Genomic DNA, 144,179 nt, shown 5'->3' on the forward strand with positions numbered 1-144,179 from the left:
TTGTTCTTGGTGCACATCTAAAGTGCACTTGGTGAACAGAAACGTGGCAGGAGCAGCGTTCACAGCGAGTCTGTCCCACACATCCCTCCTGCTTCCAAGCCACGCAGCAGCCTAAGGCTCTGTCTGACACAGAAACCTTCTGTATGCTCAGGATTTGTGCTGATCACTCAATGACAACAAGCTCAAAACAAAAGATTTTTAGTCCTTGAAAACCAGCACCATATATTTACCAGTGGCAATGATGACAATGTCAGTAATTCATTTTCTGGGATTTTTTAATTTTTTTTTTTACCTTGGCTTGAGTTTTGTTAGTATGTTGGGGGATGGTTTTCAGCTTTTTAAGCTCATAAGAACATATTTATGTTTGTATTTCGTTGCTAAAATGTTCATTTTGAAATTTAGAAGTGCTCCTGTGACAGAAATTGAAATGCGCTTTTGACACAATCCAAGCACTTAATCCCTTGAGCTTTTTTAACAAAAAGAAATGTCATCAAAATTGATTTTCCAAATATTGGGGAAAATGGTTTTGTAATTGAAAAATTCTTTTTGACAAAATTATTCTGAGCAGTTCCAAACCTCTTTTTCTTTTTTTCCAGCGTGCTCTTTCATATGGACTAGGAAAGTTTATAAACAATAACAAAGCAAAACCAAATATTCTTTCACAATTATAGTTTTTGAAAGTACTTTTATGGCTCTCATTCTGGACTATTAACACATGTCAATCCATGGTCCTTCCCAGCTGAGAACACACTCTGGCTCAGCAGAAAAACAGGCTACAGAGACTTTTCTGCCCAGTGAATTCAGCTCCTGGAGGAAAAGGATAAACAACCTATCACGTTAATCAGAAGAGCTTTCCTTGGGCACATGGGAGTCTCGTATGATATGTCAGAATAATTATGACATAAAAGACCCAAATGTGTTCCTAGAATAGAAATATTTCAACATTTCTTCAAACTCAAGTCTAATTTGGCCACAATGCAGAAGCCATCGCTTTCTCACCTGTTAGAGCCCCAATTTCAGGCTCCTCACAAATCACTGTGACTTAGAGTGGTGAGGAAAGAAAACAGTTTTCTCCCTTTCTTCACCACATAGTTTCTTTTTTGCCTATTTTTAAAATCAACAGGTCAATTCTCAGCTCTTGTTGCCTGTGTTGCAGAGCCATTGAGCCCCACTGGCAGCTGACGCCAAAAGCCACAAAGATGAGGAATCACTGGACATGGGATCCCTCATTTCTTGTCCTTGTAAATGAGGTTTGAAGAGTCAGGCATGAAACACTGCTGAAGGTGAATGCCAGCTGCCTGATTACTGCTCCCTTTCTTTTTTTAGCATTACTAGCAGTAAAAGTAAAAACACAACGAGGTAAGATGCTTCCAGTTACAAAGCATTTGAGATAATAACTTAGCCCTAAGGCTCTTTGTTAAATAAACATTGTTAACCTGCCTTTACGTATGGGAAAAGTGAGCTGCAGAGCAGATGATTCACCTCCTTTTACTGAGAAATCCCAAATCCTGATCTGGTTTTCTATAACCTTGCCTAGAAACAGAGAAGTGAAAGGGAATATTTTAAGGACACTTTATGTAGATACTAAACTACATGATAAGTGCATAGGGAGGCAGACAGGCTTATCTTTTCAAGAAGCCACTTCTTAACAAATTGACTTTTTTTGCTCATTTTGACCTTTCATCTTGCAATCACAGAAACTCTCAGGAGCTGAAGTTACCTGGATCTGGGTGAAAATGCTCTCCATTTACCCTATTGAGAGCTTTGCTCCTTTAAAATTCAAGCAAAGTGAAAATTTAATCTAAAGCATTTTTTATTTTATTTTCAAGGCTGGTACAGAAACATGCAGTTACACTATGCTCCAAGTTCTGCTTCACCCCTTACAAGTTGCTGCAGCAAGAAGCTGACTCATCAGGTCCCAAATCTAGGGATGGTGGGGGGAAATGTTAAAATCCAGAAAATCGGGTCAGGAGGGATTCCAGAGCTTTTTCTTTCTCTTCCAACAGGGAATCTGAGAAACCTGCACTGAAAAACACCTTCTCTAGGATTGTATCAACTCAGCAAAACTGCCTGAGACCACAGAACTTTTTTGCTGATTACTCTGTAAAAGCGTCACTTCTCCTGAGTTCCCAAAGGTAATCAGTAAACAGAATAGTGATTTTTAAATATATTTTTCTGCTTGGCTGCTGAACCACAGGCACTCTCTCGCTGCTTAAAGTCTTCCTGGAGACTTGCAGGAGTACATTTTTAGAGCTCTTCCCCAAGTGGCTGCTGTTCACGCTCACAGCGCTGGGCAGCCTGGTGAAAAATATCCACCTGCTCCTCAGCAATTCCTTGAGAGCTCCTTCTCTTCCTCTTCACCAGGCAATATTCAGATCTCTAGCTAACCTAAGTGAGCACTGGAATCAGTTACAGAGATGTACAAATTTTTGAGAGCTGAAGATCTTGCTCCCACTTTTTCACACATTCATTGAGATTCTGGGATAGCTCCTCTTCTTGTTTTAAACTCTAGTCTGAATTAGAGCTGATCATCAAGGGAAGATACAACCTGTCACACAACACTCTCTATTCTCTAAAGTGCTGGGTTCCTCTTTAAAAAACATAAATTCCTTTACATATAACTTAAAGCAGACAGTTTTTTTCACAGTGATGAACACAGACACAGCTCAAAAAAGTGCTGTGCAGCGAGATAATAGGCAAACTGCAATTCTGGGCACCTAAATCTCTCAAACACAAACTAGACAACGCATTTACACAGAAATTAATAATGTAACAGATATTAGTCCATGAATGAGAATCATGAAATATTTATTTTATGCTGCTGCAAGTATTAGTGACCAATTAAAATTTTATCTCTGAAATGCAGGTGACATCAGAATGGTATTGGTCAAATAGAAGTCACATTTTAGCACTTGCTTGCTTGGCTTCGGGGCCACAGAACACAAAGTACACTTTTAATTATCAATTAAATATACAAAACTACTGCTTCTCATTTAATGGCTGTGTTTCTGTTTCCTGAACTGAGGCTGCTACCAGCTTGTAACATCTTGTTTGGGAATAGCCTCGAGATGCTACAATGCTTTGGAGACAAGTCATAAGCTACTAAAAAGTGGTAGTTGGAACTTTGCATTATTTCAGAATAGTCTCTCCTGGTGAGAGACTGATCTGTGATAAAAAACCAAAATGCTGCCATGGTGTGTATTTCCATCTGAGTCAGTGTGCTTTGGACACAAGACATGGAGTTCAGTTTAACACTTCCACAGCAAGAATACAAATCCCTAAAGGAAGACTTTGAAAGAGCTGACTGCTTTCTGCTCATCAGTGCATCAACAAAAAGCAGTCACCATAAAACTCCCATGATCTGCCTAGAGCATCCCATAGGCTGCTTTCAACACCCAAAAGATCTGTCAACAGCTTGTGTCAGGTATCTGCCATGCACAATATGATGCAAATCATGTAAATCTTGTAAAAGTTAGGTACAGCTATGCCCTACATTTGAGAGGAATCATAAACCTGTAGTCATATGTGAATTCTGGGAGATTAAAGTCCACTTGGCATGTGCATCTTGATGCAAGTCACCTCTGGGAAGCATTTCTAGGGGAAATTCTTGTATCCATCTTCACCTTGGATATATTCCCATAAATCTGAGTGACAGTAAATGGACTACACCATTGTAACACAGTCCCTGGGCCAGGAATGACTCATGAAGCACTTTCTCATTCTCACTGACTTTCTTCAGCAATAGAGGAACATGCCTTGCCTATCTTGAAAGTGAAACATGGAAGAACCACTATTTTGAAATTCCACAAGTATTTCCACAATTTAAGAGTTGTTAAAAGGGGTTTAAGTGACCAGAAAAAGACCTTCTCACCTATACATAAAACCTAGTAACTCACAGTACCCTATTAAACCAGAAACTGGAGATAACTAAAGGAAAATATGAAGAAAAAAAAATTGCAGAAACCCATAAAAAGGGGAAATCAAGACTAGAAAAATAAGGAAGCAGAAATATTGGGGACTTGATGCGAATACTTTACAAGGACCATGGCAGCCCCACTGTGCCTGCAGCTCCAGGCTCTTTAGATCTTTCCAGCCTGACCCAGCCCCTGATGGCAGCTTGGCTCTGGGCTGAGGGGCTCATCACCATGAAATAAATATTTTACTTAAGTACTCAGACAAAGGGACAGAAAATTCTCTACATTACACTGCTTTAATTTTTTGCAGAAAGAATCCAGAAAAAAACCTAAGTAAAAGTGCAAGTTTCATTTGCACAAATGAATTGATGTGTGATGTTAATTACTTACTACCCTTTATTTCTCTTACTGCCTCTCCATTTAGACTGACATCTGTCATCCTGCATTTGAACCCCAGCCAATGGACTGGGATGTTGTAGTCACTTGGGTGTCCCAGTGCTGTCATGAGATTCACTCACACAGCATTAAAAACAAAAGCTGGGATTTGTTTCATAAAGGTAAGCATGACCTTCAGGGAGGCAGGGTAGGTGGGAAGAGAAGAAAGGTAAAAGGATTTATGTTTGTCTTTTAAAAATGACAATTCAGCTGGGATAAGTTTCCTGTTGATTGAAAAAAAAAATTAGAAAAAAAAAAAAAATGTGAAAACATTCCAAGGCATTAGAAAAGAGTGAATGGAAATGACGCTGTCAACAACTGTGGTACTACTGGGAGCTCTCAGAACACTATTCAAAACCCAAAAACATTCAGGCTGCAACACAGTATTAAAATAATGCTGATGCCTGATTTATTTATGAGGCAATGGGAGACAGGTTGAGATAAAATGCAAGTTAGCATCCTGACCTGCTATTAGCACTGTGGAGTTGTGTCAATCCTGACACAAGCAAAGATCACTAGACTTGACCTCGGTGGGATTCCAGTCAATGGTCCTTAAGGTAGAAAGTTCACCCAGGCTTATTTTGCACACAGAACAGGTCACACCAGGCTCACTTCACCCTTCTGTGTCTGTGATGAGCACCAGGCTATGGAATATGTGAATTCTTTACACAGATGACATGGACAAGTTCAGTCAGATATGCAAAAATCTTGCAGCTCACTGAGGAGGGCCATCATTCTGCTCAAAGGAAGCCAAGAGGAGGCATCTGAGGTGTTGGCTTGGCATAACAAAGGTCCACCAATGCACAGCATCTGGTGAAGAATTTAACACTACCCTAGGAACCTGGTTATTGATGACTTTTCATCTTGAGGCACTCAGCTTTGAACATCTTTGACTGAACACTGCAATAACAAGTGAATGATGTGTGAATCAGACCTAAGCCATCCTAAACTGGCTGTACCTAACCAGAGTCCTTCAGACTATTGCCTCCCACTGTCACCCATTTGTAGATACAGACCCCCTAGCTGGTGTAGGTGCACTAAACCCCTGCATCACAAAAGATCCTAGTCCATTTTTAAATTACCACACACACTGGGTCACACACAAATTAATATTTATGCTCTTCCGATTTCCCAGAGATCTGAAGTTCTATGCATGAGAAATAAGTCCTCCTAATTCCTGGGATCCAAGCCAAATTCTCTTCTTGAAAACACAGACTATCTACTAAACCCCAGATCCTTCAGTGTGACTGGCCTATTTTCCTAACACTTGGCTTACAAAGGCCCCAACAGACAGCAGAGAGTGAAATTGCCTGGTGACCTCTCCTGCTGACAGCCCCTGTTGCTCATCTCAACTGTTTTTGATAGAACACAGCACATTCTTTTAAATATTTCATCCATTCCGTGATCATGGGTGAAGGAGAGGACTAACAAGAAATGACAAGTGAAATAACTACATTTCTGGACCTGACAACACTCTTTATTTTTAATTCTACCAGGGTTGGGGACAGACATTAAAGTACAACTTTGACAAGAGATTAAATAAGTGAGTTCAGGAGTTAAATTACATTATACCCAACCTGATCTGCAAGTTCATTTGGAAACAGAAGGAAGTAAAAGAAAACAGGCCAAGAAACCTGGTGTTTCCTTGCATTGCCCCAAATGCTCTTTTTTCTCCTGTGTGAATTTTCTTTTGTAAAAATGCACTCATTTCTTCACAGTGAAACCTGATCCAAACATAAAGAAGCAGACTATAATGATGATAGGACAAGGTGTTGAACTAGTTTAAATAAGATAAAGTGAAGTTTTCCAGTATTTCTAAGAACAGTTTTGTACTCAGTGTCTGAAATACCTAAATGTGGTAGTTTGGGAACAGTCTGATGGACGTTTCTATAGAAAATAATTGTAAAATATTAGCACCATATTGCACTTACATTAATACTGTATTTTACCTGTAATATTTTCCCCTTCTATCACTTTTTTAATCCCTTATCCTAGACAGACTTAAAAACCTGAAAAACAAACAAAAGGGAGGAGGCCCTGGGGAGGAAGAAGAAAGATTAATGGGGGTGGAGGGGAAGAAATATTTTCCTCCCAGGAAAAAATTGTGAGAGATCTTTCAAGTTCCCATGGCCAAAAAGCAAGTTTTTAATCAAAATGGGTAGTGTTAATTAAGTGATTTTAATTTCTGCTCGTGCAAATCCAGCATCACAAGACAAATATCCAGGGGACATTGAGCACCCTCTCACAGATCCCTCACAGGGAGCCTGGCCAAAGCTGGGGCTGGTGCTCAGTGAAAAATTATTATTATATTTTGAGCTATATTTGGGTAGTTTCAAAACCTGATTTCACTGTGCTTTAGCAGAAATATATAAAAAAAAAAAAAAAAGAAAAGAAAGAATGAAGATTTCTTACATTGACAGTGGGTTCAGGCTGTTTGTGGAGCTACAGAGGTACAGGAGAAATGTCACTTCCAAGTACCCAGATTCTTTCTCCTTTTAACCAACTCTTTCATAAAGGCACAGAGATCCTTGTGCTTTGCAGATTTTCCAGATCTGAAATTATGATACTAAACTGTGTTCCTTGAAATCAGTTGCCTGTCAGAGGCCTCAGCAGTGCTCAGTAAGAATGTCAGTCTGACACAGAATTACACCCTGGGGGAAGTGACTCTGCTATTAACAGCCCCCTGGCACACAAGCAGCCAGAGCCTGCTGAGCTACAACAGTTCAACGACAACAAAAAATCTGAAAGAGAAAAACGAACAGACAAACAAAATATTTCTGGACTATGAAGTCAGCCCATTAATGTAACTAGGAGAAAGCTTGCTCCAGGTGCATTTGCAGAGTGACATGGCCAGTGCCTGGCTCCAATCCCAGCAATCCAGCCCCTGCTCCCCATCACTGTCCCCCACAAAGAGATGAGATTATGATTATGAATTGGTACAATAAAAAGCAGGTGTGATCTGGTCAGAAATTAAGGCAAAGCTTCCTCAGTGGTCATACTGAGAACAAACTTCTCATACCTCCAGTGAAGCCTGAAAGCTACCTAACGACCTGACAAAGCAAGTCATTAGCAGCATTTCACCTAGGTCTTAAAATATTTTCATTGCAAATGACTCTCCCATTAGATGAATGCCCCTTGCAGAAAGTAATTACCCTTTCTTTGAACTTGCATTTCAGAAATTTGAAACAACGAAAAAAAAAATGACAGAGAAGAATAAGCGCATACTTTTTATGACTTCTCCCCATTCCTTTTGCTGGTACCACATCAATAATGGAGTGAGGGGCAGGTGAACAGCCTGAATTTTCAGCATGAGAGTTCAAGGAGACTGCAAAAGATGTCATGATCATGAAGTAGCTCTCACCAGCCATTCTTTACATCTGTGACATATGTGAGCTGACAGGACAGTCCAAGTGAGCTGCTAGGGCACTTGGGTCCTTGTTGAAGCTCTGAGCTCCGCAGGCAGTGCCAGCAGACACAGCACAGCACTGCTGGCTCTGTGTCAGTGCATCTCCATGCAAAACAGAGCACAGCAGCTCTTACAGCTCATCTCAAATATGCAGCCTAACTGAAGGCTGGATTTTCAGAAAGGTGGCTTGCTGCGTGTCCCAGCTAAGCTGAGTGTGAAAGCTGACAGGAGATGAAGCCACAGGATCTGGGTTGACATTTACAAGTTCTTCAGCTCTCAGAAACAAACATCGACTTGTAACTCTGCATCAGCAAATTATTCTGTTTTTTTTTCCTGTGCGTGCATCTGCTGTGACATACTGGCTAAAATTACACACTCCTTCTGTGTGTGCATACATGTGTGTATATATATGAATTAGCACACAGAGAAATATTTAAAATGAAGAAAATGGAACTGTAAATTAATAACTACCTTAATTCTTTGTTTTAAATTAATTTTTTGATCATTCACATTGGGTTTTGGCTCAAAATAACAAGCCCATCTGTCTGAAGAAGATATATCCAGATGCTAATATCAGGGCAACAATACAAGACCGTGATATTACGAAGAAAAAATACTATTCTCTACACTAAGAAGTCAATATATCTCTTCTGTGAAAGAAATAAAATATCTCTCTATGTATAGGATTTTTCTGGGCTTGGGAGAAAGCTATTACAGCGGATGAATCAAAAACAAAGCAACATTTATTGCTGCTTTCTTTAAGGGAAGAGAGAATAAAATTTGCTCCATCATAAAATATTTACATGGGTTTTTCTGTAAATCACAGTAGAGAGAAAATAATAGGACAGAAAAGGAGGATGATGTTCAAACAAAGATTCTGAAAGTGATTTTCTTCAGGGAAGTTAGAAAGAGAGAGAAAAAGAAAATAAGAGTGAGTCTCCAGGCACCATCTAGTTTGTCCCATGCATGTTAATGAGCCCTACAGCCTTGCATCAAGAATTGGAGCTGACACCAGGCATCTCCAGATTTACAGCACAGCACCTTCCAGCCCAGCTTCCCAGAGTCCTCAACACCCCCTGCACCCCGTGGGGACACAGCCCTGGGCTGGAGCTCACCCTGCAGTGCAGAGGAGCTCAGGGGAAGCACAGCCCTGGGCACACTCAGGCACAGTCCAGTCCTGGGGCTCCCTGACCACCTCCCGGGAGAAACCCCTCACCCACAGCCCAGACAGCACTAAACTGAGAGCTAAACCACTACTGCATCATTGGCAGCCTCTTCCTCCTGCTGCCACATAACCCAACGTGTCCTGGATCATCCTTGCGTGGTGACAGAATGCCACAGCAGAGCAAACTCCCTTCGCACTCAGGAGCTGTGTGACCTCTCCTGTGCTGGGGACAAGGGCTCCAGCTGAGCCCCAGGGAAGCCAAGGCAGGTTGGGGCACTGCTGGGCAGGTAGAAACACCAGCTCAGGGCCCCCAGGGTGTCCCCAAACTGCACCTCAGGGCACAGCTGGAGGAAAACTTGTTGGCAGCACCTGTATTCTACAAATCTATGACATATACTGCTGCAATCATAAACAGTTTGGGGTTTTTCAGTTGAGTTGATTGATTTTGATGCATTTAAAGCTAAGCATAGGTAGAAGTATGTGCAGGATCATGGCATTAATTCAGAGCTAAACCCCTTTGGATTTTAAACAGCTTCAGCTTTCATTCACTATGAGCATTTCTACCATCCCTACTAATTGCACCCAGTGGAATTTTCTGAAAGTTCAGCTTTAATTTCAAGGGGAGAAAAATTATGTAGGCTTTTTAGACATTTAAATTTAACAAAAAACACCCAGAACAAATTAAAAAAAAACCCATATGGTTTTACTTGGAAAACTCCACAACATTTTCTACTTAGCCACTTCCAACAGATTTTTGTCCACTCCAATTCTAAATTCTGCTCAGAGCTGCTAATTTCAGGGGAAAAAAAAAAGCCAAATAACTGATGTAATTCAGATATTGCACTGCAAAAAGTGTCTCTGAAGTGCAGATTTGGGCAAAGAGCATCCTGCAGAGATTTGATGAGAAGCTTTTATACTTAAGCGATAGCTTTTGTGTTGTATACAAGGAGGAGGAAATAGCTATTCAGACAGAAAAACAGTGATCTATTATCCCAGAGAATGAAAAGTCTGAATATAACAAAGATGATCAGGCACACAAAAAGCACAGTGGATCACTGACATCTCCCCTCTGCCAGGTAACATGCACTGAATGCTTCCAGCTCACCACCAATTACAGTTTGCAGTCTGTGATGGATATTTACTCTTTCCCTTAAGCCTATTTTCCAGCACTGTCCTAAGATGACAGGACTTTGTAGGGGACAGTCGAAAATGGAAATAATGACCAACATAAGGACTAGAGCACTTTTTGTGGAGACTGAGTATTTTCCAAGAATTGCACTTAATTAGAGCTGGAGTGTGTCTCTGGAAAGGTGCATGTGTTCTCTCTATTTTCTGTCACATCACATTTTTGCTCAGCATAATGCAGCAAACCTTGGGAGTGATTTGTGGAATATATTAACATAGTTTAACACAGTGTGCATAAGATTTACATGCTAGTGCTGTAAGAGGAGGTGATAGGTCAGGATAAAATGGATGATTAAAAAAAAAAAAAGCTGATTAATTTGTGGCACTCTTTCAGAAAGATCTATTGGAACAGAAGACTTGACTCACTCCTTCCAAATATCTTAATTACGCAAAATGAAAGAACAGTGCTGGGGCTGTAATCCTCCCTGCTCCACCATGCATCACTCCTACAAAGTTAGAGGAACAATCAGTGATTTTTGTAATGTGGGGCTACATTTCAGCTCTCATCCTACACACCCTTGCTGGGTCCTCCAACTCTGCTGTCTCATCTTGTAGCTCTCATCTTCCTTTGTTCCAACCACCCAAAATCAAAGCTCAGCATGTTCTGAGGTGTTTTCCTCTTGGGGGATGGAATAACTAGTTAGAATAAATCTTTTTTCTTAGGCTGCCCGCAAGGAGAGGCACCGTGGCTTTCACTTGAGCATGTCAAGGCTGAACAATATCCAGATATCTGTGTAGGGTGAGGCACTCTCTCAGACTCAGTCTCTGTGAGGCTGATGGGATTTTTTTCAGTCATTGCTTCCAGTAGGGCCAAAATTACCATCTGGTATTGTCAGCTGCCTGGGGAGGGGACAGCATTGCCAGAGCCCCCTGGCCTGGCTGGGATCTCCTGGTTTAGCTACAGTGAGAACAGTAATTCATAAAGGTAAACATCGGTTTGGTCTGAATCTCAGTCTCTCTCAGTTGCCTGCTCATAATTCTGAATAAAACACCAGCCAGTCACCCTCCAAGCATCCATCAGGGCGTTGCTGCCACTCTCACAGTGGGTTGCTTCTTTCTGGTGGAACTAATTGACCTCTGACCCATTTATTGCTTTAGTGCTACCAATTCATCACCAGTTTATTCATCAACATCTGGCGGTCGGAAAATTGTATTTTACGTTATTATCTCTCAAATGGATAGCTAATGCTGCTTAATGGGGCAGTTATATGTTATTATAGATTCATTTTTTCTCATTTTGCTAATGAATGGAGGATCTTCATCAAATAAATATTTGCCAGTTGGCTTAGTATCAAAGTTGCTAATTAAAAACAGAAAAATGCTCAATATATGGAGAGCTGAATGGTGGTAGCATGTGATTTTTAAAGAAGTATCATTTCAGCCACACTGTACTTGCAGAGAGGCCAAATTGGCAATCAAGTGATCAGTGTGAGGAAGGTTGAGCTGTATTTACATATTGTCTCAGTAAAATGCTACTGATTTATTTCTCTGGTGCCAGACACAATACAAGCATAGCTTAAATTGGCTTCTTTCCTGGCTTTTACAAAAGAAATGGAAAAACAATGGAAATAAACAAATCTTGGACTCATTCCTAAAAAAATCCGATTCTCTTCACCAACTCACACAACTGCATTTTACAATGGGGATGGGCAGAGATGGTGAGACCTGGCATGCAGAATTCATGAAACATCTCTGCATAAACATGTGAACTGGGAGTAAACCCATTTCAAGCTGACAAAGGGCAGCACTGAAGAGAAAGCAGGCTGCACTTCAGCATGCACGCCCCAGGGCTCAGCTCCTGCCCACATCTGGGACTACTCAAACCAAGGCTTTTACATGAGATCCCCAATCCCAAGGGCCAGAGGGTTTACAGTGAAAAAGTTATTGTTTGACTAGATAAAAAGACATGCATGCATCTGTTACTGTGTGATTCTTTTCTACACTATAATACCTCATGGTGGCAGCTGGTAGCAGTCAATGCACAGAAACACTTCAGTTTTTCTTAGAGTAAAAGTCTTTTCTTCTCAGGTCAAGATCCTACACAGGGCTTAGGGAGGTATTTTTACAAACAGAACTGCTGCTTTCCACCGTGCAGACGTACAAATGCATTTTGTTTGCAGGGCTGGAATGTGCCAGCAATCCCGTATTCCAGGAGCTTACAAACAACTGAGTGTTGTTACCCTTGAATCAAACACGACTATTCACAAGCCTGATGCACACAGGAATTCAAGTGGGGTTTGCCAAAGTGCTGATGTGAATGTGAAATTTAACCTGCATTTCTTGCCTATTCCTTCTATGAAAAGGTGCAGGGAGAATGCTGAGAGCATTTTTTACCCCCTCACGTGATGTCTAACAAGAAGCTGTGGCTCCAATTTGGGAAGACTTCAGCATTTAGCACAGTTCACCCCTGCCATGTTTGCAGCACAACCCACATCATCTTGAGGCAAAGCAGTAAAGGCACAACAAACACAAATTATTGTAATAGTGCTATCAAAATGGGAAAATCTCTATTTTTCCAAAACCAAATAGAACATACTCTAATCTAAAGCTACTGAAGCACACAGAAGCTGTGCCAGCTCTAACATATCCATTGGCTTCATGGACCATTAAATAGCACAAATGGCACTATGAATTATTTCTGAAAACGTCGATACATTTTCTAATACCATGGGCACAATTCTCCTAATCTTTGGGTGCACATTTCCTGAGCCTAGGTCCCAGCTCAGCTCCCCAACACCTCTTTTTCCATTTCACTTAGTGCAAGTCACTGGAGCAGACACAGCCCACGCAGCCCCAAAATTGCAATTTTACTGCTACACTTTGAAAAAACTAGCAAGGGTGCTGAAAGCATTGGGTGAGCACTCCTTAGAAAAGTATATAGTGAAAAGTAAACCTAAAGCGCAGGAAGTCATTATAAAAGTGTTTGGGTTTATTTATTTTGAGAGCTCTAATGCATTCTTGAGTGAAGAAAATCAACCAAAGAAAATAGAGAAAGGAGAGGGGGGGAAAAAAGCTGTGTCAGGCAGATTTACATGGGTTTCCTCTGCCACTCATTTCTAGATCCATTGGCCCACAGATGATAGAAGTGCAGAAGAATTAGTGCTTCACTAATACAGTTTATATGAACCTAATGTAGAAGAGTCAGGAACTCATCATTTCTAGGAAGTGAAAAAAACCTAAGATGTATACCAGGTTTAACACTACACATAAAGGGCAGTCCCTCTTGAATTTTGTGATGGTTCAGAAGCACCTGACTGCAATTTTTTACTGAGTGGGGAATTTGTAATGTATTCTCACATGAGGTTTTTGTTGCAAACTTTCTGACAAACAGCTGTCCAACTGTAAAGTGAATCTCTATGCTGCCTCTTTTCCAGTGTAAAACAACTTGGGTTTTGCAAGAAAAGTGCCTAGCTTGGCCCAAAAAAGCCCCACCAAAACAAAAAGCCAGATGAGCAGTATGTACTGAAACACACAACCCTTAGCCAGGAAAGATATTTTCTTTATGGATATATAAAATACATGCTCTTGCAACAAGCTTGAAGCTTATTTATTGTTCCCAAGTGGCTACTGAAAACTCCTTAAATGTTGTTTGATGGAGTAGTGATTCTTTTCTGCCTTACTGGTGTAAGCGGAATATATCTAAGAGCAGAATATATTGGCAATAAAAAAAGGTTCTTTTCCTTTTTTTTTGAGATCAAAACAAAATATACTTGGGAGGCTTTGAAGTTAAATTTTAAAAAAAATCTTTGGGATATTGCCTTTCATTTCTAAGAGCACAATTTAAATTCAATCTGAGGGTTTGCATGAGCCACCTCAGGTGCTCTCTGTTCCAAAGTCTCTTGATTAATGTTGCCTTAAAAGATTTGCTGAAGAATCAGGCAGATATAATTAGAGGAGAGGTAGCTCATACTATACATAGATCAAAGGATAAGTATGCACAGAGGAGATAAAGAATCTCAATACAATTGTAATAATCTCTGCAGATTAAAAAAGAATTACAATCATAATTAGGAGAAAGCAATGAAAGCTTGCATGAGTACATGGTCCAGGTTCCCTGGTACTTTATCAGCAGAGCCATCCCACACATGGCATGAGGGAAACATTGCTGGGCCTGAAGGGAAGCAGTCCAGGTACAGAAAACTTGACAGAAATATTATCTCTTGTTTATAGGCTAGTTGGTCTCAGAGCAGGGATCCTGTTTGGACCTCTGCAGGTGACATGGAACCAGGACATGCCCAGGCTGGTGGGGAAGGAGGAATTGCCCATTGCCCATCTGGAGTAGACTACCACAGCTACCATAAAATATTTCAGAGTACACAGAATACTCCCTAAAGCTTGAATTCCTGCGTGGGTGAAACCCTGCATGAAGTCTCTACATTGGACACAAGTCTGAGTTTTGACCATTGAAATTCTAATGGCTGGAGGTGACTCAGCCAAATCATAGCTCTTCTGAGCAAGTGCTAACTACCTCAGTCACGACTGGAACCACTGCTCTTGGAGCTGCAAATGCATATATAAACACCAGAATGACTCAGGGCCAATAAGAGTACTTTTGTATTGAAATGCAAATTTTTTAAGGTCCTTTTTTTTTTTAAACCTGCCAAAATTCACATTTTTTTCCATTAAACATGAAACACTGTTTAATGCAGTTGGAAACAGGCCATCATATCCCCTCTGAGGTTGGTAATTTATGTTAAACATGTGGTTAGAAAAACAGAAGCCTATAAGACCACAACCAGTAATAGAATAAACATCTTTTCAGCACAAAGATGAAAACAGCACTTTGATGGGACACAAATGGCCTCATTACTGCATGGGCATACCTCCATATTTTATGATTTCTTTCCCTTCCCACTATAGATTCAAGATGTAAAGAAAATAAATAAAATTCACTAAAGCCGTGTCACAATATTGAAATAATTCAGGTGGGTTAAAATCCAAAGTGAACTGTGGGCAAAGTGGGGTGCAGTCTGCTCAGCATTACAGTGCTTCCTACCCAGAACACCACAATTCCTTGTTCTCCCGTGTGCTTCATTTGTGGCATTGTGAATTTAACACAGGACCAGGTTTCTAAAGATACTTTCATCTTTAGAAATACTGTACTTTTCAAGAGGGCCTGAAACAGTAGGTGTGAAGCATTTGTCTAATCCTACTGCACAAACTCCTCCTACAGTCCATACTGACAGGTATTTCCAAAAGGTGGTTGTCCTTTCTGCCTTCACACAGAAGGGTTTGTTTGGGTTTTTTTCTGGAAGAGCATTTCTTACAGCAAACACTTCTGCCAAACAACTCAACATGTCAGACAGCTGCAGCCAAATCCCAGCACAACTGGAAAAAAGCATCATGTGCCTGAGGACACCACTGTACTGACAAATACCTCAAATATCACAAGGCTACAGAAAGAACAGATAGGGCAGAGATTTGTTATAGAAGGGGGCGTTTGCAGCAGTGAATGCCAAACATCACATCTGCCATTTGTCGTAAAGGAGCTTGCTCAGCCTTGGTGCTGTTAGAAAGATCTGCAGGCAGGTCAACACACCGGCCAGCAAGTCAGAAAAGGATTTGCATGTCTCACTAGCACAGCCACAGCAAGCCCCTCCATCTGGGTGTGTGCCACAACCAGTGCCAGACCTCCTGTGCCCAAATACAGATGTCCCTTGGCCTCTTGCACTGGCAGGTTTGAACTCCTACGAGGAAATTCAACTCTGACCTTTCTGTCAGACAAGGTCTGCTCTTGCTAAGAGAGCCCAGGCAGATTCATATCCTGATGTTACCATCAGATGCAGAGCAGTTAGCAATTGTTCCATACGTGTTTTGCACAGATCCAAGATCTCCAAGAGAAATGTTTTGTTCATTTGTTTTCACATCACTGACCTTTGCAGGGACAACTCAGCGACCCACAGAGCTACCCATCCATGCAGTTCTGGCTGGAAAAAGGCTGGCTGATTTGTCACAATAAGAGAGCATCACAAGGGAGTGGAAATGTGCTTCCCTGTCTTGAACTCAGGTTTGGGGAGGGTGTCTCTAATTGAGATGTGGCAGAACAGAAGCCAGCGAGACTGAAAGTCACCCCATTCCCACTGTAGCGTAGCTTTCTCCCTCTGCAGCTATCCAAACTTCTTCAGGATTTAGTTCCATGCCTAATTAGAGATGTAAAAGGGTGAAAGGGAAAGAAAAAGATCCAAAAGCACTCAGCACTGTATTCATTCCAAGGACTCCACGCAGGCTGGCAACCAGGGTCACCCCATTCCTTCCTTCCCACTCTTGAATCTTTAATTTCTCCATATAAAACAGGGACTTAGGGAGCTCCTGCCCACCTACTGCAGCTCAGTGGATTGGCTGCTCTGCAGGGAAAGAGGGACATCCTCAAATGGAAGGAACTGAGCTCAAACATCAGCTCCCAGTGCCACTGAAGGTTTAGCTCTAAGGACAGTAGGACCAGGCTAACATGGAGAGGCAATAACTTTCAGTAGCTTGATAAACAAAAGCAAGCAAGTTTGCAAACACATGAGTCTCCAGCTAAGGCACTTTGGTCTAATAAAAGATGTTACCAACACCGACAAAAGTTAATTTTTCTCCATCTCTTAGACCATCACTGTCCCCAAAAACCTATTATTGTTGTAGCACCACAACGAAAGCAGTGATCTGGGTTGGATCATTCACCAGAGAAAACAACTTTCTTTTCTTTTCTTTTCAGCAGCTCTGACCAGCACAGGGCAGGAAACAGGGAGCCCTCAGGAGGAGGGGGAGAGGAAGAAAGGAGGGAACCCCAAAGCAGGAAACAGCTCAGCCCTGGGCTAAGCAGGACACACAATTGCAGCTTCACTTCAGAACATGGCCTGGGTTTGGATTACAAAGGTACTTAGGTATCCAAAAGTACACTTGGCTGCCTAATTTGATTTTCAAAAGAAAATTAAGTGGATTAGGGGTTAGATTTTTTTAAAGGGATTTAATTTCCTACAGGGACAGAGGACTACCCAGTGGGAGAGTATTACAACTCAATTAGGATTATAACAAAGAGCTTATGTTTGTTTTCTATATTCACACGATTTTTAAGGGGTTGAAGGAATTTTGTACAAATAATCAAATTATAGCAAACCTAAAAACACTTGGTTTCTTCTGATAGAGATCAACTGCATGAAGCTTCAGGCCAAATAAAGAGTTCACAATGTTATGAATATGGGGAGGGGAAAAAAAAAAAAGAAAAAAGTCAGGAAGAAATTCTGCTACAATAATTACCCTAACCATTGGGATTTTCTTACTGAAATTCTGGTATTTCACTCAAGGCATTTACCCCCAAAATCTAAAAATACCAACAATTTTCTTTTTCTTTTTTCTTGTTATAAATACCTCAAAGGAACCTCAGCTTTTGGTCCTTTTTTTTACTCTCCCTAGTGAGGAATATCTTCATGTGTTCTTCCACAGTGAAGACAACCTGTCTTGGTTCTCCAGTCCTTGTTACACTCAGAAACAAAAAAAAAATTGTCCTCAAGTCCACTGCCCCAACTATTACCTCACCCGATTTTGGAAGGAAGGATAACAAGCATAATCCTGCCATTTTTCCTGAACTCCTAAATTCTGCATATTTATGAGCAATTGCCAGAACTAAATTCTGCATACAACATGAATTTCTTCTTTGGCTCTTCATACATCTCCTGCAGAAAACCTCCACCTACAGGAAAAGGCAACATTGACCAAAGTTGGTTCTCATGCCAAAAGCTTTAATAACAGAAACTGAGACAATCTTGCAGGAAAGTAAAACTCAGAATCAGGTTTTAAGATCTCTCACAGCTTCCTGGTATTTCTGTCTAAAGCAAAACTATTACAGTCTAACCCTTTATTTCCTGATGAAATACATTTGGAAGTTAGGGAGCTGACAGAGGCCTGAGCCAGGACTTTGCCCCATAGTTATTCAGAAACTTCAGTCTGGTTAAAAACTTGGATTACACTGGTTTTGTATATATGCTTCTTAAAAGCTGAGAAGTAATAGCATAACCTTTTTAAGAATGCCATTTTCACTATGGAATGGTGAAAAATTCCTCCCCCAAGGTAGGTATGTTAGCTCATTGAATTTAGAAATAAGAAGTTAAAAGTAAAAAATAAAAGAAGGAAAGGTATAAGAAACAGGTGGAAAGGCACTGAAGCTGTAGCAGTTCTGACAAATCATCTTGGCATATAATCCCAGTGGGGATGAGAAATTGTTCTCTGTGTTTTATTTATTTATTTTTTTTTACATGGCAGAACAAAAAATGTACTTGAGGCAAAGTTGTAGAATGTGGTTAAATTAGTGGGCTTATTTTATTAATACCCATGAGAATGCAATGATGAGAAAGAATTACTCCACTACACGAGCAGTGTAGGAACACACAGCAGCACATATCCCAGCCCTGCAGTCTGGTACTTGTACTCTGTGCATGTGAGCAAACACACCATGCTTTAACACAATATCCTAAGGTACTATTCCTACACTGGGAATTGCATACATTGCTTATTCTAATGGATAAATCCAGTGACCTATATTTACAGTACATCCCATCCAACAGACTATTCTCCATGTTTTAGCCTTGGAATGAAGCATTTAGCTATGTGTGTCTTTTACCTTGGACCCTCGTGGATTAGGTAAATGACTTGGAGCCAATTAAACATGCAAAACACACTTTACCAAGGAATATTCTTCAACAGAAACTGAACTTCAATGTCATTCATCCCCCAGGCAGTATTTGTAGTTAGCAGAAGAAACCTAATGTGCAAAATTCTCCTGATAAGAAGACAAAAATTAGAAACATGGAAGTTTACTTAAGCAGATTCAAGTATCCCTGGAAACAGGTAACTGAAGTCACACAAACCTTGCATGCTTCAGCTCACAGTGTGTTCATAAACCAAATTCTGGTTTTCTGTTTGCAGGGTTTGGACTCCTGCCTGAAGAGTCAAGTTAGATTAATTTAAATCTCTGAATTAAAATTTCACAGGAAAGACAAGATAAGGCTGTTACACCATGATCCAGCACAGAACAGATGCAAACAGCCCAGGTTTCACTGGAAGATGCAGGTCTGCATGTCAAGTCACCTCAGTACAGATTTTCTACCTGCCTTTAAAGGTTCTGCAAAGAGACCTGTGCACAGGGAGAACAGGATCTTAGCATGTCATCTCAAGTCAAAGCTGATTTGTGTTTGTGGATGAGATGTTGTTCATAGTTTGACTTTCATCACTAAACCCAAGCTTAGCTGCGATTCTATATGCTAGTTCAATACTGGCGGGTTTGTATTTTCTGGAATTTTGATTTAGGCACATAAGGCATTGAGAAACAGCAAATATATACTGTGGTCTTTAATTTATTCACATTTTGTTACCAGAGGGAGAAGAAATCTCACAGTTAGACTGTATCAATCTGTCTTCCTACCACGCCATTAGTAAAATGTCATTTTGATTTGAACCTACCGTGACCTACTTGAGGAAAAAACTCCCATGCTGTGTACACTATATATCAGTGTGTATACATATATAGATATATCAGAGAACTTTTTATTAGCTGTTAAACTGCATAATGGTGTTTATATATGAACATGGCTTAATTAGCCACATAATGAAAAGTGCAATGAAAATGCAAAAGGGTTTGGAAGGGCTGAGCTGCAAGAGGAAACTGGATCTCGACGTGTCTTGGGAATACTAAAGTTTGTACAATAAGGTCAAAGTCTCACCTCCCATGGATAAATACAGCATTACATAAATAAATATTATGTGTGGGGTCCTTATTAGACAGACTCATGAGTTCACTGAAGAAGGCAAGGTTGATGGATTGCTCCTCAGACAGCAGCAGTGCTCTGCAGAGATGTGGTTCACATCTGCACTTCAGCTTGCATTGCAAAAAAGAACTACCATCCTTTTAAGTCACTGTGGTGGAAGACCATTTTCACAGAAACAGGTTTATGTGGTGGAGAAGCTAACCGGTAACTCGGCGAGCTCTTCTGAGTCACTTTAAAAAACAAACAAATAAAATAAAGCCCCAGAAAAGACCAGATACGTACAATAAAGGCATAGCAACCCCATTTAATTCTGCTCCCCATGTATGCCAGATGCTAATTAGGAGCTGGCCCTCATTACATAATTGGGATCTAGCTTTGCACTTTACCAAAGCACAAAAGGCCAAATTCCAACCCAGGATTTCATTCTGGCCTACCCTAATGGCAACAAAAAGCTGCACAGTTGAGATCTGGATCAGATTCAAAACTTTCCCAAAATGTATCTCTGTTGACATCCTGATTTTTGATTCCAGCTCATCTCTAATTATAATTATCACAGAGAATGTCAGATCTCAGGTTATGCTCTTTAAATTTCTCCCTATAAACAATTAATTAGCTCACTGCAGCCCTTCTATAAATAGTTTGTACATATAAATTATTCTCATCTGCTCAGACAAACAAAATCCCAACTCTGTTTTTTGTCTTCTGATTTTCCCTAGTGGTCTGCAGCTGTCAGGCGGCCAAACACACATGTGTGTGCTCTTCATATTTGGAGATAAAAATAAGATTATGGGACTAATTGACAAAGTTTTTTAGATTTAATTAATGCTTGAGAAATCAGGTTTTCCCCAGAAAATGTCTGAAAGCAGCACTTCTACCAACTTAACTCCGGCAGAGAGCTTCCTCCCACGCCAGCTGAAATGTTGTTCACCCAACAGCATGGATTCCAGGGCTTGAGGATCATGCTATTATGGGACAGGATACATATGGCTGCCCAAATTAATTTTGCTGACAGTTCTTCCAGACTCATCCTACACGTGCTGACAGGCAAGATCAGGCCACAGCTTCAGCTGTGCTCCCAGTGAGCTGGGAACCACCTCCTCTCTCTAGCCATGTTCTTTGCTTCCCTAGGCAAGGTTTTCACCTCCACAGGGGAGATGCCCAGGTCAAGTGTGCAGCCAGCCCTCTGCCACCTCAGGGCACATTCCTGTGACTTGGCTTCACTTACAGATGGACTGGATTTACACAGAGACATCCTTGGCCACATGCTAAGGTGAGGTAGGCTGTGTGTGTGCATATATATATATAAATATATCTCAATCAGACCAATAATTGCAGCAGTCATGAATATACAACAAAGCAAACCTCGATGTGAATATACCAGAACCATCCCTTTCTGTCTGTGTGCACCCCACTGTGAAATGTGCACACTGAGCATCTTTGTCTCACGCCTGTGTTGAGAATGAGTAAGAAATATTGGTAAAGCATTTTGGAAGATTGTCAACCAGTGCAGCCAAGCGTTATGCTCATTTTGAAGCACTAATCTATATGTTTTTCCCCACAATCTAGCATAGAATCATCATTGCACCCAGCCAGAGAGAAGAAACTGGGATTATTGGATATTTTCATGTTTCACTGCATAATGCTGCTATCAGAGTGGGAACAGCAAGACAGTGATTGTCCTTGGTTTGTGGTCTGGAAGTTCAGAGAGGAATCAGTCTGGTTACCTTGCTCAGACCCAGCCCAGGATGAGCAGAGCTTTGCTAAGCTTCATTGTGCCACCCCATTAGCCAAATGAAATTACTTTTAGCATCCAGATTTGAAAATGGAAACAAGGGTGGGGTAGTTACTGATATTGGTTTCTTACTTTTATGTATCTGCATCACATTTCAAGCAGCTTTCATTGTTTCACACATTATTGTTCATTTCCCTCACATAAGATGTCCCTGACACAAGATTTCCTTCTGTATTGTCAAATTAGTTATCTTTTGACATTTTACATTTTTGTATTTCCTGAAGGCCACCAAAGCAGTAATCTCTGTGAACTAAAAATTCTCATTATTCTAGAGATGAAAACCTACCTTCTGGCTTTCTATTTCATATCACTCAATAATACAAAATGCCAACTTTTCTTGTTGACTCTTAGCCCCTTTTACTTCATTTATTCAAGTGGTTTAAAGACTCATGCGATAAAGTCTCGATTATTCTTCATTTATCTATGCTAAACTGTTTTAGTGAACAACTGACCTCGATTCATTTTCAGTATCATTGTATCTGGTTACATTTGCTCTTGGAATTTATTGCTCTTCTCTCATCCATGCTTTGACCAATACTAATCTACTCTGTTTTTCATTTTCTAGGCATCCTAGAGAGTTCAGAATATTATTGATATTCTGGATTCATCTGTTCTAATTTATTTGAGTTTCTCCTAACTATGACTGTAGAAAAAGGCAGCTTTATTTTAGAAAAACACTAATTGGAAATGGAATAATATGACTTTGTTAGATTGTATTAAGAATTCCCCTCCCTCTCTCCACAAAGCTAAATTTTGCTATTCTGCATGTTGGATTAAATACCCCAGATTAAGACTTGTGCAGGTTTGGTCCTCACCAACAAAAGCACAAATCCCAAGCAGAGACAGAAAAGCCATAATTAGCCACTGTTGAGTTTGTATCAGTTGGGAACTGAGATAAATCACATCACCCCCCAGAAGGGTTTGGCTGTCAGAGCAGCCGCCACCATCTGAACTAAACAAGAACACCTTTTTTTTCCAAACAGCAACAAGGAGGATGCAGTGGGCAATCATTCTAGAAGCTTTTCTGATAGGGTATCATGTGGAAGCAAATATGTGAATACATAAAGCAGGCCAGCTTGCCACAGGCAATTGACTCATTGGTTACCATATATTGGGGGGGTGGGGAAGAAAAATAAGTTTGTTTGGTTTTTTAATTCCATTAGACCTCTGTGTGGGAGAAAAGAGAAGGTGGGGTCACTTAAGTTACTAACACAAAGTGTGAAAATTAACAATAATGGTACAACTACTATTGGATTTCCAGGTGCACTATCTATATTGAGGTTTTTTTGCAACTGAATAGTCATCCATTTTTATTAAAAAAGGTAAACTTAGAAATCAGTATGCTCACTCATATTAAAACCTTTGTTTTGGGAGCAGGTTTATTTTCTCCATAACAGTTTTTTCCTCTACTATTTTCCTAAATCTTCTTCCGATTTAAAATATTTTCCTAGAGAAATGGTTTGACATTTTCTTTGGTATGTACCTATACCCCAAAGAATTCTTTAATGGCTGTTTATGTCTCAGAGAAACTAGAGTTAAAGTGCAATTTTTCAAGTAAGCAACATTCTGACGCTCAGTAAGTGATACAGATTATTTTAGATAGGAGTACCTGAGCTGAGTAATTCATCTAACCTACCTGACCTGACAACTCCTTTCATTATTTTAGATCAGTAATTGAGATGCCAGGACGTGTGATGATGATTATGACATAAGATGACAATATTGCACCACTTCAGCCACCCTCCAACATCCTCATCCATGAGTGATGCTGCAGGCTCACACCTCAGCCACAGACAAGGACCACTTCTGCCTTTTCCAGAGGATGAGACAGCTCTAGAAATTCTTACATGACTTAACCAGAGCTCCCTTCCTTGCTGTCAGAAGCAATGAGGTACCCCAGGAGCTGCCCTGAAAGCAGCCAAGGGCCAAATGCCACCATTCACCCCTCCCTGCCCCTGTGTTTATTGTGGTGACAGGAGCTCTGCTGGCTCATTGCACCTCTTCTGTCCACCCTTCTCCCTCTGCAGCCTGGGACACCCATCCTGTTCATAGACAGGGCAGGGGAGGCAAGGCTCTGCCCATTGCCTTCAATTCACTCTGAAACCAAGGGGAGAAAAGGAAAGCATTTAGGGCATTTTCCTCCCTCTTCCCTGCCTGCACAGCCTCATGGCTCTGCAACCCCTGAAAACAGCTGAGGAAACCTCTGCTTTACAGACTTGAAGTCCACCTTTAGCAGCCTCCATTCACCTGAAAAGCAGCTGAGATGAGGAATGCTTTGTGCTCCCTTGTCTAACCAAATATTTACTTCCATTTAAATGAGTGTTTAATCCTTGCATTAACAGTTTTCTCTCCTAGGGTCACTTCCTGTTGCAAAATCTCCTCCTGGGTTTTTAGGCAGAGAACCACAGTGAGTGCCACGATCAAAATGATGCTCAGAACATGTAACAGCAGCTCTAGTTTAACACAGGGATGTACAAATATTGCATGACATGAAACAAAATTAAAATAGTAAGTACAAACATCAGCTAAGCAGTCACTGTGCTGCATGGAAAAGCACAGGCTGTAGATAACATGCTGCATGTGCTAAAGGGCTGACAGAGATTTCAAAGATCATTAAAATATATTAAAAACCTGATAATTCAGTATCTGTAGATCTAAGATACTTGCAAAGATATTTTCACTATGAAGAGCCTAAAAATAAGCACTTCAGTGTGAAAATGAAAATATCAATTTAGCTTTGCTGCTCTGGAGAACTCAAGTTTCTCTGGAATTCTCCTCCAGAGCACCACAGAGCAATAGAAATGAGAAAAAAAAATAGAGTAAGACTTGCAACTGATGCAAAATATTATGGAGGTAATGGGGGCCAACCATTGATATGGGCTGTGGAGAATCCAGATGATCTGCCCTAGATTACTGCAAATTCTAAGCAGCACAGAGGAAAAACATAGCCATAGATAGTCAGAATAAACCACACTTAACAATGAAAAGTTTCTTTCAAAGAGAAGAACTGATATCCAACGTTTCTGCAGCTACAGACACCTTTAATTAGAGAGCTTATTTCACTTACTGCATATTCAGAGAACTACACACTAGCTTCAAGCTGGTTTCATTTTCCAATCTCATATTACAGCAGGAGCTACACATAAAATGACAAAAAGTTTTATCAGTGTGTTTTGCTAGAGCAAGAATTGCCTTCTTCACAGTGAGGTGCAACTCTGGAAATATTTCCCTACAGAGGGGATTGAGTGCTAGAGAGAAGTAAAAATCTACTGGCAGTGATCTCAGGCTGTTCTCTGTCACCAGAGGTCCAGGAGCCCAGACTGATGGGAAGTGGCAGAGCTCCAGCAAAGCCAAAGTCAATTCCCTGGCAATAACAGCAGATGCTTCAACAACTCTGGGTGAGTGCACCCATGGCCTGGCTGGGAGGCAGATAATCACAGGGGTATCATTTACCTCTAGACTTAGTTAGCAATTCCCTTCAGTACCATGGAAGTGCATCAAGAGTCATTAAACCAGTAAGATGATGATTTGATTAATTTTTCTGATCACATATCAAACTGCCCAAGTCCTCCCTGCTTTTTTCCCCTCTGGCATGTGAGTTAATTTATATCAGGAACCTTCTACTCCATTTCCCTAAGGATATAAGAAGAAAAGTACATACCAGATACATTGACTGCCTGCAGTTTATTATTATTCTGCTACAAGAGAAATCATTCCACTGGCCACAGAACTGCTCCTTGTTCCAAAATAATTAGCTACCACCACCTCCACTTCAGAGCAGTTTCTTTGCTCCATTTTCTATTAAATCATTTTAAAACTTAGAAACACAGAGAACACTTATTTTCACCCCCTTGAGGTCCCAGTTCCAAAATTACATCACGAACATCACTATTTAGATCTGAATGAGGTAAATGCAAATAGAGATATAGGCCAGTGGAATGCACATCCAAATGGATTGGGTCAATAGAGGAGATTGCTTTTCTAAAGTCCCATCATAAAGTCCTGATGGTTTGGGGGGAAAAAAAAAAAGAAAAAGTCCAGCAAAAAAACAAGCCCCAAAACATGTACAGACATCAGTCTATTTTTACAGGCCTCTAACATATTAGGCTAAATAGGGGGAGAGGATATCTTGGTTGTTATTATTTGGAGAGAGAATAAAAAGAATCCTACATTGTCACTTGATTTCCACCACATGGGTTAAATATTTGAAGCAGCCATTGCTGGAATGGTTCCCTGAAAAGAACATTAAGTTCTTCAGCTTTGACAGGCAAAGTCAGTGATTGGCATTTCAAAATAAAAAAGGCTGGAAAGAATATAAAGCCCAAACAATAAACTTTTAACTTCACGCACAGCTTCACATTGGCTATTCTGTCACAAAGCTCTTCTTCATCAGGGCAAAGCTGGGTATATTCACTGTCTCCCCAGAATCTTTAGATATTCACGTGAAGGAAAAGACAAGAACCTAATCTATTCCTCACTAGGACAATTTTAGCACCAATTTCTCTCTACCCAGTGGATAACCAGACATTTGGAATTTTGAACAAAAAAATCCCTGTTTCCATTCAATCCATTCTTGTCTTGTTTACAGAATAAAACACATGTTGCTAGAATATGAAACAAGATGTGCATAAAACAGAAACAGGGGTGTGCAATTGTCTGGTATAATTTCTGAATTCCAGCAAATTACAGTTAACCAGACAACAACAATTCCATTTTGTAAGAACTTTCAATGTAACCACAACAAAATGGGGAGAATATTTTCCAAATGTTTCCTGCTTAGCGTTGGAGCAAATATAAATCCATTTAAAAATACTGCCAAAAAAAAAAAAATCAGGCAAAAATTTCCACTTTCTGAATAAAGATGCCTTTCCATTTGGAAAGAGGATGCAAGAGTGTTTTAGCTGTTATTAAGCAATGTAGAAAATTGAAGGCTGTTTCTTATCCCAGATCAGCATGGCAGTAAAACAACTTCCCCAAACCTTCTTCTATTCCTTAGATCCTCACCTCAGTGCATTAGTGAGGTACTTGTCCACACAAAACACTATAGCTCACCAGAAACACATTTGGCAAAGGGAAATTCTCTGGTTTTGCCAGAACTAGCAAAAACCTATTGTTCCACTCTTTCAGAAAGTTAAGGAAATTGTTCTTATAAAAATGAATAACCAGGGTAAGCAGAGTTACCTGTGTGTAGAAGCAACATCAGGCTAAATTCTTCCCTGTAACTCTTTGCTGCTGCCATAATTCTGTCTTAAGTACAAATGAGTGCACTGCTTTCAAAGAACTTGCTATAAATGCTATTTGCTGGAGGAGCAGATAAGTGCTAGCAGCTATAATTCAAAAGCAACAAAAGCTGCACACATTCCCTAGCAACACAACAAACGTGAGGCTTCCACTTGCAACAACAACAAAGAGCTGGGATGGTTCAAATTGTTTTTTCCTCCAAGAGCAGAAAGAAGGAAAAATGATCTGATCCTCTTTCATTGAAAAAGGTTGAGCAATCAAGTTAGGGAATGCTTTTGGTTTTTAATATGCTGGTTAGGCTGCGGACAAGGGATGAGATGGAATAAAATTTCGTCAGCTCAGTGAGCATCATAAGAAGACATTTAAGCAGAGATGTGTGAGACATGAAGTCATTCAGCCCACACAGCTCCAGGGACGCTCCTGTGTCCAGCTTGCAGCATCACACCTCAGCACAGATGCAGACCAGCTTGGAAGGATGCCAGGACAGAACAGTCAGGATGGACGCGAGTGTGGAAATTTTGCCCCTTGAGGCAAGACAGAAAGAATGGAAAGCTTGATAGGTCAAAAAAAATACAGTAGGAAGATCCTGGAAAAGAAGGCCTGAGTAAATGTTTTATCTTGATTCTGTCTGTCAGTGATTCTGAGTATGCTAAGACTGAAAACAAAATTATTGAAAATGCATGAGAGGGTTTTATCCCTGTAGATCTGAAGTTTGCTGGTGAAGTCGGTCTTGACAGTAAAAATTCCCTCTTGACATCTATCTCAGTGGATCATAGAATTCACATTTTAAAGCTCCTTGCCCAGATCTGAGGAATATCCTATGCAAAGCAGGTGATAGACAATCTTGTTAAATTTATGAACCTGAGACTTCCAAAGTTCCACTAAAAATATGATCCACTTCCTCAAACTTCTGATCTTAGACACATCGCTGCAGAAATAGCCTTAATGCTCCAATTCAGCTTGCATTTAACTCTCATTAAACTAGTCACAAGTTCTATCAGACTGAATGGTTTAGACATACTGAAATGAATTTTAAAAGTAAAACTCCCATAATTTTGGAAAAGTTCCTCTGAACAAAACATGTATGGAGCCCACAGAAGTTGTAGTATAAACACTTATTCTAAAAGCCTAACAGAATTAAATGTGGCACCTTTTAAATAGATTTCTCCAATCATATTTCAGTACAGCAACAAGAAATGGCAGAGTTCTGCTTGCTAAATTTTACAGCTGCATTCAACAATTTACAACATACAGCAAATCAAAGATACTTCATTCACTCAAGTTAGTAAAAAGAGGACTGCAAAAATTCACAAATGCAAGAAGAAGAACACAGGACCAAGTCAAGGGAGTCTGAAATGCTGTGGTTTTCTAATCTTGGAGTTTCTTCAAGTCCCAGAATAAGTGCACTGGTCCAACACATGCAGGAAGCATTGCTAGGGAATTCCAGGTTTTACTAAAACCCTTTTTATGTTGAATTCTAATGCACAGTGTTAAATCTACCTGGGTCAGACTGAAATACAGATGAGGTGCTGCAGGTATCAGTTCACCATAATGATGCTCCTGACTCTTGAAATTCTCACCAGGGCTGGGAGGACAGGAGAAGCCTGGGACAGAGGTGTCACACAGCACACCCAGATCTGACTGGAGCACAGGAGCTCTGCCAGAGCTGGACTGGAGGGAATATCAGCACCTCCTTGGCACACAGGCTTGCTTAGAAGAGCTTGGCAGTCCTCAGCTACAATCCCTCCATAATCTGTAGTTACTGAGGTATCACCAGGGGATAGTTTGCTTTCCTTTCACTGCTGTCCTTTGTAGCACAGCTCAGAAAGTATAAATTGTAAAATAGCATGAAAATCACATTTCCTCTCTGCCTCTGGAATAATTTCATCATATCTTTTTCTGTTCAGCCTGTGAAATAGCTAATGCCCTTCTCTTATTTCCAGTCTCTTTGTGGATTTTAGGTTACCTGTACTACTGACCTGTTTACAAAAAAGCACCAAACTGAATGTTAAGGTGGTGACAGGTTTTTGTCAGTCTAAAGAGTTTTAAAGCAAAACAAGCTCTGACCCAAAATATAAAAACAATCTGGGCTTTTTGCATTCCCCAAGCTCAATATTTCATGTTTGAATTTCAAAGATGAACAAAGAAGATGGTATTCATGGTTTAGTTTCTTTGGTTTTTTCTTTAATTTTAAAGAAGTTACCTAATATTTGACTAAGGAGACAGCACAGATCAAATTGTGAGTAACCCAAGCAAAGTTTAAGATGGAGTTTTCCAGCCTGAAAATAAGGGGCATCGTTGCAGAACTGTTTGAGCACCATTAAACTGGGGACCTCCTTAGAGGGGAAGAGGTTTGAGAAGACCCTGTTCATGGTACAAATGCTGCCCTAGGAAATAGGAGACATGCAAAAACTGAAATTAGTGGGATTCTCTGAGATTCCACCTTTCTTTCTAATGATGTCTTTCATAACACTTATGATGCAGAAATATTATCTTTGGAAATAAGGTGCCATATTAAATGGAAGCATATGGAATTCAAAGTTAAACAGGTAATTAGCAGTAGATATTTTGAATCTATTGCATCTTGTTACTCCCAAATTTAATGTCTTACCTTTTGCTGTAGTCATTTCCAGTAAGACCATCAAAGTCATCTTGATGATGGAAGTGCATACCTGTCCTAGATAGGATGACTCTGGTCTTTAAATTCACCATGATTTCCTCTACAGGGATTTAATTAGGAGATGTGCTCCAAGGAACTCACTCCCCACTTCTGCACCTTCTAAGACTGACCTTTGCTTTGTTGATTTTTGCTTGCTTAAACACATCCTGAAACACATTTTGCAAACTGAATTAATTTTCATTTGCACTTTACCATTTATGCTAAAATGGGCCAACACTAACTCTCTTTTTAAGGACTGGCTTCTAAAAAAGAAACTTCTTAAACTCTAAATCATTCAGTGTAATGTCTGTGAAATGTGCATAATGATTGTTATTAGGAGCCATCATCTAGGGAAATACACTAAATACATAAACCCACAAGAATTCACAGTTAATTCAAAATATAATTTTCTTCCTGGAGAATCTAATTTTAGCTACTAAAAGATCATCATAGCATCATCACAGCATTAATACTCATGTTTGTATTTTACATGACATAAACTGTAGCTTAGAAAAACCCCAGGCAGTGACTAAAAAGCTCAATTGCTGTCCTTAGAGCAACATGGGAAAAAAGTGATATCTAGTAGGAGAGAAAGCAGGGATGAAGGTACAGATTTTTGCATGTTCTGTCTGCAAATTGAGCTCATGAGGGATCATTCACTCTAAAGATGGACTTCAGAGCATCCACCTACACCAGCTGTGGAGATTTTCCCAACTTTTTCCCACCCCCTGCAGTGCTCACATGTTCCACACATCCTATAGTCAACTGGGAAAACACAAATCATCCATCTATGCTCCTCCACCATGGTTAACTTCCCTCAGCAGTTAAGGGAACTGAAATATTGCTCATGACACAGCAAATTTCACACACCCCAACTAACACTTCTGAGAACTCAAAACTTCAGAAACATTGCCCTGGATCTGCATTAACACAATGTCAATAGAAGCTTTTATCTTCCATTCACATGCTCATCAGATATTATGACTTAAGGGAGATTTTAGGAGTTACATCTTTGTAAGCAAAACACCCACATTGCTTAGCAAGCAAAATACTATTTTTCTTAATACAAAGTGACTCCTAAAAGCCAAAGCTGGAGAGGCAGAGACAGGGATGTCTAGTATTTTCAAGTAATAACTGGATATAGAACAAAAGGCTAAGCCAACAGGTGATGGTCATCTGCAATTAATATTTGTGTCCCCACCACACAACACCTGCAAAGGAATTCTAGATAGCTGGACCCTTCAGTGAATGAAGAAGAGCTTTCTCAGGTAAGTAACATGCAGATGGAGAGCTCAATTCAAGCTGTAAATATGCTGAAAACTCTCCACTCTACTCAACCTGTAAAAATTTCGTCATAAAACTATAGTTTCAATCTAAGTTTATAGTAGTGGAGGAGTATCACTCTTGCAGTTACCTTAGGCTAGCATCATTTCCATTATAAATGTGTAATGCTTATAAGAAGTTCTCTTTACCTTGTATCCATTTGAAAAATAAACCTGGCATTTTTGTTATTTTATGGATTTTTAAGAGCTAGAATAAGCAGTGTTTACATGAACGGAATATAAAATCAATTCCAACTTGATTACATTTGACTTCAATGAGTACTAAGTGATGCTTTTTCCATTTAATCAGGGAACAGTGCTGTAGCTACACTATTTGCATTTTAATAAAAATTCTCTCAAGATCCAAAAAAGCAGCAGCACAGCTGAGTGCCTAAACATTAGGAATTCATCTTCCTTGATGAATAGTAAGATTTAACTTGTTCAGATATTATTTTGCTCTTAATTGTGAGACATTTAATAAATACAACCAGGTTGAAAACCACCAAGGTTTCTACCTGCCTTCAAAGCAATTTAAAAACCCTCCATATGCAAAGGTTTCCTGGCGTTTTGTGTGTTCACACACAGCTACATATATGTGTTCACACATATGCAAACACACACTTAGGTATGCACATCTCATCCTATTTTGCTGCAGGCAGCAGCAAATGTCCCTGAAGGATTGAATAAAATCACTTAAAACAGCATAATATTTTAGCTGCTAGAAAAGTAATACAGAACATCATTACCCTCTAACATTAATAAAGGATGAAGCATGAATTCAGAGAACGTAGTGTCAGACTTGCCTTACCTCATGACAAGCATAATATGTTTTTTCCCCTTGTCTAAAAATTTTAAAGTGGGCCAAAACTAATCCTGATATAATTCCATTAGTTTTAATGGAATTGTGCTATAGATCAATTTATAGCAACAACTAAATTATATCATTCTCTTTCTCATACAGTAGTTGTATTCTGAACAGTCAAAAAGAAACAGCAATGGGACCACAAACAGAAATGAGTTTCCCAAAGTGTCTCTCCTGAATTACCTTTTAAATTACAAAGTCCTGTTAAAACTGAAAAAATTTATATTACACTGCCCTTTCATAGCAATCTACAGGTTTGCCAGCAAAGCGTCCAAAATTTGTATCATGAGGATTACAATTCAGACTATCTAAAAGAAGGAGGAAAAAGGTGCTGATTTCTGGTTGAAAGCCAAGCCCACAGACACATAAAAAGCAGTGAAGAGCTGGGCAATGGCTCTGTACAAGGGGTGACTGCATACTGAGCTCTGGGAGGCCATTTAAGGGCTTTGAGTGCCCATTTCCATTACAATTAGCATTTAGTTCCCCTGGGCAGCTTTGAAAATTCCAGCGTAGGTGTGTACATAAGCTACGTTATTACTGAATCCTAAAACAGTTCAAGGAACATTAAATTTTATGTGCCATGTTCTCAGCTGATGTTACTCAACAAAGCCCCACTGAGGTCATTAAGGTGCTGGGGATGGCTATTGGAGGATCTGACATGGAGCCTTCACATCTTACTCTTTTTTTGTCTAGTTTGTACACTTTGGATCAATAGCTTCATTACCAATAACGATCATTTGTAGATTCTTCACAGCGACTGCAAATTAATTAGATGTTGCAAGGGTTCAATTGATTCACTTGCATGTCACAGAATTACTGATCTGCCACCCCTCAGTAGTGCTGCCAGGTGAAGTTGTGAGCTCTCAGCACAGGGGACCTTCTCCTGAAGTGAGCTGCAAATAGTGAAATTACTTGAACTTTAACAGAATGGCTGTGAAAAGCTTGCAAGGCTCCTTGCTGGTTTGTGTTTCCACAGCTGCCTACCAGGTAAAGGGGAACAACCCCAGCAGTCTCACAGTTCTGGTCCTTCACAACTGGGTGTAAACAAGATGAGGAGCTCTCCCTCGAGTTTGCAGCACTGCCATGGTTCTGTCTGCATGCTTTTGCTCCAAAACTGGGCTACAAACACCACGCTTTGCTGGGAGAAGAGTTGCAGTGTCCTTCTAATCTTGGCCTTGTCCCCAAGAGATTTGGAGGAAAGTAGTCAAAACCAGAGGTCAGAACTAGGAGTTTCTTCTCAGTCTGACACCTGTGATTCAGTGTCACTGCTACCAACAAAACATGAGCAACTCTTACAGCAAACAAGCATTTTGCCTCTGTGGAAATCTGAAAAAGGTGTAATGTTCTGTAGTACTAATGCTTCCTCATCGGTAATGTCTTCGGAAAGCATGATTGCTTTAAAAAGATGTTTCTGGCGTTAAAATTAGACAGGACCCTAGTCACCACTGTTCATTCCAAGTATTTTTACATAAGCTTTGTTTCAGCAGTTAATGATTTTTTTGGTTTTTTTCTGATTATGACACCTGTTTAAAACAGCGACATTTAAATTTAATCAGCAAGTTCAAGCTCCAAACTTTGTCCTTTTAATTAAACAGCATAGAAAGCAAAAAAAATTACTCAAATGAGTGCTAAAAGGGATTTTGGAGCAAGTAAAAGTGTACAAAACAATTAAAGCATTTAGGCATAAGCTAATTAAGTTTTTTGAAAAATAACTAAATAATTTGCATAGCTGCTAAATTTGACCAATACAAAATATTTACTGCTGCCACAACCCAGTATAAGGAAACAGAATCTTTCTGATCTGAGGGCAGCAGTTCCACCCCAGAGCAGCTCAGGATTTGGCCCTGTCAGTACTGACCCTAATTTGCACCCAGCTCCTCAGCCCACACTGATCTCAGATAGACCACTTAGAGCTGACAGACATCTGGAGATCATTTTAAAACAGGGATAATATGGGAGTAATCACTGTATTTCCCCCTGCTACAGTTGTTCCCTGGAAATTCAGGAAACAGCATTAGAAGAAACCCAAAAAAGACATGAAATGTGCATTTGTGTTGAGAGCACAAACCACAAGCTAAGTGGCTGTGACACAGATGTGTCACACAACTGCCAGTGGCTCACAGCAAACTGCTCAGTGCCTATAGGCAGTGGTGTTTACACTCTTTCCTTGTAGCTCTGGCATATGGAACAGATTTTATTTTCCTATTTTGTATTACTATTATTCCTTCCTCCCCTTTGTTTCTTAGCATCTCCCACATCACACATATTAGAACCTCACTTAACTCCATTCATTTGATACATCAAAGCCCATAAAGAATCCCACATACTCTTGCTGGGAAGAATGAAACAGGGATTGACTGTCAGATTCTTAGAAACTCTGGGGAACAAGAGCATTTATGATCATATCTTTCACCTCAGAAGTGACACATCCTTGGATTAGCTATGGCAAACATGGACAGGGATATCCCTGAATGCCCTCAGTGCAGGAGCTTCACAGACTCCTCACAGCATCCAAGGTGACCAAAGCAGCTCCCACAGATGGCAGTCAATCCTACCATGGCCTCCCACCACTGCTGTATTTTCCCCATCCTCTCTTTTCCTGCATCAATCCCACAGATATTGTTTGAAGGAGACATGAAGCCATTTTACCCACCTCAGAACTGTGCTGTCCCCAGCTTGTTGATGATGCTACAGACCCCTCTGGCTTCCCACCACTGCACTCCTTCCTGCCCTACAGGCAGCATTGCTATGGCAACACAGATCTGATGCTCTACAGCCTTCATTTGGATATGTCATACCTTGTTTGGTCTTCCACTTCTTTCTGAAGCAGAGCAAGTTCTTTCAGATCATTTTTTATGCCTTTTCTGAAAGAATGTACACCAGGAGCAGAATATGCTGAAAGAAGTACTGCAGAGCTACACTTTCTCTGTTCTTTCCTCAAAATAGGACTTGACTTGTCTCTGGTGATATCACCTTGGGGAACCACCTGCTCCAGGTTGCAATATCTCTCCAATGCACAAGTCCAGTCTTTCACTGAACAACACAAACTTCACCAAGGGCTGTCACACCTTCGAAAATAATGTAAATGGTTTTTCCTTCCCTACATACTCACAAAGTCCATAATTATGCCTGAAATAAATGCCCTCAGCTGAGTTTCAATGTGTGCATTCAGAAGAAACGTTACTCAAATTAATAAGAGTGAATTAACTTCACATTAAGGTCACTGCTTCTGATTTTTTTTTACTAGTGTTTTTAAAGCACTGTCTGATAATTGGCTATTGATTTCAATGCCCTACAAATTGACCCATCCAGTGGTCTTTGTCTCTTTCTTGATTCTCCTCCATTAAGGCATCACTGACGGTAGTTTTAATTATTTTGAAACATTCTTATTTCAGAGGGAAGAAGAATCACAATCTCCACTGAGCCCTTTTTTCACCACAGACCAAAGCAAAAGGATATAATTACTTCCATGCTGATCAACATCATAATGGATTTTACTTCAGTTCCCGCCATGAAACCCTTCACTGTAATTAACAGCCCAGAAACTGATAGTATGAACGTGAATCATTGCTGTACAATCAGATCCCTATTTCATACATCTGCCCTCACTTCATGGCAGTACCATAATCTCAAGATGAGCCACAATCTCCTTCATACAGAGAGGTGAACTAGCAGTGATGCTGCAGAGCTCCAAAACCTCAGGTGGAGGCTGTTTGGTGCTTCAGGTGCTTTTATGTGCACCCAGACCCACAAAACTGCAGCAAGTTTTCCTATTCCCTCATTTTCTCAGTGTTTTTACCAGTAAGAGCGAGACAGAGGGGACATGATAATGGGACATTAAACAGCTCTAGATGCTGGGGCTTGTGAAGAGGAATTTGGTCACCACACAAGAGTCTTATTAATGCACAGGAGGATTCCCTGCCTCTCACTTACACAGCACTGGACCCTAGCACTGAACAGGATTAGGTCTGAAATAGGAAGGGATATTGCCAAATAATACGTCTTGAAAGTTTCAAATCCCTAATATCTGTTATCTTTCTCACTGCTACAGCGACACTGTATTCTTCTTATTTTCTGCTCTTTTTATGATTATATCCCCAAACACCTCCACAGTTTCCCCACTCAGTTCTAGCTGCAACATGCGTCTGCTGCTGCTTCAAGAAGCTGATTTAGAATTAGAGAACTTCAGGGCATCAAGGGGCAAACAATCATTTAGCTCATTCCCTGTGCTGAAAAGGGATGAAATACCCTGGATATTGTGGGGGGTTTCCCTAAATTTGATGGTGTTCCACAACAAATGACACAACTCTGAGGAACCCTGGGATGTGGGGTATTTTCAAGGGTCTTGCTCTTTACAAGCCTGACAGTTCAGGGTGAGGACCCTGATGATCCCCCTGCCAGGGGAGCTGTTCCTGGCCCTCCTGGGAACACACCACATCACTTAAGCACTGCATTCATACCAATTAAACCCCAATATTAACAGACTTTTAGCCAAATAAAGATACTGTGGTCAAAAAGGCATTGCAATGCCACTGTAGAGATCCAGAGGGATGTGAAGGTGAGCAAAGCTAGAGACAAAGAACTACAAATCTCCCAGCAAGTGAGCAGACTAGGAGTACTCTCCTGCAGCACATATGGGAAGTCCAAGAACAGTTACGATGGTATTAAGTTTTCCTACTGGCCTCTCAAGAGCTAAGATTAGTTTGACAGTCCTTAATTACTTCACAGAACAGGCTTAAAGCAAGATTTTCCCTGTTCACCACTTCCAGTCCACAACTTGGGCCACCTAATCCAGGGCAACCCCCAGAGAGGAGGGTCAGCAGATGGAGTCACAGTAGGAGATGCTGCTTTCCCCAGCTATTTGTGCTTCTGAAAGTTCTGACATGCTGAAAACAAAAGGCATGACCTGTGCAGCCAGAGCAGGGTGAGGCACAGAATTGTCACACTGCTACTCCATATTAACTGTCCCAATTCCTACAGACTGGCAGAGGCAAGTTCACCCTTTTAGCTGCAGCACTAAGAAATAAAACATGTTAATTCCCCTACATTTTTGTTCTTTACCACACTCTCCACAAACTAATTATTTTAAATTATGTTATCTGTATAAACATATTAAAACTCCAACTTCTATTACAAATCCTATTCTTGCATGATATTTATAATTTTAATAATATAAATCCCTGAAACCAGGTTCCCTATAATCCCCCTGCCAAGCCTAATTTGGAGCAGTGGAGAACAGGGTGCTGCAATGGTGATATGAAGCCATCAGGCAGCAGAGGGACCTTTGCAGCACAAGGTAATTTCAGTGTTTACTGGAGCCATCCTGCTGCAGGGGTGGATGGCTCAGGGCAGCTGCCAGGAACATGCAATTAAACACACATTGTTAATCTTACTTCAGTGTGCTGGGGACAGAAGGATTTTGGTATTGTTCACACAAGCATACACACCTCCAGCACACCTGGACACTGCACAGAGCTAGACATAACACCAGGTCATATGGCTGGGAGATGCTGCTGCAGGTTTTTAATTAGAAGCATGTAGAAAGGCCTTCTGTAACAGACAGGGCTCCTCCCAGCATGTTCAGGACACTGGGTTGGGAGTCACAAAACACAAATTCTGAGTCTGCCTTCACCATATAACTTCTGTCTCCCTGATCTTTAAAGCAGGGATAACTTTGCTCAGGCAGAGATCATGTAGTTCACAGCAGACAGCTTTAGGCATCAATACACTCTCCATACTCCATCAGTTCCCCAGACACTCAGAGAAAAGCCAGACCCACTAGAGGATAACTCAAAGGAAAAGTCTGAGCTGTAATTCCATCTTCAAGTTCCCTTTTTTGCAGCTGAGAGAGCTGAGGGTACAGGGCAGGTTACACAGCTCCTGTCACAGCTGAGGCACTGCAAACCTCCCCTGGCAGGACTAACTGCCTTTCTCACCTATCAGTGACAGATGCTACTTCAAAAAACCCAACAAACACACAAAGAAAGCTGCACAGTTATTAAGGTCACTTCTGCTCTGTCTGGGGTTACTGATGCACTCCAGTACCTGCCAATCCCACCAGCAGCATTGTCTTTGAGCAGTGAATTTGGAAAAGGCAATGGATCAGTTTAGCACTGTGCTGCCAGGTCAGCAATTTGCTACCAGGGAAAGGAAGGAGCTGCTTTTCCATCCTCAGTGCTGCTCAAACAGGAGCTACCTTTGCCAGTCAGGCAAACACATACAAGTGACCTGGGAGAGTTCAGCCAATCTGAAACACTGTCACTGCTACACTTTGATACCATTTTTTAGTTGCAATTGCCTCATGCACACATGGTGCATCTATGGCAGAAAACATACTTTTAGTCATTCCAACACATCATTAATCAGATCTGTATGTACAACTATCAGCATGTACACACGAGGGATGGAGCAGCTATTCCAAATTCTTTGCTATTTTTTCCAGCCCCTGATCATCTGTCACACCAAGTGAATGTGACACTTGCATTTCTAACTGTCTACACTTGAATAGTATCTAGGATGAAACAGTTCCACATATTTTTGTCCAAGCTTGTGCAACTGACCCTAGCTGAAGATTGTTGTATCAACATATTGCAAAATCCTGGGATGACACAGGGCAATGCATGACTGAAAACACAGAAAAACCGTTCATGTGTCTGTGCAAACATATTTACCAGAGGAAATGGTATTTCAAACCAGTTAGAATCCGAAGCAACATTAATGAATTCACAACAGAATTTTACTTCTACACTGGAAATAAAAACAAGCATCAAACAGACTCAAAATTTTCCTGTCAGCATGAGATGTTTTGTTGCTGGTTCATTTTGTTCTGGGAAAGAGCTACAAACCTGTTAGACAGAAAAGAACAAAAAGTTCATCAAGGCCAGTCTCTGGAGGACAAGATGCTGTAGGGACAGCCAAGCATACAGCAAGGTTCAGAAAAAGGCTGCTATGCAACCACAGTATTTTGTTCACAAAGAAAAAATCCTAAAGAAAATTAAACTATTTAAAGCCTCCTGATTAAGTGAATAGATGGCCCCAGACAGGTTTGCATTATAAACATTAATTGCACATTAGCTCAACTAATTAAAAAATAAATACTGTACACTGCAGGAAGCTCCTTCTTAAAAGCAACTTCTGCCTTGGGAAATGAGCCAGTTCTTTTTAAAAAAACAAAAACACAAGCCCTGGAGTGTCAGCGAAATGCCTGTTTCAGCAAGGGAGACTGAGAACACCATGGAGCAGATATTACTGCTGTGCCAACTGTGCAGAGCCAAAGTGGCAGCAAACACCAGGAAACACTTAATGAAAGGATCTCTTCATTCCCTCTTACTGCCCAACCCAACTGAAAGCCTCAGACATGGTGAATGAAACAACACAAAACCAAAAAACTGTTCACTTTCTGGACTTTGGCAGAGAGTTGGAGCAGAGGGTCTGGGGAGCCAGGGGCAGGGGGAACACTGCTCTTTTCCAGGTGCTGGAAACCCTGGAGCAAAACCCAGCCTTGTGTGAGTGACTCTGCTCCTCACAGCCTGCATAGTGCCAAAACTGCCAGGAGCTGCCTCGGGGCCACACTGTGCCCAAACCCTCCCTCAGCTTTCTCCCACATCCCCACTGCTGCCTGCCTCAAGATGTGCCCCCAGCAGGACCCTGTGCCATCAGTGCAGCTCTCAGCAGCGAGCTCAGAGCTTGCTTGGGGCACACTTCATCACAAGGAGGGTGCTGCCATGCCCCTCTGGCTCCCTGTTAAGTGGTTTCCAAGGAACCAAGCAAAATAGGAGATATCCAGGTTCTTGCAGCTCAGCTGAGGTCAAGACTGAAGGATTTTGATGACCTAGTTTGGCTGTGGGAGATGGTCGTGGTGCTGATAAGCACTGTGAGGCTGAAAGATGCAATACAAAAGGAAAAAAAAAAAAAAAAAAGAAAAAACACCCTGCAGCACCTCACCAGAGTGAAGGCTACCTGGCAGGACACAGGCTAGCTACATGGATGGCCTGAATTCCAGGCCAGTGCCCAAGAGACAGGGTAATTTTGCATCTAACAAGCACTACTAACCAGATTCACACTTGCTTGCATTCCTTAGCAAGCATGCATATGCAAGAATAAGAAATTAAAGATGTTTTCAGACTGAATATTAGCTTTCTATACCTATGTCCATGCAGACAAAACATCAGCTTTTCTAGGCAGAGAGGCACAGACACTTTCACCAGGGTGACACTAAGTAGTTAATGCAATACTAGATAAAAATCAAGATGCCACATCAATTTGTGTGAAAAGAGTTGTACTGATATATCTGGGTTCACATCCAAGCTCTGCCATAGACTAGCTACATAACCCCAGGCAAGGCAGCTCTCTTCTCTGCTCCTTAGATGCAGGAAAAGCCATTTTTCTTCTGCCTTTATCTGTTCTCCATTGAGCTCTTTGGGGAAGCTACTTGTGCAATCAGCCTTTGTGTAACACAGAACACATAAAAGATCCAGTCTCAATTTAAACACTACTGTAATGCAGATAATAAACAATCATCATTAAGCAATTAGTTCATTTAACAGGCTTTTTCTCTCTTTCTGCAAACACACTTTCTGAGTTGGAAAGGGTTTTTTTCAACAGGGAGGTAAATTTGTACTGTCTTGAAAATGGAAAGATCATGTACCAATGTATTCATAATATTAAGTAATAATAAAAAATTACTATTTGATAAATTTCTTGACAAGCACCACAAATCTTCTCTGCAAGTCATGCCACATCTTAACAGCCAGTTCTGTTCATGGGATTTAGAGGAATTACAGGGCTAGCTTGGGTGCCATTTAGGTTTCACTACTAATCACAAACCTGCTATCTAAATACACTAAGTGCAGCATGTCTTCCATTGTGCATCTTATCAAGTATGCATAAATCTCCTCTCTGTGGGGGTTGCTCTAGTGGACAGGGCACCTTGTAACACTGCAGTGCATCCAGTGGCAGCCAGCAGAGGAATTGTTTCTTGCAGTGGAGTCTGAGTATTCTGACTGAGAAAGGATTCCTGAGATCATATTAGCTGCTAATATTTTATTTTATTGCGATTTGAGGGGGTTAGGGAAATCACATCCCCTAGCAGAGACTTTATTTCTGGCAGGTGAAAATGTCATATTTGTGCTAAGCCTGAGGGAACATTTAAGTGCACTGGCAGGGAACAAATGCACACCCAGAAACCCAGGGTTGGCCCACATTGCATGGAAAAACCTCACAAAGCAACTCCACCATACACAGTCTGAGGAATGGCAGAGCAATATATCCTAAGAGAAACAGATCACTGGGAGACAGAGGCAGCCATGCTCAGCACTGCAGCTTCCATGGATCCATAAATCTCCACTCAGAGCACTCCTGAGATAGCTGAGCACACACAGGGGCTCAGGCATTCAGTCAGTGCCAGGCTAGCAGCACAGACGAGGAAAGCAGAGGCAGAAACTTTCTCAAACTGTCTTCCCAGTTTATACATCACTTATAAAACCTTCCATTCTACTCTTCCTTAGGCTGGTGTAACTATCACCTCAATATCCCTGTTACATCTCCAATACAGCTATAGGTAAGCAGCTTAAAGAGCATCATGAAGTTCAGCTTCCCTCCCCTCCCCACCAGCTCTTAAACACAGTGGTACTCAGTGGTGTATTCATGGCATCATTTCTCCCTTCTTGGGTTTGCCTCCACATTACTGCACTTAAACACCTCTCCATATCTTGCCATTTCCTTCTTGTTCAAAGCCAAGCCCTGAAAAATCCCAGCTGTTCTCCAGTCACATGGACACATGCACACAAAAACTCTGGTTTACGTAGTATAATGAAAATAGAAAATAGCCCCAGTCTGCTTGCCCAGCTCAGCTCCCATAAACATGAAAGTGAGAGGAATTTATTGCTGCTCACACCACCTCCCCAAAGCCCTGCTGCAGCAGCTGCCCTGGCACAGGTGAGCACAGGCCCATCAGGCTCCCAGAGAGTGTTCTCGGTGGCATGACACAAAGTTAATGCTCTGAGAAGCTCTGCATGTTCCACACACAATAGAGAGCTTCACAAAAAAAAGCTTTCATGATTAATGGGAACTCTAACACCGTGGGAGTTAAAGACCTTCTGCTCTCAGCAGACTCTTAAAGCAGTCTCTGTGCAGAGGAAGAAATCAAGCCAGAACAACACAGCATTTCTAGGATCCTTTTTGGTCTTTCAAAAAGCTTGGCTAAATATCTGAGATCCCAGTGCCATAGTGGTTTTATGCTTATTGGAGACATTGGAGATGGGGGAGCAGACTGACATTCTTCTCAGCAGAAACCATTCTTTGTTAGCATTTTTTTTATTCTAGTTCCAGCCTTGAATTCAAAGAAACTTGCATCTCAAGTGAATTCCTGTAATTAGATTCCAACAACTGCCTGGTACTTAAGTTTCATTTACAAGTATTACAAAACACAAAGATAATTATCAGTGTTTTCTGTGTTACAGTTTTAGGGGGTCCCTTTTAATAAGCTTTGAAGTGAATGAAACCCATGAAAGGGTGAGGACAACCGATATGGCACAAAACTCTTGCCTTCTCTCACAGCATGCAGGGGCACCAGAGGAAGGCAGAAGCCACTGCCATGGCAGGTTCTGCACCCAGAGGTGGAGATCTGGATATCTGGAATGTTGACAAGCTGCAGACTGAAAGTGCTCTTAGCTTACCACCAGAAGGAAAAGATAAGGCTTAACGGTGAGAGAAAACATGGGAACTATTCACCAGACCACATCAGTGATTTGCATCCACATCCTGCACCTTTCCTGGGGCTCCTCCCAGCCTCCTGCTGTCAGCTCTTCCCTCTGCCAGCAGCAGATTAAGTTCCAGAGCAATTGCAGAAGCAGCCAGTGAGGTTCAGACAAATTTCCCCCACATGCACCACAGTCATCCCATCTTCCTCCAGCCCTACCCACCTGATTTGCTTACATGCTCAGGAAAGCTGGCAAAGCAGACAGCTGTGGGAAGAAACTAACTTGTCCCATGTATATCTGCCCGTGGAATTTGGAGGAGGAAAAAGACAAGGGAAGAACTGCTCTGTTTCTTCATTCCAGCCCATGTTTCCAGACAGCCAACTCACTGTTTCCTCTGCTGCAATCCACCAGGTACTTGTATTTACTGCCCTTGCTCCCAGCAGTTTACTCCACTCCACATTCATGCCCAGTTTTGTTCAGATCCCACCCAATGCTCCAAGGACTTTTCAAACCCCAAGCTCAGACTATACAAGTTAAAAATCACTCTTGTGAGACACTGAGGATTGACCCCTCCTGCCCTTCTGGAGGAAGACACAGAACAAGTGTCTGCCTGCAGCAGAATCAAAGCCAGACTGAAGAAGGACCTGGATCTCTGTCCCACCCACACCCAGCTGAGGAGCCTGTGCTGAGACACTAACACCCTTCATTCATGCCATTCTCTGCCAAGGGAAAAGAGCTCATATCAGCTATTTAAAAATTATTACCATCCATAACAGTGCACTTCCCAAAGACAAATAATGCTAACGCTGCTGAAAGGGTATTGATTCCATAAAATGATCAGAAGGGAGGGCTTAATTATTTCCTGAGGAAAGAAAAAAAATGGTAATACCACAGATCTCCATTACATAAGACTATTTCTAAGAATAAAAGCCTTCATGTCAATTCTAGGTCTTCCTTCTTTCACAGCCCAATCCATATTCTTTAGATAGTTTGTTACAGCTGCACATAAATCCCTTTAGAAGTTTAATGCAAACTACCCTTTTTTTAATAAGCATTTTAATTCTGATGTGAGTTCTGTATTTTCCAAGGCAGGCATATGCAAGAACTGCATTGTGTGTCTCCTGGGTGACTGCAAGAATGGCTTTAACACACACGAAATGATAACCATAGCAATAATTCTAGTCTAGGATTTGACCCCAAGTTACTTTTTTCCTATGCAAATCTTGCTGTTACTGTGTATGTCAATGTTAATAACTGCCAAGAAATATGTTTTAACAGCAGAGAAAACTAATTATTGAGGGGATGGGGGAATGTGTTTGAGGATAAACATGGATTAGTGAGCCATCCTGATCCATGCAGAAATCCTAAGGATCCAGTCTGCACATAATCACAAAGGGTTGTTCAGAAGTGCTCACAGATGTCACTCTAGTTTCTTTCAAACAAGCAGGAGTACTGCTCCACAGAGTGAAATACTCAGCCTGGGCAGAGTTAGATTTCTCCATTCTCAAAGCAACTTAATTAAAAATCTCCAATTATGTAAAGAACAAGAATCTCATTGTTTCAGGATCAGCACAGGAATTCATCAGGGGTGGCTAACTCCATGCACAGAGGAGAAGAGATGCTGTTTACAGGGCAGTTTTATCTGATTTCTGGAAACTATCAGCAGGTCAGCAGGTCAACAATACCTGGTTTGGGGGGTGGTGGAGGGAGGGGGATGTGCTTTGGGAAAGCTGCAAGGACTACAGTAGCCAGGAGTTAGGTTTAGCACAGTATCATGAAAATATGACAAAGTCTATGATTCGAACACAGGGTTAAAAATGGTCTTATTGTAAAAACATGCCAGGTCAGCCCCTTTACAAGTAATTACAGAAAAGATGCTCTCCCCAAAAAGGAGAGCAAATCACAGCATAAATCAATATGAGAACATATATAAAGTATAAGAGAAAAAAAATAAGACTCCATTTTGTGATTTATGCAGAGAGAACTCAAGCTGCCAGAGTTAAATTGCCCTTGCTATTGCTAAGAATCTATGGATGACAAAATCTTAACTCAGAAAAGATGCATCCAACACAGGTAATTCTGTGTTAGAGCTCATCTGTGTGATAAGGAGTAAATTGATCACAAAAAAAAGGTATTATCCAAAGCAGAAGTGATCATTACTTGATTGCATTTTCAAGTGCAAACAAAAAACTTTTTACTTTGCCAAGACTACTAACACGCAGGCTTGCTGCTTAAAAAGGATCAATTTTATGAAGCTAGGAGAGGAGAAAAAGGAAGAAAAGAGCCAAACCAGTTGGGAGGAAGAATTTCATAAGAAAAATGTTACAATAATTGGGAACAGCTTAAGAACATTTTTCTGGATGTCCAGAAAAAGCACAGTCTGAGTCAAAGAAAGCTGTAACTACTGAAAACCAGGTTGGCTTATGGGGAAGCAGAGGCAGGTATAAACCATACATATAACAAATGCATGAAAGGCAAAGGTCTTAGTTTTAATGCAAGTCAGTATTCAGAAAATGCCAGAAACACACAGAAAAACCATAGATTTCTTTTATCCAGCTATGTTAAAAAAAAAAAAGGAAAAAAGACAATGGAAGGAAATATTTAGATATAATATGAATAAAATGGAACTGTAAAGTGATACTCTTCCTCCAAAGACTGAAGTATCAAATGGTCAAAAGTAACACAGAAAAGGAAAATGTTTCCAGTAAATACATTGCCTCCATGCTAAGAAAATTAGCACAACACAGTCATATGAACAAGTGAGTGTTAACAGTTACCAGTCACAACAGCCTTAGAGGTTTTGGTAATTGTTGGAAAAAAGTTTCTTTGAAAATTTACACGACACAGGGAAGACTTTCTAGACATATTTATAAGCAATGTTAAATTAACATCTCCTTGCTCTTGGCCTTTTGTTGATTCTCCACCAGAGATATGTTATGAAACCAAAAGAGTTTTCACATCATCTAGATAGAGTTTATTTCCTTTCTAACTCAGCAAATAGTTATATATTTCTGGTACACCCAGCTGCCTAATTTGGCAAGGGTTGTCTCTTGCTGCTTTCAAAAATAGACACATGAGGAAGCACCAGACTAACACACAAGAGAGTGTCCTTCTGTTCTCAGTGTCACGGGGATACCTTGAACAACATCCTCCTTCTCTTTCTGCTTTTCCTTCTAAAAAAAGGCTTTATGAACTAGTGCTGTGAGAACTTCCACTGAGAGTGAGCACAGTCAATAATGGGGACTGGGGCAGAAAGTTATTAGCCTTTCTCAGCTTCTCTCTCTAGTTACCACTGAGGTTTTTGGGAATCCTTTCCTACTGAAGATGGATAAATGCATGAATAGAGGATTTGAGCTTTTCCTTCTGCTCACCAAAGACTGGTTTTTGAAATAAGTACTTTTCCTGCTGAAGGGTTCTGGAGAACCTGATGGCCTGAGCAGCTGCTGCTGTGATGATTACAGAACAGGAAACCCACTGAGGATTTGATCAGTACTTGGGATTGCATCAGCTAAGAACTTATCCTCTACAATAAACTTGTGCAGCCACCCTCAGTTTTGCAACTACAACCATATCCAGAAAATCTGATGCTCATGGAATTAATCCATCATTCACTGGAGACCCCCACTTCCCCTCCTCTCAAAGCTACCATTTTTCCATCATTGCTAAATACTACCTGTCAGGAGGTGCATTTGATTGAGATGCGGAGGCATCAATAAAATAATTGCTGATGTCAGGTAGCATTCTTTGCTTAGTGTTCATTACCATGTATGACTTAATTAACAATGCCTTCACAGCAGAATAAATCAGCTCTTTTTTTTATTTACCTGATATCTTCAGACAATTTCATGACTGTGACATTTGTTATTTCTTCCAGAGCATTAGGTAGGTGTGAGAGATGGACTTGGTTTGAGACTGAGACCCCCAGTTCTCTGCTGATAGGTGGAGGAATGGAGATGCAGAAGGTGTTTGAACCAGTCTCAGTTTAGGGAAGCTTCAGAGGTATGGCTTATGTAACAAAGGAATTAGGAATTAGAAAGCAACTTATTAGAAGTGCTGTAGCACAGAGAAAGAAAATAAGACCTGGGAAATCAGATAATATAGTAACACTGGGGGCATACAAAGGAGAGTCAAGACAATGGATGAACTATCTCCTTATGACAAATTGTTGCACCTTTTTGAACTGAATGGACAATAAAATGTGCTTTTAAAATTACACTTAGAAGAATTGAATAAAATTTCCCTCCAGCACAACTTCCACTTATAACAACTGAGGATACCTGAGGCAGAAAGAATAAAAAAGAAACCACACTTCTATGCTCATCTCTGTTCCCACCAGAAGGGGAACAGCAGATTTTCTTCTACAAAATACTTTAGTCAGACAATGATCTCACCCATGCCCATGCAAAATCAAAATTACTCGTGGGATGTTAACATCATTATTCCAGATTTGTACTCCTGAATGCAAGATCCACTCCTGGGCTGTGTTACCTTTTCCCAGCAAAAAGGGCAATACCACAGGGTAGAGCCTTTTCCCTCTCTCCACACAGTGTTCACACCAGCTGGGGCAGACACTGTGAAAATTGCTACTCAGATTCTCATTTCAAAATGCAACTTAACCAGCTCTGGACAACAGAATAGATGATCAAGAGGCAGCTAATTGCAGAGCATCTCAAAGTCTGACAGAATGAAATCTGAGTACCAATAAAAGATCCAGGTAGGAGCTGTTACAAGAGAAAAGCATTATTCCTCAGGCACAATCCAGACAGTATTAACAAGTAGTCACAGCAGGATTTCTTATTATTCAGAAGAAAATGGAAGTGGTTTCATCATTTCTCAGTGATAGATAAAGCAAAAAGACAGAAGCAAAAAGACAAGTTTAAGACTAGATCAAGTGTTGAGCAGTATTAGAACTGCACAGACATCGTCTGAACAGCTGATTGGCAAAAGCTGCCTTTGAAAAACAAATATTACATTTTTGAAGCCCTTGTCTCATCTCATCACATCCAAACTTTTATCTCACACTGAAAAGGATCAAGATTCAAGCCAGAGAGAGTGTACAGATATCTGTCCAATAAGCCTGAGTTCAACGATCTCTGTGCAGCTTCAAAAATACACTGAGAAACATCCTTATCTTCTCCCTTCATGTCCCTCAGAAGCAGACACTGCTCAGAACACCTTGCTCCTCCCTAAAGAACTATTTACTAGATAGTTAAAAAAAAACCTCCCATGTTGTGCCATGCCTGTTAATGAGTCACTGCACTGAGCCAACCTTCTCATGACCCATTTATTTCTTCCATTTGCCGTAGAAATCTCTCAGAGTTGAGAGTAAACCCAGAGGAGGTGAGATTTTTCTTGTCCACCAGAACTTCTTACAACATTGGGATCTAAATAAACTACAAAAGAGCCTCCCTCTTTGAGGGTCCAGCTCAAATCCAGCAATGAAATCCTGTGGTCCCATAGAAGTTGCTAGGGGGAATTTTTATGGAAGACATGCTAATATCCCAGCAACCCAGTCCTCCTAAAAATAACCCTTGGGAGTGTTAGTCTAATTTGGGTCTGTGACTAACACACACACACACGTTACAGTCACTTCACAGGCTTCCAAGTCTACACATCATAGAGGGCAGCAGTGAAGTCTAAATAACTTTTCTACAGGTTCATTTACCTTCTTGAGAAAAGCTAGACACCTGGCTGCACCATGTCAGTGTTCATTTTATTAAAAAAAAAAAAAAGCCAAAAAGCAATTGCTGTGGTTTATTGCTTCTGGTAATGTTTAAAGGTGGCAAAATAAACTTAAGTGTTTATAACAGCTCTGTTGTGACAGAGCCCTCAAGTCTCTCACTTTTGTCTTGAGGGCTGCTTTCCACTCCCATTTGTCAGGAAAACCTCTGATACAATGACACCCTCATCCTTTTATAGCAGGTGATATTGGCCACTGAAGCATTGCTGCTGGCTCTTTGTGAAACTCCTACACCTGCTTCTTATCTTACTGCAGCTGAAGGAGTTCAGGAGAAACTTCCCAGGCATCCATAAAACCATATCAATCCAAGAGAAATCTAATCAGAACTGGGGCCTCACTGTGCCACTTACAGATTTTTGCTATCCAACAGGCTCTAAACATCAGTGACTTTACAGCCTATTAAAGTCAATGAAAAAATGCTTCCATTTTCCAACAAATTTTTGGTCTAAATTTTCTGCTGCCCTGCAGAACAATTCCTCTATTCTGGTCAGAGGAGCCATGGCCTTGGAAGCTCCCATCCTGGTCTATATGAATTAACCCACCAAAGTCAATTAAGTTTTGTCACCAGAGTACATTTTAATAATTGTTTATAATAAGTAGATTATAGGTCTGTTGCTTGCTACAACCCAAAGTTTTACTTTTGGAAGTAACATTAATTCAAGCCCTGTATGTTCCCCTATTTTTCAGTTTTAAAGGAAGCCTGAGGGTAGTGCTTTTACTTATTATGACAGGCAGAGTTCTCAGCATCTGTTTAAACAAAACAGAACAAAGGGATTATCTGTTGCCATGCAACCAATAAAAATGATACATTTTTAATAGCTGAGACCAGAAAAAGCGACTGCCATGCAGGCTCAGAAATTTTCAAAAGAAGAAACAAAACCAGAGGGTTAAAGCCTTGAGTCAACTTAAAGCACTTTTCACCAGAGGGGAGGGGCACAAGCCTTTTATTACTATTATGATATTAACTCAGCATGGCTGGCAAGAGGATCGCTCTCAGCAAATTCTCCCAGTAGGCACAAGAAATGTTGTTCTTACACAAATACATCAGATTTTTTACTTCCCTGACCTTGCTGACTTTGTTTGCCCCATTTCTTTGCGTATCAACAAAACACTTGACCTTTCATTCTGTAGGATGAAAGCAGTCTTGGGACAGTCCAGGCCACTCCAATGCCAACATCTGGAGGTCTCCAGAGAGCAGCTGGATTTCCATATTTGCTAGATCACTCAGCCTTACCTGGGCAAGACTAGGAAAATCAGAGAAAGCTCTGGAACAGGATCAATAGAGTCACTTGTCTCCTTTTCGTGAATCAATCTGATTGTGTGGCTTGGGCACAATGTTTAGAAAACTCCTAAAGGAACAATTTTACACAAGACAGCTGGGATGGATTGTGCAGCTTTCCTGATGCCTGCGGGGTAACGCCCATCCAGAAAACAGGAATTTGGGCAGTTGGGTTATAGGGATGATTTAGCACAGTGAATGGCTGAGATTTGCAAAACCACAAGGTAGAGTTAATGGAAATGTTTAAAGCTAACATGTTTAAAGTCTCAGCCATAGGTAACTATCTTAATAGCTCAGCAGAGATACAAAAAACCAGATATTTTTTAATATTTATATATCTGGAGAACCATAAAGAAACCTTGAAGTAACCCATTTTTACAAGGTGAAACTCTTCCTAGGAGAAACAAGAGCTGAAGCCCTGCCTGCAAAAATTAGTCTTCAGAGGATTTCAGCAGAGGTTTGAAGTGTCTGGAAAATTAAGCTGTTTAGAAAAGTACGAGACCCCCTACTGATATTTTGCAATTATATGTTATCTGTAAGAGCTAAATTGCTGTCCCACCCAAAGCTGTGGCCAATGAGAATGATCTGACCCCAAACCACACTATGTTCTTACTCCATATCTATTCAAACCGCCTAGGGAATCTGCAAGTAAAAAAATTTTAAAAATCATCTCCCTTCTGATTTCTGAAAGCAGCTACCTTCAAGAATTTCACAGATACATTTTTACCATTTAATAAATAATTTTAGATTATAGTCTCAATCTTAGCAATGTACAAGGTCACAGAATTAACCAGTAGGTGAGGAACAACTCTGTTCTTAAAAAATCAATCCAACTCTTGACCAGCAGATCTGGTTTTGCATTCAGAAGAAATTGAAAATGAAGCTTCCATATTCTCTTCCTGGGTCTCAGTCAAAGCTAAATGGAGCTAGCAGGAGCTTTGTTTTAAGGTTAGCTTCCTTTGGATCAAATCCACACTGGCTAGCTTTGAACATCCATTTTCCAGCTATCCAGCCCAGGTAGCATCACTTAGGAAAAGCCTGGACACATTGCAAATCCTGCTCTTGGTTCTTTATGACACCAGCAAATGCTTCTCTGGGGTTGAAGCCAGATAGCTTTAAGGCTAAGTCATCTTGGCATGTTTTTGTCCTCAGTGTCATAAAAGTTTTGTTCAGAAGCAGTTAACAACACACCAACAGAGGCTCATGTCTCTGCTGTTGTTCTCCTGCTATGCCCCTCAGTGTTAGAATGATGGATCAAGACATGAAATAGATTCACTCATGTGAAATAAAGACTGACATGGCACAAGACATTTAGGTCTCAATGAGCAATGATTATGATTACAACCAAGCAAATGAGCAAGATCTATTCCTTCTTTTATCCTTTCTGTCATATTAAATAAGTGATCTGTTCTTATAAAAAGGATTATTTATTTTTTCAAATGGGTAATCACCACCACCAAGAGCATTTTGGCAGCTATGGAAGTCACGATACAATTACGAAATATTGAAGGAACAAATGATTTCTCATTAATTTGTAATGATCATCATTAATACAAATGCAATTTAAATTTAATTTAGAAGAATGGCTACATTAAGATAACTATGTTTCTCCAATTAAAGGGCACAAACATTCTCCACTGAACCCACGCTGAGTTATTAAGTTGTTCTCCTTGGTGAAGTTTTTGCAGAGTTCTGATATCAATTTTTTTTCCCTTCATTCTGCAAAACTGAATTTAGCAAAACTGCAAGAATGGCAAGGAAGAGAGTGAAACATCCTTGTGATGACTTGTTCTGTCACCACTGTAGCTAGAAATGAAGTGAAATAAAAGAAGAGTAACAATCTGAATATACTGAAGTTTGTTATAAGCCTAGGAAAAATAAATCTTTGTCAGGAGAGTCATTCTTCCACATAAAATGAATCAACAATAATTTCTACTGGTTCCAGCAGTTAGCTTCTTTTTGATGCAACAGGGTTCACTGACTGCAGGGTAGAAGACAATATTGACCCTCAACAGAGCAGGAAAAAGAGTACAAGCAGTAGGATCTAGGCAACACTCAGTGTGAAAAAAGCTGAAAATGGTTTAAAGTTGATAAACAAAAATGTCACCTTCTAATTGTCAGTGATTGCTATAAATGTTAATAAGCAATTCACTATGCACAAAAAAATACAATAAAAGCTTAGCTAAAATCCATAAAACCTTGCTAATAACAAAAAACAGAGCCAGAAGACACTACCCATGGCTTTGGCTGCATGAACACTGAGAATACCTCCCCAGTCACAGAACCATTGACCTTAAAGAATACAATCTAAAGGCCACTGGGCTGAGGGAAGTCTTCCTGTTTACTTCTGCACACTTCAGCTCAGGTCTCAGAGGGAGCTTGCATTTCCCCCCTTCTGTTCTGCAAAGATAGCTGAAAAGAATCTGAAAATACCATTTCTCTTACACTTGATCATGGTGGCTGTGAGCAGTATGCTTTCAAAAACCCCAGAATAAATGTGTTTTATACATACATAGGGTTTTGTTTGGGTGACTTGGTTTTTCAGGGGGTTTTTTGGTGTGTGTGACTTTTTTGGTTGGGTTTTTGTTGTTTTCGGGGTCTCTGTTTTTTGGGGGTTTTTTTCCATTCATGTCCCCCTTCTCAAAAACCTCTCCTTAATATATTCATTAAATTGCGCAATTCTGTATTTGGACGCAACTTTATGAAATTAGCTACATATTTCTTAATGAATTTTAGGAGAACTTATCAACAGACAGGCAATTGTTCTCTTCTAGAGGAAAAAAAAAAAATAGAGTCATTATCTCCATTTGGTCTTGGTGTCTCCCCATAGACAGAGGGATCTCTGTGGTGGAGGCACATTGTTGTACCAGCACAGAACTCAGCCCCATGTTCCTCTGCAGATAAGATTTCAGGGGTGAGCAGCCATTCAGGTGAAAACAGTGCAAATGTTTTAGTTTGAACACCTGCCTCTTTGGAAACTTTTCAAATCCTCCCTTCAATTTATTAGTGGGTAATTCCTGCCAGAGCTTGAAATGCTCTCTCCTGGCAGCCTCAGAGCTTCCTGGCCCTCTCAGCACTGAGGTGCAGCACTGACTGGAGCCCAATCGAGTTATGCACTGTGGTTTTAGAGGCTTGTGAATATAAATGAGCAAACTCTGCTTTGGAGCCCTGCAGACGTTTCTGCTCCGCGAACTTGCGGCTCCAGGGGCACAGGGAGCCTGCGGGAAATACACCAGAGAATTTGGCGCTAAAATTAGTATGCATTGTATCAGAGCACTTTGGTCTTCTCTTGTGGAAAATTACTGTATACTTAGTATGTTCGGAGGAAGGATTTTCAATCTTTTGATTTATGGACCCTAAAAAAAAAAATGTTCCGGTGAAAGGATGGGAGATTCACATTCTGTAGAATCTCCATAGAAATTTGCTTTTTCTCAGCCCCTTCAAAGCAACAGAGAAACCTCAGAAGGTCCATAGATCACAGATCAGAAATCACTTGCATAAAGCAAAAGATAAAAAATCTCATCCCAGATAGTTTACTACTTTTTCTCCCTTTTACTGTACAAGTGTTCACACTCATTCACCGGAGTTAATGACAGGAAACAGGACTCCACAAATTATTTAAATTTCAGTTGGCAACCATACCAAGCATTAAAAAATATTCAGGTTTGTATGGCTCAAATAAATTTTCTCACTCAAATGAAAAATCTTTATGTAAACAAAGGTCTGGCAAAGCATAACCAGCAGTGCCCTTCCTGTGTCACCCAGTCCTCAGGAGCCAAAACTTTAACCCAGGAATGGATATCTGTATTTTCCAAGACCACCTGGACCCTGGCACCAGAGAGGTGAGGATTCATCACAACTGCAGCCCAGCGAAACAGCCTAAATGCCTAATTAACAACTCACTGCTCTCTGCTTTTTAGCTCAGTCAATACTCAAATACTTGCTACAGTAGAGAATATTATCACTTGCAAAAAGAACTGTGTCCATGTCCATCCCTTGTCCTCACTTCAGCCATTGCTCTGTGGGACTGCCGAGGTCTCCAAAGGGAAATTACACAGGTTTGGCCTTCTTTGAGCTGAGGAAATGGACTTATCAGACTACTTTCCTTAATGTCTAAAATCTTTATTGTTTTCCCATTTTGAGATTCCTCTGAATGGTTGCAGCTTCAAGTCAAAAAGTCCAAAAATGTTGGCCAAAATGAGTGTTTAGCTTTATTTTTAGTGCTCTCTCAGGCAGCTCACTCAGTGCCATTACCAACTTCTTATTCCCCAATACATTTGTATTTTAAGTATCACATTTACTAAAGTGATCTCAGACTCCTCAGTGTAAAGTGATCTATGTATGCAAAACAAGCTCATCGGTTATGCAAAACCACAGTATTTATAAAAGTAATTTAAAAGCCTCCTTTTCCCTTTCTAGATCACTTGACTTTTGCTTTAACAAATGCTATTCCCCTGCTACAGATTAATCACTACAAAGTGCCAGAAATTCTCTGTGTCAATTACTATAATTTGAGCTTAGCAGGAATTGCTATGACCAACAACCCTGCCTGACCCCTTTTATGACAACTACTAAAATCCCATGCTGGAATACTGCAGGGACAACCTGTTTGACCTACAAACATAACTCAGTTCAGGGAAATAATGCTGATCATGACAATACTTTGAAGCCAAAATCAGAAGTAATTAAAGACATAATGCATATGCTTTTTTTTTTTTTTTTAACTGGGATGTTCACTGAATACTTTTCAGGGTAAAAAAGCACTGACTGAATCATATTTCTCTCCACTCACCAAAAGACCAAAAAAAATCCAGTCTCTAAAGATTTTTAGGGATTAAGAACCATTCACCACAGCTTTGTGATCTAGTGCTTAATGCAACTTTCTGCATCTTCTTCATTATTTGAATGCCTTGAATTTCACTCAGTCTTTATTACTTTGAGGTCCTAGTCTTGTCGTATCCTCCCCATATTTTGACCTGGTTTTGGCATTTCTAAATTACATGCTATTTCATGTTACTCTCTAATAACAAGCATATACATTTTTGAAATCTGATATCCCAATACAGAAATTGATAACATTTTAGAGACAAGAAGAGGGAGAGTGTGGTCTGCAGCTTTAGTTTATCTGAAGCTCAACACTGACTGACACCAAGACCGTATTTTTAAGCAACACCCACAGCCTTGGTGAGCAGTAAGACACTGTAGAGGCACCCAGAACCCATCAACAAATCAACAAATGTTTTAGCCCTTGGTGCCATGAGCTCTCAGACAATATAATTGTTATAACCATGCAGTTATCTCCATAAAAGTATCTTGAATTCAACTTAGTTGTCAGCCTCCAAAACTACAGTATCACTGTGGTCAACTGCTGCATCCTATGGCACTGCTTGGACCAGAGTTGGACCCAGTGACCTTTACAGGTCTCTTCCAACCTCCATCATTCTGTAATTCATTATGTACATGTTCTTCTCCATATGAAGCTAATGGGTATATTGCTAATAATCCTTTCCACTGTATATGGTCACTTAACACTTAGACCTGGAAAACTGGATCTGTGAGGTAATAATGGTAAAGCCAGCAATATTATTAAAATTATTCCGTCTGAGTTGGTAAAGAAAGCAGACATGAAGAGTTTGCAGGTACATATACACTTGCAGGCTTAAGTATTCTTAAAAGTTCCTTCATGCAGCACTAAAATACTGCTAAACTTTTATTTTGTTAGTGTTTAGCATGAAAGCCTCTGTTTGAAGCTGATACTTTAAAAAAGTGGTGCTTTTCATTGTTTTGGTCTGATAGGAGGAATTTCGCAGACAAGAAAATTGATCTATCAGCAGATTGTCTGTCCTAAGTTTACCCTTTAATTTAGCACAAACTAGGTCAGATATGCTGAACTGCAGAATGGCAGAGGAAGTCCAGAAGCAAAAATTTCTCCCTAATTGAAGAGCAGGGTGGGGGAGAAGATGTTGTAAGATTTGGTTTTATCTCTCATAATCTTACTCTGATTTGATTGGTAATAAATTGAATTAATTTCTCCCAAGTTGAGTCTGTTTCACCTATGATGGTAATGGGTGAATGATCTCCCCCTGTCCTTATCCTGACCCACTACCCTTGAGTTTTATTTTCTTTCCCTGTCTATATGAGGAGTGGAATGAGAGAGCAACTTTAGTGGGCACCTGATGTCCAGCCAGGATCAACCCACCACACACCCTGACTTAGGCAATAAGCTTAAAGTGTTAATCATAAATCCCAAGCATTGGTTATTGCTGAGGTTGCTGTATATTAAAAGTCCCTACCTCTACACTGAACACATTTGCTGAAATGAAGTATCAAAACCTAGGAAAAACAAAGAATTTAGGAAGGCAAAAGATCACACTTAATTGTCCATGAAAATTTTAGCCAACTGCAGGTGTACTCAATTAACATCTCATTAAAAAAACCTCTTGAACTTCAAATAAGCCGTCAGCCTTGTATAGTGTAAATGAAGGGCATAATTGATAGCCACAGCAGTGCTAGGTTAAGTGCTTTAATAACATTCTGGCTCTCCAGAGAAAGTCAGCTCTGTTTCATCAATATAAAGAATCCATGCCAAAGAAGTTTCATAGTTTAAATGAGTTTTCTGTAGCTGCAGCAGAATAAAGGCAATAAAGTCAGGGGGAAACTCAGCATAATGCAGCATGAGCTTTTTCTGTTCGCCCCTAGAATATTTTCTTCTGTTTAGACTGTTTTCAAAGCAAAAATGCAGCACACATCTTATTTACTTTGATAGGCTAATGTGTACAGATTATCCATAAAGCATAAAATACCAGTGCATTTCCAAACACACAGCCCCAGCTCTGATCTCATTTATGAACCTGTCTTTGGCAGGGACTGATTTTTGAGGCTGATTTTGGATACAGTAACCCTGCTCAGCAGCAGCTGGCCAGCATAGGGTGCTTATTGCCAGCAGTCTGGTCCTGCAGGCAGATATATTCCCTCGACAGAATTACTGCAGAAGTGCCAGAGATCAGTGCCTTGTCCTCTCTGTTCCATCCAACCAACCCTGAACTTTGGGAAGGTTTGTGTATAGAGCAAAGTCATAAATCTGCACTCCTGGTATGTTGATTGATGAGAGATGGAGGAGAAAAATATAACAAGCTATTTGATCTCTAGCCTTTCACTCACTGTTATTGCTCTGGCCTTTGTACAGCAGAGACTAACCAGGTGCAGCAGCTGTAAAAGAGCATCCATTTTCCAAAGGCTCAGATTTTCTGTCCTTGAGGGGAAAGGAGAACATCACAGTTCTGCTGTACTTTGAAGAAGTCAAGTACCTCCAGCTTCTTGAACTTCAGTCAGTATTCTCTCTCATTTTGATAGCTCATCTAGCCCAGAGTTCACAGCAGGCCCCAGTTTCTGGAGCTGGTGGGCCAGGCTGCAGGTCACTGGGGGTCTGCAAATTACTTCTAAAGTGTTCCAGAAAAGATAATTAAAAAAGCAATTCTCCAGTCCATTTAAATTTGGTCTGCACCCTCCCTGGAAATATTGGAAGGCCTGGAAATGCAGATAGTTTAAAACCAGTGATTGATACCTGGGGTGAATTTCATCCTGGTTTCTGTCTCCTTATTAAGTTTCTAACACTCCCTGGAAAGCTGTGATTATACCCTTGGTTTTCCTTTGTCTTTCCTGTGTGTTTCTTGGCATCTTCAGGCTAATTAAGCACTCCTGTGGCCTCCATCCATCCTTTGTCCTGCTACACGCAATAACCTCCAGGCCACAGTTCTCATCTTCATATGCTCTGAGTTTTGCAAGTCCCTTTACCCTCCTGGATGAAGAGCATTTGACTAAAATATTCACGCTACTTTTCCTCCCCTGCCCCCTTGGTTACTAAATGGCTACTTTCAGAGTTCCCTGAAGTCCATATCCATTTAATCACAGAGAAGGTGCTCTATCACAAGCAAAGACTTAATATGGTCTTTTGCTTTGTGAACAGAGGATCCCAAAAGGATTCCCATCAGCCATCTCTCAACATGCACTGGTCTTCACAAGAGGTGGATTCATGCCAGTTCTCTATTCTCTCAATGCTGGGAATGGCTGTGAAGGTAATTTTGCATTTATTCTATCGTATTTTATGATCACACTTGACTCTGTAGCTGTCTCCAACACAAGCAACTCACTTCTCATACCTTTATGGTCCAAAATGCCACCAATCTTATGTGAAAATAACACCTCTGATAATTACAATGTTTTGGATAAGTAATGCCAATGTTGAAAATAAAAACATCTTCCCTTTGAATTCATATTTTATATTAAAATTGACCCACCTGAAATAACACCTCAGGAAAGAGCAAGCCCTACATTACACATGCATAGGATACTGAATCAAAAACACATTTTAACTGCAGGAAAAAGATTTCATCACGAAAAATATAAAATATCAAAGTTCCTAATGTTCAGCTCCTATGTTATTTTCTAAAATTCAAGGTTGCAAGTGATAGTTCTGGTATGTGAAATTAAACCATACAATTAGGTAATCAAATGAAAAATCCAAGAATATAGTGGGTTTTCCACACCTGTGAACTATCACTCATTTTGTTGCAGTGGCTGGCAACAAGCAGTGATCCTGAGTTGACAGAAAGCCTCCCATAATGGGAATAAATTTTGGATCAGTTCTCACCCCACTTTGAAAGTCAGCACAATAACACAGCAGCTGCAGGAGAAGAGACTCTCTCAGGAGGCAGAAAGTCTTTGAGCACTTCAGGCATAGCCTGGAACATCTCCTGCCTTCTCTTTTTATTCCTACTAGCAAGAACCATCATATGGAGAAAAGGCAGTAAGATTTACTGACTTTGACCATGGACTTTACCATATTTTGATCATCCAGTGGCACAGAGGAGCTGTACCTCAGAAGTGTCAGTCACATCATGGGAAGGAAATTGTTCTCCTTTTAGCTGTGGCAACTCTATCTCCTGAGATACAGCACTAATGTTTTTCTGTGGAATGTAGCCTCTGTTGTTTTAAAAAGGGAAAACAGAAGGGTTTTTTTATTTGACATGGCTGGAACTAACTTATTTGCTTATCTTGAGAGTGTTTGTCCTTTTCAACATTCCCTGGATTATACAGACATTTCCCCTCTCGTGTAGCACAGCTTCATAATCTGTTTTACAGGAAGAACCAGTCAGAGTTAAACAGGAAAGTTTTTCTCAGCACCTCAGCAAAAGCCAAAAGACCAATTCTGAAGCTGCACTTGCATGCAATTCACCCAGAAATCTGAAACTCTACTAAAAGGAGTTCTGTAGGAAAACAAATTAAACAAAACCAACCAAAAAAAAAAACCCTAAAACCAAAAAACTGCAAAGCAGCATTTGAATTCAGGACAAAAGCTACATGAGCAGCTCATCATATGAGGCCTGACAAGCAGGAACTGAGGTGCTTCATGTTTGCCAGCTTGCTGGTGCTTCTGCTACGTCCAGCTGCTTCACCTTCCTCTTGCCCACTGCTGATTCTTTCTGAGTTAGAATGCTGGGCTTTAAGATTTAGGCAAAGTTTTTGATAAAAATATAATTCACTTGATACAAAACCTATTTATAATCTCAGTCTCATACTGAAAAAAATAAAAAGAAGGCGGCATAAGTTCAATAGGAATTCTGGAGGTGCCAACTGCAAAGGAAATCTGGCCTTTAATTTTTAATATATGAGAATCGTGACTCAATTCTGCTGCTCAGCCAGAAGTTCAAGGAGATTTAGTACCTACAGTTCAGTCTTGGAAACCTATCAATTGCATCATTTAAAAGTGGACTCGAAAAAAGCATTAGAGAAAAACTGCAGGGAACAATTTTCCAATGGTCAAAAAAAAAAAAAAAAAAAAAGGATTATTATAGCACTTCTAATGCACATAATTCTAGCTTCCCAAGAGATATGAAGAAAATACACTTCAAAACTCTACCTGGCTGGTAAACCCAAGGAAGAGGCTCCTGAAATTTTTACTACCCATAATATTCTGAAAAAAAAAAAAAAAAAAAAATCACATTTTTCATTTCTTGTGAAAAGATTGTTGTCTCTAACACCTCAATCACTTCAACTAATTGTTGGTTACCAATTCTCTCCAAGACTCTGCCAATTTCCAGTTTAAACAAGTTGTACTTCTGTACCTTAATTTAAAATAACCCTTTCTTAGACAGTGAAAAATGTGGGATCCTGGACCTGCAAAGAAACCAACACAGAATCCTCCACTAAAATTCCTCTCCATGATTTCACTCTTCAAGTACTCCACAGCTCTACTGTGCCACTGCCAGATGCCTGCCATGTCACACTTACAGGTGAGGCTGAACCTTATTAGCTCAGCCTCCTCTGCTGCACTGAATATATACACATAAAAATAATTTTTAAAAATGCACACATGCATTGGACCACCCATCTCAGCTCTTCAATTACCTTGGCCCTCTGCTTTCCCCACAATGCAACTACAGTTCCAGCTTTAAAAGGAAGGCTGGCAGATGGGAGAGGGGACAAGCTAGGTTAGAGAATTAAACACTGGTGGCTTTTCAGCTCCCTAATTAAATGCATAGGGCATCACGTCAGCATAACTGAATTGAAAGACTTTGGGTCATATGCTTTATTAAAGCCTAAATGAGATCAGTGATGAGTGGCATGTTTTTGACAGACAAGGCTCCTCAGGGTAATCATTAGGTGTAGCCACTGAGAGCAGAGCTGAAAGTGTGCCCTTTGTTCCTAGAAAAATACCAGATGACATTTTCTTCCCTGCTTCTGAATCCGCTTGAAGAAGGATCTGCTGGTTGGCATTAAATGTCACTCCTGGCAATTAAGATCATTTTAACTACAATAGAGCTCATTACCCCATTTGAGGCAATATCCCAACCTTGGAGTTCCCTCTTACTTCCCCAAAACTACACCCAGGTGAATTATTACCCTTTTACAGCTCTGTCACACGGTCAGGAGTACCACTTTAATGAACAGTTTACTGCTTCTGTCTCTGGTGCTGGTGAAGCTGGACATCACTGCTGAGTGTCCCACGGGACCCCAAAGCCTCCAAGACCCCTTCAGAAGCCCTCCAGAGCTCCCTGTGCCCTGCTGTGGCACAGCTCCTGCCCTGGTGCAGCACGTCAGAGACCCTCCAGTGCAAAATCAAGACAAGCCTGGCAGCAGCACAGCCTTGGCTCCTCTCTGCTCCACAGCCCTGAGCATTCAGTGGCCACACTACAGGCTGTTGAACCAGCTGTTAGTAACAAAACAAGGTTGTTTCTTCTGCTCGGAGCTCCCCTACAAAAGATTAAAACTGAGCATCACAGCATCGGTTTGAATTCAGAAAGTTTGCTCATTAAGACAAGCCTGCAAGTCCAATTAGGTCTCTGCACTGCTTTTCACAGATAGTTTTGAGGAGTCACCACATGACTGAGCCACAGCTCTAATTTCCCTGGTTCTCACCACAGTAAATGGACAGGAGGAGCAGGGAGGGTTCCTGCAGATGGCAAATCAAGCAGGACCCTCATAGGCTTGTGGAACTGTTCTAATTCAGCCTCTACATGTGATGCTGATATTCCACTTGGAGACCTCAAGCCTCAATCAACCTCCACTCAAGTAGAGCCAGAACTACCTATTCTCCCAATATGCCACCTGCTGGACAGGCATTCAGGGATGAATTCAGCCTTCTCAATCTAAATCGTTTCAAAGTAACCCTAAGAGTTTAAGCAGAAAATGTGGTATGTTCAGTATGAAGGCACAAGTGTCTCCTATATATGCTATATAGGATAATACAGGAAAACAATACAACTTGAGCAAGATGATCATCACCACAGGGCAGTCATTAGAATCTCTCCTGAGAGTAAGAAACAATCTGGTACAGAGAGCTAATTTTAAAAAATCCCTCCCATGCCCATTAGATATTTCTCAAGAGCAGTTTGCTAGAACATGCAGTATAGAGGTCTAATAGTAGGTAATTAATTAATAACAGTTAAAGTAGGTAATTCCATGGCCAAACCTGCTGCCCATCCCTGCTCATTCCCAGGCAGACCATGCTGGAAAGGGATTGGCCTTTAAACCATCAATCCACTGCTGATTAAGGTTAAGCACAGAGGAAAGATTTTTCCATGCAAACAGAAAGGGAAAAAAAACCAAAAACCTACCAACCAAACATTAATATCCATCTTCAGGCAATTTTTAAAATTATTAAAAGAATAAATGTTCTGTCTCTGGCTGTGAAAAGCTTAATATGGTTTTAAAGTTTTCACTTCACAGTCAGAGGATTAAATTCTTTGAACACAATGTGGTGTACAAAGAAGTCATCTAGTCCTGGCAGGACCCAAGCAGTCTGAGGCATAAGCAATCTGTCAGGAGATTGAGTCAAGGATATTGTGATTCATGAAGAATATTAAAAATTAATGACAATTTAAGTCATTATTCTCACTTTTTAACACCAGCACACGTTGGTCATTATTTTTCTGCACAAAGTATAGTTTGAACATTGGTTTTAGCCACTTAAACTCAGGATTTAGCACAGGTTCTAAACAGACCGAAAGTGCAAAGTCATTCACCCAAAAGTATGTGCTTCATTTCATCTTGTTTTGACCTGCTGCAAGGATCACTGAGTTTAAGAAGGGATTGGTCCAGAAAGTTTCCTCTGTTCTGGTTGAAGTCCTTTGAAGTCAGTAGGAGTCAGCACACATACTTGTGGGTACATTCATAATAATAACAAAAAAGTATTCAATCCCAGAGATATCAGGAAGCAGAAAAACTCTAAAAAAAAACTAATCTGAAAAGTAAATGTGTTCATAGTGTGCACATTCCAACTAAATATAAAGAAACTCTTTCCACCTTTCATATATACACACACATATAAATGGTGGGTAAAGAAGGTGTGGAAAGTTCAAAGGTTCAACAAACATCTCCTTAAAAAGCTGTTTGCTCGCAATACTAAAGACCAGTGAGCAGCCAAATTAGACTGTTTAGGGTTTAGCTGTAATCCAGAATCAATGCAGTGGCATTCTGACTCAGCTCAGCTGTACATTGATCTTACAGGACTCACCACTGCACAGAGGTCATTAAGGAGGTGGTTTGCCTCTTGTCTGCCTCTTATTTACAGTATTTCACTCTGGCTATAAATTAGGAAAGTAGTCATATTATACACTAATCTATTTAAGTGCATTAAGCAAAGCACAAGCAATGGAGAAACATGTTCCTTTCTTATACCTTTTAAACCCTTGAATTAGTCAGAGAAAACTCTGGAGTTCCCAACTCCTGTTCCACTTTAGAAAATGTCATCATCACCTCCACAAGGATCACCTGGTCCAGCTCTGCCTTGGGAGCCCAGGTCTCACAGATTGTATTTCCTTGATTAAATTATCTTAAAAATAAAAGAAATAAAATCCCAGACTTGCAAGAGAATATTTGCCTGCAAAGCATGTCTAATCACAGCAAATTAATACACACCAATAGCTGCTTTCCCCACTCAGACTTCACAAAAGTACTCAAGGAACTTTCTGGGCTTCTGCTCAGAAGCATCAGAGCAGTTTCAGTGCAGCCAAGACAACACCAGTTTATCCCAGAGGGATTCTTGGATAACAGGAGATGTTTCTTCTCTGAGAGGGTTGCCAAGCACTGGCACAGCCTGTCCAATGCAGCAGTAGAGTCATCATCCCTGAAGGTATTTTAAAAATGTGTATTTGTGACACCTGGGGACACAGTTTGTTGATTGACTCAGCAGCACTGACTTAACAGCTGGACTTGATGACCTCAAAGGTCTTTTCAAACCTAAAGGACTCCATGAGTCTATTGGTTGAGTTTGTCCCCAACCCACATAATTAAACATAAGCTGTGTTATCAAAAATAAATAAAGGGGAAAACCGCCTCCTTATCTGCACGTGTCTGCTTGTACAAATTTCAAGCTTCCAAGCAAACAAGGGATAGAGTAGACAGGTAAGAGCCTATAGAATTTTCAACACCACTTTACTTGTGAGGAGATATGGATTGCCTCTGTAGTTCTGACTGCACACAGGATGACAGAAATTATATTTCTGGCATGAAACCACATAACCCAACCCACACATTTAAAACATGGAGAGCACAATTAGGGCTTCAGAGATATTCATGTGTCTTCCCTTATATACCCTGCCTTCACCAGAGGAGAAGGCAGATTCCTGTAGCCTGCCTGCAGAAATAAGAAAATGGTCAGGAAGAGCAGAACACTAATTGGGAGGTTAGCCTGGACAGATAGTAAGAGTCAATAGGAGAGTTAAAAAAATCGTGAAAGTTGGCATCTCTGTCAATACTTCCAATTACTTCTCATTTCCATAAGTCTTTCCCCAAAATCCATTATGTTAGCAGCCACAGAACTGAAATGGATTCTTAGAGAAGCCATCAGTGCTTCTATCTGCAGAACTAATGAAATTACTGATCAATAAGACTGTACAATGTCTGCCCCAAACCTCCCATCCCTTCTCTGTACTCTGGTCCTCCTCACCCAGGTGGCAAAGTGACAGAACTGCAAAATGAACCTGAGAGCACAAAACTGTGCAGAGCAGTGCTGCTGACCTCCACTGCGCTCAGCTAAGCCTGCTGACATTACCAGTCTACTCAGCTGCTGATTTTGAGAGAAAAATAAAAGGAAAATAAGCTACCTGCATTCAAGTCAAGAAGTTTTTGCCTGTGGTCTCAGCAGAAACAAACAAACAAGAAATCCCCTATTATATTTTTTAAATGAGTGTTCTTCTTGTGGATCATCTTCTTCCCATGGGGACAGTATGAAAAGGCTTGAAAAAATCCTTAGCTAAGGCTCTAGAGAATCCCCAAAGGCTCACAAGCCTTCCTGATTCACCAGTGCACACATATGAGTGGGCTGTGGAAAACCACCCCAAAAATAGCAGCTGTTGCTCTGGTGGGCTTTTTCCCCCATCTGCCTCCACAGATCTTTTTCTGTTCTTCCTTCCCAACACACCAGTGCACACTGCTGAGTTTATACACTCCTGTGCAATGCTGTGACAACACGTTAGCATTTACCATGGCAGGGTGACAATGATGTTTTACAAAGTATTGTAAACAATGCAGAAGCAGTTTTTGTCTTGCAATGCATTATTTTAGAAAAGTGACAGAAATCCCAGCAACTCGATTCTTTGATGTGTTGTGCACATCCAAACCCCAGCATATTGAAAATGAAGAAAGAACTGGAATTAGAATACAAAACAGGCATGGCTAATTCTTTCAGGGAAAAAAAAAAAAAAAAAAGAATTTTTTCTTTAATGGTAGAGTCACGGTTCAAACATAAAACAACAACAGCAACAACAAAAAAACCCCAACCCTTCCTGAGTTTAGTATGATGGTTGCTGGGTTCCAGTAGGCAATTTTTAATTCTTTTTAAGTAGTAGAGAAGTGCCTGTCCACAGCGTGAACACCGTTCTCAAGGAGTCAAAGATTCCCTGACAAGTACAGAAGAATGGAAATTAGATGCTTCATGCTACTTCTGTAATTTAAGATCCCCACTCTGATACCATGTGCAGCACACAGTTCACTGTCAGCTTTATCAAACCTCTAATCACACTTGCAGTGTTATTGGAGCTTCTTTCCTTAACAATTCCCATATCATTGCTCACATTCCATTAGTCAGATCTGACCCAGGAGTCATATCTTAAGAAATGGCCAGGGTGCTAGAAGATACTCATGTTATTTTCTCAAAAGAAAATGCTGGAATAACAGCAGCATTCAGTGCAGCAGATGTCACTATTTAGAGAAGGAAAATACAAATTCCTAAACACACCAACAGTTTTTTTACTGTAAAAGCCCAAGGCACATTACAGTAACCACATCACAGCACCTGCAGAGATGAGGTCATAAGACATCCATCACACAGAGCAGCAAAGGTTGTGGAAAGCAGATATCCCTCATTACATCAATGTCCAAATCCCCAGGGAAAGGAGAGGCAAGCACCAGGCACATCCATGTCTCCTGCTGGAGTTCTGGGTCAGTTCCTTGGCACAGCCTCTCAGCACCCTCAGGATGCATTTTCCCACTACCAGGGTTGGAGTTTACCGATGTGAAACACAGATACAAGAGCAGCCCTTGGTGCATTACCAAAGCTTTGGTCTCAAGGCTGTCCTGGTGAGGAGCATGGCACTGGCCATGCTGGTGTGGGTGAGCCCACGGTGCTGACAGGGACAGCTCCAGAGCACGTGCTGGAGAGGAGGACAGTGCTGGTCACGCCACACAGAATGTAAACAGCACAGGACATGACTCCAAAATCACCTACCAAAGGACATGCAGGGACAATCCTGCTGCCTAACTCAGGTGGGGCAGGTTGCAGGGCAGGAGCTGGGACACCACCAAGCTCCAGAGAAACCCAGGCCTTTACACAGGGATGAGCCCAGAGTCTATACAGGGAGCTCTTCATTTGCATCAGAAGTGAAGACATTCATTTGCATCACCCTCACTGTATTTTAAAAGCACTTTTCAGCATAAATTTCACTTCAAAGTTCAGTGCAAATCAAAGCTGCTTGATGTGATGGAGTTCTGTCCTTTTCTCTCACATCCTTCATAGCAAAATGCCTACATCAAGCCACTTCAAATTATAACACCACTAGATGCCATTCCTCACCTCATGAGATCAGCTGCATCCTTTACTAAATGCTTGTTTTATATTTACCTCCTGCATATTGATACTTCATCATGATTTCAGGTAGCAGTACATTTAAAAGACAACATTATACATCAGAATTTTATCAAGCACAGCCAATTATGCAAATTCCTCCAAAAATTATTTTCAAAGAAAAGCAGGATTGATTGCAGAGATTTACCATTTACACAGACAGTGATTTAGGAGAGTATTTCAATTGCTAATACGTCTAACAAAGATGTGGGATTTGTTTGCAAACTTCAGGCCTACAAAATTGAATGTCAACACCAGATAATTATCATGTCCTATCCAAAATGCTAAACTTAATCGAAATACTCTTTGTAGTAAATCAAAAGTCAGCATTAGTCTTAATGAAAGTTGATTATGATGCTGCCTGTATGTAAAATGTAAGTACCAGTCACACAAGTACCACATACCTCAAGCAAAAACCATGCATAATTTCTCATCACAGCCAGGCACGAGAAGTATCACAATGGTTTTGCATTTGATGGACTCCTTAAATGTTGGTGATTAGGGCAGAGGTATCAAACTCATTTGGATGAGGGACAGATTCCATATTCATTACCATTCTTTTACAGTGTGGTTAGTGGGAAATGTTTTTCACAGGACAGCACAGGAGACATTTAAATAATCCAGGAAAAATTTACATTGTGCAAGTCTTGATGTGCAGTTTGCAACACCCAAGAGTCTTCTGATTTATCCTGCACTCATGTCAGACCACAGGAACTAAAGCAAACCTATCCTACATAGCATTTGCCCAAAGTGGATGGGAAGAAAAATGGCTTTTGCAAGGCAAGCAGTCTACACATTAAGATGTATGGTTGTGAAAATACTTCTTAAGCCATCTCAAACCTTCTGTCACAATAATTGCTGGAATACCAGGATTCTAATCTACAAGAAAAAAAAAAAAGCAAGGCAAGTACTAGTGATTCTTGCACAGCTCTACCATCCACCAGAAAGCAAAATAAAAAACTCCAGGAATAACTAATAGCTTCTGAATTACTTCAGAGATAGACATTGCTGTGATAGAAAAATGTAGGGGGGATCATAAGAATGTTTATGGCTTTCACTAGGAAGCTTCAACACACTGTAACAGTTAGAGGCAGTTTCTTAAATAATTAGATCCTAACACATAAATGACTAGCAGCATTTTAAGGCACGATATTTACATTTGTTCTACAGTAATAAATACTTTTGCCCCATTCTGTTTTAAAAGTTACTCATTATAAAATAGAGAAACCCAGTTTTAGAATCAACAAGACAAAAGTTACATAACTGTTGGGAGCAGAGGGGACTCATATTTCCATGCTACCTCCATGGATAATAAATCCATCTCAGCTGGTGAGGCCTCAGAACTGGGACATGCAAACAAGTTTGGGTTGCAATTGTTGTTTTCAAAGTTATGTGCTCCTCTCTGTGCTTGTCTCTCCCTTCCCACTGTGCTGTGCCAATGTTTGATTCTTCTACCACCCCACACCCTGTCCTACAAGCTCCCTGTGTATTCCATGTCTGTTGGATACAGGCTGCTCTTCCTGCTGCGCTCCATAAACAAAGAATCTGCTCATACTCAAAATAGTTTATTCTCCCAGTAGGAACAAGACATAACAGAAAGACAATATTAAAATAGACAGTGCTAACATATGTCTCTTACTTGGAGATTGCTGTCTCCTGGGGATAGCCAAGGCAGCCTTAATTTTCCATGCAACCCTAGGAAGTGTGTGTGCATCTAGGACAGCTCCCTCATGTTGGGCAAGAAAATCCTCTTAACTATGTCTCTCAGGAGAGGGATTGACCCCTTTCACAGCTGGGGCTGCTCAGAGTTCCCTCCTCCTTAACCAAACAAGTGGGAGAAATTCAATAGGAGGTCAATCTAGATACTCGAGGTCTGTCTTTGTCCCACAACAAGCACTTGCCATCTCAAGCATTCCTCTCTTTCCCCATCCTGTCTCTCTCTTAAAAAAACCAACTTTAAGTAAACTCACGAGTTCCTACAGCAAAGGAGCATGACTGTGGCCAACACAGTATTCCTTAATTGTGACATCTCACCACTACAGCTCTCCCAAACCATTCCTGTTCCTCATGCTGGAAAGTGTCAACCCCAAAACTTACTTCTTCTGACCATGGGAACACAAAACAGAAAAGCATAATGTCTCCATGTTCCAGATGATGCTTTTTAAATACAGACATCAAGCACGGGAAAGCCAAGAAAAAGTCATTTTAACAGGATGAAACTAGTGGTTTTGTCAAAACCACCAAGGAAGTTACAAAACAAATAGACAGTGATGCAATAGTCTGGGTGCTTTGCACTGACACCAAAACACTGTGGTTTGATAAGAGCATCATCCCCCCCTCACTACTTTTTCCCTAGAAGATTTTAGTAACCTGTGATATCTGGCTTCTCCTTTTCAGTCTATATATCACTTTCCTGAATTATATGCACATCTTCTAGCAAATAAGAGGGAAATAATTGCCTTCTGTTTGCCCTTAAGCTATTTACAGGTCAATTTTAATGATGGACATGAGAACTAAGAGTTTGCCTGAGGGTTTGAGTTCCCAACTCCATCTGAGTTCCAGGCAGTCCCCAACCCCTTTGAAATCCACAGCAGAGTTACCATTTCAAGCAGTGTTTCTAATATTCTTTAAACAAAAGAAATCATACAAAAATCCTCAAAACTAAACCAAGCCTGTGTCAAACAATTTATGCAATTCTCAAGAAATGAAAACCGAGTGAAAATATGAATAATTGAATAGGACTCTGTTTCCTAAAATCTCATGGAATATTTCCTTTGTCTGAGGCTCCCTGGGGCCTGTGCTACTGAAAACACTGTCAGTTAAAGCTCTTCCATTTCCATGAGCTGCCTCAGGAGGCAGAGCATATTTATTGCTGTTGTCACACACCCTATTCTGAAAGTATCAACTGCTGAGAGCTCATGTCCTCAGTGCCACTCAGGTGGGGACACCTGAAGGACCACGAGGTCACCCCTCACAATAGCAGCCAAAGGAGCAACAGCTCTAGAACAAGGGGAAATAAAAACTGGAAAGAACAAGTCTAGTACGGATTTCCTCATGAGAAGCAGTGTGAGAAGGCAGCAGCAGCAGCACTGGTGCTGAGGCAGCTGTGGTTGGTAGTCTGGATTTTAGCACCCAAGCTCCAGTGCAGACAGGAGCACCACACTGCAGCACGAGGACTTCAAAATCCACGTTCAACCCTTCTGTGCAAATAAGCCACGAAAATAGGAATTGTTACCTTGGGATGCCTATGGTAGAGTCTCATGGCTCCAATCTGCCTTCTCACCACCCAAGCACACACCACACAACAGCTGTAGCAAAGCTCAAGATAATATTCATGCTGAATAAATCTTCAGTAGGAAATTGTACCAGAAGTAGAAATATGCATATAAACTCAGCTGTCCCCAGCCAGCCATACCCTCCTGCTGAGACACACAGGGAAATTCACACAAACCTCATAAAATCCCAATTGCATCAAAAAGTAACCAACTCCTTAGACCACAATGACCAAGGCTGCTTGATATGTGCCATTTCTACTGACTTCATCAAAGGGAAAAAAAAAAAGAAAAATTATTTTTGCTACAGTGGTGGGAAAGATACTGACATACAAGAAAAGCTTTGTTTTTTTTTTAATATAGAAAGTACTTTTTACCACTCAATTGTCTTTCCTTGATTAAAAGGGAAAGATTTTCCTGATGTGACTGCTGAAATTTAGTAGTTATTGCACTCAGGATGATCTAGAAGTGCTATACAAGCACAAGTCAAGTACTGGCTGTTCCCTTTTATGATAGCTGAAGACCTGGTCTCAAGGTTTTACATTTCTCACTAAAATAAAAAGTGAAATATTACTGAGCAATTTCTACTGTAGTTCCATTTCAAAGGTGATGTTTCTTGTAGAAATGAATTTTTATTTTGGGGTCCAAACTATTTCTTCCTATGTCAGTACTGTATTCTAAAAATCTGAATTTCAAAAGAAAAATCCTTTCAGGGAAGGCTTTTGTTTTATGCTGTCTCATCTCTTTTGGCAATAGTTACAGTAACTAGAGAGGTGTTTTTTTTCTAGGTTTGATTTTGTTTGTTTTAAAAGAGAAACTGTTACCAATGTGTCACTGATAATTCATTTAACAAAGCCCTCAATAAGTATATTTAACAGGGAGAAGAGGAGATCGTAAGAATGAAGAATGTGAAAGAATTGTTATTATGTTGGTGTAAGCAGCTATACATCATTACTTAGCTTAACAACTGAACTATAAAAAAAAGATAGTTATAGCAATAAACATATTTTGTGAGACGTAATTCTGTGTACCTGAGACATGGGCCTCTTGGGCAGAGCATGAATTTAGATTATGGAAATATTACTTACTCCTGAATACTTCCTAAATGTCTCCAGGAAAACAAAGCATACATCTCTCCAGCAATATTGACAGAGTTATTATTAAATATTATATGGAAGTAGCTGTAAACAACCTAGTATGACAGAGTATGCTCTATGTAAAAGATTGTGCACACATTACCAGAGGGGGAAAAAGAAAAAGCAAACCAATTGAAGGAGTATTCTGATATGACCCTCTCTCTTTTTCCCTTTAATGAAAATATTGGCCTTTTTGATCTTATAAATCATTTAAGCCCACGTTCCAGTGCAATTTGACACGTTGATGGGGAGCTACCATTTCCATGGCCCTCTCCCCATCTCTCATGCTCTGAGGGTTCCTTGGTGCTTCCCCAGCCCAGCAGCAGGGCAGGCAAGGAGCCCAAGCCCTGCTGCCACTCACCTGCTTTCACCTTGAGAGAAAGCTGGAAAGACTGGGAATAAAGACATTCCCTCTTCTGCACATCAAGTTTAATTACTTTTGCTCTGCTGATCCCTGCCTGGCCCACAGATAAAAGTATCATCTCCATACAGTAAGTTGGAAAAATACCATAGGGAATTAGGCAGGGTTTGAATGCAGAGCTCTGCACCAAGAATTTCATGTCTCTCATCGGGGAGTAGGATCTGCAGTGACTCAGGTGAGCCAATCAACATTGCTCAAGTTATACAAAATTCATCCAACTTAGCAGTGAGCAACGATGAAGAATTAGTTAAATAAGTTATAAAAAGAAATTTAAATGCATCTGACTATTGCCACCTGTTTGCAAGAAATTTATGAACAAAAATGAAGTTTCATGAATCAATTATTCACAAGTTATCTCCCCAATGCTTTTCATTAACTTTGATAAAACACACTTTCATCTCTTTCCCTTGCAAATCATTTGGACAGATCAACCTTTTCACTCAACATATTTTAACTAAACAGTAATAAATCCTGAGCAACCAAGCAGTCTTTATGCTAAGAAATCAGTGCTTATTGTAGCCTGTATATAACAATCTAGGTTTCATTTCTTTGCTGAGCAAAACCAATTCCATTTCCAGAATGCCATCACTGGTAACAGACATTTAATAGGCTGGCTTTCTCCAATAAGCTGTATCTTTGAAATAAATCTTGCTGACTCTAATGCTTATAGAAACACTATCTGGGTGTGCTGTGAGACACTTCTAATATCTACATCCCAAAACACCCTTTCCAATTTTGTGGCAAAGAAGCCTTCATGAACAATATCGAATTCAGTCAATCAGATTATCGCATTAAGAAGTCTGTGTCTGGCTGCTGGAAGGCAGCCTGGGTTTCCTCTAAGAGAGCAGAATTAGCCACAGATTCCATCTCTGTTACCTGTAGTTATAACACCTATGTGTGTCAAATCATAAGACATTACAGTTTTGGTGTTACAAGGAAATATATGGAAGTTTATTCTAGCCTTAAAACAATATTCATTTATCTATGGACTTAGGTGTGTGACAATTAAGATCCAAACAAAGGTACTGGGCTCTGCTATATAAGCCTTTTCTCACTGGGGCAAAGAATAGAAGCTGCAGCTCTGCTTTACTCCAGAGTACATCTCAGGCCTGTTTGTGAACAAACAAATATTCTCTCAGCATGACAGAGTCCAAAGCCCAGTGAAGTCAGGGACCAGGGAAGAGGGAGCAACACCTGCCTATACATCATGGTGCTGCTGCCACCAAAAATCTCTTAAAATTATGTATCATCTTGCAAGGTACTAGGCCTTATTACAAAACCCAACCATGCAAAACCTAAGTTTTACAAACACTTCAAACACAAGAACCTTTTATTCTTTACATACAAGCAAAGAGTCTGTGTACCCATCGACTACATTTGCCTTAAGCAACTCATTACCAAGGAATAAAGTCATTCATAAACACCAAAATGCATATGTTTAGGCTGTAATAAGCAACTGGCTTTCTCCAGCTGCAGTACACATTAGGCAAAATGGTTCAATTTACATCAATTATTTTGAACAATAGAAACAAAGTCATTACAGAGAGCATTGTCCAAGTAACATTCTGCTCCATTATTTAGCTGACATTCACCAGGATGGCAATCCAACAATCCTTCGTGATTGTTCTAACCAACATTACACCATCACCCACAAAAACAACCTTCATACTGTATCTCCATGTAGAGCAATACCCTGGATAATTCTGGTTTGAAATGCCATTGCCGTATTTAGTACAGAGAATTTAAGATGTGTGCAATAAATTAATCCTCTCTCCTCATGGACAGTAAATATTAGGAGTGAGGAACCTTTGGTATAACTCATGCATCTGCTCTACTTCACAGTGTTTATCAGCACTTCATCTGTTCACCCATATGGGCTGCCTCATTTTTGTAAGGAATTACTCAATATTAGAGATTCACGTGCTGGAACATTCCGTACACTCTTGATATGATGATTATAATTAGATGTGTGAACCAAATTGATGCTCGTGAAACCCTGAACAAATAACCTACATAGCCATACAAGAGCTTCAAATTTTAATACACCCTAATTTATGTTTGGAGTGCTAAAACACTAATAATACCAAGGAGTAATTGGCTGGCATTTAAAAACCCTATTAAACTGAAATATGCTAACATAAACCTGTTGTTAGGAGGGAATAACCAGTTGTCACCTAGAACATTGTTCCCCTTCCAATTCCCTCTGTTTTTTACTCTGGTCTGAAAAATTCAGGCACCAAATAGAGTCACTGTTTGGGGGAATTTTGTGATATTGTTGGCACCTCTAAAAGTAAAATTTTTTTCCCAACACAACCAGTTTCATGCTTTCATTACCCAGACATACTTTCAATGACACAGTTTGTTGACCTTTCTCACCCAAGTGATAGCTTGGAAAAATCTCTGCCTGAAAATATCCACATAGTCATTTTATGAGTGACAAGGTGGCACTGAGACACGACTGCTATGTCCCAGTTTCATTCCCACCCTTGGTGGCTCTCCTTCTTGCTCAGAGTGAACAGAAAAACATGTCAAACCACAGCTGGAGCCAAGTTACACAAACTCTCAGTGTGGCCACAGGAATCACAGAACACTGAAATTCACACAGCACTGAAAATATTTTTCCATGAAACTTTATCTGTGTGGTCTAAAAAGTTAGAGGCTAGAGGCAGTGTCACACCCTGCTTCCAACTCATACCCAGGCCATAAAGAGCTACCAGCTCTAATCTCATTATTTAACTCTTACCTAGATTGTTCACCACACTCAATAGAGTATTTTCATGATAGTTTCTAGAGAAATTTAGTTTCTACTTCTTTATTAAAAAGAAATAAACAGACAAAAAAAATCTTACCAGTTTGGCTTTCATAGTTTAGGGAAACCTTTTTTCACTCCTTTAAAGTTATTTCAGCTCTCAGGGTGAGCACTATGCTTAGCTAAAACAGGGGCAGCAATGACTAGGCTCATAATTCCCTCTTGAAGGGAATCACACCTATGATAATGAGTTCTATTAATGGGTTTCATATGTTTTCAGGTAGAAAATAGAGGCCTACAGCATCAGGATCATATGTATCAAAGCAAAAGCGTAGTCAACTACAGAATGAGCATTTATAGCATCATGCAGACATGCATGCAATGCTGATTTTTTAGAAAAGATTAGTAGGTCATTTGGAAGGAAATGTAACTAGTTTAATAAACATCTCTTTAAGCACATCTATTAAAAGCCATAGAAGCTTTCTCCAAGGGAGATTTAAAGTATAAAACAAAAGATAGACATAAGAGATTGATTTTCAAAGATTTACCCAAAATGTCTAGTATTGATTTCTATACACAGCTTTCAAACTGGCCAGGATTTTTTACCACATATACTTTCTACTCTCACAGCAGGATCAGGACACAAATGAGTATTTTTAGGCAGGCCAAAACCCCACACACTCACACCCAACTCAGCAGTCCCAAGGCCCAGCAGCAGCCTGGTGCTCTCATCTGCTGACAGCTGACAGGCAGCAGAGCAGCCCCACATGGTTAAAAATCAGAGATCCCTCCTGGCTGGCTGTAATGGGCTTTTGGTTTCAATTGCAGTGCCACTGAAAACAGGTGAACAGCGAGAAAAAGTGTCCTGTCTGAGGCATGGCAGACAGCTAATTATTGGGTGGGAGATTGATAGAACCTGTTAAACACAGAGAAACTTTTTAATTAAAGCTATTAGAAACATAAAACCCGTCTTTGAATTCTAAAGGAAAAAGACTAGGCTGGGTTCTGGGTTGTTTTTTTGTTGTTTTTAGTTTGGGTGGTGTTGGGTTGTTTAGTTTTGGGGTATTTTTTCCAGGGGAAGGGTGGCAGTGGGTTGAAATTTTATATAGCCAGAAGTCAACCCCCTTCTTTATCAGCTCCTGGTTTGGGTAATGAACATATTAATGAGTTTTCTTGGCTTGGCAGTGAATGATTGTTTTCTAAAGTTGTAAGAGAGGCAGCTGGTAGCTGCTCTGCAGAGAGGAATTCATCTGTGCCTTACCCACAGCATCACATCCCTCTAGTGAGCACCAGCTCCAAACAAACACTACATCAAAGACTGAAGGTAATTTGTGCTGCTTCATATTCTTACTGCAAGTTTCCAGCAATTATTTTTGTAGAAAAGAAGTTTCATAGTAATTAGGCAGCCAGGTTTAGGAATTTGAGTATTAAAAAAAAAGAGTATTGGAACCAATGAACTCCCAATTATGATTATTTTATATGTATACATTTATATTTATCTCTCTGCACAAGACAATTTAGGCTTTCTATTGGAGTATATATATATATATATATGAGTGCATGTGTGATAATATATATATTTTTCACAAGAACCTCAGTTTGCAGTATCTTGACAAACCTTTTAAATTTTAATGCTTAATTTCATACTGACATTTTAGATTCCTGTGAGAGGTTCTGAACGTGACAGGAATTTCAGCAATGTAAAACTGCCAAAAGGCTTTTACCTGCTTGCAAAAAGAACTAACAGAGCTATTATTGTCTAATAAACAATATGCCTGTACCCCAGATAGCTCCTCTGAATGAACTGAATGTCCCAGAGGAATCTGATTCAGCATCATTTTTAGATCACATCCACAATTCTTCTCATCAATGAATTTTTTTCCTTTCTAAGCTAGAGAGATATTTAATTCAATGTTATTAAATCACTCTACAATCAACAAGTTTTAATAGCAAAATGCTCCTTTATGAGTTTTATGAAGTAGTGTTAGGCAAAAGCACATGAGAAAAGCAGTGGGCAATGGCCCCAGCTTTTAGGTACACATGGCAATTTCCACATCAGCAGGAATTTGGATAATATTCATGAACAACATTATGAGAGATTTGGGTTTTGTTGGGATTTATTTTGTCTGTCTAGTTCCAATAAGATTGATACATATTAAAAATTCTTCTGGTTAACATTACTGCATGCATTTATGAGCCCACTAGGAACAGCACCCTTACAACCTCTTTTATTCTGACTTCAGCTAAAGAAGAGCCTTACTAACTTGTACTTTAGTACTTAGCAATTGTCACCAAAACACTCATGTAATTTTCATTACATTAACTCGATAGCAATCATTTAACAGGTACAAATCTGTCCCCAGTTTTTAAAGGAGAGATGCAAAACCTTAATGCTGCTATGGATTCATATACCTTAACTCATCTCCATGTAGTGCCTGATTGGATGTTGTTTGAGGTCAGGATTGGTATTTGATGGAATCAGTGACATTCAATAGAAAAATCTGAGCATTTGTACAGAAATAAAGTAGACTCCAGTTTCAATAATCTAAACTTAAACCTGATTCCCACAGCATTTTATGTTGTTTAATATCACTGCTCTTTGAAAACTGACAATGGCTTTTTATCTGCTTTGCATATATCTATCCTGCTAACTGCAAATTTAAAATACATGTATTTATTCCTTTCCAGACACCCAGGACAGGCTGCAAAGCCTGTTTAAATGTCCCTGCTGAATTCTTGTCTGTAAGCACAGAGTCCATCAACAGTTACAGGAACAAGACTGCCACACCACAGAATATAAGCTAGTCACCTTTGAAATATTTTGAGGTCAGCTCAAGAAATAAACTAAAATATAAGGGTTTACAGTCCCCAGCTTGGTAAATCACATATGGATTTCAGAAGTCCTCCTGAGTAGCAATTTCTTGTAGCCAAGTCTGCCTATAATTTTAATTTTTTTTTAGCAAAAGCAGCTCTCCTAAGTTTGCTTTTCCTTATTTTCCTCATAGTGATTATTCACCAGAAGAGACCCCATAGGCATGAGGACAAATCATGGGAGTTTGGAGAACACTGCCTGCTATGAGGACAGTTAGTGCCAGTAAACACCAGTTTAGTGAGCTTTGAACAGAGAACTATATGCAATACACAGAAAGTTTGCCTTTATATGACAAATTGTAACACAGCAGCATATTTTCAGTTAAATCACACCGTGGTCCTTCACCATACATCAACAAAACTCCAGAGAAGGATAACATTTGGGATTCTGTTCAGAACTCCCATCCTGGCTCTGTTTGGAGGTATTGTATAACAACTTTGAAACTACTCATCCATTCTCACCTTAAGGCAGTTTTCCTACAATGCTGTTTTTATGGTGGCACTAAAGTCTCCATGTACCAGCAGCTTCCACTCGTGGGGAAGTTTTATTATCAAGTGAAAAAAATGCTGATACACAAAATTACTGTAGGTTTAGCACCTGCTAAATCGGCACTGCTGTATCTAAGGCAGATCTGGGTCCATAGACTGGGGAAATTGAGAGCAGTAATATGACAGGTTTGATTGATTTAAGCACTAGGCTGATTTCAGCAGTGATAAACTAATCACAGTTTCCCTCTTCCCTACCCAAGAATGGTTTTGTTTTCTAAAATGACTTTGAGACTATAACTTGGCTGCAAATGTGAGACAACTCCAGAGCAATTTTACTTTCTTTTCAATGGACAAGCATCATTTCTTATGGCCCTATTCCTAAACCTAAACAGTAAGTCATTCATGCAAGTATTTAATTTTGTTTACATGTTGTTTTCCCTTCCGGTAAATTTATTAATTGTTGTGGCAGTTTCATAATCAGACACTTCAAAAAGTATTTTTATTAATATACCCTGAAAAAGGCCATGACATTTACAAGGAGAAGAGAAAAAGTTACAATTTCATTAATTTAAAAATTATTGCTGCCACCAGAATCTTAGAGAACTGTTTTTATCATAAGGATAAAATAAAAGATGGTTCAACAAACTATATATAACCAGCTGCTTTTAGAGGTTTTGTGATTGCATATAAAAACTCCGTCAACTGCAGTTATAGGAACATGTGGAAAACAGGCTCTAAGTTTTCAAAAATATCCTTTTAGACCAAGAATTCAAAATATTTGTTATTTGAAAACCTAAAAAAATTCCAATAGCTTTACTTCAGGGAGACCAGATCAACACATCAGTTAGAATAAATTCCAAGAAAATAAAAAGTCCTGAATAATGATATGATCTCAAAACAGAGTCACATTGAATTGATTAAACCAGCATAATAAAGCATTGAAATATTCCTTTTAAAAGTTCAATTTCCCTTAAATGAGGTTAGCAGCATCATAAACAAAGATCCAGGAATGATTCCTAGAAAAAAAGCCCTAGGAAGGTGAAGAATTTAAGTTGCACACAGCTACTTTAGCAGAAGAGAGTTCAAAGGCTATCCAGCAGGAGTATCACCATGGGGGCTGCCCATAAAAACCCTTTGTGAACAGGACCTGCACACCCTCCCTTGCCAGGGGCAGATGTTCTGCAGCTGCAGGAGCTTCAGGTAGCACTGCTGCTGGAGCACAACTCAGTCCAGGCAGCAGCAGAGGAAATTTGGTTCAGCTGGATATCACATTGTCTCCTCACTCACACCCAAACATTCCTGGATAATTCCTTAGTCACAGGACTTTTGGGACAGACTCATGAGAAGGCTTAAGAGGGATAAGAAAGCAGGACCCTTGCTTTTTCTAATAATAAACTTCCAGCTCCTTGAAACCATTTTAGTACTTATGATAAAACCCTTGGGAGAAGATGCTCAAGTAGTTCATTTATACAACCAAGCAGAATTAGCAAAAAAAAAAAAAAAAAAGTTAAAAATCCAAGCATAGTGCAGAAAAGAATTCACAAACATTTTTCTGAAATGGTGCCTGCTCCACCTGTGTTTGACACAGGGTCCTGCAAGTTTTTGAATCTGCCCAGAGCAGAAAGTGTAACGAGGTAGGTGTTACCAATGCCTTTTTTTTACAACCATCTGCAGGGTGCCAGTGCAGACCCAGTTAGAGGAGAACAGCTTTAGAGCAGCTGGGACACCTTGCCCATGGGCATGGAGTACTTATTTCCCTAAAAACCACAGTGCTTTCCTGCTGGCATGAAACAGTCGCTACTTTAATGATCAGAAATAGAAGCAACATCATGTGGAAAGTTGACTGCAAGGCGAAAGCCCAGAGCTGCAGGTTTGTGCCAGGCAGTAAGGCAGCACCATCACCAGAGAAGCATCCTTCCTTAGCCTGCAGCCTCAGCTCCACCGGGCTGGAGCTATTCCTGGGACCTGCACCAGAAGGATTTACCCAGACACACCCCAGTGTCGTTCTCTTGCCATGACAAAGGCACTGAAACTTCCTCCTGCTCTCCACTGACTCAGGTGTTTATCCCAGACTAAGAGACATAAACCAAAATCCTGTAAATCCCATAAGACTGGAGGATAGCAGGCACCATACCCATATAATTCTTCAGAAGTGGCAGAGCTGCCAAATCCTACCTAGCACAATTCCAGCACTGCTCTGAGATTAGCATGAGGCTGAGTGAGATGCATCTGCATTTTTTATTCCTGTTTTTTAAAACCAAACCATACAGAAATCTTTTTCTAGCTTTATTGAATAAAATGTACATGCAGGGAAAATAAAAGTACAGATGCATCATTTGAGTACACAAATACAGTTTCCACAGAGAACTGTGAATCAGGTTTCTTCTGCTGTTATAATTTACAATTACTTATCACGTTAGTTCCTAATTGTCTTTTCAGAGTGCACTCAATTACAAAATTAGAATCCTTATCTTCCTGTAACAGCCACCTTCTAGACAGATCCACATAAAATGTGCAAATTGACTAGAAGAATATTTTTCCTTACACTGTTCCTGTTCACCAAAGGGTTGTCCTAAATCAAAGCTTAATCATGCTTTTGTTTTTCTGCTAAAGAAAGAAAACCAACTGCTTCCTGGAAGTGGCTTATTAGCCATTTGCTTATACAGAGACCAGGAGGTGTCATGGATTCATTCTTTTACACAAAATTATAATTTAACCTTTTTTTTTAAGGCCTTTGGCAGTAAGGAATTCTCAATATCCTCTTTTTTTTACTGACAGCAATCATTCACTCCAAGTGAAGGAGAAAGAAACAAACATTTCATCCTTTCCCCTTCTCTTTTTAAAAGCAGGGGAAAAGTCTCAATGTTTTGTTCAACCTCCATGTTTTACAGCTGTGGTCATCCATTTCAAAAGTGCTGAAACAATTAAAAATCATTCCCTGCTTTGACTGAAGCATTAATAGATACTCCTCACATACCATTGACTCATGCTGAGCAGGAGGGTAAAACAAAAGCACACCAAAATCCCCTCCAATCTTTTGTACAAGGCTGTTTTCCCCAGCTAATCAAACAGGATAAAATGCAGAGCTGAGGCTGCCAAGGCCCTGGGCTGGATGCTTTGCAGCTTTAAACACATCTCAAATACACTCCATGTATTGTGATCCACAAAATAAAATCTGAGCACCTTTCAAAGGCTGCCAGGATCAAATCTATGTTTCATCCAAAGCAGGAAAAACTTTGACATCCTAGAAATTCAAGTGCTAATAGCCTGTGGAAAAGGACAGTTAAATATTAATGCCTGTACAAATAACAGGCCTCATTCATTTACAGTGCCATTTATTTCCCTCTTCCATGCTCTCCTGAATGTATTTGCATTTTCTTCTTAAAGGAGACTTAAGACCACAGAGAGTTCCTGTATGATACCACAGTGCACAAAGGGTATTGTGTCCAGATTTAAGGTTTCATCTCCAAGTAGCACCAATTTCTCAACATCTATTTTTGGTTGCTTATCTCGAAAGCTTCCCGTGAACAAATTTTTTTGGAAAAGATTAGAATGGAGATGGATGGGTTATTTATGAGCCAGCTCAAAGTCACTGGGAGTCTCTTATTGGACTTCTTAGTTTTCACAGCAAAGAACTGACGGAAAGGGATTTTTAGGATGATATGCATGGATAAGTAGCATAATTCTGTCAGTCTGGCATTGTATGTTGCAGGAAAGGCATGAGAAAGATGAGTGGAGCAGACAGCAGAACTGACTCTAAATGAAAATAAATACATTGGAAAGAACAAAAATATCTACAGTTTCTAGAGTCAAATTTGTAGTAGTTTTCAGATGTGAACAGAACTCCCTAGGAAAGCCTAGATTTGTGTTCGGGTAACCCTTCAGAACAGACATTTAATTCACTTTACAAAATGGCAAAAACATCATGCAAAGTAAAGGCTGGAATTTCAAGGTAGCTGCATAACTTTGCATACATTTAAAGTAAGTGGTTAATCATTATTAATTCCATTGGTATTCTCAGTGCTAACTGTAACCACCATTAACCTATTTGACAATATTGCAGATTCCTTTAGCATTAATGTGATTGTAATATGTAAATCCACAGGAATTCAATTGTAAATTGCCATTATTCAATGTACTTAGCTTCAATGCATAATTCTGCAGTTTGTGCAGAAGGAAATTACATATTGACTCATAAGACAACTTTTCTGGGCTTCATAAAACCAAATGTGAACAATTTGTACCTATAATTATATTAAAATATAAGTGAAATATATAATGCAGCTACATTAAAGGAAATACACTGCTTATATCCTTAGCCATGTTGCTTAAAGGAAAATGCTTCATATTAAACTACATATTTGCAACAGCTACTCACATAACAGAGATTTACTTAAAAGCCAGCAGTATGTCAGCAGTAGTAAAGGCCTTAATCTAAAGTATATTAAAGAGGAAGTTTTGACAATTTGAGTTTTAAACATATTACTTTTCAATCTAACATAAAAGCCTTCAAGGGCCTGTTCCAAAGTCAGTCACTGCCTTCAGGGTACCTTGGAGGACATCCTGGCAAAATCCTTCCCTTGTGGGGAAGCCATGCAAGGAGCAGCTGAGGGCACTTGGTCTGTTCAGCCTGGAGGAGAATGAGGTCAGACCTCACCAGGGGCTGCAGGGGGAGGGTTAGACTGGATAGCAGGGAAAAATTCTTCACCCAGGGAGTGTTTGGGCACTGAAGAGCTCCCCAGGGAAGTGGTCACAGCCCCAAGGCTGCCAGAGCTCCAGGAGCATTCAGACAATGCTCTCAGGACAGGGTGGGATTGTTGGGGTGCCTGTGCAGGGCCAGGAGTTGGACTCTGTGATCCTTGTGGGTCCCTTTCAACTCAGGATATTCTACAATTTTCACAGACACCACATCTTTCTTAAAGCCCAAGGGACTCCACAGGACCTGAGCCAGAAAGAAGGTGAACCGTTTGAACCCACTCTCACCCTGAAGTGGAGAGAGAACTTGCTCTACTCACTTAAGAGTTGATCCCATTATTGCTATAGGCTTTTTATGAAGCTGCTGGAGGAAGTCAGACAATACACAGCATCAAAATGTCAATCATGTTCAACCAAGATTTCATTCTGTGCTCTCAAGAGTGTCATTGAGTTCAAACACAGCTCTGCGAAATGATCAGAATTTTATCTACACGCTTTAAAGGGAGTGATCTTTTCAAGTTATTCACTTGAGTAATTTCATTGATGTTTAAATTTAATGGAATTGCTCGCATATACATTGGAGGTTTGCAAGTTAGTAGTCAGTAAAAAAAACCCCAAACTTTTATCAATGAAGTTCAGATAAGAACTTTAGAAAAGAAAAATTTTTGCTCCAGGCTGTGAAGTAACATAAAATTCGGCTGAAAATTTCATGAGAAGAGGCTTTTATGGTCTGCTCACTTTAGCCAGAAATATTGCAAGAACAATTTCTGATGATGAAGACTAGAGCTGTGAACTCAATATTCTACTCTTTTGGGTGCAAGGTTCATTTGAAATTCTAGAAATAGAGGGAATTAGAAAGAAGATATTCTTGGATTTATCACCTCAGGATTTTTTAGGGCCAACTCTTGAACCCATTCCAGATGGAAGTTAAATTTGCATCTGTCAATAACCAAGTTTCAGAACATAGAATTTGCTTTCTCTGTTAAATAATCTTTGAGCTAAGGAGGAATGAAGGCTGATGAGGGTCTTAAGAGAAAAAAGCACCATGTTTCCTTAGCTAGTAATGTCTTGTTTGCAATTTCTTCCTCTTCCTAGCATTCATTCCATTTCCCCTGGTGGTTTTTCAAGCTCTGGCAGTAGCTTTTCTCAGTAAGATGTAGTACACCAAGTGGTACATCTCTGATAATACATAAAACAGACCCTTGCCATCAGGGCTGAGGTCCACAGGGGTTGGGACACATGTTTTAACATTGCATCCCCCAGCAAAGGCTGAGGAAAACAGCACAGCCCAGCACTGCTGTGCACACACTGAGCCATCCTGCAGTGCTGGAATAATGTCACAGCTCTCGCTCCTTCCATCCTCCTGCTGGCACTGTGGGCACACAGATCAATACCTGCATCCTACAGGTGACAAAAATCCATGCTCTACCTTCCTTCTCTGCATCCAGTCTGATGATTAAAAGAGAGCAGGGACTATGTGATGTCACTACACAAAAAGGATATAATTGGGCTCGATACATTTCTAAATTAATCTGGCATTTCAGTGTACCATTCCTTGTGCTGCAGCAGATATTCAGCACCCTCCCTTCTATCAATACAATTACAGCGAATGCCAAAATGTACTTTGCCTTTTCTGCAGCAATATTCTGCTTTACCCTTCTCTCTTCTGTTTTCTTTTAATGACTGCAGGGACATCAGGTGCTCTTCAACCTTTACAGCCAACAAAGCACCAAGTCCGCAATTGGCTCAAAACCTTTCTGTTGTGCCTGCAGCTACAGTTGTCCAAGGGAGATTTTTGCCATTTTGGACTCAAGTTCTTTGAATTATTGATGGCAAAGACAGTCATACAATATTTAGTAGATTTAGCTACCTCCAGACTGTGTAAAGTTTTAATCCTTCCTCCTCCATTTTTAGCACACAGACGCATACACACACAAGAAAAACCAAGCAGCTTAACATTTCTTTAGCTGCAAACTGTGTCTATTAGTTGGCATTGCTGCAGCTTTAAAGTGAGAGGATAGAGCTGTGCAACAGAGCTTCCTTTGGCTAAAAAGGAAGGTGCTGAAGTGTGCTACCTACAGAACAGAACATTTGACATGTCTAAGAAACAGAAGGGTAAGAAATTCCCCAAAGAGTGGGAAGGATGATGCACTGGCTTCTGTGTTTCTGCTGATCACCTTTTGATAGCACATTGGTTTAGCTGTAGGACTGCAGGACTGAGAGCAGCATCCCTCAAAATGAGGTGAAAAAGGGAAAGTGTTGTTAAGGCTCACTGAGTTCTCTGCAAGTAAGTTAAGAAAACTGGAAGCAGAATAAGGCTGGATTGTAGATTATTCAACACACACATTTTGCCACAGGGAATAATCTTCCCATAGAACTAGCAGCTCTTTTGGTTTTTACTTCAATAGCCCCATTGGGAGGCTTTTAACATTGACTTCTTCCCCCTCCAAGAAGCAGTGCAAAGCTGGAGCTGTGATGGCTGTTTGAGGCTGTTCCCACTGACGTTAATGGTAAGCCCCACATCGCTTGCTCATGTCAACAGTTTTAAAATAAGGATCAGCCAGTGTTAAATACTGATCACTGTGTAAACCTGAGAAAAATGTTAACATTCATAGGAAGCCGAGAGTAATGTTTATTTTTTCTACCCTATTAGGTTGCCCTTTCAACTTTCAGAATTTGTATTCACTGTTTATCTTCCTGGCTGGGCCAAAGCCTTCCTTTCCAGTTGTCTGGGAGAAATACATGTCACAAATTATCCTTGCCTTCCCCCCCCCCATCTTTACCCCTTCCCATTGTAAGGATTATTGAAAAGGGAAAAAAAAAAAAAAGCCAGGACTCTGAGGTTGATAGATTTTGCAGAATGATCCTGCAGGCTTGTCAGCACAGATTGCAGCTATCAGGCCCACTAATTATACAATTCAGCTGTGAATCACGCTACTCAAATCCCCCCTCAATGTTAGGCCCATTTGGTTTTTGAAAGGACCAGATTTGATCTGAAATGGGCCAGCAAGCTATAGTCAGAGACATTGACTCTTCCCTCTCACTGCAAATCCACAAAAATCCCTCTTCCTACAGCAGCAATGGTGGTCAGAGCCCATCTTCTCCCAAACATCTTCTGAAGGAAACTCTACTGGAAGGGTGTTTGAGGCTTAAAAGGCAAAGGAAATCATCAAATGAAAAACATCAAAGGCCTGATGTAGAAGACAAGAGGTGCTTTTGAACAAGAGGGAGACAGAAATAATAATTTGCACCAGATCCATTACAAAGGGACATTCAGGTGTGACTCACCTCTGGCAATGCCTATCTAAGCAGAGTAAAGGAAACCAGAGCAGAATATGAGAACCCAAAAACAAAGTGTGGAAAAAGTTAAAGCAGAAACCAAATTAATTTGGTTTACAGCTCTGCTGGGCTGAAATCAGCCCTAACTGTATACTTTTGCAAATAAAAGACGATGTAAAGGACAAGAAGGAGGGCTAAAATAATTCATCCATGCACACGAATTAAATTGTTTCAGTGGTTCTTCACTTCATTGAAACCAGTTGGACACACATCCTTGCTGAAGCAAGCAGAGTCCAGCTCACTCCCACTGCTGTCCCTGTGGTTCAAACATGCATAATACATGTGCCTCTGACAGCTTCTCCCAGTCACAGAACTGCATGTCCTCATTTATTAGGACACAGAGGTTTGAGCTAGGACTGGGAGTCAAAAGCCAGAGGGTCCATGGCTAATTACCCTGTTAAAACAGGCCCAAGAGTCCAAAGGAAGATTAACTTCTCTGCTTGAAATGAAGATCTGCTTGTAATTATCTTCAGTGTTGTTTCCTACTTCACTTGTTCATCTCCCAGTATATTTTCAATTACATCCAAGAACTACAATAAAACAGCATTTTATTGCTAAGCCAAGCACTTCAAAATTAAGAATTGCCAGAATTAGAACTGCCCATGCAACTTCAATTTGGCCCCACTGTACATATGAATGGTTCTAATTACACGATCACACAATATTTTATCCACAGGACACTTGATTAATTTGAATTCTGAACACACTGCTGGAGACTTCAGAGCTATTAAAAAAAAAAGTTTTTATAAAAGAGCTCATACACAGTTCTGAAAACCAGAGAAAACTATATCGAGACAGTATTTGGCCTCGTGTTTCTATATATTTGGAGAAAGAAGTGTAACAGTTGTGGCTGACACAAGGTAGTCACCCACTGATGTGAAAGAAGGTTAGAACAGATAATAGATCGTGTTGTGGCACACAGCTACAGACTGCACAGCATCACTCCATGAAGAACCATCTTGTGACAAGCTAGGAGTCAAACCCTCCCCTTCATCTTCCAGCACAGGAAAGGGTTCCCTGGAGCCATCCACACACCGAGTTAAAGGGAACACATTCCTAGTGCAACCACTAAAATTGATTCAGCTCTGTACCAGTGGTTACACACAGCAGCCTCACACAGTGTCCTACCTGACAGCAAACCTGCAAGTTCCTCAAAGACAACTTCCCAGAAACAGAACCTCTAGGGGTTTTCCAGACTCTCTCAAAGACTTATGGAAGTGGGCAAGTCTATGATGCTTTTGTCCAAAAGCCCTTTAATCAACCAGAGTAATAATTCTGCCGTGCAAACATTGCACTGTGGTTTCTCGCAACTCATCCATGTCATCTCTGCAGGCACAAGGGAGTTCCCTCTCTGTGCCCAGCCATGCCCCAAGCTGGACTCAACTGCACATCTTCCCCTTTTGGGGATTAGCTCTGGGCTGTCACAACACACAGACTGTAAAACCCTCTATCACCTTGTGCTGCACTGATAAAGCCTGATAAAATTGGTTACTGATAAAAACAGGTTATTTCTATCAAGCAACATTTTTAAGCCCTAACTATTTGATGTTTTATCTCATTTTAAGCCAGCACGTGCTTTCATTGCAGCAGCAAACACACCAAAACCAAATTGCATATGCATCATCTTTTGTTTTCCATGGGGATGTGGAATAAACACTTGGACAGCTTGTATGATGACAATAAAAACCTTGAATGCAATTTTCTCATCTAGAGCTAATCCAAATGCCAGCTGGATCAATTACCACTGGCCACAAGAATTTTCTTGCTTAACTGCAAAGGAGTCCACACTGTTCTCTTTTCTGAAATAAGTCTTAGGCAGATATTTATAACCTGTGGCACACTGTCTACGTGCCTGGGAGCTTCTCAGTTTGTTTTACTGACGTTGTTAAATATAGTTTTCTCTGTTCATAAAACATCTAAAATAGATTCTCAGAAACATAAGTAAAGGGTGTAGAACTTTGTCATCTCTCCAGCCCACAATGCACTCATTTTCTCTTCATGCAGAGGAACACAAGAGGCTTACAACAAAAACAAACAGTGAAATTATACAGGAATTGCAACAAAGAATGTCAAGAGCAGCTAGTGCTAATGAGACAGGAATAGAAAGTTTTCCTAAGGTAACATTTAAATTGTTCTTATAAAATATATTAACTAATGTAAAACTGTGTTCTTTAAGCATGCAATTTTTTAAAAGTATATAAAGAGTTAAAAAAAACCCCCACATTCAAAAGGAATTGCAGTGATGCAGATACACAAGCCACAGAAGTTCTATACTTAACCTACACTCAGATGACTTTGGATTCTTTGCTCTAGTTCAGGTATATTATAAATAAATTTCATTCCATAATGCTCAAATAAGAGCTCCAAAATTCAGGAGAAAGTACAAGAAAGGCCAAAACAGATTTCCATTTGGATTCAATTCCAATTATACTCTTCTGGGCAGTTTCCTCCCTATTATTTTTAATTAGCTCCTCTGACACCATAAATCACGCACAATAGTAAGGGTGGTTTGGGTTTTGTTTTTTCTTTTTTCTCTAAAAAGTCCTCATTAAAAAAACCCACCAAGTATGATGAACACACTCTACTGACAACAGCTAAATTTTCCCAGGGCTATGAACATGTTTCAGTTTTAGGAGAACACAAGCAGACCAACGGGGACTGAAAGAAGAAAAAAAACCAACAAAAAAAAAACAAAAATGAAAAACTGAATCACAACTGAGAGCAGCGAGGTGACAGACTTCTAGGAACTTGTAGCTGCTCACCTACTGCATAGCACAGGGCCACATCCCACCCTTGCACACCAGGGATTCGAAGGGAAACCCTCTTAATGACAGAGCTCTGGAAGGAAGCTGCTCCACTCCACACCCTAGAGCAACCAGTAGTGCTCTCTGCATTAGGAACAAAGGTGTGAAGAAGCAGCACTGTAAAGGCAAATACTGCTGATTGCTGATGCCAGCCCACTCTTCCCATTCACATTTGTGACCATCTCACCCTCCAGCATTGCTATTCTGTTGCTGCCATTCAGCAAGGGGACTTCAAAGCTTTTCATTGCACAACAGATTTTCCTTTCTTTCATTATTTAGTTAGATACAATCCAAAACATACCAACACAGGAAAGAATATTTTTTCAGGCTGGTCAAGCAAGCACTGATGGGTATTTAAAAGTACAGCTACTTGAAATGGCAGCTGATTGGGGAGGGAAGGAAGTATACGTTTAATGGCTTCTGAGCTTAAAAGGTAAAGGCAAGATGAAAGAAGAATCTAATACACTGTAATTATAAAACTATAACCCATACTGTGAGTGAGCATCTTCACCATACTACTCTTAACTAGAACATTGCCTAATTAATTACACTGCTACCAGATGAATAATGTTCAGCTGCACTCCCTTCACACCTAGAGCACACAGCAGCTTGGGAATCACGTGAGGCTCTTTGATTGAATCAATACAAAGGTTAATGCCATCCTGAGGGAGTGTTGAGCACATTATCTATAGGATAAATGATTCTGAACTGGCACATGACTCTCCCACCTTATTTTACTGGCTGTCTTAAAGGAGATGACTAAAATAAATAGTTGTAAGAAGGAACACTTCAGGTGAAACTATACAGCATTTTATTTCTAACCAACCAGTGGCTGCTCAGACAAGAGCTATTTTTCTTCCTCCTTTTCCCACCAGCAGAGCCACTGCTTTGCCTTTTGTTTTGAGTCATGCCACTTACTCTCTGCAGCTTCCAGCAGTAAAGATTTTGGGCACTAAAGCAGGAGAAAGATCAGTATTTCTGTATTTTGAAAGTTAAGGACTGCTTAGCAAAAAGAAAAACAATCTACAGCACTGGTGCAAAACTTCCCTGGAGGGAAGACTTAGGAGGGCAATATGCTCTGATTCTCAAGACAGCAAGATTCTTACCAATAGCCCAAATTTTTTGTTAACTTGAGATTAAGACAGGATTGATATTAGAGCCAGCTCTGGATACAGAGTTTTGAGCCTCTAATCATGAGCTGTGCCTAACTTGTTTCCTCTGTTTGAGTTACTGGAACCCTCTGTGTCCCAGGCACTCATTATTTCATGTACTGAGACATTGGCAAGGCTGGCAGACCAACTCCCTGGCTGCTTTGTACCCAGAATTAAGTCATCGAATTTACATCACAAAGAATAAATGTGTTTTAAACAGTTTAATTCCTTCCCTCAGTCTCTTAAGCAGCAGACAGCATGAGAAGCACCCACTGCAGCTCCTTCAATTGTTTATGAAGACTGGAAAGGGAAAAAACATAAATCCACTAATTAACAGAGAAACAGCAATATGTGGAATCTGGCCTCCAGTGCAACCAATGGGAATTCTGCCAGCCAAGTTCACCCACTGAGTTCAACAATAGTTGTTGGAAAAAATGTTAATAGCTCCATTAGGAGTTTGGAGAGAGAAAACGAAGTCACTTGGCAGTTGGTTATAGTGGAACAGGATGATATATCAGTGAAACAGAGAACATTTACCTGGCATAAGGAATTTTGGAACAATAACTCTACCATCAGTGTGAAGGTACAGTAAAGGTTAGTTTACCTTCATAGTCTCACTGTTACAGAAAACATTTGGCAGGAAAAATCAGAGTTTAACCGTGAAAGAAAACCTTTAGATAAGAATTTCATCTATGTGTCTTTAGCTTTATACAAAGGGCAGAAGATGAAAAAAACAACTCCAAATAAAGCCAGGGATCATCTTCAAGGGAGGCACCATTCCACAAACAAGAACCAAGACATAAGCAAACTTCCCCATCTCCAATGTTCAGCCTCAGTCCCTAGCTATGCCAAACCATCAGTCCTCATCCCCTTCCTCTTAGCAGGGTGAGGGTGTTCTCACAAAGCCAGCAGCAGCTCCCTTACCTTTAGTAGACCAAACACTCCCAGGGACAGCATAAATCTGCTTCCTCTGATCCAAAACAGCATGGAAAAGCTTTTCAGAGAAATTCCACCCGTCTCTCGCAATTTATTGCATTTCTTACCCTCACCCCTTGTAAAGCAGGTGTTTATACCTCTCAGCTGCTTAGCCTTCTTCACAGATGTGCACAACCTCAGGGTTAGCCATTTCTCTACCTGCTCCCAGCTACCAGTGATGAGTAGCTGATCACACCCAGGTGAAGCAGAGTCCCCTACTCAGGTTTTTTCAGTTCTACCAGGCCTTATGTCAGTTCAACACCGCTTGCCAAATCCACAGATTCACCTACAGCAGCAAAACCGCCTTCCTGGCAATTCAGGTGCTTTCTCAGAGCTCTGTACAGGTGCCTGCACATATCAGTTTGGCTCTTTTTGGTTCTCAGTCCCTCCCTGCACAAGGGGAACAGCCCCTGCCTGACCCCTATTTATAAGTTTTAGCAACATGTTTCTTCTCAATTCATCACATTTATTTTGGCCAAAGAAAATCTGGACTTCCCTCAAGTGTGTTCTCAGAGCTACAGCAACTAAAACATCTCCACTGCTCCTGCTAATTACCTTGATTGCCTTCCTCCCTTATTGCCACCCACTGTGAATGGGACAATGTCAGCACAGCTGATGGCACTGTGCTGCTACATACCAGGTACACGGGTGGGCTCTGTTCCCAAAAGTATGGCAACACTCAGTATATCTGAGAGAAAAACACAATTTTTCTCTCCAAAACCTACAGGAGAGATTTTTTCACATGACCCTTGTTATGAATGATCCAGTCATTCTTTTGGTAGAGCCAATAGCAACATTTTTCCATAATGTATGTGAGCAAGCCATAAATTATATGTTATTTATATCTTGCTGTAATAAAACCCCAGTGTTCAAAGAGGCAGCAGAGTGCAAACTTCAAGATAGTATCACCAAAAAAGGAACTGAGGTGAAGGAAACCTACAGACTCAAGTCAAAGTCTTAGAAACTCTTAAATGTTGACACAAATACATAGTGCTGATCATTGTAGGATCTGCCTCCAGACAAAATGAAAAGAAGAAAACAAAAGAAAATTGGAGCTTCAGCAGTGATGAAGCTCCAGGTAGAATCTACCTCACCAAGGGATGACACTGCAGCCCCACCTCCAACTCCAGTCTCCCAGACATCTCCTACCTGTACTGGACAAGAAGCCTTAGGTATCTCAGATGACAGACAAGTTTTTCTGATTTCATTTATCAATGGAAACATGAGCCAAAGCAAGAGACCCTCATTCCGTTTTATCAGACACCAAAGGGCTCCTAATGAATTTCCTGCCCTTGGTGTCATCAACAGTGATGAAACACTAATATTAGGACTGAAAATTTCCTCATGCCAACAAAAGAGCAAAGATGGAATTCACACACTTGACCCCATTAGTTTACAACTTTCACCTGAGTTTGGCCCCAAGATGTTTTCCTGAAGAAGAAAATAATCTGTCCAGCCACACCACAGGATGCAAACAGGGAGACTGAGTGGTGGGATAAGACAATATTGCAGATCCATAGACTTTGTCAGACACGAAATCTTTGTGAGGCAATTCAATAGTAATGAAAAGAACCATGATTAATAATTGATTTTTTTAAAGTTTACTGTTAGACATTTTATTTGTGTTTCTGCAAAAGCACCTGTTTTCTTTTAATATTTTGCCTCTGACAATCTCCTTCATAAATATTTCTACTTTGTAGTATAAAACATTTAAGATCTTAATTAAACTGTCATTGATGTTTTATGGCAATAAATGCATTGAAATAAATGACAGCATTTAACAAAATGTGCTCATTTTTATAGAGATGATCACTGCTGATGTTCACAGGGTAAGATGAAGGATGGCTGTGTCTTCATGCTGCTCACAAGAAAGACTTTTTAATCACTGAGCTCTGAACATTATTGGTTAAAAGCTGCTGATGGAAAAAGAGAAAGAGGGAAGAGTGGAGTGGGGAAAGGGATTGACTGACATTCTGTGCTGTGAATGTTCAAGCAGTTCTGAGTAGCAAAATGCTGCCTTGTATTACTCAGTAGACCCTTCCCCTTTGACCTTGGATTTTTCCAAAATCAGAGTCCTGGTTCTTTGCATAGTTACGTCTAATGTATTTTAGAATTGGAATTATATTTTTATGATCTACAAGGACTCTGTAGAAGTTAAATGTGATACGAAAGATTATTCCACTACTGAAGTTCTTATCTATAAGTACAGAAGTTCCTATACATAAAGAAAAAAAAACATTATTTTTTTTTTTTTTAAAGACAATATTTTCATAACATATCATTTATATACTGAAATTACTGAACTGGAAAGTTTCTTTGAGGTGGACCAGCTGTCAGATATAGGTGCATGTTAGAAGGTACAAGGTAACCTTCTCACAGCAATTCAAACACAACCCTTAGGAGCAGAACCACTAACCTCTGTATAAATCAAAAACGAGATTTCACTTTCATTTAAATATGTTCTATTTTTGAAACACACATGAGAACTCTTTTGAGTGAAATTGCTTGTGAATAGCTAAACTTTATGGATGGATAAAGAAAAAGGCAGCTGCAATTTATACTTCTCAGGAGAACATGGAGAGGGACAATATATGGTCCTGCTTCCCTAGCAATGCTTGCTTCTGCTCTTCCAGGAGCAAGAGACTGCTGCAAAGTTGTGCAAACATCAGGGAGAGGGACTGAAGCTGCACTGCAGATGGGGAGGTCCTGGAAGTTTGCACTTTGAAAATTTTCTAGCCATATTATAACCAAAAAGAGAAAGAAATGCTTCCCACCCCTCAGCACTATTGGGACCATCTGTCACAAAGCAGATTAGAAACCTTTAACCTTATGTTCCAGCCAGTCTAAATATTTCCTAAGGCCATTTTATGTTGCTTTGTTTTATTCAATGGCAAGGTAATTAACAGCAAGGACAGGTACACACATGATCCTTTTTCTAATTCACACACTGCCCCAGAGACTGATGCCATAAACACCTCCTGTGAAGAATTAAGTGCCTTTGACTCCTCTGGTGATTTGGAGCGTTCAGGCTCTGTGAGTGATGGCAGGCACTCCCCAGTCCCTGTGTCCCAAGGGCAGGGGTGTGATGGGAGAGCTGCTAAAGCTATTCCCAATCTCCATTGTACACCTGCTAACTTGCAGTTATTTTCATTGCTCTGCCTTTGTTTGGGGAAGAGGAAAGACAGCGCTTTGAATCCAAAAGTACAGACATGAAAGCACATCAAGTCTCTGTTACAGTTATATCAACCCTGAGCCGTTCAGAATAGCACCCAGACTGTGGGTAGAGACCTGATGAAGTGGAGCTGCCAGAGGCACTTTGTGTTCACTTGAGATAAATCTCACTGAAATATCCTGAAACATTGCAATTGGCCAGTGCTGTACAGTCCAGCCCAGGATTGTTCTTCCAGCTCTGTGAGGGCAGAGAGTGTTCTGGAAGGCATAGCTGCTGTGTGTGACAGCACAGTCCAGACTGAAGGAAACATACAGGGAAATCAGTAATGAATTTAAATTTAATAAATATGGATATAAATCAACCATTTCATTTCCTAACAGACATAGAGATTTAAGAATAAACCTCCAACTGCATAAGCTTAGCCTGCTCTCAACCCACAATGGCAGAGGAAAGCACTCTTCTGGAATATGGCCTTTTACATCTTCTCTCTCCCATACAGAAACTTCCATGCTTTAAATGCAGTGCCAGAAGATGTGTGCAAACCAGTGCCACAAGGTTATACAATCTCATCTTTGTCAACTCCAAAGTCAGGTCATATTGTCAGGACACTCTTGAAGGAACAAGGTTGTCTTAGGAGACCAGAATTGAACATCTTCCAGTAGCTGGACTAATTAAGGCTGATGCTGATCTAGGCAGAATCCCTGCAGATTACTAAAAGTTTATTTACTCTTAATTTCTTAAAAGTTTCACTGAAAATCAAGATCCAAGTAATTGTTTGAGAGCCCATGAAGTCACAATGACACAGGGAAATAATTCAGCCCACACTGAATTAGGAGTTAGCATCTCTGGTTAATAATCAAGGAATAATCCTCCTCATCTGACCTTCACTCACTCCCACTGGTTTGTTCCAACATTCACAGTCCCACTTTTCTTTGTTAGCAAAAAGAAACAACAAAAAGAGAAAGTTGAAAAGACAAGCCTCTCCAGATTTGCTTTTATGTGAAACTCTCTCTCACCAGCTAGCTCCCACTTGCTGCTTTGGATGGTTCCAGCATGGCACACTAACATCCATCTTGGAAACACAAGATATTTAGATCACTTGAGGATTTAAGCAGTGCTCAGCTCAGGCAGGGTAAAGGTTGAAGTAATCTTCCAAAGCTCTTTTTAAAGATTAGATACTTGTTTTCTATTCCTGTTCTGCAGATAACCACAGCACAGTGATGGAAAAACCAGCGCATGTTTGGCTGAACTTCTCGTTAATAAGGACACTGTTATCTGCATGATCTTGCTCCCTTTCTCTCTCATGCTGAGAGAGAAGGACACCACAACAGACATAAAGAGATAAAATACTCCAACACTTCATAAAGCATAAAAGATTTTTTTTTTAATCCGTGACTGTCACTGGGCTATAAATCTATGAGGTTTGTCCCCAGGGCTGGCAGGAGTTTTGCTGTTCAGGCAAGGCCTAAGCCTGCAGACAGAAGTGTTTCCCAGACCCACCACAAACTGCCCATGTGATGATGTTTCAGCTCCCCATGGTTCAAACCTCCTAGAGATTTCGAATTGCAGGACAGGGACGTCTTGCTTTGGGTTTGTACAGTAACAGCCCTGATAGGCTTCTGCTCGTGGCCTGAGTGAGTGCTGCCTTCAAAAACACAGTGACATTGCACAGACTGCTCACAGCTAGGACAGAGAGATAGCCAGGGTTTGGTAATTCAATATTTAATGTCCATTGCAGGACTAGGTGTTTGGAGATCTAAACCAACAACCAGATTTTCTAAGCTGAGAAAGAGCAAACAACTTCCCTGGTTTTTAATATTTGATGGAGTACATCACATCCAAAGACAACCAGCAGTACCAGTAAGGCTGAAATTGCAGTCTGGACCAGGAGGAACATTGCTCCATCTGGGAATTACTTTCTTCTAGTCCTGCATGACAGCAAGTGACTCACTCAGTTAAAAACATTTAACTCCCACAGATTTTAATAATTTAACATTCTCATATATATTATGATTTTTTTCTCTGCCTCAGTTATCTATGAAAATTACCAACACAACAGTTGGAGACAAAAAAGCAGGCTAAGGACCGTGAGGGATTCAGGTATTCTAAGAACAGCTGCCCAATTAAAAAAGAAAAAAAAAAAGAGGGTGGCAGTCCATTAAAATTGGCATCAAAATGCATTGTCTAAGAGGAAAAAAACATAAAATGGAAGCCATGGAAGCTTGTCTTCCACTAGTTGTTATGAAACAGAGCAAACAGACTATGTTTGTTTGCCTCACATAAGTGAGGCATTATCTTGCTTTGCATGAGTTATAATTGTGATTTTGAAATAATCTATTATGTACTGCAAATAATTAATAATTCCAGTGGGTAGGAAATATTTTTACTGTTTCCTGTGATTTTACTTAGTGCTTCCCCCTGCTAGGCAGCAGAGTCCATGTAGGAGTTAGCGGTCCCCATAAATAAATATTTGCTTTTAATTAAATCCTTCCTCTGCACTTTGTTCAGGACCAGGCAGGATAAGGTCCTCAAAAATGCCTGTGCAATGAGGAAGCAGGATTTATACTGCACAGCAGAGGGGATAAATCAAGTTCATGAAACATGTTATTTCCCACTGTGATGTTATACATACTGCTTTTGAGAAGCAGCAGGAGCTTTCCTTTCCCCATACAGCTGCTTTCAATATGCAAAAAAATGGTTTAAAAGCCTGAGAAATCACTAAGACTCTTTTAAGAAACTGATACTATAAAAGTATCTGTAAGAGGAAACTGGAAGTGGAGTATCTGGCAATAAAGATGTTAAACATGAGAACCTCAGCTGCCAAAATTGTCCTTTGCTAGTCTTACCACCAAGAAATACTCTTCCAGTGTAACCTGTGGGCTCCAAAGTAGAAGCATCCTACCTTTGCACAGATTTTCCTTCTGGTAGATCTGTTCCCTGAAATAAAAATCACAGCCTAGTGGGTGCTACTCCCAGTGAGCACATTAACAGAGCAATGCCATCCCAGCCATGCCCCCCTTCCAGCAGGGGTGACAGCAACTCCTCAGCACTTCCAGAAATCACCTTTCTGCTTTTGCAGATGAAGCCAATATTTCTCTCTCTTTAGTTTCCACTAGCTGAGCTTGCTGAGAAAACCATCTTGTTCTGCAGATACCTTTTTGTGCTGGGAAGGTTCTAGAAAACAGCTGAATCTTCTCAGTTGTTATTTCCCTGTTATTTGTGGCATCCTTTGTGCAGAGGTTTCCCAACAAAGAGGACACAGCCTGGACAGCAGGCAGCCCTTCACTGGTGGCTGCATTCTAAAATATTCACATTTGCCAGCCCAACCACAGCAGGAGACTCAGGAGACCAGACCCAGACAGGGAACACAACAGGAACTTCCTGCACTCTGTGCTAGACCAGGAGTGCTGACACAAAAGACCTCTGAGCCACAAGTCCAGGTGGGAGATTTCCTTAAAATGTCAAGACCTCTCAAGAGCCTGATGAGCTTCTCGATCAGATTTGTTCTATCTTTGCAGTGATCTGCTCTTTTCATCTCAATATGATTTGTTTAAATAAACAACCAGCATGGCTTCAAGTGCCATTTCACCCATTACATGTGCCTCTAGACAGATGAAGAGGCAGGAAAGAGAATAATAGAAAACTGATGAGGAGAGAAGAAAATAATAAATAAGAGCAAAAGAAAGAATGAGCACCCTGAGGGTTCTAGTCAGCATCCAGTGGAGAGGTCTGTGGGTACAGAAAAGATTATTTACATTGAACTATGAATTTTGAAAGTACTATTATATAAGCCTTCCAGCTTCAACAATTAAAGAGAAAAGTAATTATAAGAATTACCCAAATGTTAAATGGTTTGAAAATAACTGAAATATTTCTGTCTCCCTAGTGGAATGTTTTGCAAGACCAAAAGAATGAGTTTCTAAAAGACGAGGGGGAGGGGGTTATGATTCATTTTAAAATGCAAATATTTTAATAGGTTTCTTTTAATATATATGTTAATGAGCTTATAGAGGAGACACAAACCACAGGCCAAGTAAGCAGATGTCTTGTCAACAAGGTCTAGAATTTAGAATCATTAGGGCTCTTTTAAGAAACATACTTACTCTGACATAAAACTGAAGCATATTATAATATTTCAAATTCACACTGCTCTGTGTGACATTTTTTCCTCATTAAAATGAAGAATGACACAGCCAGAGAGAGGCCCATCTTCCCTGCTTTGTATTTGTAGTTCAAACGATGTCTCTAGCAAATTGTCCCAGAGAGACAAAATATTAAGCACCTTGAGTGCTGTTCTGCATGCAATTAATTTCACAGCCTTTGGAAGTTTTTAATGTGTTGTGGTGACCAGTGAAATAATAATTAGTTGCTGCTCATTGTTCCCATCTTGTTCACTCTCTCTTTTCTGCAACCTGTCAAATCCTGTTTAACTCTGCTTGTTTTTCTAGGTGTCAGTTCTTTTACATTGTGCAGCTTTCATGATGAAATTCCTGATCTTCTTGTTTGCCCTTCAACTTTGAAAAGCAAAGAACCAGATAGACCCGAGAAAAGGAAACTCAGTGAAGGGTAACGAACACAATGTCTCTGAATCCACAGCAAGTAAACGAAAAATATGATCATTTAGCAAATACCATAAAACTTGAGTCTAGTTCCTGAGTTAATTACCTGTTGGAATGAGGTTTTCTCAATCCACTGAAATCAACAGAAGCTTTGCTAGTGCCCTAAGAGAATTTCTACCAAACCTTAAATTAAGTCCTCATTTAAACACAATTCCTTTGAAGCACACACACACACATCCATCCACAGGCAACTTCCATCCTTTGACTTATATGGTAGTGAAATTTATACAAAAAAACCAGCACTCATATAGAATATGTTTCTTGTAACATGGTTATTTGTCCTAAAATCTCCATAATTAAACAGGAAGAGTGTCAAAAACACCACCACTGGTACAATCAGAGGAATCTACAATATGAAATAAGCTTTCAACACAGAGACTTTGACCAACAAAGTACTGTGAAGGTATCCTGCATATTAACTTATAGCAGAAAAGAGCAGAAAAAAACCCCAAAACTGCAATGGAATTCTCACATTTTAAAGGGAAAATAAAGGGGGAAGGCATAACATGTACTGTTTCCAATTTTTTTTCAAAATGTAGCATCTAAAACCATAGATTGAAAAATCTCCCTTCATTCCTCAGAAATTAATCATTTAGAAATTAAACATATAGAAGTCATATTGAATATCAAATTGAATAAAAACACAATGAATCTCTAACCTAAAATCCTGCACAGAGAACTTATACACCATAAATCCTCATTAATGAATATCATTTTCCACTCACTCTGATGAAGTTCATATTAAAATCACAGGACTTAGCAACCTTAACATAGCTAAAGGTTGCACATGTGCCATAAGTCCATAGAGGGACAAGTCTGAGCTGAAATTCAGACTCAAAGGAGCTTGGACCTGTTATCAAAGAAATAGAAATGAAAGAGCTAGTTTCTACATTAGCAACTAAAATTTCTTAGAATCTTTTCCTAAATGATTTTCTCAGTTGCTGTGCAGCCCTTGATGTGATCCCACTGTTCCATTTTGGTGTTCATCACAAATTACGATGATGACCACGGCGAGGATTTTCAAAGGAATACAACCTCACAGTGAACGCTGACATCCATTGCAACTGAAGTCTTTTTGTCTTATGCCAGATCTTAAGATCTTTGTCTGCTTTTGACAGACAGGACTGGATTGCTGCTGTACAGGGTCACAGCAGCTCCTGTGCTCAGGAAAACACACAAGACAAGACAGAGGTAAGACATTATTTGAAAGGAAATGCAATGTCTTGCCTGAGTTCAGATAAGCCAAGGTTTTTACGAAGAGCTTTTTTACTCAGGTCTGTTGCATCCCAATCTATTTTGTTGGTTCTGCAACTGAAATAATAAATCAATGCTGGGTAGAGGTAGGGAAATTATAAGAACAAACCAGTGCAATATTTAGGCTGAAAATTAGAGGAGTATCTGGAAGGAAGTTTCAGAATAACCAGTATCAGCAATTGAAGGAAAATAATCTGTCTACAGACCTGGGTGTAAAAATTAGACTCTTGTTTCAACAATACTGGAACTTTTAGCTATCTTTCAACAAAAACTTTATAGCTTCACAAAACTGAAGTGCTGCTTTTAATGAAAAGACTTAAAGTTTTTAAAAATCTTTTCCCCCATGCAACTCAGCCAACACTATTTTGAAATAATTTTTGTTTTCCCCCAAGCTGCAGCTTTTTGATGAATAAATGATAAAATATGACTGAAAGGAACAGACATGTCCATAAACCAGGCATGTTGGTTTCAATACAACTGAAAGGTCTTTGAATTCTCAGAAAACCTATTACAGACAATAGCCTGTCTGGACTTCAAGTGCAATACAGAGAGATAAAAATAAAAATGAAGGGGGTCGGAAGAGAGAAAAAAAATAGCCCTTTCTCTTTGCAAAACTTACATAACAGAAAAAGTTTTCAAGCCCTTAATAGCTTCCCAGATTCCAGCTGAAAATACACATTTTATCAGATTTCTGAAGTATTGTCTTTTCAAATCATTCTTTTTTGTGTATGAGTTCCATCCTTGGTAAGAGCAAGTTGTTTCCTACATCAAATACTAGCTAACACCCTTACATTTCAAGGTGAATATGACTAATTCCAAAACTTATTAATCTTAATAATCTTATTCAGATTATTAATTTTATTAATCTTAGTAATCTGTATTAATCTTATTCTTCAATGCAGTACTGAGGTTCAATGTAAGAAAAAGCCTGCTATAAATTTTCCATAATAAAAGTAACTGTCCAAAATCCAGTTCTCTGTAGGATGACTTGGTTTAACATTCATTAAACTTTCAGGGAGTTACATGCTTTTCATGTATTTGTGCTAATATTGGTTTTATTTATTTAATCCTGCACATGCTTACACTCCTGTGAAAGCAAATAATTCTATCACAGGGCCAGAACACAGAGTAATGCACCTAAGGAAACAAGGCTGCTCCAGCTGAGCTCAGTTTTGTTCTTGTGGTTTTGTTTCAATTGCAATTGAGTGAATAAAATATTCTGGGCTACTCTGACTTGTGCATGAACAATATGTTAATGACCTTTCCAATAATGAACAATCCACCCCCAGCCTTACCAATGACCTCCCCAGAACACCATTTTAGCTCAAGAAGAGCCAGGAGCCCACAGCCAGAACCAAAGTTACAGCAAAGTTGCAGGGGACAATATGGGATGAGATTGTCTTGGGCCATATGAGATCAGCCCACGTTATTGAATTTACATTCATTGCCAACATGTCACCACTTCACCCTCTACATGAACCTTACTGAACAGTTTTGGCCTCTGGAGAGCTTTAATGATCTTTTAAGAAGAATGGCTTTGCTTTAAGGTTATTCCCAGCATGTGGAACCTGGAGAACACGTGGATGATGGACAGGCTGTGCCATGTGGATGGATATGAGGTTGCTACACTGGGAGCAGGTGTGTTTACCTCAGAGCACTGAGCATAAGGACACAAGTAACAGTTCCAGGGGTTTTCATATTGGCAGTCTGTCTAAGCCCAAAAAAAGATGGAATTCATACTTAAATAAAATTAACCTCTGTAATTTTAAAAAGTAGCTGCATTTGGATCAGCCCTTGATTTAGCTTGATCTCTTGTGGTAAATTTAAAGAAGTGCTGGAAAGATAAATAATTTCTCCAACTCTTTCCCCTATGTAAAAACAAAACAAAACAAAACGAAACAAAAAACAAGCCCACTGTGTGATTTTGGGCTATTTACCAAGAAGATGAGAAGAATGCACACTGAAGATACACAGAGCAGTGTTTCCTGGGTGGCACTGCAATTACACGAGACAGACCTGACTTTCAGAGGGGTTTGATGCAGTTGTTTTGTATTCCAACTGCAGCAGCTCAATGCCATCCAAAACACAACTAAGCTGAAAGAGGTAGAAAAACAAAAGCATCGCCTTTGTCCCAAATGAATTCAACTTTGTTAGTTTTGGCAGCTTTTCAAAGATCAGAAAAAAAATATTTGTTTGATCTTTCCCTTCTTTCCACTTAAGGTCAATGATTAAAACAGGATCTGCTCAGTGACTACACCTCCAGTTCACAGTCTGTTGGATAAACATACTAAGTACCATTTTGACAGCTGTGGAGAAAAATAAAAAACACCAGGATTTTTTTATAACGGCTTTAGAGAATGGGGAAGATTGCTGCTTTTTGAGGTAGTTAAAAGCCCAGGCCATAAGGCAGAACCATTCCATTCTAATCTTCTCCCTGCAATAGACCTACTTGCTGTCAGCCAGCAAGTCATTCCCACTAAAAATTTCAGAGAAATATATCACAAACTTGACACACAAACCAAGTTCAGTTCTCAGAAAGTCAAACCATCTGCACAATGCCTTAGGATCAGTAGCTTTTCCTGGTGGCAGAAATGAATGGAAATATTAAAAAGGGGTTCTTCATGCAATAAACAACCAGTCTTTCTAAAAAGTTGCATCTGACATGCATTGTCCTGCCATTACAGGTGTATTTTTTCAAAGCATCCAGATACATCAGTCCTTGAGGTGCATTGGGGTTTGAATTCCTATCTGCATCACTGGCATTAAAATAAAAAAGATAAATCCTAAAGAAGATGCATGTTTAGATAAGAAGATGCAGAAGATGCATATAGATTGAAGAGAATATCCACCTGTTTCAAACACTATTTGAGTAATTCTCTAGAAATGCTTAAGCAGACAGCACTGTGGACTGGGAAAACCATCCTATTATCAACTTGAGAGATTTAAGGATTAGACAGAATCCTCTGAGTCTTTGAAAACAAAAACAACTTTCCCTCTGCTCTTGTAATGTACTAATTCCATTTAGAAAAACCTTTTGCTCAAAATAATCTTTCTTTTAGGGGAAAAAAAAATCAAAATGAAGTAGTGGAAATATTGGAAAGGGAAATATTGTCCAAGATGACCTTAGTGTGGCAAAATCTCACTGGGTTTCTTACAGAGTTTTTAATTTTTCAGTGGAAAAAAAGGTATGGTCTCTTGTTCAAATGCTGAACAATAATGTTCAGTTCATTCATTCTTAGGATTTCAAATATTCATCCTAGACCATCATCATGCTCTGACAGAGCTGAATAATAAAAGGGGGTTTGTTGTCTGATAGAATTCAAAGCACTGAGTTTTCACCTCTAGTCACAGAGTAAAATGGTGCTTCTGATGAGTAAAGGTATTTTTAAGCCATCTTTATGTCTTCTCATTGTCAGGCTGGCTAATAACCAGACTTTTCCTCCTAGGATAAGGTTGGAATAGTTGTAAATACACCTTTAAACAATCTTGGTTCCATCCATTTAAAGAGTACAAATGGAAACCTAACTCAGACATCTGCAGAGTGGTGAAAACAATGCACTGCTCCATGTCCCTCCATATATCCACTACACATTACTGGGGAGATCATCCAAACAAAAACCCTAAAGATTATGGAACCTTGGCAATCCCTTACCAACCATCATCCACAGTCAGACTTTGCCATAAACAGATACATCAGCACTTTTCTGGATTAAATCAGCTGCATTTCACCAGGTAAAAAACAAAGGAGAATCAAGTTCACTGCCAAATAGTTTCTAAAAATGTGGGACCATTAATCTTACACCATGGGAGAGGTTCACATTAAGTGTGTGTGGCTATGAATAGGCATATTATCATTACAATATTGCAACTTGGAACACAAATCTCTCATTTGTAGCCTAGGAAACTTCAGTGTCAAGTCTCCTAGACGGTAGTATGGACTTTCATTCCCCAAAACTATATTCTTATCTCATGTAGTATGAAGACAGAAGTTTGGAATAACCTGTACAGATATGTATACATAATTAAATATAAAAGGAGAAAATAAAATAACAAGTTTTGGGACATCAGTGCTGTGTGCTCAAGTTGCTGATGACTACATGAACATCAGCTTTAACTTGCTCAAGCTGCTAATGACTACATGAACATCAGCTTTAACTTGCTCAAGCTGCTAATGACTACATGAACATCAGCTTTAACTTGCTCAAGCTCGTGCTGAAGCATTCTCTTGCATTTTGCTGCAGTCTCAGGGTGTGCTTTGAATTTGAGCACAGCAACCATAAAACTGCTCAATCTGATTTTTTAAATCAGATTTCTCTGTTGCTGATACAAAATCTGATGCCTGTTTTTTTTATCTGAACTGAAGGGCAAAGGCTGAATCTTAAAATGAGTGGGGAGGTAAATCTAGGTAGATACAGAGAGAAATATTCCTTCCTGGCATGTCAGTTCTTTACTCCTGACTTTGCCAAGTAAACTTTGGGCAGTTTTATAACTGGAAAGAGCCAATTCAAGTCCACTTTGCTCTGCTTTAAATAACAGAAAATAAAAACTTCCCCCCTCACACAAGAAGTGTGCAGGAACAGAAAAGAACCCACCTGATACATTGCATATAAAATAGAGAGGAGTAGCACAAAATTCCAGAAAACTTGGGGGAAAATGACATGCTTGGGATTACTTTTTACAATGACAAACCCAAGAGAGATGCCTTGCTATAAAAATGCATTTTAAGAATTATAAAGAGCAAAGCTCTAACACAAAAAAAAAAAAAAGTGAAAACATTTAATCATTAATTTTGCATTAATAAGGCAAGCCAAACAATTGGAATAACTTGTAGTACTAGCAGCTCTTCTGGATTAGTGGCATGCAATAAAACTCTTGCTATTAGTCCAATCCTGTTCCCATTTAGACAAATTGAAAACTTTAAATTACTTTTTTTTAAAAAGAAAAGTCAGATAAAGCACAAATAAAAATAACAAAAAAATTATTACTGATGAGCTTAGTGCTTGGTGGGGAAAACCTGCTGTGCTGAATGCCATGTTTTCATTTCAAAATCAGTTTGGTTTAGGTTTTGGACTAAAACCTGGTTTTCCAAATCAGTATTATCTATCACAATGGATTTGGTTCATCCCCACACATTATTTGCACATGATTTACTTGAGGACAGTATATATAATAACTTTCAAGCATTTTGAGAATGTCAAGTAGGTATCCTAGAAGCAGACCTTACACAGAGCCTCATATATCTAGTTATTGCAGGGAGTCACTGGAACCTCTGAAAAAATCTTTCCCAGAAGGATGAAATGAGATAGCAGTTCTTTTGATTCCTGTAGACATTTTAGTAAATAAAGAAAAATGAGACAAATTATTTTAAAAAAACCCCAAATGTTAGAGACACCAAAAAAAAAATAGTAAACCCTCAAGAACCCTCATGAGCCTGAAACTCCTAGAGATCTAATAATCAAAAGAAAGTCTGTTATAGCAAAAAGTGTTACAGCATCAATAACAGTTAATGAGCAACTTCAGCAGCTACCTGCAGCAAAAATAAATCATCTGTTACTTCCAGAGAGCTGTGGTTCAAGGCTATCTGAGAAGCAGTGTAAGATTGCAGGAAAGCGAACTAAATTGATAACAAAACCTTGCCCATCAGCTTAGCAGTGGAACATTTGAGATAATCAGGGGTTCATTAGCCACAATAGGCCCCATGCTCACACTGGGCTTTGCAGTTGCTAACAAACATAATAAACATCCTGGCTACAAAATCTAACCTTGGTCACCAAACTGACAGGAACAGCAACTTGAAAGTCAGCATTTAAAAAGATATGTGGGACTTGGCCTCAAGAGATGAACGAGATCTGACATAATTAGGGTTTATGTAGGATTGATTCAGATTTAACTTGGTCAAAAATGGAGTCAGCTCATTGACTTCCAGCTGAAATTCACTTTCAGCCAATTTTGCATTAATACATTTCTATTCTGCCAGCAGGATGTGCAAATAAAGAATTCTCTTGAGAGCAGGAGAATATTGCCTGTACAAAAGATTGAGCCCCAGCACAGCACAGAACCTGCAGCCTGCCTTGCATTTTTGCTGTGTTTCACCTACATTTGGAACAGCAAAGATCTCAAGGTCACCCCGAGGAAGGAAATTGATGCTATTTAATAGGTTTCTCTAGTCTGGTGCTGACTTCAGCCACCTCTCACTTTGAAGCCTGTTGTTCACATCTGACTGGTCAGTAGCTCTTCTTGCAGAGCATTTTTTTTGGCAATGTAGCTATTCTTTCCCGCAGTAGGTATGTTTGGAAACCAAATGCAAGGAAGTTACTCAGATTCTTTGTGCAAATATCTCTGGTGAGTTTAGGGAGTGCTGTTGTACAACTATTTCCCTGTGACATGTTTGTGTAATCAAACTGCCAACAACAACAGCAAACAGAAAATCTGAGAAGAGTGAGTGGAAGAGAAAGAGCAGAAAACACAAAGAAAACACTTTAGAAAAACAAATTTTTAAAAATATCCTAATTCCAACACACTTAGAGTCTCACTGGGTCTCAGGAAGAAATTTTGTAGATATTACATTGAATATAATTGATACTTTTACCCAGCATTTGAAACAAAGCTCAAGTGTGGAAACATCTTTTACAGACACAGGACTGGAAGACACTTGTGTCTTGACACAAGACAGATTTTGGACAACTGGTGGCAATCAGGCCTTCGGAAAGAAAATGCCAATTCTAGAGTGAATTGCCTAGCACAGCTCAAGTCTGGAATGTTTTCATAGACAACTGTGGTTATTGGAGTTTTGCTCCCATTGAGAGACCAGGATGATGCTGAAGAGCCTGTGAAAGCATTCAGCCAAGTCAGTGTAAATCTCTCTTTTTTGTGTGTGTGCAGGGCTTTTATTTAGTCTATTTGTTACACCATCATGGATTCAGCAACATTCAAGAACAACTAATCCAGTAAAGCTGATGGTAAAGAGCTCCTGCAGGTAGAAAATTAAGAGGTTGTCCCTGCAAGTCATTGTGGTTTTTGCTCTTCAAGACTTTTAACCAAAGAAAAGCAAATTGTCAGTTGTCAGTCCCTGGAAAACATCCAAGGACACGTTATCTTTCATTTTGTTTGGGTTCTTTTTGCTTTCAGAGAATTCTCTCTTCAAACATTCAGCTTATATTAATTTAAATTATCTGAAGCACTGACTGTAGATTCGAGAAAACAGTGTCAGAGCCTCAACAAAGCTGCGTTATGTTTGATACACAGCAAAACAGAAACCTTTAAACAGTTTTGCAAAACTGAGAGTTAGAATGCAGGAAGCATCAGTTCCATTTTCAAATTAGTGCCTCTAGCGTGTAGTAAAGGTAGCTGAAAGCTTTGGGGATACCTGGCAGTGCTTCCAGAAATTGCTCCTGCTGTTTCTAAACTCTGATAGAGCAGTTTTCTCATTTTCTCCTGTGTTCAGTGCACTGTAGGATTTATTCCCATTACTGATTCATTGTAAAAGAGTTCTATGCTAATTACTACTACATTATGAATAAAATGTCTTAATAAATTGCAACCACTATAGCAGTATCCCTTTCCTCAGTCCCAAAGTTGTCTCCTTTCTCAGCAGAGGAAAATCCAACCCGTGCCCTGTCTGCAAGGAGCTGCATGACTTCCATTTAATTTCAAACCAGAGAGAAATGGAATTTTCTGTGGATTAAAAATTAAGAACCAGAGGGTTGTCTCAGGGCAGTTTAAAACAGTGAAGTTGTGCATTCTCACTGTACTTTCACACCTTACAGTGATGCCCATCACAGCCAGAGAGGATGGGGAAGTCACAGTGGAATATCCAAGTTTTCCATTTTTTATGAAGGACTAATTTGTAATCACAGAGGTTTGTCTTGCTATTTAAATAAAGTTGCAAGAAATAAACAACAAGCAAAAACGCTCTCCAAAAATGATTCTGTTTCCTGAACTTAGCTCTGTTCAGAAAGAAAATGTAAAAAATCAGCCTAGAGAGTGTTTAATTATTTTTTGCCTGTTCTTACAAAACTAGATGCTAACACAGTAACCAAGAAGAACACAAAATCCTGAGTACTTCTACTTTCAAAGAGAAAACACCAATATTTATAAAGCAGTAGCCCCAGTGAAAACCTTTAAATTATTTGGAGGATCTTACAAGACTGCATTTTGCAGCATAATAAAGGCAAATTAGTGAAAATATATGCAAATAATATTAATGTCCCCTTAAGATGTTTTAAATTTTTGGCACTGGTTATTCTACATTTGTATATCTTTATGACTTCTCATATGCTATGGAATTTCACTGAGATGAAACTAGTTTCCTATCCAATTGATTTTTTTAATCATAGGAAGTTATTAGTATTTGTAATTTTTAATCTTTATCATTCAGTCTTTAAATGATCATTTTAAAGTTGCTGATTAGATGAAGACTACAGAACCCATTATGATGTGTCAAGACTAATTGTTAAAACATGGATAAAATAATTACTCTTATTCTTTGTCACTAAATATCATATTTAGAGTATGAAAAGAACCTTTACTCTTCAGTTTAACAGCTGTTAGAGCACAGGCTGGGAGATCAACCACACGTGAATTATATCCTTGGCAATGCTGCTGTCACCTTACTGGATTTGCCCCAGATTTCCTGGATCAAAACCTCCAAGATTAGCCACAAATTCTGTGGTTCACTCCTTGAACAGTTTCTTGAATGAAATGGCAAGGCAAGGAAGAAATTGTCACCATCACTGCCCCAACCTTGTTTTAGGTATGTTATCAGTGAGATTGCCAGTAATCAATGTGAGACCAACCACAGGGCCACACTGAGATTTTAATTTTCTCTCTCTGTCACTGGAGAGGAACAAATACAGATCCCTAGGCAAGCTCCTTTTACCCTGCAGCACCAGGTTTTGGCTCCCTGAACAAAGTACTTGGCCATACTGGAATATAGGATGTCACAGTGAAGGGGAGACTCCTCTTTCATGCCCCTTCTATGTCCTTGGCTTATTGCACAATGGGTTGGAGATTGCAAAGAGCTTTTATTTTGCTGGATAAATAGAAGCTATTAACAAGGTCCTTGTAGTGGAACATTTAGGAAACATCATGGGCTCTTCATTAGCGTAAATGCCAATATATAGCACAGCCACTAATGTGAAAGAGCCAAAAACTTTTAGTAAGAAAGATGGAGGGAAAGGGGAGAATCAATTTTTTTTTCTGCTTCATTTAATTTAAACATTTTACATCTCTCATTTGTGAAGTGAATACTAATTGGAAAACCTCAGCATTAAGCTGTACACATAGATCAGTCAAGTAAACTGCATGCTCATTTACACTTTGTTTATAAGTTCTTTCCTGAAATCAGAACTGTATGGATGTCTGTGAAGAAGCCATTTGGGATAAGTCCACACTCAGTGTTCCCTATTTGTGAATTACCCACAGGAATGTAAATTCAGAGCAACACCAGCAAGGTCAACATGAGAGGAGAATTTCAGTCATAGTCTGCATATTTGGGTTCAGCTTTCAGATAGTTGGCACACCTGCAAGGTGCAAGAGAAAATACTCAAGAACCAAGCAGAACTTGTTCAGATTGATCAAATTCACTTTTGTGTTCCCTCAATGAATTTTATGGATGGCAGAGAGCTTTCTGATCCTCTAGAGGTACCATTACAGTGCTAAGCCCCTTGAGGGCAAAGCTCCCTAGAGAGCACAACTCCTGAACTGGGATTTAACATCTTCCCAAGTGCCAAACATTCCAAGGGTCCTGCAGCTCACATTAGCCCATTTGTGAGCAATACAGTATTCTTAATAAATACATGGTGCCCACACCACTGAACTTCGCTTGTCTTGTCATTTGTGCATCTTTTCTTGGACAAAATTGCTTCCCAAATATTTAACTTTCTGTGTTTCTTTGGGCCAAATTGTACTCAGATCAGTGACATTCACATCTTCTATAATCGAATTCTGCTATTTGCAGGCAGCTGGCAAAAGTTTACACAATTAAATGGTAGCTGAGCAGTGCAGAATAACTTTGTAAGGCCCCAAAAAACAAAGAATGTCTCTCTCCATAGTAAATAACTCAATTGATTTCTCTTGGCCAAGGCAACACCTTGAATCTAATTCATTAAAATATTTTTTCTTAAATAGATGTCCTTTTTTCTTTATGTTGTATTTTAAATTGGGAGGGAGTGACATTTGAATTTATCCAGCAACCATATAGAAAATCTAAAATAAATATATAAATGAAGTATTTTTCCCTAAGAAAAACAATATCCATGTAAAACTTTCCTTATGTTCCCTTTCACTTTTTTCTAGTGCAGAAGTTCAACAAATTTATTCCATGGTATGAATACAGAACTAATGCCAAAATATTTATATGGCACATAACTCACAGACCCATTTCATCACCTAATGATAATCATTCTTTTTGGATTGCTTTGACAGCAAACTTAACAACAACACTGTAGAGCTTAAGAAAAAGAAATATTTTGCACATTCTTTTTTTGGCTCAACTTCATTTTTCAAAAACACAAACAAATGAAAAATTCATATTGAGTGCTCTCTCCTGAATCTCTGGTTTTCCCAATTTGTTAAGGATGAGGTCAGTGCTTTTATCCAAGGGACAGTTTGAACATTGTAACCCACTGCAGAAACAGAGAGTTTTACTGGGAAGCAGCTGCATTTTGAAGCAGTTAGGAAAACTGCATCCTAGTTTGAGACACACAAAGCCCAAGCAAATATTGGTTTATGTAAATCAGAATCTGTTGTTATTGTTGCTGTTAGCATGGTTTGGATCAGGACTTTAGCTCACATATTGGGTGCCCTTAGAAGAGACTTCTGAAGATGAACAAATATTTTGAGACCTCTCTCTATCCATTGAAACGAACCTCCTAGAATGAGAATCTTGCCTCTAGGAAAAATTTAAAGCATTATCTTTAATACATTATCATAGTTACAGGTCCTAGCTCTGAGAAAAAGGAAACAAAGCAATGAGAAACATAGCTGAAGAAGATTTTCTTAACCTTGAGATTTCCCTCACCAAGCCATATGCTGCAGTTTCTCAAAGGGTATTGTTGCAGCACAGGGAGAACAATAAGTATTAGTTGAATAATCAGGATAGATTATCAAAATATATAAAATCAAAGTCTGTACCCTACAGCAAGTCATAAAGAAAAGCAGCCATCTGGAGCTCAAGAAATGTTTCTAGCTTTGTCAGTAAGACTTTGTTATGAACAGACAATATAGGCTGCTAATTAAAAAAACTACAACTAAGCATTCTCCCTCTCTCCAGGGATTATTTCCCATACAAGCTTTCACATTCATAATTGTGATCTCCATAATCACATATTTAAACCTCTGGGCCCACAGGAGACTGACCACAGGGACTGGGATTTCCCTAATTCACATCCAGAATCAAGAACAAGTCCAAACCAATAAGCACTAAAAAGTGTGCATTCAGTCCTTACCCAGTTCTTGTTTCACTGCCAGTTTCAGGAACCTTCTATACAGCATTATGAAAGCCAAAAACCTCAGAAAATCAACTGGAAATTCTGACGTCATTCTGAGATTCTCAATCCCTGTGATTTCTAAATAATGCAAGGACAAAAGGAGCTTGTTTTTCTCTGCATAAAGGACACCCAGAGAGAAAGATACTGAAGAGTAATAAAATCAAAATTAACAAAAAAATCTGTCAAATTATTTTCCACTTTCATTTAGAAAGGAAGAAAAATGGAACACCTTTTTTTTTTTTTTTTACCTGAGTGAGGAATTTTGATTTTGCTTTTACTGATAATGCTGAAGTTTTATGTTTAACTTCTGATCAGGAATAGACTTTCAAGAACTACATAATCCTGCATAAACATGCTTTGGGTGTTGCATTTACAGCTTTCTGTATGAGCAATCATCTTCATAAAAATTTACACAAAGAATCAGGCCAGTATCTTTGCTTTTCTGGCTGATGCTAAGCTTATGAGTACCTTGCATGCTCTTCCAGACAAGCTTCTTATCATAAGTTCTCTAGACAAATGTTTCCTTTCTTAGCAAAAAAACCTTTAATATTTACTTTCAGTTTCCTACTGTCCTTTACAATATATGTACTTCCAAGAGCCTTAGAAGCTCTGTACTTTTTCAGCTGAAGCATTTTTAAAACACCCTGTGCTAGAGCAACCATTTTTCCCATGTCTCAAAGCAGTCACTGGCTCAACCATTATCTGAACTCTAAAGGCCTGAATAAGAAATTTCATATTTAGTCTGTCTTCAATCAGTACATTCTCCAGCCTGGAAAGATAATACAGGCAGAAGAAGTCAATCTGAAACTGCACCAGAAGACCAAAAATCTGTATTCTATATTGATATGGGAGATTTTTACAGAAAATACGGGCTTTAGAAGTCACTAATTTTGAAAGCTGGCTTCTGTTTGTTTTCTCTTCCAAACACCAAAAGACAGACTTCCTAAACTCAAGAGAAGAGGAAGAAATACAATCATGGTAGCACACAGAGCCATATTTTCTTTTTACGATAGAAAATTCAGTCTTACTGAAAGCACTTGATATTGTCTCACTGCTTAGACTCTACTTATATACAGATCCTCCCAAAGGCATGTACATCTCACATAGTGTGTATTTACAGAGTTACTCCTCAGTGTAGAAAGTTCACTGAACTTGTCACAGAGCAGAGTTTCTCTCCCAAGCCAAGGTCCAGCTTTAAAAAGAACAAATCACAGTGAGCTGAAGATTGTGTGGATCCAGAGATACCTTTGTTTCCTCTCCTAGTTGCAGCAGCATTACAAAAGAGAGATGCAGCAGAGACAGATCTGGGACCAGGTGACTTGCAGTTTTCAATATCTTCCACTGAAAGATCTCATCAGTGGCCAAAAGAGGAATTTTGAAGGGCCAGACCCGTATTTCCCAATGTGCACAAAGAGGAGGCATAAAATTGCATGCTACAGGCATATATTAATTTATGCATATATTTCTAGGTTTTTCTAACCCAGAAGGTGCACCTCCATTCCTCCTCTTTCTCCCAGCCCCTCTACCAGAATAAGCCCCAGCACAAAGGGCACCCCTTCTCTCAGTTCAGTGAACATTTGGGGTGATCAGAAAGGCTGTGCTCAAGGATCAGAAGGGCTGTGGGCAGAGCTTTCCAGAGATAAAGGTTCTTCATGATGTGTTCAATTTTCCAATTCAGGCACTAGTTTAAAAAAAAAAACCTGCTTTGTTTCACATGATGGAAGGTGTCCCACTTGCTGAGAAGACAGGTTACTTTTGGTCTTTTGATTTCCTGATGGCCAGGATGTACAGATGGGTTTAAAAAAAATAAAGAAAAGAAAAATGAGAGAGAGAGAGAGAGAGAGAGAGAAAAAAAAAAAGGACAGATGCCACTGAAATAGACAAGAGATTAACAGGGTCACTAGCTTGCACTCCTGGGGTCTGGTTGAAGGATTCCTGCTTCTTCAAACTGAGAGAAGCATGAGATGACGGAGCCATCACTCAATGAAAAGTGAGTTACAGCTTTGCAGTGTGAACTTACTTGGCTGCTTTCCATTGCCTTGGCTCTGCAGGATGTGAAGGCTCATGGGAAAGCACTACTTTGATGTTTTCCTGAATTTTTCTGTGGAACATAGTAGACATGAGGCAGATCAGACACAAGTTCAAAGCTTCCAGGCTAAATTCACAGTCGGTATTGATGATTTTCTGCAGTGCTTCAGGTGACATTTTAAGCAGGTTATTTAATGTGCTAATAAGCATAGAACCCAGACTATTTGACTAGGAACAATAGGTCTTTTGTAAAAATATGTGTAACATGGAGTCACACTAAACTTGACAGATATTGGGCTAAGATACAGAACTACCTAAGGACTGTTGGTAGTGCATCTTCATCATGCCAAGGAGACAACAGAATTTGTTCTTATGATACAGAAATGTGACAAGAGATGCCAAAACCTGTGTAATGTGAGATGCAGGACGTCTTAAACCAGGTATGAAACTGCTCCTTGAACTGCAATGCAATATGAAAAAAACCTCTACAAAACTGGTACAGAAAGAAATCATATTGATAGGGAAAAAAAGAAGTTAAAACTGCAGCCTAGATTCTTTTTTTGTCATCCTTTGCCGTGCTATCTTTGCAAACAAAGGACTGTGCTTACCTATATTCATATCCTATTGATATCAGAAATAGGAAAGTAGGTCATGCCAATTGGTTTCTGGCTTGAAGAATAAGGAATAAATTTTCCTCAAGGTTTCAACCTCTAAAAATATATACATATTCTTTCTAGGTTCTAATAAGTTTCTAGGGATAGAGAGAGAAATTCTGGCTTTTATGAGATCTTGGTCTTGCAAATAATGCCCAAAATGCTGTTGGACTCATGTCAGCTCTTATCAACAGATGATAAAAAAATCAGATGCATTTAATCTTCAGTTCAATTTGTGTCTTTCATAAACAAACTTGCTGACAAAAGAGACACAACAATCTGCTTTCAAACCCCATCATCCTCCCAGTTCCTGGCTGATTCCTGATCCCTGTGCATCATGACCTAGAAGAGAGTAAGGAAAACTGACTCTCCTTATTTCTGAAAATCTCTGCCCAAACATTGTAATTAAATGAATAGGTCTCATTTTGCTGATTTTGTTGTGAAAGAATTCAGTGGGATATCCCAAAACTCTGTGAATCCACCAATAAAAGGAATGTCAGCAGAGATCACAAAGACCTGGGACCAAACACCGTAAAACATCCCCGTGGATTCAAGGACATTAAAGAATTTATATATCACAGGCACAGCCTGTATATCCTGCTGCTGCAGGTTACCAACTAGCTTTGCTATTCCAGTTTGTAAAATGTCATTAAAATATATACTTCCTCCTTTTTTCCTGTGCCAGAGGAACTCAGGCTTAAATGAGAACTTAATGTGAGACCAAGTTTTGCTGACAGTATCAAAGTTAGTGATAAACCTCCCATTGCTTAGAGATGGAGCATTACAAGTCCTAAAATAATATGAAGTAATAATTGATCTCTTTAAAAAGAAATAGTGTAACTTTCACTTGAAAAACAGACAACTTCCAAGAGACTGGTTGATGTTGAAGTCAGAATATTGTGTTTAAACATTTCTCTGTGCAACAGAAGCCTTAGATGGAACTGCTACATCTCTCGAGAATGCACGGTTATATTTCTTTCTTCCTCTGAAAGGTGATTTCATGCTTCAGGAAGTAAAGAAAGTTTGTGCATTGACAATATAAATGCAGATGCCTCCCATAATGATTGACACCAGAGGTCGTGCAAGTGGAGTTTCATTTCTACTCCCTGTAGATCAGGCAGCAAAGCAAATTAACGTCTCTTCAGGAATTAGAAAGTCAGAGTCTTGACAGTTCTGGCTTCCCCTCTTGAAATGGGTTCAGTTCAGAAGGCCTCACTGAGGTCTGATCTGCTCCTCAAAATTACCTTTTTTAATAGACAGTATGAAAGTCAATGACACTCAAAGTGTACTGTCACAGAGGCAAATTTCTTTCCCTGCAAAGGACATAAGTGCCAATGAAAGAAACTATTACATATAGCAAGCAGTAAAACACTGTCATAAGTATTAATTCCATAGAGCTGACAGAAAACTACCTCTGGCCCAATCCTAAATAAATATCCCAAAATGAGAGACCATTTCAAGCTTATATCTGGAAGAATAATGCTGTTCATATAGGGGATAAGCAAAGCATATTCCTAACAAGTTGCTTTTGCAGTTTGTGCTCTCTCACCAATGAGGGAATTTTGCAGCAAAATAGAAAAGTTATTAAACTACAACACAAATGTTGTGACAAATAGTAAATGATGCAGTACTCTCTGGGGTACAACAGGAGCACAGCCATCCACAGAAATGGGAGATTATAAGACATTAAGATCCTTTAAAATTTTTTTTTCCACATCAAGAAAATTTAGCTTGTGGAATCTGTTCTATACTTCAGACACTCTAGATTTGATTTTGATTATTTCAAACTAACTAGAAAGTACAGAAAATTTGTACAATACTACACAAGCATCAAGCAGTGTGTCTCTGGACAAATCCATTCATGAACACATTTCTAATACATCCTCATGAATACAAATACATAGCTACCCAGCACCATTGCCAGTGAGAAATATCCCATTCCCTTTTCAAAGCTTTCTGACTTCTTTTCTGTGATTCAAGGAAATCATTGCACTGATGCTTCTAAAAAGATAAGTGAAAATATGTTTCAAAACTGTGAAGGTTTGCATTTCATTCTGCTGTCAATGATTTGCTACAGCTTTTTGAGAGAGAGCCTGGACACTAAGTTCAGGCAAACACCATCTCTTTGCAGCCTTGGAAAGCACAAAGCATTTTAATCATACAGCTGTAAAAATTTCCTTTAGCAAAAAAGATGTTTCCAGAGCCTTATGGGATCAAGACCTTCCAATCAGACTATCAAACCCTGTGGGTGTGAGCCATTTGGTACTTGTAGCTCTGATCAAAGGAAATAAGTGACAACAGCCCAAGCCCAGCACTTACAGCCATGGCTAAGGGAAGGATTTTCAGTAACAACATGCACTGTGCAAACCATGCAGAGCTGATCCAAAACCAGAGACAATCAGGTCTTTGTTCACAGACTGACTGACAGCTTTGCTCAGGGTTCCAGGCTTGCACAACAGAATCCAAACTGGATCTTTTTTTAGAGCATCGAAGAGTTATTCAGTACTTCCATTTATGTAGACAGATGAAGAGATGTTGTTTGTATCCCTCCTACATCTTTGTCTTCAGGAAGGACAGTGGGAGAGGAGTGGGGACAGTGAGAGGAGCAAAGCACAAACACAATAAAAGAAAGTGGCTCAATAAAACACCCTACAGGGAAAAAAACATTGACTGGGATAGGCACATGTAGAGCAGAATACCTCACCAAAAAATCAGTTTGTGTTGTGTCTGAAAAACCTGTGTGTGAACAATAAAACCAGTAATTATTTTATATATATATATATATATATAAAATAAAAAATATATATATCATATATATATATATATATATATATATATATATAATATGGAACCTTTCATCCTGTAAAATTCTAAAGTCCTTCATGATCACTAGACACAGAAATCCGTGTAATGCAACAGCCACTGGAACAAAGCAATAATTAGGCATTACTAAAATGAGAAAATACCAAATGCTCAGTTCTAGGAAATTGGCCAAAAGTACTAAGAAAAGGATTTAGTAGAAGTTAGATACAAACTATCTAACAATAATAGCATTTTTTTCACCATTTTTTCATGTTTCTCTGGTTTGTTACTCATGAATAAACTTTGGTAAGATTCAAAATCAGACTCTCCTCCTTTGATTGTCCCAGGGCACAAAAAGAGAACATGATTGATGTCCTGATCACTTGCTTAAAGCATAACACTAACCCTCTGTGTTGCTAATTTTGATTTGAGATGGAAATCCCAAAATTATTAACTATTTCCTTTCCTCTTCTGCATTGTTATAATAATTTCAAGTTTCCTATTTCAGATTCTATATCAGAGAAAGAAAGTAGATATGAAAGAAAGTGCTAGTTCATTTAAAAAAAAAAAAACAACCTAGCCCATGTTCTACCCATAGATAAAGACAGTTGAACTTCTGTCAGTCACTGCAGGTTACCACAGGAGGGGGGGAAGAAAACCCAGCTAGATTAGGAGTGCACCATAGTCTGGTTCCTGCCAGTGATCTTGTTCTCTTTCCTTCCACTTTCCCTGTGTTTTACATTTTCATGGCTACAAGGAAGAAGGAGCCTGGTAGAGCAGGTCAGCAGACTGAGACAGAAGCTCAGGAACTGTATTTACATGTGTGAGAAAAGATTCAGCAAACCAGGGAAGAAAAAAAAAAAAGTTAAAACGTTAAGTGATGCAGAAAAACCAAAAGAAGAAACAAAGTTGACACAGGCAAACATGTGTCCCTATATTTTTACAGGATAGAAGAGGATTAGGGAACTGTAGAAGTTAGATATGGAATGTACCCACTGTCTGAAATCCAGGTCAACACTTTCACCCTAAATAGTTTTGCAGTTTGCACTCTGGAAGCTTTTAGCTGAGCTTCTTCCACGTTTTGTGCATTTCTGTCCTCACATACCCACCATCTGGAGAGGAATTCTAAGGGCAGAGCTGGGGAATGCCATCACAAGAAGCCAGTCCTTTTGGGTTTTTATATGACTGAACTGCTGATAATCTGAAACACACTTTTATTGCAGCACAGTGAAACCTAGTGACAGATGGTAATAATCACTTAAATCTCCTTTATGCAACCAGCTTTTACATTCATTGAATAAATCATTAAATCTACAATATACTTCTCTGTGTGTTGTGCATTTCAGAAGCACTGCAGGGCATTTTATATGAAAAAGCTCATGTTCACTTACCTAGCATTACCAGTAGATATAATGGGTAAAGTCAGTCCTTACAAGTCAATGACAAACTACACTCCTTCTTCAGTGAGGACCAAGGTTTCACCTAAAAAACCTACCCAGTACAGATAATCTTAAATTAAATTATACATTCAAATACCTCAAACTCTGAAGAGATGCAACTCATTAAACAGCACTGTGACTACAGCTGTAAAAAGGACCAACAGATGTATGATTATCCATGGCATAGCATAGGCATTTTGGCCTGACAAACTTTCTTGCAATGTGTTCATCTCCACAGCACAGAGCAGGATGGCTGAATCTATTTATGCAGTCCAGACTTAGGAATCAGCAATCATAGGTAAAGGATCCTATTGTATGGATTAATTGAATAATCCTAGACACACTTCTATGGAAAGTAGGTCTGACTAAAATATAGCACATTTTATCAGCCAATTATAAATTGCTCTAACTAGAGGGAATCATTTTCTTTAATTTGCAGGTGACAATACTGGAGCTCATGAAGGCAGTTCCAGAGAAGCCATAGGATAAACAGCTTTTTTGACTCCCTCTTTGCTGGACTTCATGATGTTTAATAATCATATACTCCTAGAAGTGGACATTTACAGCCCTTTGTCTCCAGCAGGACTGTCATAGACTGAGGCAACCTCCTCCTACCTGTACACACAATAAAAACAAGCTAAGAGAAACAGAAATAAACTAAAGAACTAAAAGGCATCTAATCAAGCTATTACTATAATTAATGTTTTCCATATCCTCCTCCCAGTCCCTACACAATTTCCTGGAATTTATGGAAGGCAACATCATGTCCAAGATCCAGTGCACACCTTCCAAAGCAAAGCTTCCTCTTCCTTCTGGAGGTACAATGAGTTGCACCCCTAACGGTGAAAGAAGAGGGTTTGAGCTCTGCTAGGCTGTTAGAGGTGATAAGTATGAGAATCACCTTCCTTAAGGTTATAGTGTGAGGTTTGAAAGGTAAAGGTGAGTCCAGTAGGTCCAACTCAGGTGTCTGTTTTTCAGATATATAATGAAGAAGAGGTTTTGGGAGCCAAACCCCAGCTGGACAGCAATGCCACCTTGCAGAGCAAGGCTCTCAAGTACTCCCTCCCATTTAGGATCTCACAGCAAGGATGTTCCTCAGCACTGTGAAGGGATCTCCCTCAGCTCCAAAGGTCAAGCACCTTGAGTGATATCCCTCAAATGTAGGAATCTACAGACTTCTTTCTTTGTCTTTAAATGCTAATTGTTGGGAACATTTACAGCTGGCTCTGAACAAGCACAGAAGGCAAATGGCATTGCAAGCTGTGTGTTGGTGTTTGCACTGCAAAGGAGCAATGAGCACATTGGCAAAGTTTTTCCTATGTGATCTTGAAATGGAATAACATTGATGCCACATGCATTATGCAAAAGTGCATGGATTGATTAGTGGGTCACACAATTCCAAAGACCCATTATACAGCTTCCTTTAAATAATTAAACACGGGAAAATGTACTATTCCTGCAAAGCTAACTAGGAGCATCTTACCACTTAGAAGATTCACTGCCTACTTGATTGCTAAAAACATCTAAGCAGGTTCTCAGGGACTGGGGTCATTGCCCTCAGTTTCATGGGCACCGTTGTATTCCTTCCAACACCTCCTCATATTCCTTCAACCACATCCTCATATCACATGGACAAGCCTTGATGTCCCAATGCCTTGCCTTTTTCAGTGGGGTTTGTTGGCTTTCTCAATTGATTTGCCAGCAATACATTTGTTACTGTGAGCAGGGAGTGCAACTGATTTGTTTTTCTAAGCATTGCCTAGAGATTCAGGGCTGTTTTTTGTGCTTTATTTCTTGGCAATGCCATTGCACATCCAAAAAAATTCAAGCACTTGATAACAGAGAAAATATTACAGCTTGACACATTTTTTTAACCAGAACTGCCCATCCAGCCATGATGAGTTAAGTTCAAATTCAGCTATGTAGATAATGCCCTTTTCATATCAGGATTGCTAAAATGTTCGAGCCTTGCCAAGTTTTAAGAAGGTTATTTGGTAGCCCAAGGAATTTAATTATTTAAAGCTTTAAAGACAGAGCTATTAACCAGCACCTTTCTGACGCCAGGAGGTTTAAGGAAGCCTGTACACATGAAAGAGTGACCCTGCTTGTCACTTCAGCAACATTTTTATGAAGGCACAAAAATGACTTGCACATTCTGTAACTTTCTAAAAGATGTTTAGAAGTAGACAAAAAATATATTGTAATTTTTAAAGATAATTCCTTCAGAACAATGAATCAACTGCTTTCACTTACAAGCAGACCCTTTAATAACCTCAAAGTGCAATGGGAAAAAAGTTAAATGGGTACAACCTTACATGTAAAGTGACTGATCTGACCTCTGTTAGCTAACAAGATTTGGAGGGATTTAAAAGATTTTCTGTATTTTTCTCTTTATATGTGAATGTTGAGAAGAGCTGGATTCTATATTTTTCTTCTATTTCTCAATTAGTTGGTTTTTTTTAACTTACTGTATATCAAAGTATTTCACTTTCTCATCACCTCCTAATCAGATCACTATCTTACCACCTGATACAGAAATAAAATACCTGGAGAAATCAATAGTCAGAGCAAAGGGTTAGGCAGGGATCAACCCTGGATCAATGATATGTTTGTCTTATTCATATCATGGCATGAGATCATCTTCGAGCAATGAATCTAGAGAATCAAGAAATGGATTCATAAAGGAGAAAGGATTTGACCTAGCTTGGCCAAGAAAGTTGAATTAATCACTTTTATAACAACAACTGGCTGGTCTGCAATATCCCATTACTGTTTTGAATTTCAAAGAAAAAAGACCAGATAAATTGTTTTGATGTTTTTGGATAACATTCCCACTATTTTTCATCCAGCTCTATGGAATAAGATATTTAAATCAAAGCTACTTTTTTTTTTTTTTTTAGCAAATCACGTGCAAAGATATATGTGGCTTGAGGTGAGCTGGGTCACCTTGTTCTGTGGGGATTTTAAGCATGTTTAATAACCTGCAAGTAAACCATTTCCTGTGGTTGGAGAGCATGCAAATAGTGCTTCTAAGGTCTTGCCCTCCCATCAGCATCTACTCTCCTGAAGAATGATGGATGAACGTAAATCCTTTGGACATGTCTACTTTCCATCAAATATGGCTTAAATCAATCCCTAGGCTCAAAACCTATGAGGCAAGCTGTTAACCTCTCACATACACACTCAGTGTGGCTGTAATCTCATTTCCTTAAGGACACACCGAAGACCAAACTTGAACTAACATTGCATGTATAACACCTGTGTACCTCAGCCACAGGAGACCACTGAGACTTGCTGGGGATGTTCTGCAGCACTGTTGAAACCGTTTGCCCCAAACACAGTTGCACTGGAAACATTTTCATTACTAACCGAGGGCAATCTGTTGCTAAAACACACTGCTGCAAGGAGACAACTTCCTGGGGGATTCAATTTAACTGTAATGGCAACACACCTGGGAGAGAGTGAGATGAAGACTATCTCACAAGTTGCTTCACTGAATCATTTTCTAGGTGCTCTTGTAATCCAGTTTTGGGGTCTTTTCTTAAGGAGAAATCTCATTTCAACAGAAGGAAAACAAATATAACCTCATCTCCCTGCCTTACCCCTACCTGCCTTACTGCCTCAGCAGTAGCAGCAAAAGAGAGCATCCACAGGCCATCACAGTGTTATTTTTATGGAAAAATTACACTGTGAACTGTAGGTACACAGCACTGAATCAATAGCTCCTCCTCTTCTTTTTTAAAATTTTGCCTGATAATTTTTCCTGGTTTCTGCTAGGACAGAATGACTTTTTTTCTTAGAATCAGGCACAGTGCTGTGTTTCATATTCAGGATGAGAAAGTTTTAGGATGAGAGCTGTGTTAACAGCACACTGATGGTTTTCATTGTTGCTCAGCAGCACTCAAGGCTTTTGCTCCTCACCCCACCCCAGCAGGGAGGAGCTCCCAGAGCTCCCACTCACCCACAGGTGTCCCAGGACGAGGAGGCACAGCAGAGCCACTGCTGCCAGTGGCACCTGTCACTGCCAGGAGTGAGGACTGTCACCTCCAGCACAGTGTCTGCGGAGCCTTAGCCTGGGGTGATGTCACACTGGGGTTGGTTCCATGGGCTGGGCACTGTGCTGTGATGCTCATGCTCATCTCCTCAATGCAAAAGGCAGTTCTCTCTGTATGGAAATCAATTTGATTGTATGACTTTACAGGTCTGTGCTGGAGGATTTAAACTTTTCACAGTTTTTTAGTAATATATAAGCATGAGAAAAGTCAAAATTCCCTTCTGTTTTCTTCCTACTTAACCCTTTCCATGTGATTTCAGTATTTGCCTGTTTACAAATGTGCCCATTTCCAGCTGAAGAAACAGCAGATCACGCTGCCAGAGGCTCAGTACCTGACAGTAGTAATTCTGACATATTTGCAAGTTTGTGTTCCTTTGTTTCTTTCTTTTGATATGATATATTTAGAAAATTGTTCATTACAGGAAAAAAGAAACAACAACAACTCAAGAGTTAACAATAAAATCTTGAAATGGAAACAAAACATTCTGTTAAGCAGAAGCAATTGCTTCATCACTATTTTCAGCTGAAGAACAACAACAAAACCTCCAGGTTGCGGGGGTTTTATCCTGTTTACAGAAAACATGTTTTCCAGGATGTCAGCATTATTCCCAGAACTTGACAATGGTGTTTCTTATCCCCTCGGAAATACCACTTCTCCTGCATGTTTAAGAAGGTGCATAAAGTGCATTGATTTCTCCATGACCTAAACATAAGTGGAATGTCTTGATGAAAAGCATCCAAAATGTTTTTCTACAAGAATGCTGTGACTATGGAGTACACAGGCTAAATCACAATGAAGTGACTGATGAACAAGTTAGCCACCACCAGCTTTACAAAGAAAATAAAAAGCCAGTGTAAATTCCAGCAGTCTTTTACAAGCTGTAATCAATTATGTGTTATCAAATTCTAGTTCCTTTCAGGAAATTAAATGCTCTAGTGCCCATGATCATGCATTTCATATGTCATTCACCTTCTAATAAAACTGGTCCTTTGGTAAGGTTGCTGTTTTCTGCCCTGTGATCTCAGCTCCTCTGCTCTCAAACTGCAGATCCCACGTGTTGCTTCAGTGAAAGTTCACTCAGCAATACACAGGGAAAAGATTTTGTCACTTCACAGAGCCTGTTTGGTATTTTGACATTTTACCTGAATAAGGAGTTTCCAGGCAGATGGTAGATTGAATAAGTATGTGCAGTAGGGTGCTCCCTAAGATTTGGGGAGAGTGTGGCCTGTCCAAGTATCACCAAAATGCACCTCTTTTATTTCCTGTTGCAAAATGGCCTCACAGGTGAACAGATCAGCTTTCTGAGCAAGACTCCTTGACAGCACTTAAAGGTCATGTAGTGCTGAAGTCTGTGCAGCTCAAGCCTACTTATGACTTTGAGATGCTTTATTCAGCTGTTTCAAGTGCTCATACTAGAGGAGAAAATCCACCTTGCTGGTAAAAACACATTATAGCCAAGGAGAAAAAATAACATTGTGGGAAGAGTGCCAGAAGAGGAGATTGGAGCTCATAGAGCTCTGGCCTGAGAATGTCAAGTATCTTCTCTCACCTCTCCATCCATAATGCTGAAATAAGTGCTACCAGAATTAAAGGGATGCTGTGGGGCTAAATCCACACAGGTTCTAAAGCACTTAGAGGACTTCAGCTGGAAGGCATGACAGAAATTAAATACTTTTTTATTTTTCCCACTCACTGAAAGAAATATATAAGAGGAAAGGCAATATTTTATATAACTTATAAAAATACCAGAAACCTGACTCGTTTCCCATTCAGGTCAAAAGTTTTTCCTCTGGCTGCCATGTGAGCAAGATTTGCACTAAAAGGCCCATAATTCCTCATAAACAAGGTCCTAAAAAAGCTTGCAAATAGATAGCTGCTATCTGCCTTGGCTTTCACCCATCTTTCACCATGGAGACACAAAGAGGAAGAACACGAAGAATCTGTTCAGACATAAATGTTTGCATACTAAGTTACTGTCCTCTGTTAACACTGAGAACAAGAGCCATTGGTGATTTTGTGGAGTCAATTTTGTGGGCTCCTCAAAAAGATGACACTCCACAGGCCCATCTCTGCCTACAAAGAAGCTCCTCAGCTCCAAAGAGATGAACACTTCAAATCACTTCTCTCTACAGTATCTCCAACCACCATATTTCCACCCCACATTACTTAATTATTTCCATTCACTTTAGCTGATTTCAGAAGCCTGGTGAACTAAAGGACATGTTTACATTTCAGATGCAAGCTTATTTCCCAAACATTATTCTGCCAGCCCTGGAAACAGAAGCCCTGCTTTCTGGAAGCAGGCCAGACTCTCATCACTTGAACTCCATTCACAAAGTGCTAGAGGAAGTTCAGCCACTGCATATATTTGCTTTGAATAACTTTGCTGCTGTTTCAGCTAGGAAAGACTCTACATGATTTGTTTTTATATCAAACTAACACACTCTGCATTGTCCTGAACAGATACCACTGCTCTGGCACACACATTGCTCTGCTGCATTATCCAGACAGTGTTTCTGCCTGAAGAAATATCTGTGCCTCCTACTTAGCTCCTACTTTAGCTAATGCTAAAAACTCCCCTAGTCGTTATAAAGGTATTAATTATTTCCTCTTCACCTCCACTGCTCACCTATGACATGACAAAGCAGCATCCCAGCATGGAGCACACTTTGCCTCTGCAGAATGGGATCCGTCAGGGTTGTCCAAACACCTCCTGGCATCAAAATATCACAATACCTTCCCTGGATCACACCAAAAACCCACCTAGCTCAGTTCCCTGCCCAGTCAGTGGGGGAAAGGCAACAGACAGCCCTCAGGAACACCTGCCAGGAGAGCTCTTGCAGCAGAGTAGGCAGTTGGGTTTTGGCACCTCTTGGAGGGGCAGCCAGAGCCATGGCTGGAGATGGAGGTGACTGAGTTGGGACATTCATGTGCTGCAGGATTGGGACCCAACCACAGCATGCTGCCATTTCCTGGGCATCCTGAGTGCTCCTTGTCCCAGTAAAAAAACACAATAACTGGGATGCTGGCCCAGCAGCTACACAAGTAGGTAACACAGTAGGGCTGAACAAGCCCTGGGAGAAGCAGAGCCTTCCCATGCTGGGTGAAGGCAGGCAGAATCAGCCCTCCATGGAAACTGTGGAAGTGATCAGTGAAGAAGTGATCCTTCATCTGCCTCTACCTTGTTTGGGTTTAACCATATCACTCAGTGTTGCTCACACAATATTTTTGTTTAATAACTGCAAAAAATATTTTGCCAATAGCCATCATCTTAGAAAAACTAATTTTTAATTCAAGAAGCAATAAGACATACAGGAATGTTTCCATAATTAAGAATAACATCTTCTGAAACAAAACCAAAATATCTTATGAAAAATGTTTTAAGATTTCTGACCTACATTCTGGTTTTACTATACTTAGCTATAAACTAAGTCTGCTTGTAAATTTTGCTACTTTAATGATTCATGACTACAGAATGTGTCCTGAATGTAGAGGACAGAAAAGGATTAGTGATGAAAAGGAAAACACACATAACATTTTTCAGTGTCTTAAGTTTTAATCACCAGGAAACAAAAAATAAATGAGCTATGGGCATTGTATAATTGCAATAAATTTTGAGAAATGAGTAGTGTCCAGAGAAACCCAATTAAGTTTAATAATTTTGTGCATCAGAGACTGGGAGAATGGGGGAGGGAGAAAAATCTAACAAGTTACTGAATATAAAGTTTTCAACTGCAGAAAACAATGCTTGAATTAATATGACACACAGTGGTACTTCTGGCTGCCTTTCTAATTGATTCTTCTTGTTAAATCAAGAGGAACTTATGCACAATAAGCAGATTGCTGAGAGGCTCTTCCTGACACACAGATAAGAGTTAACTTGCACAGAATGGCTTATTCATAAAATAAGAGTCTCTTTTTTAATTTATTGGGGCTTTGCTCATGGCTTTCTAGCTTAAGGTCAAACGTTACAGCAAGCAAAGGCCAAGGAATCCCAGCTCTTTCCAAAACCCAGCCACCAAAAATTTAACCACCATTTGGCTCATATGCATTACTTTTCCTCCAAGTGAAATGTGGAGCAAATGCTCATGATGCAATAAAAGCAGTCAGGCACTTTTCTCTATTTGCTGATTAATTCTTATATACATTACAGTAAGTATCAATGTAACAAAAAGTATGGTCTATATGAATGCATTTTCCAAGCCAAGGAATGCTTGAAATAGCCATTGCCAAATATGAGGTTTTGGTATCATTAAGTTGCAAATCAGAGCCCTGATTTTCAAATAAATTCTGAGCTGCAAACTCAACTAAGAGAACATAAGAGGAGCCTAGATGTATAAAAAAAATATAGAGTTAATAAGGGACTTCTGACCTCAATTTTACAAAGTTTGTCTTTAGTATTAAAATGAGCAAGTCTGAATGGCCAATTCTTTTAGCTGGTCTCCAAGCTCTCCAAAGTTTATGTTTTTATTATTAAGAAAAAAAAAAAAAAAATTTCTATCTTTCAGAATTCCAATGATCACAAACAAAAGCAGAGTGCAGCAATTCAGAGGTGTCAAGAACACATCTGGAATATCACTCTGAGACAAACTGTCCTGTTTAACTCAGTGAGGTGTCCAACGATGATAAATTATATGTCAGCACTTATGATCAATTCATTCCTTGTGCAGCAAAGGGAAGGAAACTCAGCTATCATGAGAGCAGAACTGACAATCAGGAAATCCTGTCAAGTTTTATCATTCTGTCTGCCCCATTTACTGACTCCAGTAACACAGATTGACACTGAATGCAAAGTGGAAGATCACTTGCTGTAACATTATTTGGGAACATAACACTGACATTTAATTTTACCCTGGGCAAGTTCAGGAGCTTGGCAGAGCTCAAGAGTATGGCAGGTTCACAGAAGAGAACCTTGTTTGTGGGCACAGAAAAAAAGGATTTTGAACAACTGTAGTATCCAGCAGGTGTTACATCCCATTTCAGCAAATCTGACAGAAATTCTTCGCATAGCAGAATAAACTTTAAGAAAGATTGTGTATTAGCAGGCTTACATAATTTCAGTTAATTAAAAATGAGATTTTTGAAAGACTATAAGGTTTTCTTCACATGTGGGAGGGTCCAGAACTGAGAAGAAAGAAGAGTGTCTTGTCAGTACAGGACACTAACAATGGGAAGAGAACAGAGAAGCCAACTTCTTCATGGTAAAACATGGATTTTTCTCAGCTAAAATTAGAGACATTAACTTAAACACTCTGTTCATTACTTTTTGGGTTTTATTAATTATTTGGCAATAGTAGGACTAACTTCAGTTTCAAAAGCACAAGAGGGGAATTTCCCCATTGTTCAGCAAATTCTCCATTTCGTATTGTTGTTCAGTGCTGGATCTTAATTGTGAAAGTTATAGTCTCTTAACCATTTTTCACTTCACCTTTTATTTTACAACTCTTGTTATGTGTTAAGGAAAATGTTCCTTTCACTGAAGTAGCAGCGATACCAGCACCTCCTGAACCTTCAAGATAAGAATTCTCACCTGACTACTCATAACAAATGAGAGGTGCCTTGCAGGATTCACCTGTTTTATTCCAGGAAGAGAAAACGTGTGCACTGGGAGAGAGAAATGAGAAATGCCAAGTGACCTTGGGCAAGTCACTTCACTTCTTTATTTCTCCTTGCTGCTGTTTCTCCTGCTACCTTTGGTCTGTCTTATCCAATTAAAGACATGTGAACCACAATGCTCTTCACTTTGCAGCATATCTCACCAAAAAGGTGCTGACCTCACTCAGCTACAATAGTAATAACTAATAACCATGACAACAATTTACAAGTGATGCCCTGCATTTCTAATTTCTGGCTAAGAAGTGTTCTGATTACTTATTAAAGCACATGCATTAAGTTCTCCTTTACAATGGGAAACTGCTTTTAACTCTTGTCAGCTTTAATAGAACTTAAAAGCTTAGATTTTCTCCCTGACAATTTCCCCTGGAAGGCTGTTGCAGAAGTCTACTGCTCCACTGGTCTGAGAAAAACTCGTCTAATTACAAACCCAAATGCACTCGTGGACAACTCTCACCCTTCACTCTTAGGCCAGCAAGGTCTTCTCCTCCAGTGTTCATGTGCTTTATTTAGAAACAAATCTCAGCTCTTCCAGACCTATATTTTACTAAGTGAAAGAGGCCAAGCTCTCCTCTGAGTTACGTGTTAAGCCTCCATGAGGACCTCTGCTTGCAGCTCTAATCCATCTCCCATGAAATCATTATAACCTAATTCTGGACTTAAGCTCCTATTGAGGCAGGTTAAAAACCTTTCAATGTGCTGTGGACAGGGTGACAGGGTGACAAACCCCAGGTCTCCACTCACTTCTCCCCAAAAGAGAGTACAGCAAACTGTGTCCTTGCTCCTGAAATCCATTGCTCAGTGCTGTCCTTGCCTGTCAGTACTCAGCACCCATCCCAGCAAGGCAATAAAGATAATAAACTCCCCTTTCAGGATATGCTTCCCTCCTTCCAGCTTGAGATTGTCTGTATTTTTCTATAACTATGTTTAACTGGGTCTATGGTACAGAATTTGGTGGCACTAATGGCATAAAAAAAGCCTAAAGAGCCAAGAAAGAAACTACAGCTCAGAACAAAATACTGTAGCATACGTTTGTAGTAGGAAGGATGACTTTCAAATGTCCATTGGCAGGAAATGTATAACATTATCTTTTCTTTCTCTGTCTTTTCTATTGACAGCATATCACTTTCAAACATCATAATTTTGCTGGGTGAAAATGTATGCTCTCTAATAGAGATAAGTCATTTGCTATACATAAGCCTTGCTAATTTAGGATTAATGTTGCTGAAGTAATTAAAGTGACCTTAGGCAAAACACAGGACTATTGCTGTGCACTGAAGTCCTGCTGGTTATCTTTAGGGCCAACTTCAGTCCAGTGGTATTAACAGCTGGCTTGGCTTTAGCCTTACAGCTTCAGAGTTCTCCAGAACCCACATTTTATTAAATGTTTTGTGCTAAATCTTCCAAAGACAAATGGATGTCAGTCAGTTGTTTGAGCAGTTAACTGAGAAGTATAAACTCTCCAGTAAGGCTTGAAGAGTCAAAGGTCACAGATAGAAGCCAAGGATGCAAAAATCATGGTGTGTTCCCCTCTGGTTTCAACAGCCACCAAAAAAAAAAGTGAACTGAAATGAGTCAGTGCATAGAGGTGGCATTGAAACTGCTATCAGGTAAGTATTGCCACATACATTAACTTGGAATTTGGTGTGAACTCCTTTGTCTCCAAACAGGAGCCTGAAATAACTTTCCACTGTACTGCAGAACAGCACTTTTAGTATGACAGAGACTTGTTTAGCAAGCAACTGCTGCCAGATTAATAATTTATCAAGTACAAACTATGGTTAAATTCGAACGGTTTTTCTAGCAAGAAAAAATCTGCTGGGAAATTTACATAAAAAGAAACTTCATAGGAAACCAAATGCTCCTGCACAGGCAAGGATATAAAATACAAAAGGTTGTTTTGTTTGATAACACTTTGGATTGATGGTAATTTAAAATGCTTTTCATGCACTCAGCCAAAGATCAAAGTATTGATGGCGACAATTATGGAGCACAACCTGAGAGCACCACAGCAATGGGTTGCTGAGGCTGAAAAGTTTACTGTAAAATAGTGTTTACACTGATAAAACTCTACTGATTTTCGTATTGCAAAATAGTTTGACCTCCCAAGCTACTATCCATGATTACTGCATCTTCCCCTAGGAACAGGATGACTGTTTCAAAGAAATTCCCTCTTGAAGATACAAACATCAGCTTTGTCCACTTTTGCAGCTGACACAAAATCCATTCAATAAAATAGTTCTTTTATTTGCATATGGTTTCCAAGGACGTTGTTGAAAAACCTCTCACAGTATAACTGTCATCTGCTTTTCTTCTGTTCATTAAATCTGCATTATTCACTGCATACAGCACCTTTTGTTCACCTTCTTGATATCAACAAAGCTAAAAAGGGACAGACAGACCTCAAAAGGAGACCATATTATTATAAATTTCAAAGCAGGGGTATTTCAAAGACTATAGCCTAGGGTCACTTCTGATACAAATTCCAGACATTCACACTGAATTTTGTAAGACACTGTTATTCAGTCAGAGCCAAGTTCAAAAGCAGCATCCCTTTATGTGATATGTAGGCTATTTCTGATACAGAAGTCATTATTAAAAGAAATGCGCCCAGCAACGTGCTACAGAACAAGAACCACCATTGTACAGGGTTTGCAATTAAAAGAAAAAGGGATTTTAATCTTTTCCAGAAGTTGCCTGGGCAGATGCAGTGAAACAGGTATCTTGAGTTATGGGATACTGAGTACCCAGCAGCTGACTGGCTGCAGAAATGGAGGTGAAGCCAGAATAAATCCTACCTGCAGAGTTCAGTGCTTCGAAGACTGACACTAGTGAAAAGCACAGGTTTGAGTAGACACATTGCAGCATCCATCAAAGCAGTGCTGCTAAAGCAGAGATACCTTCCCCACACTTGCACAGACCCACCCTCCCTGCACTGCAGAGCCCCTGCCCATGGCACTGACACAGGGGCCAGAGCAGGACAAAACCACCTTGCTCCAGGGAGCCCATTCTGATCACTGTGTGAAATTCTCTGGGCAGGTTTTATGGCCAGCCATTGCTCTGTACTACAATCCACTCTATCCTTAAACTATAACAATCCTTCCTACTCCCCTTCAAATTCTTTATTAACACAGACATAACCAAACCGCTAAAATGTAGAGACACACTCTTCTTTCTCACTTACAAATTCCCCTGAAGTATCTTGCTAAAATTGCTGCCCGCAGAGAACACCACACTTGCTTTTCTTTTTTTGTTTTTTCCCCTCCACCATCTGACTTTAACACACCAGACATGTAACAATGCCTGGGGCATCATCCCTGACTCCAGGAGTCTGCAGGCAATCTGCAGCCTCTGCGGTTGTGTTACAGGTGAGAGATGAGCAATAATAAAGGAACGTTACAGTGTGGAATCTATGGGGGTTTTGCAAGGAGATCAAGTAAATAACTTTCATCGGGAGCTTTAGAAGGAAAAAACCCTCCCCACTAAGCTTCATCTCATCAGATTTCAGGCTTGAATGAAAAACGTTCACAGTGAACTAAAGCCTTCTCAAACTCATCTGGGTTTGCACTTTTGCTGTTAAGTACTCAGACAAGACTCATTGAGAGCCCAAATGTATTTGAAAACATTTGGACTCACTTTCACAGGACCCTGAGCTGACAGATGAGTTTGTTGGTGAAACTTAGATAAGTGTGGTCCAAACTGCTCAAAGATGGGAGTGCAATTACTTGTTATGTGGAGGTGCACATCACTGTCACAGCTGTAGAGCTGTAAAGCCTGAAAGGTGAATATTGCTGGTAACATGAGGGTGAACGATTTGCCATGGCTATTTCTCTATATTTTCCTGTTAAGTAATTTTTTTTCTTTTTTTACTTTATTGCAGTGTCACATTAGAGACCACATATTGAGATTCTAATTTTACAGGCACTGCAAAATCCTCAGTGTGAGTCCCTGTCTCATATAATCTTGAATTTTAACTCAACAAGAACAGGGTATACTTTAGAATAAGTGATGTTGAATAATCAGGCATTTCAATAACTGGTAGACCAGAAACTGCTATTGCAAACCTGCCCAACGTGGATCAGGGTCTTACATATGAGGGTGTTTGGGGCTTTTTAATTTGCAATGGAAAACATACAGGGTAAGCAGATCTCTTGGTGTTCTTTGCTCTTTTCTCCTTACAAAGCTTTGTTAGACATTCTTATGATTCACCCAATGTAAAAGGAGTTTTTAAAAAATGTATATATGTAGAATTAATTTTGCAAATAAAGCAGAGAAAGTTGGGAGGTTTTGTCCCACTTTTGCTTCTCTGTGTTATGATTTTTAAGGAGTCTGAAGTCAAACTTCAACATAGAACATTTTCTGGTGAGTATTGGCTCATCTTTCACAAGATGAACATGCTGACAACAAAATAACTTCCCTTGACAGAAATAGGTGTGCAACAAATCCCTAGAAATCATACTGCAAATACATCCCTAAGAATCCTTCGGACTTCCTAAAGCAGAGTGGAAACTAGAGATATGCTTAAAATCCCAAAACTAATGTGTATTGTCAGCAAACAGGCTAAACTGCTGCTTCATGGGTAATGCAGGTAAAATACCCTTTAAATGACTGTACCTGCAGCAGAAAAAGTAGCAATTTTTATTACTTGTGCCACACCACATCAAAACAGGTCAGATGATGCCTTTTGTGGGGTCATTTCACATCTGACCCTACAAAATCACATGTCAGATGATGGGTAAGACGATTTATCAGGAAGCAGCATGCTCCAGGTAAAGCCAGGATGAAATGAAGGCCCATTTTCCACAAACTAAGGAATACTTGACAGGACAAGGTACCTTTTTCACGCCTCAGTCAAACATGCCACTATTTTGATAAATGGTAAAAAAAATGATACCAAATAACAGGAGCAATCAGAAGAGTCATCAAAACAGAAAATGCCTGTCCTTCTTCCTCAGCTTGACCTGCCAACCTCAGACCAAAAATATTTTGTCTAAATATTACTAAAGCACTGTAGATGGTAGTTGCAGATCTAGAACAGCCTATGGCTATTCCACTGACACCAAAGAGGAACTCTGCAACAGGAGTAGGACAAAGTCTGTAGGAAAGTGGTCCATTTTCATTAGACAAATATAGTTTGCAGAAAACATGCAAGTTTCAGGCTGCAAACCTTTGTCAGTGATTCAGATCTCTGTCCAACCTTTACTCTCTTTTACACCCTAGAGCATCAGGCCTTCAAAGTACACTTCAGACTGAAACAGTAAAATCTACAGGCACACAAACCCCTTAAATTTAAAGCACTGAACAAGAAATTGTGGCTTTCCTTCGAGCAATAGCTTAACAACAAACACCTGGACTGCTCTAACTACCGAAGCCACGCAAATTAAATTATTGTTCTAAAAATTATCATCTCTCTCCATTTCAGTACACAAGGGCAACATCCTCTTCTAGCTCTGTGAACCAGCAGCTAATTATCTCTCTGCAAGTGGAAACAACAAACTCTTTTAGTTGGACAAAACTGTGTTTTCATAGAAGGGAGCAAAAGCATAAACCTAACATATGAGAAAAGCAAATTCAACCTAATAAAACACTGAAGGAACAAGGACTGAGGTTAAATCAGTGCTCCCCACTCAGTCATTGCAGCACACTCTGTCATCATTCACTCAACCATGATGATGTGGCCAAGATGAAGCTCCATTTTACCAGCAATTACCTGTTACAGGGTCAAACCACTTGGAACTCCTTACTATTTCCCATCTGTAAGGTACCATAGTTTAAGACCAGATTTTTAACGTGAATAATAGACTTGCACAGGCACCAAGAGCCTGAATTCCCTCCTTCACATCCTTTCCACGGGTCAGCAGCTGAGGAGGAGAGGTTGACAGGGGCAGGGGAAAGGCAGACCCTGGATTATATATATCCTTTCACTGGATGTGAAGGGGCACATCCACATTTGGGGCTGTGACAAGACATTCATCATCCTGCTCCTTCTCCTGGAGAGAAAGGAGAGCAAACAATTGCCAGTAAAAGGAGTATCTTAGAGCTCAAGGAGCTGCGCCTCAAGGTGCAGATGGTGTGTTTCTTCTTGCTCAAGGTATGATCTAACTCACAGCATTCACCCCAGCACTGTTTACCTTCCAGAATGGCACAGAAAACCACATGCCAGACCCCCAAATGCCTTACAGCACCCATGTCAGCAATAGCATCACCTGTGGGATGCTGGTAAATGCAGTGCTGGATCTCAACTCAGAGTAAGCAAAAACAAATTAATCATGTCTAACACTCACAGAGCCCTGTGGTAACAATGACATGTGCATTGGGCAGATGTGCTTGTTTCCCCAAAGGACACAGTAACCCAGGACAGTCATTGAAAACACAGAAGACCAAGTTACTTTTCTATTATTTTCTATACTAAGGCCTTTCCATTGTTCTAGCAGGTCGGTTTCATCTGAATGCACATGAAAACAGAAAATACTTACTGCTTCTCAATGCCAAGGTGAATTTAATCAGAAAACTAATTGCTTTCATTTTTTCTGCTATAAACTCTTCAATTTGCTGTAGAAATTACCTAGGTGAAAATATTCTGTGAGCAATGAAGTCCAAAAGGAAATGGTCTGTGTTGTTTCTTGGGAGAAAATTGCCTTTAGAAAAATCCTATTTCTTTACTAGTGTATCAAGGAGAGGGATGGTGGAAGAAAGAGATGCATAGCTTTTGAGACTGGTCATTATGAAGAATGAAAGAAAAACTGAAGGCTATAAAATATCTCCATAGTCTATCACTACTTCTTACCCATTAATTGCACCAGTAAATGCCATCTTCACTATTTTTATGTAGATTCTTTCCCTGCCAAACTTGGCCCCAAAAGAACTGATGTATAATATCTAATTCTCTATACACAGGTCTTAAACTGCTGGCAGCTGCAAGAAACATGAATTACAACCAGAATACAATATTAAATTATTTCCAAACACATTAGCAGCCCATAGAATAGTCCTCATCTAACAAATGAGCAAGAATTGCTACAAACAAAAATGTGGAGTGAAATACTTATCTTTTTAAACCCTAGAGTCAAGCACTTGATACTCTGTGCTGCTTTTGACTGGGGTCTATAAAGCAGCATTCAAACATATGATTTTCACAGTTTATAATCTCCTTAAAGTATATTTTTTCCTAGAACATTTTGTTACATGCCCCGTGGAAGACGGTGATCATTAAAGTGTGTGTTAAGGAAACCCACAGAGCTCATAGAGGTCATGGATACATGTCTCTGACAGAGTTAGGAGCCCCACATCTCACATCAGCACTTCCACTGGACACAGAACAGGTCCCACTGTTCATCAGTGATTCAGGAGGGACACTCACACCACTTACACTGACATTTCATACAACAACCAACACTGGATTTCACTCAGAGAAGGCAATGTTAAACCCCCAGATTCACATTCACTTTCCAGGATGAGGATTCCCATCCTCTTCTACAGCAGCATGTTCTAATGGTTGATCACTGGCTGTTAAATAAAACCTGCAGCTTGTTTGCAATAAATCTGGACTCAACACCAGCCCAGAGAAAGGGAAATGGGAGACAGTGCCAACATACTTGTGAGGAAAGCAAACAAGCCAAAGGCAATCTGGCTGCTTTGGCGGAATTTATTTTCCTTATATAAAAACAGAGAATTAGAGGTAATTCAGCTGCTGAATTATCTTATTACAGCAGCAAGATGAGGGCAGTTTTCTAACTTCTGTTGTAGCAGATCTAAGTGGTTGTCCTGTTCAAGGAGGAAGGAAAATGTGAATTGAGTAGGGTGCAGGAATTCTAGTGCAGGAATAAGAAGAACCATGCTCTAATTTAATGCAAGCCCAACCTAATGAAAAGACAGATAATTGGAGGTAATGAAGAGCCTAGCCGTGGTAAGAACAGAAGGTCACACAGGCACATAAAACCACTTTCTCTGTACTCTGTTAAATGTGGGTTCCAGAGTGCTCCAGAACACTGAGAGCAACAAGGTAAATCACACCCCTGGTGCCCAGAGAGCTGCTGGATCTGTGAATAAAACTCACTGACTGCCACACAAAGGTCTCCAGCAGCTCCAGCTGACTTGCAGAAGAAGCAACAACAAAAACAGCAACAGCAATTGTTAATAGACTGAAGGAGGACTATTTTTGGCATCAGTAATCCCTACTGACCACCTGCCTACATGTTGTCAGCTGACAATGTTCCCTCGACTCTGCAGAAGCAGAGCACCCTGTAGGGAGAAAGGGAAAACCAATGGGAATGAATGAATGAATAAACAAACAGAAGGGAAAGCTGATAAAACACAGGGAGGAAAAAATGCATGCAACAGACATGGAAGAAAAAACATGAACAGGGGAAGAACTAACACAGAAGCATTATGCAGCACAGAGAAAGCAAAATCTGCCAGAAAGAAAGAAGCAGCAGTGCAAAAGCAAGAAACCCAAAAGTTATAAAGGATACTAATGCAGAGGAACTGTTAAAGCCAAAGCAGAGCTCTACACACATCCTTGCACAGAGGATGAAGGAGCTGTGAGTAGCAAAGGGTTACAGGACCTTGAAATAGTTTCACAAGGGTAAAACTTGCTATAGTCCTTAAAGTAGTGGAATTACCTGTTCAGTTTGTTGACAGGAGAAATGGACTTCTCCAACAGTGAGAAGGGCTTAGAAAGAATCATGGAACCACCTAGAAAGTCAAAGAAAAAGCTGGTTTTGCTACCAAAATAGAGACCTCATTGCCATCTCCTCTGAAGAAGTTACCATGAATGGCAGGCTGGAAGCTCACATATAAAGATATATTTTAGTTACAAAGGGCTTATACATAGACCCCAAATTTGAGCATCTCTTCAAAAGCTGCTCTCAGAAATGGTCTCATTACACCACTGGCAAACAGTAGCACAGTAGGAAAGAGAATATCCAGAGTCTAAAACTTCAGTAGGTGTAAAAGATAGCAGGGATTCAGAGAGTAGATGGGGGGAAATTACAGGACTAGGAGGACAATTTACTGCTTGAGTCCCTGTGACGCTAACAGAAAGACTATTCATTTATTTCAATGGACTTTGGATCAGGCCCCTCACTTCTGAAGAGCTTTGAAGTTGAAAAATATTAGATGAGCACTCAAAATTCTTATCAACAGAAAAATGTGGCTAAAGAGATGTCTATGAGTGGCTTTTTAACTTGCTTGAAAAGGTCAGAAAATTGAGAAGAATGTTGGCACATAGGATGTGGTTTAATGGGATTTGAGGGGAACACTTCAGACACAAAGCGTGGATAACACATGAAATAGGAGTTGAGAATTTCTTACAAGAGTTTGTGCACTGTAGACTCATCAGGGATATCTAAGAACTGCTCAAAAAGCAGATGAAGCAAAATCAGGGTGTTTTCTAACTTTTGAATGCCCTGAATATTTGCTGCCTTATCATAAATCAGGGTAAAATATTTTGTGTAATTTCTTTGGCAGAAAGGCTGGTTTAGCAAATTTTACTAGCTGTATCTGCCCCAGCAGTTCCTTGTCATCTCAAGATCAGCCATGTGCCATGAAAGCAATTGTTTCCCATGTGGGGTGGAAGCTGCTGCCTGAGGTTCACAGACATAAACACAAGGAGGACCTTCAAACACAAAACAACTATTCACCAAACACATCTGTCTTCCAGATTTTATTATTCCTCTGAGGAGTGTTGAAGATTTCAAGAAATGTGGGACATTTGCAAGAACTGGTGACATGGGTGTGCCTCAGTCAAATCACAGATCATGCTGTAAGCCAACAAAGTTAACAGAATTTAACCTGGGAGATCTGACCTTGTAACAGACTCCAACAGGTAAAGGCAGCTCAGCATGAAGCTCACTTTGTCTCCCCCCCATGAAACTCAAAGATTCAGCAAAGAAAATGATGAAGGGCAGAAGTCTGAGTAGGCAGAAAGGGTTTCAGACTAAAGCACAACTCTTCAGGCAAATCTAAGCAGTGCTGCCTGTCAAACCTTGCTCCATGGGTGAGCTGCTGCAAAAGGATGATGTTTACCTCTCCACAAATCTCTGCTGAATGTTCCCATATGGCACATAGGGAGTGAAAAGTGACAAAAGCGATGGATAACTTGTGCAGCACCTTCTTCAAGGGTGCCTCTGCAGCCTGGAGCTAATTGCATATCCTGCAAATATGCTTGATGGGTTTAGAACTTTCTGTTTTCCCCTTTTTTTAATAAAAAGAAATCCATTAGGGTCCCAGTCACACTATGTTTTCATTTCAGCTCATTTATCTAAGTTAAATTAGCTGGTATGCAGTCAAATAGGAAACAACACTGACACCATAAAACATGCAAAATAACTGCAGAATGTGGGCTGATTATGGTATAAAGTTACTGTGGGTCTGGAATTTATGGTCACAAAAGCAGACTGAAACAGCAACTACCAAACTAAAATCTGTCAGCAAATCACCGCCTAGGTAATTTCCTATTGTTTTATTTACCATGTCTGAGTGAAATTTACTGTGGTGGCACTACACATTTATAATCAGCATGTCATATTTATTATACATAAAGCTTTGCAAAAGCAGAATGTTTGCTCTCTTTATGCTAAAAAAGAAAAGATGAGGAAAACCAACCTCTTCCTAGAGGTGAGATGTGGTTAGCTGTGAGCCTGACGTTACAGGATGGATCTTTTTGATACACAGGAGAAATTTTAATATGTGTATTTTAATACACATTGACATAGAATCCGGAAGGAAAAAGAATTTAAGGAAAAAAAAACCTACCAAAAAAACCCCAAACAAACAAAAAACCCCATGAACACTATCCTCTCTCATTAGGCCACAGCAATGGACTCCCACTGTTTACTTCCAGACAGAACTTGGATGAGTCTCAGTGGGCTCAGTGTTTACAGCGAAAATGGCAAAGTTCAGAAGGTTCCTCATCCCCCACACACCTATAATTATCCTGTTTTCTGCAGCTTGGTCAGAAGAGGGATGAACGTTAGTTCTTTCCAGCAGTTCTATTTTCATCCTCGCATCACTTTTTGACAGTAAAATATGTCAGAATTGGAAACCACCTTGTGTCAAATGACATCTAATTTGCCCTAAACCGAGAACTCAATCACCTTTCCCACTCACTTCTGCACATCTTGTCCTTACAAAGGGTCAAGAGCAGACAGTTGTGCTCACTTGTATTACCTGAAAATCCAGCCCCAAATATGGACTTCATTACCTCCCTTCTCACCTGAGCACTGATCCAAACCTGAACTGTCATCCACATCCAAAAAAGAATCAGGTGGTGGAGATAGAACCCTTTTTTTCCCCATGCAATCTTACTTTGATCTTTATTTCTTTTCTCTTTATTCTTTTAAATAAGGAAGCAATAACACCCTGTTTTCTTGCAAGAAGAATATCTACCATCTTGTTCCTCCAAGAGATGTTCCCAATTGTAGTAATGCTTATTCCAATCATCTCTTCAGTTTTTCTGGTCCTGATTTATTCTCTTAAAAATATGCTTCTTATATCCAGCTCTTCAATCTTTCAGTATGCTCTACTAATCCAAGGAAATCCTTGAATCCAACCAGACTGACTACTTCTCTATGTTTTACCATTCTATGCTTCTGGAGGCAGCCTCTGTTCTTTCATCCCTCACTAAATAAAAATGTTTTTAACTGCACACTCATTTAGCTTGAATGAAATTTCAGTTGTTATGCCCACAGTTTGAAAGAGGCTCACAGCAATATTCACATTTATTAGCTGGAACCAATAACAAACCAAACATTTGTCATTTTGCATAGCAGCTCTGATCGTATTTTTTTCCTTCTTCAAAGCTATTAAAAATAAATAAATCAGATATGAGAATGAAAGGTTCAGTAATGGCTCATGAATAGTGATGTTGGTATTCTAAAAGCAGTTTGAGGGTTTTTGTTTAGTTGGGTTTTTTCCCCTCACACCTTTTCTGATTGTCATTGAAATGACTGACTGCTTTTGCCATTATATTAATTTTTTTTATTCAATTCTCTGATGTCTATCAGAATATATCTGAGATGCCATCAAACCACCAAAGAAAATTTGCCAAGGAAGTATAAGAAAAGAAAGGGGGAAAAAAAGAAGTTTAAAAAGTGATCTCTTCAGAAAAGGCCACCAAATATTGGAGCTCACAAGATCCAAAGGAATTCCCTGCTCTGCCACAAATCTCTTCAATGGCTGTGGGTGAGTCACACCAACCTACCAACTTTGGCATGCCAGGGATCTCACTCATTCTTTTTGCCACACAATCTGTCTTCCACCAGAAAGAAACCAAAATTCTTGGGGAAGGAAGAAGAGAGAGGTTACCCATAACCAGGATTCAGTAGGAAATACCATCTTTCTTGTGAGTCTCCTCCACAGATCACTACATCAAAATGGAAAAGTTTAGCATTTTTATCCTAATTTTGGTAACTAATTTTCCCTTTCTATAGTAACTGTGCTGCTGGAAAGCAGGGCCAGGGTCAGATGAGGGATGTACTTTTCTGAAATTCAAAACTGGGACTGGAACTGAAAGCAAAGTGAAAAAAATTCAAATAACTAAGGCAAAAGTGGATTTAAAAAATTATTTAATGGTCTCACACATTTTAGCCATAATAGGTTTTCTTTAATTGACAGAATTTCCTATCTTTTTTTCCTTTATTTTCACCTATGAAGTTGGCAGAAGTGGAAATATTCCTGAATGACTGTCCAAATGCCTTCCAGAAGTATTTAGACCAAGAAATACTACAAATTAATTTGTTTTGTTTAGTTGGGCATGAGAAGAATACTCCTTGTTTCACGAATTATATTTGTTCTCAGTGGAAAAGAGGCTGCTCCAGGAAAAGAAAAACAAAATGTTTGTTTTCTTAGGAACTAAAGGCAGATATACCCCTATTGATCTGTTGGAAGTACATATTCTGCTCCAGCTGTTACTCTGTGACTCTTGAGGAAACCAGCAGCACACTAGGAAATAAAACAGCAGTTAAAATAAAAAATAAACACTCTTCCTGAGGTATACAGTGTATTTAGGTAACATGTAATTATACAAATGTGAAGATGAGGAAAGCCCAGGGATAAGAATAGGCCAAACAGTGTGGGATAATTCATAGCCAGTGGGCTGAGGCATGCGTGGGACACAGAAAAAGACTTTTAAAAGTGTTTAAAAAAGTGATTTACAGACTTCATCTTTCCAATGCTTTTCCATTTTGACCAGGAAAAGCTGTGTATAGCCATTCCCCCTCACAAAGAGCCTGTGCTTGCATGTATCAGCATGCACAGGAAAAATAACAGGATTAGACTCTGCACCATCAGAATTTACAGGTGCCAACACATTCCTTTGGTACAAAACAGTCTCACATCACACACAGAAAATAGACTGTGGAGGGCAACGACTTTGTTCCAGCAAAAAAAGACAAAAATATGTGTTCCTTGCTGTGTATACCTCTGTGCACTCTTACACAGAGCTTGAAGAGAGCTCTGGGTAACAGTTTACCAGCAGAACTCAAAATTATAACTCCTTTAAACACAAGCATTTTCAGTCCAGGCTAAAAAATGCCAATGGAAGTGTTAGTACCACTTTGTCTATAGCCAAGGCTCACTGTGTTAGGTTTTTCTAAGGGACCTATTACACTGGTATCTAAGTAAAGCAATGAAAACACTATTCTCAAATAATTTGAACAATTTTAAAGCCAATTTTGTTGTCAGTTCTATACAGAATGAACATTCTTCTGCAGAGCCCACAGAAAAATGTTTTTAAAATATATGAAACTTTTACTGTGCAAAAGGACTGTTGCCTTCTGCACACAAAAGGAGGTCAGCTCATATATCAATGGCCAGTAAGCAAGTCTGAAAAGAGAAAAAAAGCTTTAAAATTAAATAAAATTTAAAAAAACCAACTCAATTCATACAGGCTGCATTTCTACAGAAGTCGAGGGATTTATACCAAGCAATAGATAATTCTCTCCACTGTCCTTGCCTGACTGACAAGAATGAATTCCCAAATCAAAACCATTACTAAGAGCACTTATTCCAGTCTAACTCCTCAGTTCACTGCACATCAGCAGAAGACAGAGTGTCACCAAAAAGCCAAACTAAACACATTTACTGTTGCTCCCTGAGGAAAGTTCTTCAAGCATCACAGTGGTCTCACCATCAAGTTACAGTTCATAAATTGCTGTGTTTATGAGATAGTGCTCATTCCAAATTTCAGGATTGCCTTGCAAAGGACTGACCACTGGCTGTCCATGAAATGAAAGAGGCAAGAGGTTCTCACAGACAAATATAGGCTCATGCAAAGTTATCAGTCACACTGAGATGGCTCTCGTATTAAAATTGCCAGTTCTGCAATTTTCAAGCTTTATTTTGGGTCTCAAATAAAAACTGAGCTGGACAGTTCATTCAGGAGGTAATATTCACTTTGGTGCCACCAGGACTTTTCAATGGTCACTCCAACTGTGACTTCCTCTAACCTGTCCTGGTTTTTAACTTACAGGAATACATTTTGAACTGATTGTGCCTGGAAACAGATTCAGCCATAACACAGCTGGCTGGAAATATCAAACCATGCTGCTGCCTCAGCCACTTCTCCCCTGGGAGACATCACCTGGGCACTGTTACCTGGGACTCCATCGCCCAAAATGAGGGAAATCACTCAGCTTCACCCTTCTGAACTTGCACTCTAGCAAGAGGCAGCTAAAGCACACTCTGGAAAGATGATCTGTCACCCTGCAGACCCACAGAGGTCACTGAGACACCACATGGGCTCTGAGGTTGTGCCTTTCAGAGGGAACAGGCTCCAGGATGAGGGCAGCCATGCTACTGTGCACAATGACACCACAGAGGCTCCCAAGGAGCAGCGCTGTGACTGCAGCAGGCTCTGGAATCGTCAGCTCATCTATTATTATGGCCATTAGGCTGACGACACCTGGCTGAGAGGCAGCAGGGGAAAGGAGAAAAACACAAAAAGAGGGGGAAAAGCTGCATGGAGATTATCATTAGTGCATGGAGGAACCAATATTGGGAGGTGTTTTGTCGTGTGGCTGAGGTACAGAACAGCTGCTTAGCTAATAGCATTATACAGGATCATGACAGAAAAGAGCATTAGCCATATTATAGTGCAGGAAAGAAAAGAATTATGTGCTGCATATTCTGTTCCCAAAGACTAAAATAATGAAAAGGGTTCTGCTGAAGCCACTAAGGCACCCTTCAAATCACATACATTATAAATCAGCAAAGCCCTGAGGCATCATGTTTATATAGACACTTAAATTTAAAACAAAAATACTCAATCTTCATTTCTGAGTAGAGATTCAATTACTTTGAGCTTTAGAGTCTGAATAATATGAAGCATAAAACTAAGTTTTGTCCCCAAGGTATCTCTCACTTGTGGACCATTTAAATCACCTAGTTGCATGAAGCAGACAAAACAAATTATGCCAAAAAAGCAACAAAATTAGTCTTTTATCTGTGAAATCCAATACAAACTGTGAAATAGAAAAACACGCAAAAAGCACTTGGGCTATGAAGCATCATGAAGCCCTCGTCAGCTGTACTTCTTCCTTTTCCCTAATTCTATAAAGCTCTCCACAGAAAGGCAGGAAATATTTTATTACTGCAACTATTTGATAAGCTGGTCTTAATACCCTCTCACTGTCTAGGTGAATCAGTGCCAGAGTAGAGCATAATGAAATTTCAAACATAATGCAATAGAAGTTATTATGATGACAGCTAGAAAGTTCATTGAGACTACTCCTTAACAGCAAGTTCTTTTGTTTTCCTTTGCTCCTCTTCAATTTTTTCTTCTCTTCTGTTTTTTTTTTTTTAATCAAATCAGAGATTGGCCACTAAAGCCTGGATTCTCCAGCTGAGAAGAGGTGAACACAGTGCTTCTGGTTACCTCAGATTAGCTCAGCTGAGTTCAGCAGAGTCCAGCAGAGAGAATTGCACCACCAGCAAGTTAAAGGAAAGAAGTCAAAAGATCTGAGCTTCCCTGAAACTCTAGGTTTGCAAAGCTGGAGGTTCCTCCTGTCCCTGTCATATGCTGCTGTATCAGCATGGTATAAATCCAATTGCTTCCTCACCCAGCCCTTTTACAGCCAATCTTCAACTCCTGCAATGTCATCTAAGTTCTGCTTCTCCTGTGTGACTAACTCTTGCAGGGGTTATTGGAGGGACAGGAAAATTGTAGAACTTCTTTATGAGGCTGGTAAAATCCAATTCTCAGGCTCCTGAACTTCAACAAGGCTTCCACGAGCATTAGAATAAAGCAAGATCTGCAAGGAAGCTGCCAAAGTTAAGGGTTTGAAAGCATTCTCAGAATCAGATCAATACCTGTCTGTCTGCAGCCAAATGCAGATTCACTTACCTGAGTACAACAGCAGCCAATGTCACTATATTCATCTCTGCCAACTGCATTAGATCCCCCTAGATTCTTGAAGGTTTCTTTTTCTTGGCTGGCCAATTCCCTTTCATTCTGCAACTACTCCTTAAAGCTTTTCTATTCCTATATTATCAAATTAACTTTCTCATTTGGACTTACAGAAATAAAGATCTTGAAAGTAACTACCTTTTCATCAAACCACACAAGGCTGTTAAAATAATTGCAAAAGTCCAAAGTTTTCAACAAGATAGACAGCAGCACATAGACCCTGTGGGGCTCAGCAATGCAGTTCTTCTCACAAGCACTCTAGTTTTACAAGCATTTGGGCAAAGCTGTGAACACCACTCCTGCTGTGTGTCTGTGCTGTGATGTTCCAACAGACCCATGTGCTCTTTCCATAGACACTACAAAATCCACGTCTGGTTTGGTAAATGCTGATGTGCAGAACCATCAGCACCACCAGAGAATGCTGGACTTGGCCCAACACATTTAAACAAATATATTACCATCTAGGTAAAATGAGCTCCTGGTGATTGAGAGTAGGACAAAGTAAGAAAATTCAGAGACAGTTCTGCCAGGATGGACTTGCAGCCATTGGCCAAGACTGCAAGTGTGGTCAGCAGTGGAGCAGGCAAGCAGCAGGTTGGACTTAGAGCAAACTGCAGCACGGCCCTGTGACCTGGCCAGACCCACTAGACACAGATAAATCCAAACAAATTGATTGCCTGG

The 144,179-nt window shown here is 39.8% G+C and overlaps 1 long non-coding RNA gene across 2 annotated transcripts; it reads right to left on the reverse strand.

Moving 5' to 3' along the window:
• Positions 1-62,347: 62,347 nt before the first annotated feature.
• LOC146430725 (uncharacterized) lies at positions 62,348-121,454 on the reverse strand. Of its 2 annotated transcripts, none has more exons than XR_014855235.1 (3): positions 121,387-121,454; positions 62,623-62,776; positions 62,348-62,528 (listed from the first exon to the last, which is right to left on the reverse strand). It is a non-coding gene; the product is annotated as an uncharacterized LOC146430725 (long non-coding RNA). The 2 variants fall into 2 exon arrangements; XR_014855234.1 differs by lacking the exon at positions 121,387-121,454 and adding an exon at positions 89,919-90,021 and having other exon boundaries at positions 62,349-62,528.
• Positions 121,455-144,179: the final 22,725 nt, after the last annotated feature.

The sequence above is a fragment of the Lichenostomus cassidix genome, chromosome 14 (genome assembly GCF_008360975.1).
Source record: "Lichenostomus cassidix isolate B80296 chromosome 14, HeHo_3.0, whole genome shotgun sequence".
Classification (NCBI taxonomy): domain Eukaryota; kingdom Metazoa; phylum Chordata; class Aves; order Passeriformes; family Meliphagidae; genus Lichenostomus; species Lichenostomus cassidix.